General features: G+C 31.8%; 1 protein-coding gene across 7 annotated transcripts; it reads right to left on the bottom strand.

Moving 5' to 3' along the window:
• Positions 1–16,242: 16,242 nt before the first annotated feature.
• LOC125073681 (zinc finger protein castor homolog 1-like) lies at positions 16,243–97,676 on the bottom strand. 7 transcript variants are annotated; one of them, XM_047684633.1, is made up of 28 exons: positions 97,649–97,676; positions 96,931–97,075; positions 45,199–45,280; positions 43,058–43,958; positions 42,809–42,968; positions 42,562–42,694; positions 42,124–42,225; positions 41,887–41,953; positions 25,550–25,634; positions 25,303–25,429; positions 24,872–25,012; positions 24,469–24,670; positions 23,867–24,089; positions 23,537–23,669; positions 23,276–23,418; positions 23,021–23,171; positions 22,505–22,909; positions 22,322–22,423; positions 21,727–22,246; positions 21,253–21,608; positions 21,017–21,127; positions 20,717–20,865; positions 20,478–20,603; positions 20,148–20,267; positions 19,561–19,656; positions 19,092–19,189; positions 18,681–18,830; positions 16,243–18,575 (listed from the first exon to the last, which is right to left on the bottom strand). In XM_047684633.1, the coding sequence occupies exons 4-28, from the start codon at positions 43,914–43,916 to the stop codon at positions 18,418–18,420; spliced, it is 4,917 nt and encodes a 1,638-aa protein (XP_047540589.1). In that variant the 5' UTR covers positions 43,917–43,958; positions 45,199–45,280; positions 96,931–97,075; positions 97,649–97,676; the 3' UTR covers positions 16,243–18,417. The 7 variants fall into 7 exon arrangements, with proteins under 7 accessions (XP_047540589.1, XP_047540588.1, XP_047540592.1 ...); XM_047684632.1 differs by lacking the exon at positions 97,649–97,676 and adding an exon at positions 72,678–72,757 and having other exon boundaries at positions 96,931–97,199; XM_047684636.1 differs by lacking the exon at positions 97,649–97,676 and having other exon boundaries at positions 19,101–19,189; positions 96,931–97,199.
• Positions 97,677–106,464: the final 8,788 nt, after the last annotated feature.

Raw genomic sequence — 106,464 nt, 5'->3', positions numbered from 1 at the left:
TAGGTATATACCGAAAGCAACTTCCTGATCTACCCAGACGGGCTTGCAAACGTTTAGCTTTCATCAAAATAGGACCCGTGAAAAATACTCATAGGAGCGTTCTATGAGTATTCTTTTCAAGCATTATAGTTTCAGATTCGGCCATCAACGGCCAGTTGAAAACTAATCTCTGAGTGTCCCGTGTTTAATTTAAGTTATAGAACTACTTCGTTACAAACTGAACTAGAAATGAAGGTACTTTTACGTCATCGTTAAAAATAGTGCTTAGTTATTTGTTCAACGTTATAATGTAGCAATCGAATAGTCAGAGAGATGATTGTATTTATATTAAAGTATACTAATTTTATTGATATTTTTTTTCAAACTAAAATGCTTTAATATTTAAATAACTATGTGAATGTTCGTTTAATGGGCACTTCGTTTTTTTAAATTGTGAGAGGAAAAAATCGAGCAGGAGGCTCCCTGATGGAAAGTGATTACTACCGCCCATGGCCATCTGCAATACCGAAGGGCTTGCAGGTGCGTTGCCGGCCTTTGAGGAATGAGTACGCTCTTTTCTTGAAGGTTCCCAAGAAAGCTGCGAGAGCTGGTTAAACAGAGGGGTTATGCGAGGCAGAAAATGTCTTTAAAATCGTCCTATTGTGGATTTTCGGACACCTGCGGTGCGGGTGAAACTCGGAATTTTGAAGAGATATCCCGAAGGTGATATTCAGCAGCCGGGGATAATCGATTCAATTCTGTGGAACATTCCCCGTAAAAAAATCGTAAAAGATGCAGAGTGATCCAAGATCTCTTCGCAAAGTCAAAGGATCAAGCAGATCGGAAAGTGCTTGATCGTCGATAATTCGAGCCACTCTGCGTTGGATACGGTCAAATGGAAGGAGCTGGTACTGGGGAGCATACGCCCAGAGGTGCCATGTATGTATATAATCAAATGATAAAAATCTGTTCTCATCTTCAGTAGAACAGATGTATTTTTCAAATTTCTACACACGAGAATAATTATAAGAAGAGGGAAAAGTGCATAATACACCGAGTTCGTGGATGTGGAGTAGGATGAAATGAATACCCATCACAATATGTTCCAACTAACAACAACTGTCATGAATATATTAATTGAGTCAATGAATTTTCTCATCGGATCACAATATTTTCAGTATTAAATCTTATTGTATAAAGTCAATAACATCTAAAAAAATATTGAAGATTCATATCAATATTTTACAATAGGATCTTGGACTATATAAAGGAACATCCATAACCACGAGCCAATATCACTGGCAAGTAATAAATATCTACAATTGCACACTGTATGTGAACTCGTGTTTGTTTTAAATCTTGTCTTCGACCGCGGCTCTGTTTGTCTCGATGGAGAAATGAATAGCAACTTATTTACGGTATAGGGTTGCCAGTAATTTTAAAAACACTTTTATTTTAATTAAACTTTACATTGTAGGACTTGTACTATTGTACTATTTGGAATTGACTTTATGCAAGCCCTGTCTGGGTAGGTAGCACCCACTCATTATATATTCTACCTCTAAGCAGCAATATTTTGTATTTTGTGTGACTACAGGCACAAGGGACGTAACATCTTAGTTCCCAAGGTTGATAGCACATAAGTTATGTATGAAATGGTTAAAATTTCAAACGTCGCTAATGTCTATATCAGTGATGACCATTTACTAGAAAGAGGCCTATTTGTCCATCCACTTAACGATGCCATAAAGAATCATTAAATGTCAAAAATCATATTGCTCGTGGTGGCCATTTTGGTTTAACATTTAAAACTACACGATACAAAGTTGGAACCTATGACAGATGTATTCGTCGTTTTAATTCATAGGTCTTAATTAAGGTGCAGCGGCGGCCTTACCCATTGCGAGGCTCTGGGCATACCGCCCAGAGGCGAGCCTTTGAGAGGCGCCCTGTCCTCGGTGAAAAGTATGTATGTGATTCGAAAGTAGGTCTGGTTGTTTGGTGTAGGTATTTGTTATGTTTGACGAGTGATGGTAAAGTTATACAAATAAATAATATTTGTGTATTTTTTAAATATTTTACATCGAAAGAATAACAAAATTAACAAATAAAGAAAATTATATTTTTTTAAATTGATGGTTTTGGCGTCTTCCTTAGACTTTTATTAAAGCATGGACCGTGAACTATGCGATTAAAAGACCGATCTTCAAGTGTTTCGAGGCGCGATTTTTTAGTAGTACATAATGATTTTTTCAATTATGTTCTGAATTAATGAATTAGTTAACTAACTTTATTTTAATTTACTGTTATTTTATAACCTTAATAAATAATTAGGGTTCAAAAACAAAAGTTTTAAATAAAAAATCTATTTCAATTTTGCTTAGATTTTTGCGCGAGGCCCCTGCAAGAGCGAGGCCCCGGGCGATTGTCCTGTTCGCCTCCCCCTAAGGCCGCCGCTGTTAAGGTGTTACATATAAACTGTGTTTTACTTGGTGGTAGTGCTTTGTGCAAGCCCGTCTGGACAGGTACCACCCACTCATCAGATATTCTACCACCAAACAGCAGTACTCAGTATTGTTGTGTTCCGGTTTGAAGGGTGAGTGAGCCAGTGTAACTATAGGCACAAGGGACATAACATCATAGTTCCCAAGGTAGTTGGCGCGTTGGTAATGTAAGAAATGGTTAATATTTCTTACAGCGCCATTGTCTATGGGCGGTGGTGACCACTAACCATCAGGTCGCCCATTTGCTTGTCCGCCTAACGTTACCATAAAAAAAGTCAAACATTGAAATTTAACTAAAAAGTGTCCATATATTTTTTATTTCTTAAATGTTAAGCAAGTAATTTAAAATAGGTAGATTGATGAGCTACATGATGGCAAGTGATCATCAGTGAGCATAGACGCTGCAGAAATATTTACCGTTGATTACATCGCCAATGCCACCAACCTGGGAACTAAGATGCTATATCCCTTGAGCATGTAGTTACAAAAGCTCACTCACCTTTCAAACTGGAACCTAACAATGCTATTACTACTATAAGTATTTGAAACGGGATATTTACCGTCAAGACATTTTTATTTTTATGTTAGAGGGGGGCAAACGAGCTGGAGGCTCACCTGATGGAAAGTGATTATCACCGCCCATGGACATCTGCAACACCAGGAGTGTTGCAGGTGCGTTGCCGACCTTTTAGGAAGGAGTACGCTCTTTTTTTGAAGGTTCCGAAGTCATATCGGTTCGGAAAAACCGCCGACGAAAGCTGATTCCACGGAGTGGTTGTACATTCGTAGACAATGTCGAAATATCGAGCTGCACAAAATAAAAATAAAAAACATGGTAAATATCCCGTTTCAAATACTTATAGTAATAAAAATAAGCATGTTAATTTCAAAATCTAATACTATTACTGTTTGCCGGTAGAATATCTGATGAGTTTTTAGTAGATACCCAGACGGACTTGAACAAAGTCTTTCAACAGATGAACTATAATAATGAACAATTATACAATTACAAGAGAGATCTTTAAGTGATTTATTACTACAATTAATTTTCTTAAATACTACGTTGCAGCCCTACGACAGTATGATATTGATAAAACGCTGCATAGACATCGTTTCTTGTTATATTATGAACTAGCTGAACCTGCGGCTCTACACGTGCAAATTTAATAACATTACGTATAGCACACAAACTGTCACCTCACATTTTACTCCCATGAGGGGATTCAAATGTTGTCTGAATCAGTTTAAGGATAGAGAGGTAACAGAATTATTTTTGCATTTTTAATATTAGTATAGATTTATATAATACTAGTTGTCGACTGTGAATTCGCGCGCGTTTTAGACGTCGGTTGTCAAGTATTTGGCATAAAAACCCTATGTTTTCCTTGGGCTTTAATCTTGCTTCGTACCAAATTTCATCAAATCCAGTCCCGTGGTTTTGCCGTAAAGAGTTACTCTCGCATTTATAATCTTAGTATATGTATCCATCTTTAATATATTTACAAAATCGAGACAAATTAAAATGTACTTCATTTGAGTACGCTCTTGCAAGTAATTGTGAACCTTTGTTAAGATTAAATTAAACGTAAATCTGAGTAGTTACTCTCTGTTATAAATTAAATTATATCTAAGATCTAAACTACAGTGCTCGATTCAATTTAAACACCTCTCCTAGAAATGCTTGTATAGCTGCCTTATGTTGTTTAACTAAGTATTAATATTTCTTGCAATATTAATACTTAGTTATGTCTATCGGGCAGTGACCACGAACCATCAAGTAGCCCAATTAATTGTACGACTACCCATGACAAAAAAAGAGTAATGGTCATTTTTGTAGTTAGGATTTAATGGACAAAGGAAAATATTAATAAGATTATTGTAATGGTGTAAAAAGCTTCATCAAAAGTATAACACCTCGCCTTATTGCCTCCACTGGTGACAGAAGGCGTGATTCGTTTTTAGCCCAGAGGATCGGAATTGCGATTCAACGGAGAAATGCTGCTAGCATTCTTGCCACCATTCCACGCGGTCAAGATTTATACAGTAACTATTTTTAATTCATATTTGTATATATATTTAAGAACCTAATGTTATCAATTATTCTTATGTTAATAAATATATGATTTTTGATGTACAGTAAACAAATAAATAAGATTAATTGCATATTTTTTTTATAAAAATATATACAATGACTCCACAAGTATATTTATTTATTTCAAATAAATGGACAGGCAAACAATTTCCTAACAACCTGGAAACTCTTGTTAATTGAAAATACCCAAAATAAACCTCCATAAATAACCTCTTATATCACCAAGACATCGATCACGAAGGCCTTGTACCCTAAAATGAGTTCCTAATGCGATGCCGTCTCGGCGAGATTGAGCTGCTTTCATATGAGGCACGTGTATAAACTAGAATCGAGATAGCTGTGTACGTGATCTTAACTAACGGACGCGGGTTCATTCCAGGCACGTCTTTTATGTGTATTTGAAATTATTTCTTGCTTTGTTGAAAAGGAATCGCGAGGAAACTTTTAGGCTTTCAATGCATTACTTGTAACTGCGGATTTGGAAGCCCGCAGTGGTGGGAGTTCTCAGGGTACAGAGGTAGAGAGACCCCCTAGCTCCGGCGACACTTATGACGGGAGGAGAAGGTGTGCATAGCACAGACGACTTCTCTCCGGCCTTCTTCGGCGAAGCGGGTCAGCAGCACTGTTCTGACGCTCCCGCTCCGTGGCCTCCTTCAGCGACATGACGCTCTCACAGAACGAGACCATCTCCTTCCAGCACCTCTAGCTGCTTAGAGTCTCTGGCTCTCGTTTGGTTGGTGTCACGCGCACCAGTAATTATACCAGTAAATGTGACTCGTTTTTTTTAGTTTTTTTCTAATGCGACACTCTATCTAGGTATATAATGTAAGCAATATTCTTTATTACAAGTGCTATTGAATCGTAAATATAAAAATAAAAAAAAATAAGTTACTAGTAAAGACAAAATTCGTCTATTACGTTTTTACCAATTAAAATGATTAGTTAGATATTTTAATTATTTAGATATGGGAAATTGTTAAAAATTTTAGTACGTTAGCACGTCCATCACATCCGTCCACATTTATAAAAAAAGGTTAATTTGGTGGGTTCTATAAAATTAAAAGATTGATACAGTATCGGAATTTTTTTTTTATAAATAATATTAAAAATAAACTATTTCGAGATATGACCTTTAGTTTTGAAGATTTTTTTCTGGAATTCGATAATATTTAAAAAAAATCGCAGTCTATATTGCCTTTAATTGTAAAAAAAAAATACACCAATTAATTAAAAAACATCTATAATTATCTATAGGTTAAAAATATTTATGTTAGTAATTATTATATAACGAATTGGTGATTAGTAAGAGAGATAGTTTTTATTTTGAATGACGTTATACTCAAAATAATAACTTAAGACAATTATAGCGCGATTTAAAGAACTATTAACGCCATCTATTAACAACAAAACAAAGGTTTTTTTTACTAACAAATAAAAGTTTGTTCATGAGGATTTGGGCAGAAAAAGCATGTCGTTTTTTGGATTTCAAGCTTGCTTCAGCACAGACGACAGAGCAACAGTTAGGCAGACCGATATAGTTACTTTATATAAAGATGATTAAGATGTAAATAATTCTTTCATTACTATTTAAATACATTATAGTTATAACTTTCAATAGCTAGATTTAATCAACAATTTATTTTATAAAGTTAAAATAATCCTTGTTAAAAAATTAAGGAACCGCCAAACTGAAGGGACATTGAGCGGGGGCGGATACACTGCTTATGGAACCGACGGCCGCTGGGGCAGAATAGTTCGCGAATGGAGATTACGAGCTGGAAGAAGCGGCGTGGGCAGACCGCCTACAAGATGGACCGACGACCTTGTGAGGGTCGCGGGAAACCGCTTGATGTAGGTACTGTAAAAACGGCAGACGTAATCCTTGGAGGATCATTGACTGGAGCGGTTTGAACCGCAGTGGACATTTTCTGGCTGAGATGATGTTGATGAAAATACTTTTATTGAGTTAACAAGACTGTCAACGTTATAGATAATGCGTCATGCCTGTTTAAATTTAGCACCTCATTCGATAGGTTTCTGTTAGGTACGTTGAGGGCCATTAATTTTTTTTCACTTCTTCTATAACACTGGCGTATTAAAATCTGTATATACTGCGTTATACGTAAACTATGTTGCATGAAAATGTTTAGCTAAAAACATTTCTGAAACACGCTGGATTCCGCGCTGTCGTGTTTCAGATTAAATGAAGCTAAGCCGACTGGTGTTGCGTTAACGCTCAGTTCCAGTCAGCTTTCACAAACCAAAACCACGGTGTCGCTGTCCTTTAGTGCCATTTTGATGTTAAAATATTTAGATGACGAAATTTCATTGTTTAAAGTTGAATTGAAGGACATATATCGGCTTAAATAATGAACGAACAGCGTTGCCTGAATGGAAGAGCCATTAATAAATATTAGTAACAGCCGATAAATGTCCAACGACTGGGCAAAGGACCCCACTACTCTTGAGGAAGAACTTAAACTTATATCATGATACTGCTTCAATGCGGTACGATTAAATAGATCAACACATATGATCCAAAACTTAAAAAGGGGACAAATGCGAAAATGCGCCAAATAAAAACTATAAGGCCAAGCCTTATGTTTTTTTTTTGGATTGAATTTGGAAAATGTATTTGAAATTAGGAGGTGACCTTTGTTTTATTTGACAATTTTTCGATTTGTTTTTTTCATAGTATATAGTATATTTCATCTTGTTCAATGAATTCGTTCCAAATTATTCTACATCAAGACATAAAGTCTCTAATAGTTGCGTCCGTGGTTAACGCCGATATGAATTTCCAATTGAATCAATGAAAAATAAAAATTGATTTTATAGTTGTCTAATAAATGTATAATTTCAACCAATGGCAAATCTGGATTATAGATTGATTAATAAAAACCGAAATATCACAGTTAAATTAAATTATTTGGACCCCTAGGTAATGCACATCTCGAAACCACTTTACCCTCTTCAAATTTCCTAAAATACATTTTTTTTTCTACCACAACAAAGGTCATATATTCAAATTGTTCTCCAATTTGAATATATGACCTATATTGGCTTCAACAATTTTATTATCTATGAATTTAAAAACTTATTTTCTAATTTATGGCTTGTCAACTCTGATTAATTGATGACCCAGCATGAGCTTTAGGCCTTTGTTAAATGTTACTATGTTCGTATAATTATATTATTGTTAAATGGCTAATTGAATATCGTATACTAAATGCTTTATATGTACTAAATCAGAGCCGAGTTACGCCAGATTGTGAATATAAAATTTGGGGCGCTTACGCTACATACCTACAAGCTAAATGTATATACATAGCGTTCATTCTTAAGGCACCAGTTGCGCTATGAATGGGCCATTCAATACTGTGGTAGTGAGCGCGCAGGCGTGCCATCGATCCGGGGGGATGGTGGGTGGTGGTGGTTTCCACTGGAGATGCAATGTCGATGTCTGGTGTCGGAATTTTTTGTGATTGTTATTTTTGGGGTAATTTTTATTTACTTTATCGAATAGTCGGAATAACGATTTGGATAGGTGTGTTGCTTTTTGTTATGATGTTGTTTAAATCTTTGATAGAAAATATATTATGAATCCTTAACAGTAAAAAGTAACGTCTTATGAATGTTCTACTGATAGATAAAAAGGGGAGCCTCGTCCCCCTTATATATAACAACAATAAAGAATAATATATACTATAACTGCATTAATATTTGATACACTAAACAAGGAATGTTTACCCCATAAAATCGGTTTGTAAAAAATCTTCGGTTTTGTAAAAAATGTTTTTCTTATAGAACAGAGGACGTAAAAACCTTTTTATGTACGAAACTATTTTTAATCTTTCAACAATTGAATAGATACAAATTAAATGTAGCTGCATATAAATGTCCCATAGCTGGGCTTCCATCTCTTTGAGGTAAAGGTTTGGAGCTTATTCCACCACGCTTTTCCGGTTTGCTTGAGAAACGAGAAATTGGATACATATGTTGCAGAATTTCAGTAAGGATCAACTCAGTCACCTCGAGGTAAGCCAGTAGTTATCAAATTGGTTAAAATTGACAAATCATTCATATAAATATCCATAAACTGTGTCGAGATATCATACATAGCTTATTAACTAATATTAGAAAGATAGTCGACACATGTGGGCGTTCGACACATCAACCATTGGACAACCGCCATCAACCGGAGTGTTACGTTTTCGACAAGTACATATTATTATAGTTATGTAGACGTAACGTACATATTACGATTTATTGACCATTAATATTGGTTTTAATATTTTTATGCGTCTCTATTGGATTGGGCCTATTTTTTGTTCTTTGTTTATCGATACATTTTTTTAACGTCCCACGCCTGGACACTGGCTGTATGAGGTTTCGAAAATCATTTTTTGAAGCTACAGTTCCATTATATCTCACCGTCTACTCTTTAGTAAAAAAAAATAAGCTTTGTTTGTAGCTACACCCGAAATTATTCCGATTCTTTCTTTTAATTCAAATATTTGTTTCACTGGCAAAAATAGCTCAACTGATAAAAAATGGTTACTAGCTGATTCTAAGTTTTTCTGTTTGGTCGTGAATATATAATGAGTGGTTTACATATAAAATACAAATAATTAAATATTCTGGCATATGGCCAAACTATCCGAAATGTCTTGACCCCAAAATAGTTCCAAAACGCTTCTATAGCTTATGACTATCTTTAGAGGTGATATGCCCTGCCACACCCTTATTGGAAATGAATGAATGAAAAATTTGCCAATAATAACTTACGGCTGCTCTATTGAACCAACGTGTCTATTGTAATACGTATAATATTTGGTATATGTTGTGACGTGGGTGGGACTATTAGTGGTTTCAGGGATTATTGACTAACTAGAATAGATAGAAAGATAGATCATAGGCTTTTGTTATAATTTACTTTATTTGCTGGGCAATTCATTATAAGTAAGTTTTATACTGCCTTAAATTAATTACATCATTGTCGTCCATATTCCAACTTGATTCAAATCTGGATGGATTAAATCGAAGAACCACGTCTCCTGATCCTCCGCTAGGTTTAAAGGGTGTAAACTTTTGCTTTATCATTTGTCCATCTCACTCTTTGACAGCTAAAGTTTATGTATTCAATTGGATAATATTCAGTCAATGGCTTACTCTACCTGCCGTCATTTTTCATCGCCATTTGAGTTTCATTATACAATTGTTTGGCTTTGGATTTTAGTACACGTAGGACACATGGTCTCATAAGCTTAACACCGATAATACCACTTGCACTTGGTCCTTTGCACTCTGTGCAATTTAAATTAGTTTTTGATAAAAAGCAGTTTATGTTAAATTGATATACTTAAATTATTCGGTCTCAAAAAAGAGTAGGCAACTATGTTAGATATAACAGAGTACTCGAGTATAGAAACAAAGGTAGACAGTATATTCCCTCTTTCTCATTATGAGGAGAATTAGGAAATCTCATTGAAGAATGGCTTAAGTAGCCGAATTTAAAAAGGACGACATTATCCTTCCGAGTGCTTATATTTATGAGGTCCTTCTGGTAAAATACTTCTTCAAATAAAATATTATACGTATGCGTTGATATCAGAAATTATTAAAAGATGCGTAACGAAAAAATCAGAAAACAATTTTGGGGTCAGATATACCAATTTTGAACCGACTTAATTTCCTTTATAGCTCATCTCGTTTTCAATGAAGGAGGATCTCGAAATTTTTAATCAGCGATGTCACGAACTAAACTCTGATGTATTGCGCAATTAACAAACTACAACGTATAAATGATACAATGAATACTAACACAAAACAATGACACCTACTTTGGGCTATATTTGTAATTTCCATTGCAATGTTCATAGCATTGTGATATTAATAGACCGAGCGATATTTATAGAAACAAAAGACCTTAAAATAACTTTAGTATTCCGATAGCATTTTGCATTTCAATGGAAATCCTTTACAGAAAAACATCGGACAAATGTCCGAACTCCTCTTCACTATATTGAAATTCTTTACAATTCTATAGCACATGTTTTTAATAACGTTGTTTTTTGTAACTAATTATTTATAGTCTATTCCAACTACAAGAGCTCCAAAGCCAAATATAGAATATTTTACAGCGAATTGACGCGATATCATCTGTCTAGAGCTCGATTAATCTATGATATTCATAATGGATTTGTGAAAAAATGGCGTTTTAAACGTCGACGAAACTGGTATCGGAACTGTGGAAATAAAATTGAAGTGCATATAAGTAGTTAAGTGTGTATAATAGGTTTTGGGAATTCTCGACAATTCCAAAGTCCCGGGACACGAGACAGCCCACAATAAAAGTCACGGGAATTTCCGGAACTTCGCGTATTAAAAAGGCTATTTTTTTTATAAAAATCAACATTTTTAATAACTACAATCATTCTTCATAATGACATTATTAATTCTCCTAATTACAGATTTGTTTCATAATTAAATAATCTATATGTAAATAGTAAATAAGTCTTTTAAATAATCAACTAACACATGAAATATACTTGTTTGATGATTTAATAAAATAGGATTTAAAAAAAATCAGTGCGTCAACTTTGTCCGACAATATATTTCTGATGTTTGTATAATGCCACCGGACAAGGGAATAAATACTCTCTCGTTTTCAACAGATTTCGGTTTCGACAACAATTTCGATAATCTTGTTGCGTCTCGAGCCTCGACCTGAAAATCTTGGGACACGAGACAACTAAAATTTACGAAAAGTCCCGAGACATCAAGACACGAGACGTCCCAAGACCCAAATCCTAATTATAAAGATATATTACTTCTTCGATTGGAATTGACTATAAACTAAAACTCTCGCCTTTACGTATAGATTTTGCTAAAGGGGTATTTAGTTGTATAATAAATCTACTCACTTAAGCTACATTGCTGGAACAAGTGAGTTAATCTCTGATTCTAATCTTAATTCCCAAAGTTAGTGGCGTATCGGCGGTGTAAAGAATGGTTAATGTTTCACAGAGCCAATGTTTACGTGTGGTGGTGACTTCTAATCATCAAGTGGTCCATTACTGCGTCCTACCTATAACACAAAAAGGGCAGCGATGCTGAACAATTTATTCCAGGCTATACTGTGTTTCAATTAATTATTATATTCTCAAATTACAGGATCACATTTCGAAATTTTAAGACTTCTTAATCTTTCTCATTTGTCAAATTATGGCAAGTTACATTATGGTAGGGCTCTGTCTAAGCCCGTCTGGGTAGGTACCACCCATCCATCAGATATTGTACCACCAAGCAGCAGTACTCAGTATTGTGTTCCAGCTTGAATTCAGAACAAGAGTCAGCCAACAGGCACAAGGGACGTAACATCTTAGTTGTCAAGGTCGTGGCGCATTGGCGATACCAGGTATGGTTAATATTTCGTACAGCGCCAATGTCTATGGGCAGTGATGACTACTTACCATCAGGTGGCCCACATGCCCGTCCGCATACCTATATCATAACAAAAGTAGTTTAGAAGATATGCGAGCTGATACATACGACTACATAGTCTGCTAAAATTATAGACCTCTATTTTGGTTAATTTTATTGATAAATACATGACCCTTCGCAATAACTTTGTAGTTGGATATATAGTTGTCTGAAATAGCAAGTCTATACACAAAGACCTTTTCAACGATTTTATTATAAGTAGATATAAAAGCAATTTGCACTCAATAGAATCGATGGGTTCATGTCAATCGGACGGACGGACAGACTGACAGAGTGCTAATAGGCTTTTAGTAATTGACTGGACGCGTACGCTTACAGGGATTGAATAAAAATAAACTAGCAATATACTACAACTATATATAACATGATTACTAGCTGTTCGTCCCGACTTTGTACTGGTAAAATTTATACGAAGTTACAGCACTCATATATCCTTAAAGTTGAAATTTCCAAAAATATTTTCTTAGGGAACGCAAGTAAATAGTATGCAATAGCAATAGTAATTAATTATTTTAAGTACTTTAAAATACTTTATTGATTTTTTTATAAAAGTAGATAAGTCTATGTACCTTGGATTGCCCAATTTTGGTCTAATCCAAGTCAATCACCAGTAACTTTTTTATTTCCCTAATCTCGTAACAATGAGATAGGACGCCTATTAACGAGCACAGCCCGATTTCAAACTTCGGATTTTTATCTCGATATGAAGTATTTTGCAGTCACTTTTTTAAGAGAAAGCCTGTCGTTTTGGCCCACCGAGCTCAGCTTCCCGTTCCCGCTCGACAAACCCTTCTGGACCATGACGGTCTCTCAGAAAGAGGCTACGCCTTTCGCGCCTCTTATCTGCGGTAGATCGCCGTCACGATTTAGCAGAGAGGTCGAAACATCGCGGTAATGATCTGCCACCCTACACTCCAGGTGGGGCATGCCTCCAGCCTACGCTGGACGGTGTCCTGGACTGCATCACAATGACACATCGTCGTCGATTCGCATCTTATCTTACAAAGAATAAGCTAGCCCTCAGGCTGATGTAAGGCGAGTCCACATATCAACAGCTCCATTGTCTTCTGAAACGTTATTTCCTGATCCATTCCTATATTGTATTCGCTCTTCCTAAATTAATTTTGCAATGAATATTGTGTTATATTGAATGGGGTTGCTATTCGTAGAATCTAATAATAGGTGTTCTGAATATTGGTGAATGGTCGCAATTATCTGCATCGTTATTATGGAAAACCTCACTTCGTAGACCACTATTGAATACTGATATACGGTGATATTATGCAATTGAAATAAAACTAGTTTTTTTAACGGATTTAATCGCGTATATTAATTATTTTATTTTAACATCCCGACGTTTCGAGCACTTTGCAGTGTTCGTGGTCACGGGCAGACCACGAACACTGCAAAGTGCTCGAAACGTCGGGATGTTAAAATAAAATAATTAATATACGCGATTAAATCCGTTAAAAAAACTAGTTTTATTTCAATGTGTAATAATCGCGAAAATCTAAGACAACATTATGTGATATTATGCAATTTTGTTTTCCTTTACATGGGGCTTTGACTCGTGAAAAGACTATATAGGATAAATCATGGACTATATAGAATGAATATCTTGTGAGTGGGTGTTGTATCCGTACAAGACGGATTGGACCACCAAGTGCTCCGAGTGACCGGATAAAAAAATTTTATTTGAATGTATAGTAGAACTAGCGAGTTTTATGCCATTTCATTTTTTTTCTGAATTTCATATTTCGAACATCGTTTGCCGTCTTTTAGTATAATATTTTATACAAGTTATTTTAAAAAAGGACATAACACGTCACACTTTTTTAAAGTTTATTTATACTTTATAGGCATGTATTGCTATGTATATATTTTTTAAAATTATTCTTTAACTTCTGTGCACACCCTACTGACTACTCTCCTACACTATTCTGGGTTGGCTGGCAGAAAATGCTGTTATAGCGTTAAGTCCGCCCTCTGTACATGTTTTATTTGTACAATAAAGAATAATAATAAAAAAAAAAAAAAAACTTATTAAACGTATTTTGATTTTTAATTTGATTTTTATCTTCGTTTAATATTATTCTATTTGCACGGTCATACTCAAACGATTTCTTCGGTTCTTCTCAAGACAGGGTATCTTCCTTTCCTGACCAGTGGTAGAGCTGAATTTGACAATCAATAAGTAAGTGTAACGCTTTTATGATGAATAAAGGCATTTGATTTTAATTTGTGGTTTGGAGCATTTCTGCATAGATAATGTCCAAATGTACTGTATACAAAATATTTTGATTTGACAAGATCACTTTAAGCAGATATCTTAAAAAAAGTGGTCGGTGGTTCAGTTAGTCAGTCATGTTAAAGATATTTTTGGGATAAAAAGTTATTTTACGATTCCAGCTAACCTATCTCTGTGCTGTTTCATTCAAATCCATTCAGTCGTTTTGACGTGATTGAGTTACAAGCATCCACCCATACTAGTATTTATAATATTAGTGTCCATTTCAATTTGTGGTTTTCAATATTATATTATACATACATGGAAGAAAGACATACATTACATTAAATAAATATAAATAAATATTGGACAACATCACATACATTACTCTGATCCCAATGTAAGTAGCTAAAGCACTTGTGTTATGGAAACTCAGAAGTAACGACGGTACCACAAACATCCAGACACAAGACAACATACAAAACTTTTTCTACGTCGACTCGGCCGGGAATCGAACCCGGGACCTCGGAGTAGCGTACCCATGAAAACCGGTGTACACACTACTCGATCACGGAGGTCGTCAAACATTACATTGTGTGAAAGACGATATGGTTAGAAAGAATGTTACTTGTGAGATGACGTCTCACAGAGAAGTATGGAAGAAGAAGACATGCTGCACCGGCCCCAAGTAAAATTGGGATAAGGGCATGAGGATAATGATGATAATATACATTTTAACACATGATTATAAATATAAAACGTTATTTTTATATGTTTTCTTCTCTTGATTTCATTTATCTCATATAGTTTCGGTTTTAAATAAATAAATACTGTGTGATAATTATCGCAATAATTATTTGCTATTAATCAACCCGTTGTTAATGATAATGATATACAAAGTTGGTTCGCTCCCGCATTGTTTGATGTGGCGTCGCCTTTGTATTATCCCGCAAATATTCTCATATAATTCTATTTGGTGTGAGTAGAGCACAAACTTACGATTTAAGCTAATTCCAACCTTGGTGACGTTTGAAACACAGTTATCAAAAAATCTCTAAGGTAAAATGGATCTACCTATGTGGTAAAGTGTGTTAAGTATTATTAAACTTCTATACTACACTTTACTTATCTTTAAAAGATAAGGCACGCAAATTGTTGTATTTTTTTAAATTTATTTGTTAATAAGCAGGTAGACTTTAAACAGGCCACCTGATGGTAAGTGGGCACCATCTACCATTGGCACTGTAATAAATATTAAACATTCCAATGCGCTTCCTCAGATCAGAACACAGCCGTACTAAGTAGAGCTGTTCAACGGTAGAATAAGTGAAGATTGAGTGGTACCATACCAGACGGACTTGCATAAAATAGCGAATTTGTGGATACACACATAGCAGAATTTCATTAGACCTGCACGTAGGTTTTAACACGTTGTTTTTCAAAGAGATCAATTATAGCCACAAATTAAGCAATTTTGTATTCTCCGGTCTTGACAAGTTTTTTAAGTCAGAATATATTCGTTCGAATCTTCTAAAATAATTAATTTGTAATTGTAATTATTTTACATTAAAAATATTTTTTGCTAATATGATGTTTGTAAATTAATATCATCTAAAGACATGCACACCTTGGGAATGAGATGATCGCTGCCAGGCTGTTTCAAATAACGAAAACATGTTTATTGTTGTTTTACATAAAATCAAAACTTGGTAAAATGAAAATTAAAAAAAAACCCGCTGAGGTTTTTCACCGGTTCTTCTCAGTTCCGAGGTTTTAATTTCCGAACCGGTGATAGGATTTTGACTATTTATATATGGATTAATAACACTTCCATATTATTGTGAATAAAGATTTTTGACTTTGACTTTGACATGATGTGTTTACGAAGTTACCTTGTTGAGAAAGTTATTGGGAAGAAAAAGAAAAATACCAGATCATTATATATTCTCATTTAATTCCTAAAACTCATGAGGTAAACAACTCTAAGCTATTTTCATACCAATCGTTTTTAATCTCAAACAAACTGCTACAGTTATGATTCGTACGAATTCAGATTCAAATAATTACTTACATACACGTAAATTTTGTAAAAACCTTAGAAATTTACTTAAACCTGTGAACAATCCATTTTAAATACTTAAACGGACAAAATACTGTATTCGATAGGGAAAATTAATTTAATTAATAATAATTTACACTATGTAATACTAAAATACATAAATAATTGATTAATTAAAGTTTGTGAAAGACGAAAACGTAAAAGAATCGAAAAAAAAACATGGACGTAAAATTAGATAACATAACAAGATAACAACCAATAATGTGTGAAATATTTATAATTATTGCAAAAGAAATAGTTTGCGACGAAATGACATTAATCATTTTAAATAATCAACTTTAGGTGACGAAAGAATATATGAAATTACGATATTAGATGTATATTGTTATACAATCAGTGAACACACTAGCACGATAAAGTATACAAAATAACTTGAAACGATGACTAAATATTTATGGCACGGCCTTTTATCATATTAAATGACAGAAACTAATAACAAATAAAATGAAAAGTTTAATTAAAATCGACGAAAGTAATTATTATCTAAAGTATAAGACTGTATTGATTGTGTACAAGATAGTGCTTAGGAACGATAGGACAGGACTTAAACTAAAAAAATACTGATACAAGCTAGGAATGGGTGAACTATTAAATGAAAGTTCGTCGAAAATAGTATACATTACGTCGAACATATTACACAGTTCGACGATATTGTTCGTCTAACACTAACATGGGAATGGACTATGCATGTAGCCGGGAATAAAACAGGAATGCAAAGGTTTTGAAATTATTGTAACTAATACTGATCTGATGGTGCAGAGTTTATTTTAATTTTATCGTTAAAATGAAATATGGCATTTTATGGCTACCTCATGGATCACATTTGTTAGCACTCATTTTCTGTACAACGTCCAATTCGTATAATTTATACATTAGTTTTATACCAATATTCGTATAACAATAAGAATTTATTAACATATATTTTTTTTCATATATTTCTAATCTTATTTACATTTTATAAAAATTGACGGTTTTTATATTTTTATTAAATACGTTTTTTTTTTAATATAAATTTGCGTGTAAAAACTAATTGTTGTTTGAAATAGTTTTCAATGAATGTTTTCTGCACACGTATCGTAACATTTTTCAGAATTCAAGATCTTAGATGTTCAATGATAAATTTTATAAATTACTTTAATTTATTAAAAACATTTACCGTAGTACATTTTTAATTTCATTGTAAACGATTTCAAACTAATGTATTGTCATGATTTTACCTCCGAGGCACAAAATGGCGTTCTTAACCCAATTTCTTATTGCCTTCATTTATTTTACGAAACCTAAATTAATAATACTATTCGTAAAAATGTCTTTTCTCATGGGGAAGTAATAAATATAAATATTCTTTATATAAACTATCATCTACATTGGTCAGGATATTAGGATACACACTTTGAACATGCATTTAATAATTACTCATTTCTAAAATCTCATCGCCTTAAAATCGTATCAGTTGTAAAATGCGTATAACTTGCAAAACATTTCAGAAATGAACGACGTATATACAACTCCGCGCCGCCGAGCTCGCGTGTCTTCGCGTACACGAGCGTACGTCTCATCATCGTTATATAAATTTGGCACAATATGTTTTGCCTTTATCTTAAATTTAATCTCAGAAACTATTTTGCATCTAAGGCACAATAATTGAGGACTACACTTCAAGTTTTCACTACATTAACAATTTTATTGTTCAGAGTACCACAAGGGACAGTTTTAGTTCCTTTTTCATATAATATATATATCGTTCTTTTTGTAGGAATATAAGTTATGTGGACTGATGAAATATCAAGAAACACGTATAAATTTACATAAAATTCATTTATATCTAATTGAAACTTTAAGGAAAAGTCAATACATAACATTTCAGTATAAGCCGACACTGCAAAAAAAAATATTTCTTCGTTTTTTTTGTAGTACAAATGTCTGTCTTCCTACAATAAAGATAAAGTTCAATTTTCACATTATTTAGTCTGAACTTGTTTGTATAAGGTCAGTTGGTCGCACTAGTGGAGGGTCCAAGGTTCGCTTCTTGGTGTTTGTACTTGTGAGAGGTCATTTGAGAGAGACCGAGGACGGCGAAACCGCATTGCAGACAGTGGTAATGTGTCTGTTTCTTGCTGTGAATGCACTGAGGCTCGTAACCACATCCTGTCAAAATAAAATAAATTATTTTAATTATCATTTACATAACACAACGACTAAAATGTCGGATCAAAGATAACTTATTTTATAGGTTTTACAATCCCTTCTTACCTTTGCCGGGAGAAAATTTCTCGAAGCCAGCAGCTTGTATAGAATCTAATTTTTGATGCTGCCGGCGGTGAGCCACCACCTTATTCGTGTCAGTGCATACGAAGTCGCACTTGAGACAGTGAAAGTGAGATGCTTTGTTTTGACCAGTACCTGAAATTATAGACGAAATTATTATATTAAGATATAAGGTGAGCTTAACTTTTATAATGAGAGAGATTATATGATATGCGTTTATTGAAGGAAAGCTATATTGTACCATAACAAAGAAATTTACTTTATATCAAAGTTTTGAATTGATTTTGTATCTGGCTGGAAGAAAACTATATAAATCCTTGCAAAGGCTAAAAAAACATAATAGGAATTGAAATAAAGTCCGTTGTAATATAATAAAGTAACGAGCGATTCACTAACAATGCTTACCGAATGTAGACGCGTGCGGACACTCCGGCCTCTGACAGTACACGTTGGCTCGGTACTGCTGGAAGTCACCGCCCATCAGCGTGTCCAGTCTAAAATCATTATTAAGAGATTACAGTCAATATTATCACTGATATTTAATTGCACATACAAGTTATTAATTCATTGTTCCATGTAATTAAAATCCGACGGATTAATTGAAGACTGTGAGTTTAGGGACGTAGCACTGAATCTTCATGTGCTTAATTTGTGTTTATAAATCATCCCGTTTTCCAACAAAATCTCAGTAGGATGGGTATCCAATTGACATTGAAGCCGCGTGGAATCACCAATTCTTCTCTTCAAAATGAGAAGAGGTCTTAGTTTATTGGATTATTTGTAGGCCCAACTCACTACCGTTTTTCATTGTCAGTCCTGTATAAAAAGGTACCATATTGATACTAGAATAGAATCATTCTATTACCTTTCGTGTCTGGCTGTGTGCTGGACGAATCTGGTTTTGTCACAGAAAGAGTATCCACAGTCTTTTCTTGTGCAGTGGAAGTGGGTTTGATGCTCCCTGTAACACAAGTAAATGAAATGTTTAAATGACATAAATGTTTATTTAGTTTTACAACAAAGGCAGGTTTGACCTTAAATGTTTTGGAAGATTAAAATTTTGCTAAAAGAATCAATATATATTTTATTCAATCTCTTTTGAATATATATTTATGCTTAAGAATAATGCTCTTAAATTAAATCAATGTTGAACTGACGCCCGTTGCAAATGTAGTTTGAACAGAGAAAGACCGGCAAGAAAGTAGTTATTCTTTAGAATCAATTTATTCTAGTTGTCCCCGCGACTTCGTTTACGTTTCAGGGGTTGGTATTCAGGTGTTAGGCATAAATTAGCCATTTCCTTCATGGGGTTCAAGCTAACTTCATACCAAAATTCATCAAATTCAATTCAGTGGATTGGTCGCGAAAGAGTCACAGACAGACAGATAATTATAGAAGGATGTTAAGCAAAGATGTTTCAGTGACTGTTATATTATAGTCTATAATTCTCACCTATATCCACATTGTTGGTAAGCGCAGTCTTCGTTGAAACGGAACCGCAAATAGCCTTCTGGGATGGGTTCGTCTTTTAGAACCCTCATGTGCGGGCCTCGTGGTGTGTGTGTTCGTCTGCTAACATCAAATAAAGATCATGTTAGATGATTTGTGTATTACATTTAAATAATTCATTTAAATTATAGTTCAAGTGGATCGAAGACGACTAAAAATATGGAAATATTAGAAAAAGGTTTTTTTTAGATACATTACAAAGCTGATCGATTACAAAATTACTGCAGTAGATAATTGAAAATGACAAAATTGCAAAAAAATAGTTCAACTCACGTCTTAGCAATAAGTTCAGCTTCCTTGTCCAGACCTGGTGGTAGACCGTGTGTCTGGAGGAGACTCTGTTCGAGGAGTAGTTCTGGTGGGTAAAGCATCGTTGGGTACAACGGGAAGGCGGAGCCACTAGAAAAAACATTATTAGGGTTAATTTATATCGTGGCACGTTGATATATGTACTATTTATAAAATGATTATGTATATATAAGTAAATAATCTAAGTATTATAAGGTACTCACCCCTGAGAGAACAGTGCAACTTGAGCGAGTCCTGGCAGACCAGCGAGCGAGGCTGTGTACTGCTGCTGCATCTTTAACTGCTCCTGAAGGCTTCCCTTGCGACCGCCAGCCAGGTACTGCTGCAGGAGGAGGCTTTGAACAGCTTGGACCTAAGTAACATAATAATTAAGTAAATTGGACAAAGTGCTATTATAGATTTTTGGAAAGATCATATTTTCAAAACTGGTAATGATTGACTATTTGGCTTTAACATTGATCATGTTTTTAATTAATTAGATTCAACAAAAAAAATATAATAACCTGTTCTGCTGGGTTCGGAGGTCTTTGACTCGGTGAAGGCACTTGTGCATTCGATGAAGATGCAGTTGATGGTAATATGGATATCTCTGGATATTCTCTCTCTAAGGTTTCCTGCAAAAAACACATACCCTATAAGCATTAAGCAAAATTTCAACACACAAAATTATTAATATTAGAATTCTTAAAATTGTTGGATATATGTATAGTTATAAATGTATATAATTTTTGTAACTTACATAACTTACCTTAGTAGCGGCCAAGCCTACTGGTGCAGGCTCCATGTTGTTGCTGTGCTTCTTCACCATATGACTGAACAGTAGCTTCAGATCTACATAAGCTTGACTGCAATGCGGGCAGTGGTAGTGCAAATTCATACCACCAGCATTTTTGTTCAGAGGACAAGTTTGATCGTGACAAGATGGCGGTATTGTCGGTCCAGACATTTTGGGAGGTTCGTAAGATTTTTTCTGGTCGAAATCTCTATGTTTCATTTCTTTGGATGGCGATGCATCATAGATGCTCCTCGGTGATGGTGATGATGTATTGCTTCGGAGATGAGAGGATGGGTAAAATGTTCCCGTCGCTTTGACTACTGGAATTAAGAGTCGGATTAAAGATTAAACCAAAATAGAACTTGGATATTTATTGGAACTCTTCCAAATAATATATATAGTACAAAATTTGACATTTTTACAAGGAAAAACCCTTACCCGAAACGTTATCCTGTTCCCTTTCAAATTCACTCTTGATAGAGAAGTTAGTAGGAGTGAATAATTCAGCTTGCTCTTTCATAGAGGCAATACTATCAGCCGAAGCCCTTTCTTTGATAGAATAATCTTTGGCTTCCTCAAAAGATTTCTCGGGTTCCGTCTCACTTTTAATGACTGGAGTTCCTCTGCCGTGTTTGTGTGTAGCTAATGCTGAATATTGAGTCAGAATTGCGGGGCAATTGTTCCCTTGGATGCAATGGAAATGCGACCTCAATTGGTTTTTGAAACAACTTTTTCCACCGCATTGGTCAAATGAGGAGAAATAATCAAAACCATCTAAGAGTGGGGAAACAGCATGGGATTCCCTCATGTGTGTTTCCATGGTCATGTGGCTCTCTCCCGTAAAGCTACAGTTGAAGCAGTGAAGATGAAGTCTTGTACCTCTCAAGTGGCAATTAGGATAATATTGGGAACATGATTCTGGTGTTGTAAATACTTCGAAATGTTGGAATCTAATGCGCTGCAAAAATTAATGAAACATTAGAATGTGATAGTTTGATTATATTTTAGGTATGACATATTGTATGAGACTTACGGGAAATTCTTCAATCGTAGCTATTACAGGCGATTGAATGACTGGAGGTAGTTGATTGCTCTTCGGTAGTTTGAATGATGTAAATATGGCTTGTGGAGTCACCTACAAATGAACACACGTTAAAATTTAATTTTGAATATTGAATTTAAGCTTTTTAAGCTTTAATGTGTAAATTTTACTTACATTATCAGTCCAAACTTCTACAACGCGATTCTTTGGAGGTCTTCCTCTTTTCCTGCTAAACATTTCATCTAATGAGCTGGATGGGTTGACCTGTTGTGGTACTATTCCGGGATTTGGGCCGAGGTTCAATTGAGCTTGTAAGTTTGGTGCCAATTGGGACGAAAGGTTTGGTGCCATTTGGGCTAACTGAGCTAAATTTGGCGGAAGATTTGGCAAACTGGTTACTTGTCCGAGCTGTGCTGCCATGTTTGGATGTAGCTGGGCAGATAATTGTGGTGTAAAGTTTGGTGCAAATCTGGCCGCTAAGTTTGGTGACATTGGGCTTAAAATTGCGTGCTGGCGATGATGTTCCAGCCGTCTAAAAGGTTGATCTTCTGATGACAGTATAACAGCTCCACAATTTTCCTGCAAATTGATGATATTTAACTTATTTAGACTTATTACAGTTTAGCAATTTGAAAATATATTTTTAGAAAGTGTAGATATTAATGTCACCATTTTTTAAGAATAACTTACCCAAGTACAATGATAGTGTGTAATGTCCCTAATGTGTTGGCATGCTGAGTTAGAGCATGGGTTGTGACGAGTGTACGTAACAAAGTAAGCATCCGTCACTTGGTTCTGCTGCTCGTGTTCCATGACATGTTTCACCATAGTACTATGGCAACTGCAAAATATATGAACTCCAGATTAGACCAGAAGTTTGTAATTTCTAGATACAGATTTATATTGGACGGCATTTTTCCCTGATTTTATAATTGAAATACCTACCTGTGAGCTAATTTACAGCCATCGGCCAAACAATGGTAGTGCTTATTGAAGGCACTACATTTGCTGCATTTGTCTTCTGCGTCTTTCCCTCCGTTGAATGTTTCTATATATTTCCGCGACACTTCATCCACTAAGGCCTGGTTCTAAGAAATAAGAGGTCTTTTAAAAATGGAACTTAAGAAGAGAAGCATTAATTAAATCGAGCATTAAATTTTGTAACTTAAATTAATAAATAATAATTTATTGTATACTGTAACTTACGAATTGTTGCGGATAATCGTCCATCATAGAACTGGACATATCGTCATCGCCATGAAGATTTCCGCCAGGAGAGTACATGCTGAGGTCTGCCCCTTGCTGCATTAATGCGCTTTGGATCATCGATGTCGGTAAGCTGTGGATTTGAATTGTTTTAGTTATTAATAATTATTTATAATGGGTTCTTCTAATAAATGTTTGAAAATATTACTATTAAACCTTATTTCCTTATATACTTGTTGGACAAGATTCGAAAATATTTAGAGACCAGAATTTTAAATAAATTTTCTAATCTAGATACATAGACTTATTAAATATATTTAGTGTACATACCCAAAATTCATTTCTTGTTCTTTTCGCTCATGTTTCCTCTTATGAGTGAAAATCTGGCTGCTGGAGTGCAAAACATAGTTGCAGTGAGGTCTAATGCAGTGAATGTGGTTACAGGTCCTGCTGAACCTGCAGTCACGGTATGGACAGGCCTCATTCTTCATATACTTCTTGAAGCCATCTTTGGAGAGAGCCTCGTCTTTGATATGATAAGTTTTGTGTTTTTCTGTAAAGTGTTAAAGTTCAATGTAATTTTATAGATTGAAAGATAATAAGAAGATAAAAAAATATGTTAAAACTGTTTATTTATTTTCAAATTAGCATTTAGGTTTTTGATGACTGATAGCGTTTCCGGAATCCGGATGTTTGTGTGTAATGTTTACGCTCCCGTACTTCAGAACAGACGTAGTGCCGTTGATTCCTCGCCTAAGCTCAGCATCAGCTAGCAAGTGTGCAGAATTAGAGAAAGCACTTGTGCTTGAACATACATTTAGTAACTATAATACCTTCGCAAATAACGCCCTTAACAATAGCTGTCGTGAAATCGATTAATTATGAATATAGGTTACATAATATAATATATACGTTTTTAATGATACACTTACCCATATCAGCTTTGTTTTTGAAGGTATATGTACAGCCAGGTCGTCTGCAGTGAAAATGGGTGGTCCTTTGTCCAGCAAAGATACAGTGCGGAGCAGCACAACTCTCAGTGGCTCTGAACCTTTGGAAACCTTCTTGCAGGATAGCGGAATCCTTACGGTGGTAGTTGGCGTGCATTTGCACATCTGATGTGGATATATATACCTGAAATTTAATTGTTTATGTTAAGCGGACTTTAATAAATATTTACGGAGACCATAGTTTGGCGTAATACAGAGTTTTAATTCCTCCTCGTTTTATATATTTCGAAGAGATATTAGAAATTAAACCTTCTGGTATTTTTAATAAGTTTATTATTGTATCGATGATTTTTATAATGATTGTATAATAATCTATTATAAATACCTTATCACAGCCATCTTGTATGCAGTGGTAGTGAGTCTGACTCCGGTTGTGTGGACAATCGCTGAACCGCTCCGAGCAGTCATCAAGTGGTGAATATCGCATGAAACCATGTGCTAAAGATTCATCGCGTTTTTTGTGCCACTGTAAATTAAAATAACATAACAATTTAATTATTTATATAATTTATAAAACTTTAAAAACTTTGAAGTTACTTTGAAAAGGTAACAACTGAATAAACGCCACTTATTTGAATAAAAATAGGTTCATTGAATCGAGTACTTGCTATGTAGACTAATTAAGGAAAACTGTGGAAAGCTTTTTACACCTTAACTAGACTTCAAGCTATCTCTCATTATTATGCAGTCCTAGAATAATACATAAATAAAAACCACTTATCTTTAAAAATAAACAAATAATAAAAAGATTCCTACCTTAAAATGTCTAATCATTTCTTCCTTCTTACAGAACACTCTGGCAGTGCAGTCCATGCAGTGAAAATGCTCCCGATAGCCCAAGTCCTTGCAATAGGATGACCCGCATTCAAGCGTTGAACTATATCTGTAACGAACATTCAATTCTAAATACAAAAAATACAACGGTGTCTGATATGATAATATCAAACAAATTCTCCATTGTTATTAAACATTTCATAGAGGATTTCTGGTATAAAATCTTTACCTTTTAACATATCTGGAGTAATCCACGGTCGTTTGCATAGAATTCTTTCGAGCTTGATCCAAATGATTCAAGGCTGACAGCAGTCCTAAACAATAAAAAAAAAAAATGTATTCGTTACAAAAAATACTTATATTATGCTAATACCCAAAACAACAATAAGCGATACATTCAACCATTCCTTTTCCTCCAAACTTATTCTTTTGTTTGGAACAGCCAAATCACCTCCATGCATCATATTCAAACGAACAATGTTGTATTTTCATCGTGTAGGAAATATTTAATAACATCCAAGTCACTATCATTCAAAACGCCGCCGTTTGCGTTTGCGTCTTGAGCGGCGAACATTTTTAGTTCAAAAGGAACTTAAACTAGCTCGTGAAACCGGCCCCTCCCAACATCAAGTTTTGGAGTATCAAATAAATTATTATGGTAATTAATCAATGTTTTCTCCTAGTCACTCTGGGCTATGCCATTGTGAGTGATCGTTGACTCGTCTACATATATTACATCACAAAAGTGTTTTTGTAAATCAACTCTTTTAAAATGGCGGTAGATTTTATCCGTTAATAAAAAATGTTATCTGTTGGTATTAATACATCTGTTAAGTTATCTTGAATTGAAGTATATCTTCGACGTAAGTTTCCTATCTTTGATTGCATAACGAGTTAAAAGGTTTCTGTGAAATTGTATTGTTTATTTACACTTTCAGTGCTAACTTGCTAGATTGTTACTATATTTTCTTAGGTATTTAAAAGTAAATTTAAGAACTCATCAAGCTAAATACATTGCAGTAACAGTTATTGCATTGAAAATTTGAATTACTCGTTCTAGTACAATTGAACCTATGGCAGACGTGGCATGTCGTAATAAAATCTCTTCGTATTTTTTACAAAACAGTTTTGAAAGACGAATTAATACCTATACTTATGTAGATTAGTCTTCACAACACAATGGATGTTAACATACAGTTTGATAATTTGGTGTGTTACATAAGACGTGCATGAATACTCGTGATTGTAATAATAGACGAGGGACTAGTGAGAGCAGGTTATTATAAATGAGGGAGAGAGATCACTTGTTCTTAAGTTTCTTGTTTCGAGCGTTAATAGCTCACGATTTTGTAAGTGATTGTGCGAAAACTACATAGAAATGTTTATTGTTACGTCGATACGTGTGTGAAGCGGATTTATTGCTTTTAATTCGTGGATTTGATTCGAATGATAGGTGGAGAAATATGATTTTGGAACAATGGAGCTTTGTTTCAAACCACAAAATAAAAATTAAACCCTAATTATACTTTTTTTTGATCAAAAAATTAAGTTCGTTCCGTTTGATGCATTAAATACAGCACAATATCGACAAAAACTACATAGTACATTATTACACATAATAAAACAGCAATAAACATTAACAACACAATGAAATATAAACCAAAAAAAAAAATCACGTAATTCTGTTATTATCTAAAACACTCGAAAACTTAAAACAAAATCCCAGACAATCATAAACGAAATCCATCAAGCGTTAAAAAAATCCAACACATTTTAAACCAATTCCGACGTTATGGACATCTAATTTTCTCAAATGTAAATTCACATCATCTCATTTGACGGCTGCCACGATATAAAAATAAGCTCATGGGGAAAACAAAAAAGACAATGGACGCGAGACCGCATCAGATAATATTGGACATAATAAACATTTATACTAAGGTAGTTTTTTAGGAAATTTCGTAAGATATTGTGCCGGTTCATTCAACCGAAACAATGGGGTCCTCATAATGTTCATCGTAATGGGTTTTTGAATTCACTCAGTGGAACCATACGCTGTGATCGAAAGTCCTTAGCCTCATCGGATTCAGAGAATCGGGTGTGTCCTCAAACTTCCTATACTTTTCTAAATAGCTACCGGTTTCGAAATCTTTAATACAATGCGTCAATCAATATTCAATTGAAAGTAACAAATGACTTGGCCTGACCCTGATGAACTTAATATTTTTAGTGTTTTATATTCAACCAATAAAAAATACCATAATATAAAAACAATGTAATTAATAACACTGTTTTATACAAATGGTATGTACGAACATGTTTATCGCAGGTCGTAATTTAACAATGTAAGTAGTTCGCTTAAAATAATTTTAATTGTTTCAGACATATTCAACTTAGCAAAAAGAAAACTTAAATCACGATCCAAATCATAAATTTAGAATTCGCGATTGACTTTAAGATAAATACATGATGGATTCAGTGTTCTTATTTTAATCTGTTCAAGATAATTTATTCGTTTTTTTGTTAAGATAAACCTTTTGTCTATTTTGAATAAAAGTTATTATTGCTTGTTGCGTAATATATCTATATATATTTGATTACGTGATTCCGGATTTGATGTATAGATATATAATTAAAGTAACTTAATGATTTAAGATCGAGAAATAACGAGTAATGTTAAAACTATTCCCACGATTCATAAGCTGAATGAATCCGAACTTCGGTTTAATCCATTTCTGACATTTACCGAGCGAATTGATGAATGTCAAAATTGTTTAATCTTTGACTTAATCGTCTTTAACTGTTATTTTATCAATCTGAACTTAAAACGTTCGCATTGAGTCTGCGTTTATAGTTTATTTGTTTAATAAATATCTTATAATTGCAAGTTGGATATTTCTTATAGATAATCCAAAGTCATTATGCGCTCTTACAATGAAGTAATACAGTTCTAATAAGAGTACATTTATTTTCCCCTTGCCCATCTAGAATCTGATTATTATCAACGAGTTCAATAACTGCATCATCAATTCTTCGCATCCGCGCTCGGTCTTCCATCTCAATTGACATTTATTCCCTGCAAGTATCTCTAAAATGTAAATGCGGTTATACGCACCAACCCACAACTCCCTAACTTTGCTCCACCGAAATTTCTCGTTAGCTCTTATACCATTGTAATAAAGTCCATCTTTAAAATTACAAACTGTAAGACGTCCGTGTCTTTCGCCACGTACGTCTGTTGTAACTTGATACATTGTATTGATTGGTTTATTAAGAGCGTGTATAGATACAAGAGGTCTTGGTTAACTGGTGAGATGTTATAGTAAATTTCATAGCGCTATGAAAGAGGCAATGAGGCGGGGCGATAGGTGTATGTACGGACAAAGATCTGGCTATTGACACACACTACAACCACCTACTTTAGGCTTATTAATGAACGTGTACAAATTCATATGTAAATATTCGTTAATGTAAAGGTGTGTTGAAATATTTTAATGACAGCGCAAGTTAATAGAAACTTTTTAGATTTTTAAAACGAGTTGTACTTGTCAGAGTAACTTTTTAATAACAAAGTTTGTATTGACAAAGAAAATGATCCATAGTGCTTGCTTATAATAAATTAAAAACAATTACAACCCCGACTTAATTCAATTGACATTATTAAAACAAAAATGGAAACCACTCGAGACAGAGAGGCATATCAAGAATCTGAAGCCGTATAAAACAAAACAAAACGAAAAATGCTCTCAGATATTATTGATGATAAAGATTACAAAGGAAAATGGGTAAACCAAAAGGAATACAAAAACGAAACATATTTCTGAGTACGAATACATTTATGGAAGTTCCTGGATGTTTAATTGAATTAAAATAGAATCACATGTCCGTTTTGATCACAACGAGATGAATCATAATTTCCATTGTTGATTACGTCAATGTGTTGCCGTATTTTATTTTTCCTTAACAATATTTTGGCTAGATCATTTTACGCCTTATCACCTTTAATTAAAGCTGACATTGGGTTCGACGTGTCCATATTTAGTGAATTATGGTTAGTTTTATTAAAATATTCGTTAAGAGATCCAGCGACATGATAATGAATTTTTATATCTATTTCGAGTATTCGATCTGATATTGTATGTAATATTTCGTTTTCCTGTACGGATACATATATTGATATCTCATTGTTATTTCGCACCGTGAGATCTTTTTGTGAACAAAAAGCGAGATCGGTTATAATTTAAAATGTATGCCAGTCTTTTTACGCTGATTTGTTTTCTTTTGTTTTTTTTTTTTTTGTTTCATCGTTTATGATAAAGGATTCAATTGTATATTAATTTATTTAGTGACATTTGTTAAAACGATGGGTTTATATATAGGTTTATGTTGGATCGAAGGTTTGTCAATACACGTAATGAGAGGCAGTCTTTGTCAGCGAGATTTGGTGAGGTTATTTCCAAGGTCATTTGAGAAACTACCTTACAAGTATCGTTGTAGAACTATTTAATAAATATTTAAACAATATATGGGCCTCGAAATATAGCCTTTTCCCAGCCAATTAAAAAAAGGAATGATCTAATTTAAATTAAACGAGAATATTCGTTTTAATAACATCATATGAACATTTATATTTGTTTTTTCTACATTCGAGCTGATATATAAATGGTGTATGATAATAAAAACATTCGAAACTCCTACTTAATAAGGTCATAACTCATCAGCAATTCGCATTGTATCATCGGATACTTAATTATTCTTATTAAGTAAGTAAAGTCCATTAATTACTTAGTAATATGAAGGGAGACGTTTACACAGCGCAGGCGGTCATAAACTCTTGTCGGCGGATGAAAGAACGCAGATAATTATGAACGTACGCATGCGTAGATCAAATCAGGGACCATCGATCGATAAAGGATCGAGATGTGTTCAATCGATTCCCGATTGCTAGTTCTAATAGGGATAAACGAAACTACGAGTATACCACTTTGAACGAAACGATTTCGAATTTAGATTTTTTACAGAATTCTGTTTCAGTTCTATATTTAAATTTGAAATTTTCTGTAGCGATAAATAGTAATCACAATACACAATAGAGACTATAAATCTTCGGCTTTGTTCGGCCATCTCCGCCCCGCCCCGCGCGGTGATTGGAGTAAACGATTCCGCATGATCTTGTTTAGTTTTTGCTCTGTTTAATCTTTCTTGTACTGATGCTGCGTTCTGCGTTACTTTTCGTTTGTTTTTACAATCTCAATCGGAATGGTAGTCAATTAGAACGATCGAAACTGCCTTTTTTGTCTAATTCATCCCGATATGTATCAGAATTGTGGATGGACGTAAGTGTTTTAATTGGTGATGGACCGACGTCAGCTTTTAAGATAATTGTTGGAGCGTTTAAAGTCGTTTTTTTATCGTGTTTCGGATTCTGGACATGTCAAATACACGATTTAAAAAATTATCTTTTTTATTGATCGTCATTCTGGTATTTACTTTGTTGAGAACGAGTTTTATAGCTTAGTTTATACTAATTAGATTTTTAATTCACTAATTGATATTGTTATTTTATTTCATATTCGATGGTTGAAAAAAATATACATAATTTAATATGTTGAATCCATTCAGTTAAGTCTCACACTTAATGGATTAGAATGAATTTTCAAATAGATTACATCCTGCGTCAATAGATATCTTAGTGTATGCCAGCCTGTAAATGTCACATTACTGTGCATAAGTTTGCTCTACTCTTGAGGAGTACATCTGAAGTTTACTCCACTACGCAATCCAATCCGAATTCTGATAGGTAGATATATACGTGGAAATGATTAGTTATCCTTTACCATCGAACGATAATTATGAACTCAAACTGAGCTCATGAAAACTCGGTTTGCTAGTTTCTTGCGAATTAGTTTCAAGTCCAGCATAGAGAAAATACTGAGCTCATTGATCGATATACTTTATTCAAACGATTTTAATTTAATACATAGTTTTTTATAGAATAACTGCTCAATGATTGCTACTAATTAATACAGTAAAATCGATATTAACATCTAATAATTATTTCACAACGAATCTTTTAGTTTTTTTCATAATTGAAAAATGTATGACTTTACTCATTTTAGACAATCCAATTCGTTTGTGAATCGATTCTCAAGCAGATGATAATCGAAACATGTTCTCGATTCGAACGAGCTATTATATTTCTCGAGTTAAATCGATTAATCAGAAATCGATTCGACTGCCACTTTTTAATACCACACAATCTCAATTCGAATTTAAACGTCGTTTATTTGTCAAATGTCAAACTTTTATATAAAATTCTGCCACTGTTAATGAATTAGCGAAGTAAGTAAATACTTATCAATCTGTATAAATGATTGAAACAGCGTCGTCGATTCGAAAATTGCTGAGTCTAGGAATATGAAATTCATGATAAAGATTTATCACATTCTGTAGGCACCGGGATTTGAAGATATAAACCATTTTTGCATATGTTAGGGATATTTTGTGCTTAGCGAGAAAATGTGTTCGAAAGATTCTATTACGTACTGTGATTATTAATATTCGACATAAAAATGCTCCTTAGATGTTTTTGTTAATCAATTCTCAACAAATCTATATCGGCTGTACATATTATAAAATTGGAGTGTCTGTTTGTAATATTAAAATAACCGCTTTTTACTAAATGCATATGTGTATACATAGAGCATGTACCAAAATAACATTTTTTTGCAATTTTGTCGCCAGGCCGGACCGATTTTGGCGGGACTTTTAATGGCAGATAGCTCATGTAACAGGGAGTAACTTAGTCTACTCTTATTGTAGAATTATATATAATGTTACGCTGCAATGTCCTAATACTGTCCGGTACCGCGCGCAGCCCTCGCGCACGCCACCACTCCGCCGTCACGTCGAGTGCCTCCCACCAACGACTTAATATCACAAAAGCTGCCTAATACAGAATTAATAAGTTATAGTATAAAAACTGAGAACTGAACAACAAATTTTTAGTTAAATTCAAACGCGCACGAAGTCGCGGGCATCGCTAGTGTAAATTATAATTTGAAAGCATATTTTACGCAGAATGTCGCACACACAAGCCACAAGCTATAGGCATATAAAGTAATATATCGTTTCGCGTTATATTTCTCGGAAAAACTAAATATTATCTCCGATCTGTTGAATAAACAATGAATAGTAATTTCTTATAAATCTAAGAACGATTTCGCTAAACGCGTATCACGTAGGGAATATAAAATTTACATAATAAACCATTAAGATTCTGACACGTGTATCAAAGGAACTTTACGTGAGAATCTTTTGACATTGATGACTTTACTGAAAAATATTTCATTTATTTAATACTATATTCGTGAAATTGGTGTAGATGCTCTAGTTATAATAGCGTGGGGGGAGAGAGAGACCAGGCTATCTTCTTTAGGCTCAGAGATGGCCTTGCGTCGCTGAACGCACTTGCGCCTTTTTGTAAGAAAAATCACATGTTCGTGTTTATATATATAGAACGTAAAGGCATTGTCGTATCGGATTATGAGAATGACGGATAACCTGGTTCGTGTTTACGCACACACTAGTCTACTGTAATGTGTCCTCTGCAGGTTAGACTGCCTTGTAAATGGCCTTGTCCAAAACTTTCTAAGAGGTTATCCTACTAAATGATGATTAATAAAATTACTTATTGTATGTCAATAGTTCCTTATCAGACCTTCATGGATTACAGCATTTGGAAGCGCTGTATCTAAATGTTCCTAGAAGAATCACATCTACAAATTCTCCTAATAAATGAGAATCAAATCTTTGTCCACCAAAAGATTTACGGCCTCTACACTATACAATTGAAATTAAAAAAAAGAAAAAAAAACACATTAAATACCGCGAATTAATTTTACAAAGAGTTACGTGAAACGAAGTTGTTTTCTTATATTTCCGTCGGGTCGTAAATAAATAAAATTTAACTCCGCACAAACTTAAGTTATTCGGAGAAACCTAAGTTATTGCAGCCAGAACACGTAATCGAAAATCCTCGACGCCATTCCGATTTTACAGCTCTTTATCTCGACCATGTTTCGGGACCGCAACCGTAGAGTTTACTACATCATAGAAGTGGCATTCGCTTGTTATAATAGCTGTTTAATTGTTAACCGACTTCGAAAAGGAGGTTATTATTCCATGAACGATAACTTTAGTCTGCTATATTAGAAGCCAAACCTTTACTTGACATTTTTTGACTGTTGCAGATATTAAAGGGTTTTTTATTAAAATCTACATATGTATATCAGATAACGAGTATTAAGTATTTAATAGTGTCAGTTCCAAAACTTTTATGAGTTGTCTTAACTTATTCGAAACATCGATGTTGTCAATTCTAGTGTTAATCTTGGTCTATGTAAGTTGTGTCACGTGATAAGAACAATGCATTTTTTTTTAACAATCGTCTGACTGTGTCTTAAGTCTAAATCAATAATGGATGCTCTGTGATAAGATTTTAGACGTAGCTTACTTATTAATGCAGATTTAAACACTAAATTTTGTAATAAATTTAATTATTTAATGTATTTTTAAATCTTTTAACGTATTGTTGTAATTTCATAACCAGTGTATCTTGAGCCTCGGTTGGACTGCCTCGTTGATTTTGTGGTCCCGGGTTCAAATCGTCTGTTTCATAGACATACGTAATTTTTCAATTAATATTTAAAACACTGAATTAAATCTTCTTACTAAAAAATATTACCCAAAAGTGATTAAGTAAATAGACCGGATATCTAAAATTTGTTACCATTTTGAATTTGTATATTTCAAAGAATTCAATCAAGGGTTTTCTAGAAATTATCAAAACACCTCACCTACATGGTCAAGGACCATATACAGTATCGTTTTAATACTCGAATGCAATAATAACGCTCACCTCAAATAGCTTTTTGTAACAAAAAGGACGACGCATCGCCGTATCACATAATGCATTATAATTTTATACAAAGATACAAAATGCGAGCCAAATGAATATGCAAAGGCGATGCGTACGATTGAGTTATTGTCATCGTTTATATGTGTGCGTGGAGCTTTATTTGCATGAACTTTTCACATGAAAGAGGACGACTTTCGTATATGTGAGGTTACCTTAGACCGTATCAATTATACAGACACAAAAATATACTTTAAACACCAATTATCACAACGTTCCATTAAAACCTATCGAATTATTATCACAGAGTATCCAAACGAATATACGTTTTAAAAAAAATGACGTCTGATATCACTATGGCATAATTTTATTATATGCAAATTGACTCAGATTTAAAAATAACAAAGGATCGAAGAGAAAATCCGTAACACAATATGTATTCAATTCCTTATTATTTTTATAAATGCTTTATTTCGATTCAACTCATAAAGGTCATCGCATAATGAACTTGGCTTAATACATAAAAAAAAAACAACAAAAAATGTACTCCGGGCTATGTTGAGGGACCCTACGTTGCGTGTGTGCGTGCGTTGTATTTGTGAGCGCTGCGCACACGCAGGCATAGGAAGAAATGCATACTTTATGACGTCTGTTCACATTCTGCGCGGTGCCACAAAGAAATTATACGCGTATTAAATCCATGGAGGTGTGAGTCTTTTTAATTTTTTTTTATACATACATATACAATGGCTAGTGAATCCTGGATTTCAATATTGTTCGCTGATTATTCGCATGTTGGACATTTTGAATTTGAACTCATAAATAGGTTAACTATTTTGTTATAATTTTTTTTTTATATTTGTAATAATAATAGTAGTGATAATTAATTTTATAAGTGTGTTAACAGTCTAACATAACTTTTGATATTTATAAAACCGAATCAACTCTTGTCAGTTAAAGTATAAGAGTCAAATTGACAGACTTTTGTCCGGCGGTAGAATTTCAATGGGAAGCCAATTTATTTAATAAGGAAATATTAATAAGTTAGGAAATTAACGAACGAAGAATAATCTTAAATAAATTTTCGTTGTAAATGGAAACATGTTTGGAATTAAACTTCTTAAATGGCCTCCATACATCTCCTGTTCCATTATCCAGAGGATACGATGCTAATTAACAAAGAAACATACACACATGTTGCTTTTAAATGATCGTTCTGCATCCTCTCGCTTGTAGGAAGCTTGTAGTAATCTTGATTAGATATAGAACCAATAACAGACTGCTTGTTTCGGGAAACTTCGAGCGTAAAATGTAAACTATTGGTGAAAATTTTGCCACGACTGGCAGTTTCTAGCGATCAAAGGCGTAAGACATTTTCCGAAAATAAGGACAAGTTACTATAACTTTGGTTATACAAACAAGCTTGTAAATGTAATTCAAACGACAGATCTTTTCGTAAAGAGAATACTTTGGAACTTATTGCATTACATACATGTAACAAATTTCAACCAATATATATTGGAAAATTAACATGTTCGTGTTTTATTGGTACGATAGCTGATCCTCGAATTATTTCCGTGTCAAGCATACTCCATCCTTTGGATTGTAGCTTCATTTTATATAGCCTTTCTCGTTAAAGGGAACTGATTGATGCTGAGATCAGGAATTCCACTAACAAATGTTTAGTAAATCGTATCTAAATAAAATCGTTGCTGGAGACCCGTTTTCAAATTCTACCAACACGATTCTGATTCGATCGAAGTTGGATCGAAATATTATCATAACAGTTGTAAATATATAGAATTGTCCAAGTTTCAATTAAACTAAGTTTTATCTTTGTAAGGAATATTATGATAACCATATTATGATAACCGTAAAATTGCCCTCAGTGCGTATTAATAAAACAACTCTTCAAATTTATATCAAAATATACATAACTCGTCTAGGCCCATAGATTAAATATAGTACAACTACTAATAGGCCTTTTTTAGACGATAATTTATCTCAAATCACGATAACAGAGGAATTAATTGCTTAATTTATAAACACGTGCTCAGCTAAAGGAAATGAAGAGATAACGTTAAGCCGCATTGAAGCAACGCGATGGGTTAATCTCCGAATTTGTCTTAGGAAACAATTAAGAGATCATTATTGAAAGCTATGCAAAGATCTAGATTATATTTACGAGCTGTATAAGTATACATTTATAGTGTTTCGAAAATAGTTTTGATATTTGATTTCGATTAGTCGAGATCGTTGGATTTTATAATATATTTATTTACTCGCTGTTATCCGACTACTTCGTTAAATATTAAATAATTTCGGATGGGATCTTCTGTCTGTAAGGTTTAACTCAAAGAATTGATAGTTTATAACCTAGGGACAATGTCGCGTCGATTGTTCAAAGTGTACCGATACGTCTTTTTTTTAATTATATCACCAAGTGGTCAACACCCATACGGTAAGTACGATTTACATGTACATGGCATTTTTAAGTCAGCCTACGTATTTGAGATTAAATATGATATTAATTATATAAGCAAGGTCACAGGAAACGCTCAGTTAATTATACTAGTTAATTTTTTTATTTTTTTTTACTTTTTACTTATATAATTATTATTTAGGTTGTTTTTGCAAGATTTACAACACAATTAAGACCTCCGCTGATAATCGTTTTATTAGTCGAAACATCGATACAGAAGAGTGATTATTATAATCGATAACTAATTAAAAGCTCTATCGATTGATAAATCGATTACGAAGCAATCGAGAGCCTGAATTAGAAAGGATGTGATATCATTCGTTTTATTTAAAAAAAAAAATTAAGATTTTTGTACTCGGGTTCCGTATGACGGTGTTTTGTTTTAACTTATTTACGATTATAAGTTACAGTCAAGGTCTTAGTATATAATGTATAATAATATTATAAATGCGAAAGAAGCTTTGTCTTTCTGTTTGTTGCTCTTTAACGGCTACACCGCTGAACCGAATTAGATGATATTTGGTATAAAGCATAAACCACATCGTAGGACATAGGATTACTGTACAATGCCTAAAACCTAACGAATAACCCCTAAAACTGGAGCGAAGACGAGAGCGACCTTAAGGGGAAAGGAAGGTCTAGCAGAGAGACGTTAGCAGGTTAACATACCCATAGTTTTTTTTTGAGGATTTAGTTATACACTAACAGAACTCTAATATGAATCTCTATTTAGTACGGAAACTAATATTTTATAATAAATATTCAGAAAACTTAATAATCGGACAAGATAGAAGCAGTGTTTTAATAACCGTAATTAACAATTTTAAAGTATAAATTATTGCTTTATCGCCTCGGGTTCGTTTCGGGGCCAGTTAGAGCGAGACGGCTGTATGTTTAATATCAAATACGATCATAGAATGAGCGAGATAGAAAACGTGGGAAGTATAGATAAAATTGATTATTAATTTCTGATTTTTGAAAAATTATATAATAATATTATTATGGATCACTTAGGGTTACAGATTCGATTACAGAGAGAACTACAAGAGGTACTTGCTTTAATTTCATCTTTTATTGGCACTTTTTACGTGGCGAATTAATTTTTAAATTCGGAACATTAATTAAAAATGTATGTGCATTGTATACATAGAAGCCTCAGTCTCTGCTTATAGGCAGAAAATCGTAAATGCCTGTCCAAGACTGACAAAACTGCCTGTGTAAGACTTTTTTTTCTAACTGTATATGGCAAATATTTATTACACAATAGTTGCGTTAATATTACATTCTATTTTTAAATAAAAATGTAATATTATAATTGCAGATCTTACATCGGTTTCTATTTTCAAATTCAATCAAAAATAAAATAAATAATGTTGAACGATATTATGAAATCCATTTAAATTGAACGCGACAATACCGAGTATAGAATTATAAACTCGATTAATATTAAAACGATTGTGTTGTGAGTGACATTGTGCTTGACATTAATTTCTTAGAAAGCCCTGAATTCATTAAGTCTAGAATGAATGAGAATGCAAATGAGTCTGACTAAATAGTCACTTGGTGTCTAGGATCATGTTTTGAATTCAGAACTTGTAACTAGAAATAGGTGTGAAGTATGCATTAGTGTGCATCGAATATATCGATTTTATAAAATAATATGGAATCGAGAAATTAGTACCGTTGACAAAACATGAACCTCAACGAAGTATATTAAATCAATCATTTATTAATACAATACAGTATCAAAACTATGAATATTATTTAAAAAAAAAGTTTAACGAAATTTTTATACTTTTTTTTTCTTTAAGGCTGATAAAAACTTTATCTTAGTCAGCCTTAAAGCTTGTAAATAAGATTCAAAGACTAACAACTACAATCGATGTTAGTCTCCCAGGTGTTACAAAGCACCGCAGTCTCACGACAATAGAGCAAATCGCCGCGCACCGGACGCAATGGAACGAACTATTATACGGTAAATGGGAAACTATTTGCCTATTGCGTGCCCCACCGGCCTCGGAAACTTGGCTTAGGGGGAGCACAGACGAGCGGCTAAGACTAATTTGTCGTACGAACGAAATTGCATATCCGTTGTTTGAGTAAATAATATGTCAAATACCAGTCACAATAAATATGTATAAAATAAATGTTGTCTGTCTATCATAATAATAAATTAATTAATTTATTAGTTATCTGATTTCAATAACTTAATAAGAATTTAGGTTATGTTGAATAAAAGAACAAAATAAAAATAATAAGATTCTCGTTTTTGTCTTTTGGACAATTTAAAATTGACCTTCAAATAAATTGACTCTCAAATAGAACAAACGAACTTTCAAACAATTCAACTAACAAACAGTATTGTTTAAACTTTATATAGGTTTATATGATTGCAACATTATTTATAAGTAAATTGTTTTCTAATTAATATGTTTCAAAGAATAACACGCCGAATTCTGTAAGGCTCACTACATACTTAAGACAATGTACATAAAAATATATAATTAAATAATTCCAAATTTTATTTACCAATGATGAGATACAAATTTAACATCAAGACGCTTTTTTTTTAAATTAATTATAGAAAAATACTTGGAAAATACGAAACGTATACAAAAAAAAGGTCTTTTATAATACCTAGCCTATATCATATTAACGACGTCTAACACTATTACCAATTTAAAGCGTGACAAAAATACACATATAAATGACCTAATACTGGCTCATATAAAGCATTACGAAATGGGAGTATACTAACTCGCTCCCAACGGCGGGACTCAATTGACTGAATTCGTTCTATTGAGGAGATTAAAGCTGAGGTTTCCACAATTACAGCTGGGGGCCGTCGAGGAAGGGACCTAAAACTAGATGGATTGAATTTAACGTTTTTCCTTGTTAGTAATTTTGATTTACAACATTTTTATCCACTTACGCGTCACGGTTTGTTGATTGTTATTTTTATTAACATCAATATATTATCTTGTCGTGTTCTAAATTTAAACAAATGTAATTTTGTATGTTTTTTTATGAATAGAGAAATGATAAAATTTAATAAAGATTTATGATGACTTATCTACGTCTACTTAATTAAAAAAAAATGAATGAATTTAACAATGGAACACTTAATAATCGATTAGTTTTACTAATGAATATCACTCATCACATAACTTTCCAAGTTCAACGTCCAGAAGAACAAATATTTGTTTAGAATCGATAATTAAGACAAAACAGCCGAAATAGCCGATCACAGAATAAATTAGTGGCATGTCACATTTCACGGATACGTGTAAAGAATCCACCGTTTTGTGGTAAAATATTTTAGACTGTGGCGGTGCTTTCGAACTAATATTTTAATTATGTTTGTGGTGCATATAATTATTGGAACAGTTACGTTTTACTATTTGCTCATTTAAATTGAAGCGGGAGATTTTTTTAAAGGATTTTATTTATGCATTATGCAAATGTTATATATGTAGAGATTTTTTTAATGTTATTCCAACCTTCACAGTGAGTGTTGTAATGCATAGTTTAAAAAAAAATGCGATGGTGGGTCGATATAAGTTAAAATTCCATTTTTGAATTTAGTATAAATTAAATTGATGGTTGTCATTTGCAGTTCCACCTTGAATTAAAACTTATCTATTGTAAAAAAAAAAGAATTTTGATTATCGTATTTTGAAAATTACCGCCAAAACAAGTCAGCCGTCAAATTTTTTAAAAATCCGTATCTATGTATTTGAATTTCGAACGAATTATATTGTTCGATTACATTTATTTATATAACATCGTATATATGAAGTTTATTTTTAAAAATGGAATACGTAATATAAGTAGGGAATACTACAATTAAACAACATAGCAATTATGCTAATTTAATTATAAAAATATGTATGTTATTTTTTTTTAATTCTATCTTCAATCAAAAGATTTCAACTCGTGATTATTTAATGTAATTTTCGTTACAAATATACAAATCAGCTTTTTAAATAATGCGAATTAAGTACGCATAAATTAAGTTTTTACTTTAAGTCAATTTATCGAGCCAATAGACCAACGAGGAGGTTACTTCTTTACATAGTCGTATAATAGTAACCGATGGCTAACATCGCACTGCTGGGCAGGTATTCTTTAAATGAACGATCTGTGTCACTGCATTGGAGCAGCGTGGTGGAATAGCCGAGATGATTGCGGGTTCAAATCCAGGCAAGCACTACTGAATTTTCATGTGCTTCATTTGTGGTTATAATTCATCTCGTTCTCGGCTGTGAAGGAAAACCTGCACGTGTCTAATTTCATCGAAATTCTGCCACATGTGAATCCACTAACTCGCATTGGTGCAGCGTGGTTGAATATGCTTCTAACCTTCTCCTAAAAGGGAGAGGAAGCCTTAGCTCAGTAGTGGGAAATTTACAGGATGTCGTTGTTATGTTGTTGGTGGAATAACCAGTAAGACCTCAAGAGGAAAGGCAGCCATAAGTGCAACAGTTACAAGTTTTTTTTAAGTTTTATACATCGTAACGTCTGCTAATCTAAGCACGCTCATGACTAATTATGCTCTTCGTGTGAATTAGAACAATTATCGCAGAAAATGTGTCACACTGGAACGTTTTTCTCGTGTTTACACAATCCTAAGGTTTTCTTTTATTTAACACTAGCCTCATAATTGTCTGTATTTGTATTTATTTATGTATTCGAGTGGTTAACGCTCCGAACTATTAATATAACTAAGTATGTTTGTTCTTGGAGATAATCTCCGGAACTAATGATCTAATTGTAATTTTTTTTTTCTCATCTTGTTACATTATTCCCAAGTGGTTTAGGGTATAAATTATAAATTTTGTTATATAATTTTCTTTATTAATAAATTGTCGTGCGAAGTCAGGGCGGGTGGTAATTTAATATAACAAGAAAATATTAAAAGGAAAAAATCATTTCGATTATTTATAAAATTTAATATTCTTTCCTTTGAGTGCTGCCATTTATATGCCGATTTCTTTATAGGTCTTCTGCTATATGAAAAAAATATGTCGGTACGAATAGAGGCATAGAGGTATTTGCTATGCTATGCAAATATAATTTATTTGGTATATAACGTTATTGGAGTATGTTTCGTGTTGTGGGTAAGTTAAGGTCGAAAATCGCTCGAATATTAGCAGAGGACACTTACCGCTGGCCTGGAGTTTTCTTTCTTGTGAATCATCACCGTCCATCATCGATTGTTTTTGGAAGAAGTTCTAAAGATTAAAAAAAAATATAAATATAAAACTTTTTTTTAAACAGTGATACTAGTTATATGTTATTTCTTTTTTTGTTTTTGTAATTTGGAATTACATTTTGTTGCAAGTTTAGAATCGAACGACTTCTTAAAAGATATATTTAAATAGGTAGTTATTAATAAACCAACCATTTGTAAGTTAGCTAAGTCTTCGAGATTTTTTCTCATCAATATACTTTGTTGTTCGAACTCCGATACACTGTTGCCGGCGCTCGAAGTTGTCGACTGTTCCTGTGGGTAAAAATGTTATAAAATTAATGGTTCAATTATTTAATATGTATGTATCATGAAACGATTTAGATAAAAAGAAATGTTATTTAATATAATAAAAATGTTGTAAAACAAAAACTACAGAGGTCTTGCAGGTTCCTCTTAATAGAAATTACATTTTAAACGAATTCTAGTTTTAAATTTAATTCAACCTTTTAACGACGATTCAAAAGTGCTATTTAGCGCTCACTTGAATGAAAACTTGCTTTGATTTAACTTAGAATTTAATTATTACATATTTATTTCTCAATATTAAATTTATAATAATAAATAAAAAGTGTTTTACAACTTTAATACCTGTCCATCTGTATCTCTGGACACGCTGAGATCCAAGGTTTGGTCTCCATCATCAGAACTGCCCTCCTCCTCCTGGTTTTGAGATCGAAATAGCCTCATTGACTGTTGATTGATAATTTGAAGCGCCCTTTGCCTGACAAAATAAGAAACATTAATACTTTTTCATAATTAGTTGATACTTATTTACCATATAAAGTACTGGATCGATCTGTGAATTAACGGAAGTGTGTTGATTGATAATATTCACCTCTGAACTTCTATATCATTGTCTGGTGTCTTCGGAGGTGTGATATTAGTCGACCCCTCGTCTTCCGTAGCCGACGACGACCTCCGGAAACTTCTGTCAGTACCGTCACCAGAATCGTGACGTCGCTTCAGGCTCAGAGGTAGTTGGGTGAACGGTTTACCTGGTAAAGACATCATTTGTTATTGTTGAAACAAAAAAAATACGATCAATGAATCATTATTATGTTTGCTATATCGAATCCCATCTTACCTTGAAGTGCCTCCAACGCTCTTATCTGCCCACTTATAGCATCAGCTACTTCATTTGAAGACAGCCCGTAGATTCCGAGTAACTCTTTCATTGTATTCATGGCGTAGTCCCTCAAGATTCTATTGCTAGCGTTTGAAGCGTCACCATTCTGCTGACCTTCATTCTCGACTGCGTCCTGGTTCTCGAGTCTCTCGTTGACATTTATATTCTGACCCTTAATCTCGTCATCCGAATCGGATTCCCGTCTCCTTGGAGGAGAGTTTGTCTTAATTAACTGGGATATAGCGAAAGGATTTTTGGCACAGAAAGTTTTATTTTGTAAATTACTAAAGTTTAATATTGTACGATCCTTGTCAGCGTCTCTGTTCATTTGTAAGCTATGTATATACGAACGCTGAAATGAATCGACTTTCTTCTCGTCTGATAAACTATTTTGGTAATTCGTTTCTATGTTTTCATTTGAGTCGGTACTTAATCTCCTGCTTAGATCGACTGCACCGCCTTTTAATAGACTAAAGTTCTTGACTCCTATCTTAGCGTAACTCGCTCCGTCTCTTTCATCCTCGACTTGTTCCGGAGTAGTTCTGTCGTTTCCATTAACGGAGCCTGTCTCACAGTTGGCGCCATTCGAATCGTCGGAGAACGTCGTCGCGTTGGGAGCACATCTCGGCTTAAAATTCTTCCGTTTGTTCCTTTTTGGCATATTATAGTATGGAGACATGTCCGTGCTGTGTTCCTCTTGATGGTCGGAGTTCTCCGTGTTCCAGGTCGAGTCATGGTGCAGATACAAAGGTTCCTCCGGTCCAGCCTGCAGTCTTTCGTGTATAGATTCCTGGTGAGCTGCCATCGCAGTAGTCATCGCTCTCGGCCTCCGATTACCACGACTTAAAGCAAGTCCGACCTGTAACAATACGGGACGGTCAGTTTCATAAGATTACAAACAATAAAATTTGAATTCAACACATTTTAGTATCCAATAATAACAGTGATTCATTTTGGTTCGTTTTAAATTGAGACAATGTGTTGAGAAGAGACAATAGTCTTTTGTTGATGCTGAGATTAGCTGAATACTGAAGAATGTTTTGATTTCGTTTTAAAATTTTCTCTTCGTTGTTTGAAAATAATAAATTGATTTCAATGTATGTGTGTGATGACTGAGGTCATTCACCTTCGAACTTTTACTGGTATCGATTGAAAGTTGTATTGATTATTATTAATAGCTACTAGTTGTGGTCCGAGGATTCATCCGCGGTTCAGGATTATGCGTGCCTGTTTCGTACTGTTTGCTCTTGATTGACGTTTATGGCTACTGCTGTTCTTCTTTATTTTGTAACATTATACAGTCAGTAAGGTTCCTTAGACAAAGTAATTTTAACAATTCCTTACATTGTCAATGCGCTACCAACCATAGGAACTGAGATGTTATGTCCCTTATGCCTGTAGTTAAACTGTCTTATTAACCTTTGAAACCAGAACACAACAATTATTATTTCTGACCACCCAGATATCCTCGCACAAAGCCCTACCATCAAGAAATGGAAATACTGGTAAATACCAGTATACAAGGATACAGGATAGTTATACAAATATCAAATATAATTTTGACTACTTTGAACTGTTACCCTTTTTACATTATAGTTGAAATCGAATAGGATTTCTGAGAAATACTTTTAGTATCTGCGATAAGAAATAACCTAAGTCATCATACGAAATGAAAAATTTTAAATCGGTGTTTTTGGTACATTTGAATTAAACTTTTTCTTGCATTTCCTAAAGCGGTCCGGCGTCAAGGCGTCCGTGGGTATAGAACTTGCAATGAATTTTAAATTAATAGCGGTTTTTTTTTCATTAATTTTTTGTATCGATGAAAAGTTCCCACACGATTAATCTTTATAAAAACGTTGCATGTACAGATAACAGTTTCACTATTTATTAAGATAAGGTTTTATTTATTTATATAAATTTAATAAATGCTAACATCATATAAAAGAAACGAATGACTTGGGAATACATTGCATTCAAAAATAAGACACAAATATACGATTCACTCATAAGTTCAATACAAGAGTTTTACATTACCCCGTATCGAACCTAGTATCTTAGCGCCAACCTTACGAAATATTGAAAAAAAAAAAACTTACCAAGGAATTAATTTTCTGTTCAGTTACATCCTAATTGGCTTAGTATGTATTTATTTCAGTCTTCGATCAGCCAACAGATAACCTAAAACAAAAAAAAAAACAAAAACTTTAAACGTTTTATTACAAACAAATTAAATCAACCTAATAAGATACTTTAAAAAACTTAATAATTTAGCAATATCGTGTAATAGAAAACATGTAGGTAATTACTCCAGTTTGGTAATTGTATATTATTAAAAAAAATACGAGATTGCCTTAAGATTATTACAAACAAAGCGGTCAAGGAATTCGAAGCTATAATAAAATCACCGAACACGCTAAATTCGCGTAAAACGATACGTATATATATAAAAAAAGCCGTCCCGTTTTCTAGACGAATCGACGTAATTCGATGTAATTTAAAAAATATAGATAAAAAACACAAAGTATCACGCATCGATCAACTCGCTATGAAATTAATTATATTTAACATATAAGATCTGTTTTCGAGAAAACGAGCTGGCGAGCCGCGGCGATAGAAAAAAAAATATAAACTCGTATTCGAGTCGAAATAAGTTACGTTGGTTTACAATTACTCGTTAAACTTACGGCCTTCGGGCGCCGTTATAATCGGACTTGTTATCAAGACGTTTTTACTTTACATTTTTTTTTTTAAATTATCGTTGTTTGTGACATTTGAATTTGATATTTACAATTTCCGTAACCGGCTTCCGGGTACCGGCCGTATATAAGCTAGTTCCTTTAATATATAAATATGTAGTTAGATGTCAGAGTGTAAAAAAAAAAATTAATAAATTTCGCACATAGAATATTAGTTCGGATTTTAACACGGATTAATGGACGATTCCTATATTTAACGAATTGTTTTTGTATATCAATAATTTCGAGTTCATTATTTAAGATTTTACTATCCGTTCGTAAAACGAATCGTTTGTTGAACACACAATAACCGGACGTAAAACAATAAAGAAAAGTGCTCAGAACTAATTATTGATATAAGTACTACGAGAGTCCTTATGTTGAATAAGTCACTTCCTCCAGACAAAGCAATCAAGTAGAGATTTCAACATGGAATCAGGACGTGTTTATGAAATGATGCAGTCATTGTAACCGCCTTGATTGTCTAGTGGATAGTTTATAAGGTTCTAGATTCGACAACGGAGTTGGAATTAATAAAGATTTTGACAGTGACGTTAGTCCTGCGACTGATGCGGTCGCCTCGGTTTGTCATCATATGGATATTAGAGAGTGAGATATATTTTACGTAATTAATTGAAATCATCCTTGAAATTCGCAGCCGAGGCCGAAATTCTTTCGAGAGGACAAATTAGTCATAAATATATCTATTAAGTATAAAAACTAATAGCTACACATTAATACTTGTATGTAATAAAAATTTAAATTTAATTTACACTTATTAATGTACAATAATTATCTGCAGTTTCGAAAGGCTCGCTTAAACTTGATATATCAAAATAATATTCCTAATAGATTGTCCAAGTAAGCCCTCAGTCTTAACCTTAACCGAAACTAGTGGATTCAAAACTGAGAAACCGTAACATGACTAAACTAATCCTTTATGTGATTATAATAAAATAATAAGTCACGTCTTGAAGATAGTGGTATCACCTCCAAATCTCAAAAAGACAGGAGTCCTTTTTGGCTAGCTGTGGTGGATCGTTTATTTATTTTATATTTTTACCTAGAATAAATTTGTATGAATATTTTTTATACACATGTTTTTTTTTAATTGCCCGATTGAATACTTACAAAAATGTAATTATCTACATCATTTCAATTAAACTTTTTACATCGACTCATTTATCCTATTCGTCAGATAAATATATTCACAATTAGTTGTATGTTAAATTAATTATGACATATGTATGTACATATTTAGATAAATAAAAAAGAACCGTCACACTTTTGTTAATTAAAAAAAATATCGTAACTACCTCATAAACTATGAATGCGTATTGTCTCTGTCTCTGTATATTTGTCTGTTTGTCTGTTGCTGAACTAAATTGAATGAAATTTAATAAGCAAGCTTAATTTCCAGGTAAGGACAACTGATAACTAACCCCTAAAAAGCAAGCGAAGCCGCGAGCGTTACCTATATAGGTATTATAAATTCCAAAGTGAGTTTGCTTATTTACTTGTTTGTTACGTTTTTACTCCTCGACCGATCACCCTGAATTTTTTTGACATAGGTTACCTAGCACCTGCCCCCCACACGCTCGGAACCCGTGGGCTGCAACTAGTATTGAAATAAATTGTTTTAACATGATGTCCATTGATTTCATAAGCTTGAGTTTTTTTATACAAAATGTGTACCTGGAGTTTTTTCGAGTGTTCGTTAAACATTCGATATATCATTTTTCCAAGTAAAGAATAAGTTAGTTAAGTAAAAAAGCTGTTATGTTGTAGTTTTTGCGAATGATTTATAACAAAAAACGGTTTACTAAATAAAAATATGTTATTACGAATAATATCTATGATTGAAGTTCTACTAAGTTATATAAAGTCAAGATTCGATCGAATTAATTGATATTTACATTTATTTTGAGTAAATACATATACATCTATTCTATTTACATTGGAATAATGTGCTTAAATAAGCTTCAAACCTTCTTCTAAAGTGGAGTGGAGCCTTATGTCAAGCACTGGGACCTGCAGACATGCTTTATTCTAGTAGATTTTTGCTAGCACTTTTAAATCTTCGTTTTAAAAGATTAAACCAATAATGGTTTGGAATGTAGATTTTAACGAGAAAAATGAACAAATTCAATATTTACTCTCTTCCAAGAATTACGTACCTAAACCTAGATAATAATTTATTTACGTTTGCATCGTAATTATTAATAGTAAATAAAATGTAAGATATGTTTGTTTAGAAAAAAATTGCGTCATACCCTTAAGCTTAGAACATGTTTCAAATTTCGAACGATTGACACATATCGATAAAATCCCGTCTCTAGTTGTCACATCACAAGTTATTCGACATCGACAACTAAGAAATGTCAACATGTCACGTCACTCGCATTTCTAAGAAACAATGGATGGATTTAAGTTTTATTTTTGTATATGATTTGGTCGTTTGTATATATTTAGGTATTTATCGAGTGTGCTAAGTATGAATAAGTTTATCGATATATTCTTTATATGTACGTGATAGAATTTTTCGATTATTCGTTATCGATATTCGATAGATGTACCAATCATTCAAATTTTTTATAAATTCGTGTTAAAATGAAAATTATATTTATTAAAGTCAAAATTAAGTCGTATTAAAATAAGTCGGGTTGTAGCTTAAGTATGGTACCGGAAGTAAATAATTGAAAAGATTTTACAACCGTTAATCAATTGCGTATAGTTAAAATTAATTAGATTTTATATTTCATTATAAAATTGACCATTTAATTTACACGCAATATGGTCTATTAAAGCTTTCGATAAGTTTGATAACTTAGATGTGTCGATACCTTAAATAACTATTAATAAATTTAAACACATTAAATCGTTTCTTTATCGATATCGATAGATAATCTATTTGTTATCAGCCTTGAATATTCGTTACAGAATAGAGTCATTGTCTATGAAACAAAAAGTTTTATTAAGCTCATTGTCTATGGTTATGTAAAGTGTAAAGGTCATGTAATTGCAATTACGTTGACGTAATTATTTTGTAAGGTATATAATGTAACATTTAGGGTGTCAAATCTATTGTAACTATGACTATGATTGTACTTTTACTTTTTATATTGTCTTAAAACGTGTGTTATATATCTCTATATAACAATATAAACTTGTACGTTTGTATGTAATTGAACTCCTAAGAATACTTTGGACCGATCTCGATCTATTGTTGTTTGTATATGAATGATTATATTTATATACTAATTCATTTATTCATAATATTGTAAATATTTAAACAAAAGCACATAAATGAACCAAAACCAATACCACTTTGATTTGGATAACAGAACTATTCACAGTATTGGTGTTCAAAGGAAAAACGAATAAGTTAGTTATTTAGTGCCATAGTTTTATTATGTATGTGTATATTCTCGTATAATAAATTCAACATTCATTTTTTTTACAAACAAAACAGGACGTCGGTCCAATGCAATATACCATACAACCATGTCATATTGTGTACGAATTTAGTGGTATCATAAAAATTGAAGGCTTATTCTTCCATAACATCAACGAAAATTTAATGAGACACCATTTTATAAATGTATTAAGCTGTAAAAACTGATTTATTATAAATGAACCATTAATAAACTTCATGTAACCGAAATTCTTATGAAAATTCCGCCTATTAAACCACTTCCGTCGTCCTTCGGCCATCTTGTCCGCCATCTTGGTCCCGATCAATATTAATAATGCGCTCGCGCATGTAATTGTGACGGTTTTATTGTTATTATTGGATATTGTTTGGACCAAGGTTGGTGCAAAAAAGGCATGTTAAAACATTTATGGTCTCAGTTAACACGTTTATGGATTTACTCAGCTTGTGTACGTGTTAAGGATAACGCGGCCCTTCGGTGATCTAGCGTCATTATGAATTAATATATATTACTCGAAATATATACGTATATTTATATTCATGCATATGTTGTCAGACATAATAATGTTAAATCGATTTGATGAAGTAAAATTACTAAGAAGCTTGTAGTTTTAAGCTTTAAGCGCTTTAAGTACAGAGTACTATTGTAAAGGAAAACAATACATCGCTTAATCAACTATACCGCTGCATTTTATCTTAGCGGTTAATATTACCTATTTACTAACAATATGTATTCTGTCATGTTTCATAGTTTTTCTTAAATAATAAAAAAATACATTTAAAAAAGAAACATCGTTACCGTCAAACGGAACGAGATATTTGCGTGTAACAACGCAAATAATTAACGTCGTTACACGAACAATTTGCCATTGAAATGTAATCCTTAATACGTTAATAATAAAAACGTAATAAGATCAATTAATCGCAAACATTTTTCTTGTAAACGCATGCGTTCCAATTTCAAGCGTTTCCACTTAAATCCAAATCTTTATTGCGACAATTATTTATTTGCGTTAGAGGGAATTTATAATGAATCTTATGTCATGATGTTGAAGGGTCAATTTCGTTTGTTAATTAAATAATAAGTGTCAAGTCAATTCAGTTGTATGTTTTGATATGAGCTTCTTAGAACAAACTTAAGGTCCTCTTAATGTAACAATAACATTTCTGCGTTTACTTCTCGGGTGTTCGGTTACAATGATTAGTGTCGATTCGCGGATTTGTGCGTAGGACTTTTTATTTGATCGTGGTGGGTCTAGACGCTACACTTGGAATCGTCGACATTTTAATGACAAAGACGTATCGTTAAGTGCCCAAGCTAAAATACCATATTAAAAAATATTAGGTATTTTTTAAAACGTTTTATAATTTATTGTTAAAGTTGTAAAAAAAATAAAAATAATTTGTTTTATTTTATCGTAGCTTTATTATTATTATTTTTAATATGATTGTTTTAAAATAAATTATGATAAAAAATATTGTGGGCGAATCTAGACGCTAACTCTGCATTACTTTAGTCTAGAAATGCAACGTATTGTCTTACAATAACAAACTCGACAAATTCCACACGAGAGAAATTCCTGCTGCATTAACACAGAAATATTTCAAGTGTACAATTTCATAAACAAATTCACTTTACTGCTGAAATATTATATATCCGATAAATATTTATCTTAAAGAGGCGACTGAAGTGTTAAACATGCAATAAACAAATTTCATTCGACACCAAAAAGGTTTAATCACTTTAAAAAAAGTTCCAAACGTATTCACATCTAATAAATCTTAAAAAAAGAACGTCTTGACCGAAAAATGATTAAAAGGAAAAATAAAAGCGGTAGTCAGCCAGAAAAAAGGAATTAAAAATTCAAATAAAAGAATGGATTCCTTAAGATAATGCTTATTCATTCCACATTTAAAATCAAATTTTCAAATAAAGGCGAGGCGGCCGATCGAGCGCGACCGAGTGAGATAAACATATAACGGAACGTGTAACAGACAGAGACAGATAGCGTATTATGATTGACAGCTGAGAACGGTTAGCCTTGAAATATTTGAAACATTATATTATTATGAAGTACACTATCTTCGTTCAACACACGAGTAGAGTGGCCATTTGTGTAGTACAAGTAAAAGCTCGATAACGAGCTTTTTATTACTTACATCTGGCATCTGTAGTTGGGTAACTTCATATTGTTTTAGTTTTGTTATAAATAGTTTTTAATTTTAAAATGTTCAATATTACAATACAATAGTACAATTAAAACGCTTATAATGGTTTGCAAAGAAAAATAAATTTAAAATAGTTGATATATTTTTTTTATATTTTACCTATTTTTGTCTATGTAAGTGTCCAATTTACTCGTAAGTCAACCTCTCATTACCCGTATGTATAATGACGGCGGTCGTCGCCGCTAGATGTTCGTTTTTAGAAACGTCGAGTTTCTCCGGAACACGTTTTAAATCATAATTCGAACGCCATTTTTGAATTAGAACGTTGACTTTTTAAATTTTTGTTTTGTAGCCGGTAAATATGTTTGAGTAACTTTTGAATTTAGAAAAGAGATTTCACGGTAAGTTTATATGAATCGATTCTAAATAAATTATGACGGCACAGTAAGTCCGCTTTTGTAATTAGCGTAGCGTAACAAGCACGAGCCGAGGTATTTTTTTTATCAACTTGCTTTTAGGTTGTTATAGGTGTAATGTTATATCTTTAGGTTCTTTGCTTTGAGTTGACAGCGTTTAATAGATTAGCTTCGGCATTCGGTACGGACAGTTAGTCACTTAGAAGTGGCTGTGGTATGTAATCTCTATTATTACGGTCATTCGTTTAATTATAGGCATCTACATTTTTAATCGTTTCAGTTTTTAATTACGTAATGACTTCAATATATCAATAATTAACTCATGTGCATATTAGTTTTGGTGGAATATTTATTAAATAACTTTATAACAAACTTGGTTAAATATAGTACAATAATTTACATACGCGTCGTCGTCGTTTAACATGTTTAAAATTCCCGGAAATATTGTTTTAGCGACGTAACGTAGAAGCTTGCGAACATCCGCTTCCTTGTAGGACGTAGAGCTACGAATCTCGTAGACGCTACGCCTGACAATAAAAAAACATTTCTAAATAAGTACTTGTATGAACATCACATAAATAAAATCCAAATGTTTACTATCGTTGTATTAATAAACTATAAACAAATGAACTTAATATTTAAATATTGAATATGTTTAATAAAATTAATATAAATTTTACAGCCTTTAAATCTAATGTAAGCTATGAAATCAAAAGATGTCAGCCCTAAATCAATACATCAACGATTTTATTCACAACTAAGTGTTTGAATATTCAAACGGCACTAATCTGTTTTATCGACGACTTTACGGCCTATAATGATCACTTGTGGATCGGCTAACAGCACTCGTGCGAAGACGTTCTCTTTTTAAAATTATATTTAAAATGACATTTCATCGAACCGTGACATATAAACGGACCTTTTTAAATTTTTAAATGTTTTAATGGAGAAATGATTAGTGATTTTTACAAATGCCATTTAAAATGGCATCAATGTCATTTTTTGAATATTATTCTTACATGTATGTTTTAATTGAATATTTCTGTTGAATGAATGATTACTAGCAAGAACACGATAATTATTATACAAGTACGATAATTTCATGTTAGCACACGGTGTACGATTTGTGTAATAAAATCGTACATTGTATAATTATTTATAATATAAGCTTGTAGATAAATATTCGGATTTCCATTTATTTAGAAGCAGCTGTTTACATCAACAATATCAAGAATGCGTCACAATGGTTTCAAGAACGATATGATTGATCTAAATGCCTTAAATGTACGTACGTACGTTTTAGAATATTTGCAGTATTTGAGATGAACACCGTAAATATTTTTTTAATAAATCTCTCAATTCGTCACAATTTAGTCTAAAAATACTTTTAATATTTTATATATCGAATTATTAGGGTTGCGATTTTAGTCTTATTAGTTTAAGGGTTATTTCGAAAACAATCGGAACTTTTATAAATTTTATAATTTAACTAGTTTTTAATGTAAACACAGCTCTATCAATTTGTAATCGATACCGGAGTTATTTAATTAGATCGTAATGCGCGTAGGTTGATATGTGTTATCTGTTTTCCATACGTTATTAATTTCAAAACGACGGGTTTTGTATGGGTTATTTATTAGTCGCCATCGGCGGTCGTTTTCGATTATACTAGCTTCACCTGACTTTACTTGAGTTAGATTTATATATATATTTATATATTCGACCATAGTATTAACATCTTTTTATAGTTCGTAGTTTTTTTTTATAATAATATGATTTATCAAAAATAATTAATTAACTAAAAGCTTAACTCCATATCCGATTTTAATATTTTTTTGCTTAATAATGTCCGATTGTCAATTAAGGAATAGTAACTATCAATGTAAATCAGGCATGTGTGATTTGATTTGTGTAATTCAAATTTAAGCCACAGATAATTAAAAAAAACATAACATTATCATTAAGAAAAAACTTTTTAATGACGTCAGTAAAATTATTCTATACTTAATAATTATATACACAGAAATAGACAAACAGATATATCAATAATGTTACTATGTATAGAACAGATTATGTTAAAACGCGTAGGTAGTAGAAATTAGTTTTATGATTTTGATTACCGAAAAAAATTAATGAACGATATTATTAAATTAACAGCTCGTATATTTAACGCTGGTAACATTCTGATAAGATTCATCGTTTTTGGACATTATAATGACAATTTCCCGCTTTAATAATTCACAGAATATTTATTGATAGTTGATGGAGACAGATAACATTTAAGTATAGTTTTAAATGTTTTATTAAGATATATTTTTTTATTTATGTGCATTATTTGCTGTTTATTTCTAATAATATTTAAAATTCTATACTTTTCGTATAATTTCTAGCTTGTACCTTCCTTCTCATTACCTTTGACGCAGTCAGTTTGAAACGATAACAAAATCACCATAATCTACATTTAAAATAATTACGTTCCGAATTTAAAATATAAAATTGTGACGAAAGAATTACAAAAAAAAAAAAACACTAGAGTTCGTCCAATAAATATAAAACACATTCATCCAACGACGATAATTTTATTTACTGGCAACATTAATTATAATCAATATTAATATTCAATTCAATCCGTTGCATTCTCATAACGAAATGTCCCGATTTAAATATGAAAATGTTAATTTAACATCAAATGATCGTCATTTTCCTGTCAACGAAGGTCTTGTACGTTTAAAATGCGTTGGTCTATTCGCGATACGTGCTGAATTATAAACACAATGACTTATTGCAGTAAGGTGTTTATATGTTTATTAAAACTATTGCGCACATTCTATAATTTTTTAATTAATAATTTATTCAACTGTCCCTTATGTGACTAATGTCTTTGAATTCGATAGCATTGATAGGGTTGAATAATTTCGAATTTGGAACACTAAAATTTAAATATGGAACCAAGCGTTTGGAATGGTATTTTAACTAATTTATTAGACGTTTTTTTTTGTTAAGTTTGAAGAAACGATTAAACCAATATATATTAAACTTATACGAGAAAACATAGCGTATTTTGAGGAAGGTTTTCGCATATAGTAACATCATATGAGTAGTTATGCTTCGTAGTTGCTTTAAATTTAGACTTTTGAGACGAATATGAATTTCCTTTTAATGTAAAAGTTTGTTTGTTATAAAAACTAAGCCTCACAATCGTTATATAAGAACAATAGGGATACGAATAATGAGATTTACAGGATGAACTTTGATATTAAAGGCGGATAGAGTCGGGTTGCTTCTTATAGTAGGATATCAATATTCAGTATGATGTTTATAATTATGATATCAATGTAAATAGTGATTTGTATCTATATGTATCTAGAATGATAAGTAATGAACTAATGCCATGGTGGTGCTTCTAGATATATCGGATTGATGATTTTTAAAATAAGTTTCGACAATGCATACTACTTGAATATATGAGGAGATAGATTTCTATGAGGAAGAAAGCGGTCAGAGTTTCTTTCGAAATATTCAGATTTCTTTAAGATTTTTGATGGTAAGTCACCACAGCCCATAGACAAGGCGCAATAAGATATATTAACCATTTTTACATCGCCACCGACATTGGGAACTTAAATCGTATCCCTTGTGCCTGTAGTTACACTAGCTCACTCACCCTTCAAACCGGAACACAACTATACTGAGTACTGCTGGCGGTAGAATATCGGATGGGTGATGGTACCTACCCAGACGGGCTTGCACGTTTCCTTACAAATAGTACATAGTAAATTTTGTAACATAATTTTTACTGTGAATAAAATAATTATAATAATTGATTCGTTTTACGTTTCAATGTGTTTTGATAGCGTTAAGAAATAATTTAATGACATCATTGTATCATCCTTCAATAAAATGAGTTGAGTCATACGAACCTTATCAGATTATTGTTTTTTTTTAAACATGTATGCAAGTTTATTTCAAAAGTTAGAAAAATTAAAAGATAATAAACTGCAGGGCATAAGATATATAATATCACGTATTTGATAACTATGTCGCGCTGAAAATGCCCTTTTTAGTCTATGGTTTATAGAATAACGAATAATCCACGTATAATACTTTATTTTGTAAACTAATATGGTAGGTATCAGAATTTTTATTCGTTTTTGAATGATTAATTTTTTTTATTATATCTAAATAAATAGTGTATTGCTATTTTTAATAGTGTTTATTGATATAGACGAATAAGTTCGGCTTAGGTTTTGTTCATATTTTCGTCAAGTATTCGAAAGAGAAACTACACGCAAAGTGAGTACTTGTTGAGCCCTATTATGTTTATCTATTCAGTATCATTATTTATCAATGTGTAATTATTTAATTGAACCCGGTTATTTTATTGAATATGTACTCAATGATTTAATTTGTTTTTTTATGAAGTTTGAATTTATCAATCAAATTTATTTAAAAATCGAACAAAGTCGATCATAAAAAATTAAGAATATAAAAGTTAAACTGTGATTATATTTTAAGATAGCAGATAATACACGTGTCTTGGACTGTATAACATTAAAAAAAAAATGAGTTATACAATCGGTAAAAATCGTACATCCGTAATAACTTAATACGATTATCACGAACTGTCAAATAACTTGTTTAGGCAAAGCATTTACGTCCGGTTCAAATTTTGCAATTAAATATTATTAGCTGTTAATCTTATTGCGAAAAGTTAAATAATTGAGGATTTATTTGTACATTAAATAAAAAAATGTAAATAACTTTTATTTTAGTACAAAGTACGTATTAGACGTTAGCGTTTTGTAGGTGGCCGTGTTCCTTAAAGGCGATTGTATTTTTTTATTTGATCAACAGGACGACAACCAGGGGAACCATGGTAATTGTATTCATAATGTTTTTAATTTTATACAAAATAAATATAAAACAAAAACTACGACTGAATAATTTAAATACGATTATCGAAAATCTTTTTCTTTTCAAAATTTAAATATCGAATAAAGTATTCGTAATTAAAAACGCGTGCTCAACAAGTCATTCGTCAAGCGACCGTCAACGCGACAACTTCAGTACAATTCCCGTACAACGGATGAAGAAATTCCAAGCAAGTTTTAAGATTACAATTTCGAGAGGCTAGATAATTCTCTATTAGCATACAAAGGAGAATTACCGTGCTGTGCGTCCGTGTGTCACAGCGTTTGTTATAAGGCCACGCCTTGTAGCTGTCATATGAAGCCTAATTAGGTATGAGCGTTGGCCAACTATTAGATGTTATGAATTGTTCAAAAAATTTTCACTATAAATTCTCATTTATCGTTAAACATTTCAAACATCGAATCATTATATAATACCGAAACATTATTATTATTTTATGACTTTTTATTACCGCTTGTTGTGACGAAAAGGAAACAGTGCCAGTTAAAAATCTAAGAAAATTGTCTATGCGCAGTCGATCGACCATAAACAATGAAACTATTCAATATTTATGTAATAGAGCACCAGGAAGACATGGCGTGGTTTACTTCGAAGTCTGTCATTAAATTCCTAACACTTTTCACATTTAAATTCATAAATTTCCGGTGTTAGTGTTTAGTTATTGTCACACGCATCACGTTCGACCGATTGCACACACACATTCCTACAGACATACATTTTATTTGCCTAGCGACGGTTCAATTAACTTGGAGGCGAATACATCGAAACTTATTAATTGCCTATTTTGTTTTGTTACTACTTCTAGGTCAGAGTTGAGTAACGCTTATTTACGTAAATTCCTTTACGTAATTTTTATCTATTGATCTCTATTTAAAAATAATAATTTACAAAACAAATTTTATAGTTTAACTTTTATCCAACACAAAATGATCGCTATTTTGAAAATAGAACACGAATATTTAGGGCTCAATATGAAATTGTTATAATGTTTAAGTAACAGAGTACGCAATGAGAATTTCATTTGCTACACAATAGAGCACACACGATTCCAAATTCAAACTTTAAAAAAGAACAGAGCGTAGGTACGCGGCCACGCGAATTTCAAATATGGAACGCATTCTATTCTGATTTCGTATTCTTAATTCGAATTCAATTATTATTTTCAATTACCGTGGGCTGGTCGTGAGTCGAGTCGTGTACCATTGTCCTAGTTTTTTTTATTTAGTGCGAAATAGTTATCTTGTATTTGTGGAAAATATTACATTATAAAGTAATTCAATTTTATAATAGAGGTTGGTAACTTATAAACGGATTGCCAATTAATGTAAAGAATATTTTAACGTCATTATAAAATAATAGACTTTATAGTTAATAGTATTTACAGAATGTTACAGCATTGGAATAAAAATTGTGAAAATGAGACGGAATTCATAAGAGATCAATTCAATTTAAGATTGTTTTTAAAGTCAGTTATTTTATAAATAATTACTCCATAATTTACGAGAAAGTGTTGAGTTCGTCCATTGATTTCTATGCGTTATTAGTAAAAAAGAATAACGTTAGAGTTTTTTGTCGTTTTTTTTGGTAAAATCTCTACATAATGACGCGTTGATTTATTTACACTTAATGTTGTCTTGTAAGATGTTCAAACTGATGACGTCACAGAGTTATTCGTTCACAATTTTTCATATAATAGACAGTTTTGGTCCATACGAGATTAACGACCTCACTAACCGTTCAAGTCAAATATCGCAACACTGATATTACCGGTTCTTTAAGTGTAATAAACTATTTTTTTAGTAATCGTTATTATTAGAAAAATACAGTAATATAGATTAACTTTTGAGATTAATTTTAAATTATTATTAAGATTTATTCTGTCTGTGTACGCTTTTTAAATCTTAACCACAGGATGTAGAAATATTGGATATGTTTTTTTTTTAATTATTGGCTAAGAAGCAAATGCTGTATTCCACAATAAAGAAGATCGATACAATTATTATTGTTGTTGTTAAAACGATTATTTTGTGATAAAATAATTAATAGGAACAGAGATATAACAAATTATGTTGTCTATACGAAATGAACGTATTATTTATTAAAAAATATGAATCAGTCATGAATCAAATAAGTCCATGTTAGTAAACAGTAGAAAAAATTAATCGGGTTCATTGACACGAGAGTGTTCCCAGACACTCGACTTTTATGAAGAAAACACTTCAAAACGCATATAACTATTTCCATACTTTAATTACATACACACCCACATTGGTACGCACGCACACACAAGTACTGTTAATATAGGGCTGGCGATTGCTACTTGGATGAAAAAAATATCACCGCTGCCTATAAATTAAAGTATTAAAAAATACTCAAAGATATAAATTAAAAATAACTTCATATTTTGTATTTCGAATTCCGATTATAATGAAATGTCAGTGACGCATCCAGGATAATAATTTTATAGCAACACTATTTTCAATCACCACATTAAATTTAATATATATATAAAAGGGAAATCATACCGATTGGTTAAGGTTTTCTTATCAATTTAAGAATCTACTATATCAATGACGTATTCATACTTAGCTATAGCCCATAAGCCTATTTGTGTTAATGCAAGTAGCAGCCCTAACACGTGGCTTTTTAAACGAACCCAGTTGTTTAGGCCTGTCGAATGCATTATAATAGGTTACTTTCCTCCCCACAACGTATCTCTTTATTTCAAAGACTTAATTATTATAAATTACTCTTAAGATAATATTAGATGAAAGTACTGTTTATTTATAATGTATTTGGCTGTATACGTTTAGCTATAGCCTGTAATGATCTATAGATTTTTTTTTAGTCTTTCAATGATTCCTTCTGAGTCTTTTTAGTACCATACAAACTGCAGTAATGTATCTCGATTCATTAGTGATTTAATTATAATTAATTTCGCTAGATATGTTGAAAATAATCTCTACCTAATATATGTGATAGGTGTGTATGAAAATGTTAGAATTGTTCAATAATACAAGATAAATACTAAATGAACCGAGCAAAGTCTCGTTATCTACTAGTATCAAATTAAAAAAAGTAATTAGGCTCTTTGTTCGATTATACTTTTTATATATTTTTTAAATATTGTTCATTATACATCTTAATCAACTCAACAAAAACTTCGTCTCATTATTACAAACAATAGTCTACTTGCGAGAAAAAAAAAATAAAGTAATTGCTTATTGTATCTATGGAAACATTACGGGCAACACGCGCCACCAACAGGAAAAAGAACTCGTTCGACATTCAAATTGGTAAGGAATTTGAATACGCGATTGTCATTGGTTGACAATCAATCATTATAGGTTTTTGAAACACGAATTCCTTCGCGTTTTGATTCGATCTGTTCAATCTTACGTTGCTTATTGGATATACATATAATTATATACGCTTATTAGATGATAGATAATATCGCGTAGGATTTATTAATGGTTTAACTATTTAATTAACTGACAAATATAAAAACTCTTTGGTATTTTCGATGCATCGTTAAATTATTATTATATACGGTACCTCAAGTTGTTTTAGTTTCTTATGTTTTATTGACTACTCGTACTCGAACATTTCCTTAATTAAAAGAACCCTTATCATCATAATGCAAGATATACATCCCAACAGACAAACTTCGGCAAGTATAATATGAAAATGAATTAAGTTTTTTTTTGTTTCTGATTCGCGCTTATGTTTGGTTTTTCTGTAATGTATATAAGGTCCTAAAATACATAACAGTCTTCATTTTGTATACAAGATTACAAATTGAATGATTATATATTATTATAAAAGCCCGAAATATATGTCAATTAGAGAATAAATCTCATAATCGTTAGAATCGTCAATATTATTACAACTAACTCAGTGAAAACAAATGATCATTGGCACTACTGAGGGCCCTTAGTGATGTTATTGTAAAAAACTCCGAATACATCGAGTGTTAAATCAAACACTCGATGGAAATATAAAATTACTTTTTCTCAATTTAGTATTGACAATAAGATTTGGGAGCAATGCAAACACGCGTCGGTTTGTTTACGTTATTACTCTATTACGATAAAGATAAAAAGGATACAGCGTGTGTCTTCTATGAATTCAAACTTTACAAACGATCCTAATATTTAATCTGTTCTTACAGTACATTCTTTAATTTATTAAAATACGACTTAGTCGTATTTATTGTTTTTAATAAATAGTTATTACTGTTATTAGCCGTGACTTTGTGTACAATATTTTCTCGGCTTATACTCATACTAAAATATTCTCATCGACTTATAAACAATATGAAAACACTTCAATTGTTCGAAAGAAACGCAAAACAAACACACGCACCTATATTTAATATTAGGAATATATTCGTTTTTAAATCAGACAATGACGTATATTGAGGCAATAGAAATTTATTTGGACAAATATAATTTAATTTAATTCACATCGAATTCGTAACTACACCGATATTGATATTCAAAACAAAACATTACATATTCAAACTACGTTATGGAAACAGTAAATGTTATTAAAATAATAAAAATAGTAATCAAATCATAACATCAAATCACGTAAATCTCCGAAGATTGCTCAACATTTGACGGCAAAGTAACAACAAAATTACCGACGAGAACGCAAGCACGATAAAATCCGTGAATGTCGGTAATTATGTGTTGTTTCACACAAAACGAGTGCTATCTAGATGGGAATAGATCTGTGGACAAGTTTACGTTACAACGAAACGATTTGTTCGAAATTCGATTTATAAATATCATTTATTAAAATTGAAATACTATTTTTGAATTATTTTTTCGTTAAATATTTATTCATAACATGAGTCAACGTATTTTCGATAAAAATATATTTAATATAATAAATATAATGTATTGTGAATATTTCTGTACAAATTTAACTTCCTGAAATTTCTATATTTATTATACGATATTTAAACTGAAAAAATATTATCAGATATTTGCCCGTAGTATTTTTCGACACGTTGATATTCAATATTTTATCGGAACTAATGTTGCCATATTATTCTATACCTCGTTATATTAATACCGTTAAACCACAAAAGATCTCATTGCAAACAACTTCTGGCAATTTTTTCAACGTCTCGTCATAATACGAACTGGTACACAGTTTTCCATCAAACCAAAATTTCTAATCGCGTTCTGACATAAGAATTTAGAGCGTTGTTATTACCGTAAGCGCCTCGGGCGTTATCGACTTGTAATTTTATAACGCGTATAAACCTACCTACTTACCTAACTTTTTATGAAGTATCGATGATTGTTATTTGAATAATAGTACAGAAAATACGATATTACGTCGTATTGTAATTGTAACTATTTCTGAATTCGTTTTAGTTCCATCGCAACGTATACAACATTCTATTTAGTTCTGAGAAATCATGTAACATAATTAGTTTGGGGCCTGTCAAGTTATTTATTACTAAATAACGATTGCTTAGATATCTGCGGTCAAGGGCGAACATATGTTAGACTTACTGGCCTCTCTGTTACGCTTTAAATCGATTTATTTTGATTTTAATAGAAAGGTTGTTGAGCAAACACCATTTTTTGATATACTAATGTAAGGATTATTTACATCATAGGACAATAAACTAAGCGTTTGTAGTTAACATGGGTTCACTTGGACCCCGACAATCCTGCACTAATCACTAGTAGTAATCATACAAAAATAAAAATCAATATCAAATAAGTCAAAGACGCCAATCATATTATTCAATAAAAATAATTAAGTTCCAAATTTAAATTAACATGCTTTTAGAAATAAAGATAAAAGAATAACCGTCACATTTTAAGATGGCGTTAATCGGTTAATTTGCATTTATTAGTATACATTGGATTCGTATCGGCTATTTATACTATAAAAGTCATTTGTGATGACCACATTATTTATTACTTATATTATGTTTACAATAAATTTTAAATTAAATAATTTAGACACTTTTAATGCTAATTTTTAGTACAATCGTAAAACAAAACAATTTTTCGTAATAGTAGCACATCTTACAGATTTATTTAAATAGTATGTAAGAATATCACAAATCAATCATTTTAAAAGTGGAATCTAAAGGAAACAACGTTAAATATATTAATGTTATCTAGAAAATACGATATAGGTTAAGCAAGAATAAATAGTAATAATAGGAACTTAATAATTTATTTAATAGAACTTGTAACAAATTCAGAACTAGACATCAAAATGTGTTTTTTCAAGTATCTTTGATTGACTTATACAAAGTATAATGGCATAAAATAATAAAATGTGTATCATAAAAAACGATAATTTGCTGTTTGAATCACTTACTTGAAAGCATTTAATTGGTAAGCCAGTAGCCTAATCCCATTCGACTGTCAAAAATCATTCGATAATAAATTCAAATAATAATAAACATAGGTATTTATCGTATCAGTTTTTGCAAAATTACAAAACTTATTCTATTTATGAATTTAACAATTAATTCGGCCGAACTGAATAATTCGTAATTCGATTTTCAAAATTAAAATTATATTAGATTTTGTATTCAACGAATTATTAAATTTGAATAATTTATCGTGTTCTCATTTTGAAAAAATAATTAACAATTTGATAATTCAAAAATATAGTTTCACTTTTATTGTGTATCTTATTCTATATTTATTGGTTAATTGATTTATTACTTTGATCGAAATCGTGTAAACAAACATAAAATTTACCTAGTTCAAGATATTTGCCGCTTGTTATCGTGTTGTTTCTATGTAAATTGTTTGGTAATATTGAATTATTTGTGTAATAAATTGAATTCGACAATATCTTACGGAGATATTTGGATAACAAAAATGTATATATTCAAGGTATTCAAGGCAAGGTTCAGCACGTGCCAAGTATGGATAGAAAATTAGATTTGGAATATGTTTATTATAATTTTATTATTATTTATAAATCACGGCCACGATGTGTGTATGTTGTTGTAATATATTAACAAGGTTTTAATTTTTATGATTACCAAAAACATTTGCAGTACAGTTCGTATCAAAAACGGGCTAATCATTATTACTTTGTGTATATTTTGTGTTATCAAAATTCAATTTAAACTTGGTAATAATATAGAGAAAATGTTCTCAAACTTCATTAATTGTCAAACATCAATATATCAAGTTGAAAACTAATGAAGGAACTCTAATGACACAACTCTTACAATGAAGCTTTCGAAATAATTTGCATTATACAGCGTGACACAAATCGTCCGAGATCATGATTAAGAATAACGTTACATGTCAACAAACAAACAAACTATGTTAAATACATGTGATCGATCCTGACACCGCATGAAATTAATTAACCGATGCAACGTCTTGCGCAAGATTATAGATTAAGAAAAAAACCCGTTCGACAATCCGTCGACTTCTTAGTGACAGATAAGTGATCTATTTACGAAATGCAAAACAATGGGACAGATAAGAAAAGGAATCGGTCACTAACTACCGTTACATTAATTCCTATTTCAAAATTAATATTCAATAACGGCTTTACCTATGCCTTTTAGGGGTGATTAGTTAAACAGTGCTGTCTTCTTCTTTCGAATTTCGAATCAACGTTGACAGAAAGAGATAAATCGTTTTTTCACTACAAACCGCAAATTAATATTCATAATTACTGAATTGTCAATGAGAAAATACATATTCGAAATTGAATTTTCGTAGCGATTATATTGTTTGAATTTCATCAAATCATTTCGTTCGTTTTCAATTATAAATACTTCACAAAGTATTTTAAATTCATTTACAATTATCGACAAATACGACCAAGGTACAGATTATAAATGTATTTTAAATAAAACGTTTAAAATCTTACTCCTTGAATGTCAATAGTAAAAATGTATGTAATTACTTAATTTAAATTTATATTTTTAAATATATTGTCATAAAAATAATATTATTACGTTGGTTGCAATCTAAGTTCGTAATTTGACAAGACCTTCGCAGCTTATCAATTTTCGACGAAATATAAAATAAATATAAGGACATTAAACACAAAATTCACTTTTTTAAATGTCGAATAAAACAACAGTGACAAAGCATTAGGCTTAATCGTTATTCTATGGCGACCGTATCGTGGTAGCTACTCGCTATGCCGACCGTACCAGTCCGTTATCAGAGTCGTGCATCGGAGTTAGCATTATTTTGAGAAGTAATTATTAATGTTAAGTCGGTTACCGAATTTCAGGTCGTTGCAGCACAGACTCTACCTCCCCTGCTCCCACCGCCCCCCTCCCCCGGTCGCCACGCCACAATGAGCTAATGAATAATAGAAAAGTGGCCTGTCCAAGTAGCCGATATTGGCCGCTGATAAATGATGAATGCGTTTTCGGTAGAGATTTTTCTTTCTGAGTAATTATCGATTGTGTGGCCAGTACTTTATTTAAGGCGAAGCGTCGAGGTATTAAAGTGACGTGTGTGGCTCTGACCGGACGTCTAATCTTTGGTTAAATTTTGAGAATTTCAAAGCTGTATACCTCTAATGGGAGACGTAAATGTTTTCATGCGTACATACGAAAGATAATAACCGGCAGAAAAACCCGAGTAGACGATGATTTCGGTAAAGAATTCAGCGCTCAACGTGCGCGGCCACTTTATTGGGAACTCCGACGTAAATTTGACAAAGGAATTTTATGAACGTATAAATTCGAGATGTCGGTCCGTCATCCGATCGGTACACTTTAATACTTGGTTCAGTTTCGGAGAAACATCGGCTTTTTGCGCTGCCGGAGATCGCAACTCGTTCAATTACAGACAAAATTAATGATTGAACACATTTTATACTTGTTATGTGTATTTCTGTTCGCACACACGTACGTATTATAGAGGCAGGATCTCACAATAGGATTACATCGCCATAAATGGATCGGAATAACCAGTTATGACCGCTTATGATTCTCCTATGGGTTGCTTAACATTTTTGTATCTTTTGTTTCGAATAGAACTGTGTTCTTGCATTTTAATTTAGGCTTAGGGCGTATGTGTTCAGTTTATGCGTCGAGGCCTTACGTTCATTTATGTCAATGCGCCCTCGGACTTACGTAGAGCGTTTAATGAAGCTATTATTTCAAAACTCGGTCGATAACTTAACAAAAACGCAAAGTTATTACTAATGATATTTAGAACTATTTGATCTGTCGTCCAAGCGAAGCATAAACTAATTCGAATCGAAGCAAAAAATGTATTAATCACGAATCGGATAAGAAGCATAGATTTAAAAACCGTCGGCTATTCATATGGATGTACCGATTTATCATAATCCTTTATATAACAAATATATTCAAAGTTATGTCAGTAATATAAAACCAGTCAGGTAAAAAACACCGAATTCTTAAAACGCGATTGAGCGGCGCGATCTTAGTTGGAAGCGGGCTATTATCAATCTTTGTGAAGATATAAAATTACTTAACGATATTTTACAACCATTTATTCCTCTTTTATGGATTACCAGACCATTAAGAACATCAAACGGAAGCCTAACAAGTGAATATCTAGACGAAATAAATTTTAATAAACCATGTGATTCGATATAAAACAAGGCGTAAAGACCGGAGCCCGGAGCGAACGGGTCAATATTAAAAAATTAGGAACAATTCAAAAATCGAATCAAATTCGAATTCTAGTTAGAGAAGGACGCTCGTAGGGTTGATGACCCGTTGAAATGTCAGCATATATCAGTCTCGCTCTCACATCCAGCCCCTGCATATCTTTATCTCATTCTATGAGATGTTGATCTTGATACGTCACATTTTTAATAAACGAACTCCATATGACATGGCGCACGGAAATTCGTTCCAATGATTAATATGGCCGCCGCTTACGTATACAAAACTAATACATTGTTTTTAAACGTTATTAGAAATATTGATAGTTTCATGTCATTGCTCGTGTTTGTGATCGTCCGATAAACGATTGGGAGATAGAAAGTCTGTCGGGTATAGAATTGAATGCACGAGAGAGTAGACAATATGTAGGCAGCGAACGCAAAAAAATACAATCCGAATATCTTCATATCTTGTATGTATAAATGACTATGAGATTATTTGTTTCGATTTTTTATTGTGTATTTGATAAGCAGTTTGCACGCACCGGCGACTATTAATTAGGACGTCTTTGCGGTTGAAAGACTTTAATAACGTAATAATCTTGTCGCCTTTGGCATTTCGGTATATTGCTCGGATTCTTATTTTAATTTTGACGTTAATAAGTACAGCAGATGGACGGACAAAACAAATGAAAAACGAGCGCGGTGATCCAACAAAAACCCCGTAGATGTGTACTAGACATCACACTGAGCCGCGTTTCATTACAACGGAAATAAAAAGTTCATATTTGACGTTTAACAAATTGTTCCTTTTTCAAATCGACCAATGAGACTATTGTATTCTTTCCTAATGGCATGTTCTATTTTCAAATCTCATTCTCTTTTCAAATCTTGCCCGCCTTTCAGATTCATTCGAATTTGGAATGTGTTGTTGCATACGTTTTCCCACACGTCTTTTTGAGTTGTTTGTCTTCTAAATGAGTTGATTAATTAGATGTTGCGTTAGTGCTGATTGTTGTATGCAGTATGACCGAGTCACACTAAAGTTCAAAGGGATATGGAGAGTCACCATCGTATGGAAGGCACAGTTGAGTTCACGTGTACAATCGCGAAGAACAATCGCGAAGCAGCGAAGCGTACAGTCGTACGGCAAAAGTGAAAATGATTTATAGTTATCAAATAAATTGTCGACTCCGCATTTAAGCACGGGTGGGCAGCGAGTGGCATTAAAAATTTAATCTAAAATATGCATCAGTAAAATCCTCGAAATGGCCAAATGTCGCGTATCTAGTCGAGCGGGAGATATTGCCGAAATGCATAAACATCAAAGGGGTTTTTGTTGAAAAAAGATTTAAAATTTTGAAGGGCGCGTCCCCCGTAGTAGGCAAAATGGCGTCCGAGATTATAATAACGATTTTAAAGTCCCCTTCGCTTTTTTATTTTTATATTTTTTTGGAAGGGTTGTGTAAGTGGACGCGGGGTCCGGTTGAAAATTTGACGCTAACACAATTTCTGAAATGGGGTGAAGACTCAGATGTAAAAATTTTGCACAATAAACCGTAAGATTGATTGTTATTTAGAAAACATGCAAAATACAATACATTTCACGATTTTTATTAACACAGATAAAAAAAGTATTAAGAAATTTAACAAATATCATTTTATCTACATATGCATCATGCCTTAATACAAAATAAAATGATAATTTAAAAATAACTAAAATACATACTTAAATTAAAAACTTCATCACATATCTAAGTATATTAAATATAATAGTAATAATAAAATAGATACACGAAAAGCAGACAGACCCGTAAATTAAAGCCAGTTTACATAGATTAGTGTTTCACAATGGCCCCATCGAGTCAATTCCAGACGAAATCTGTAGCAATTGCCGAGACGGCTTATCAATGAAAATAAAATCAAAAGGAAGCTACCAATTTGCTTGTTTACTGTAGTACGTTGTTAAATTACAATTCTATTTCTCATCGCTTTGAGTTTTATTTACAAATATGCCCGGCTGAACGGGCAATACTATAGGCTAAATCCAAAAAAAATGGAATAATTTCATATTTCCTCGTCTCGAAACGCAACACTATTTATTTAAAAACGTAATTCGATTTACAAACTTGAATAAAGAGTGACTAATCAGCGACAAATTATTGCTGGTAAGCCCGATCATCTTATTAGGAATCACTGTTTCGTTTTGAAGTACGAGTACAGTAGAGTTTGAGGTAAAGCAATGTAATTAGAGGTGTAAGGGGCGTAGAATAACTTAGATAGGCATGGTGGCGCATTGCAAAATCTTAAGTGCAGTAGCGGTCACCATCATTACAATCGTGTGGTATTTACTATTATAAAAATGTAACCAAAATATTGCATAGTTATTATTTCGAATATTTTTTATTAGTTTTTAATTTATTAAATTTGAAACACATCCATCAATCTCGAGAATCCGATTTCCATTAGATCACGCCATTTTTAGAATTACGCTCTTAGAAAATTTAAATAAAATTATAAATCATTTTGGCTAGCGAACACTTGGTATTTATTATATTATCTTAAGTTATTTATGTAATCATATATGACAGGTGACATTTCGACATCACGATTCTGATTTTTTAAATCTTATTTGAGATTATGGTATTCAAAAACGATCAATAGGAAGCCTCAAGTCATACATAGCTGTTGTTTATAAGGCACTAGACCCATCTACCATTTTAGGCTTCTACCGTTATATTCTATAATTAACTAATTACAGTTTGTTTAGAAATAGCTTTCATCAGATACGAGCATATGTACTGTTTATTGTATATAGAATTTGTATGCAGTTTGATTGACTTTATGTCTTTTAGTCAATCAATAAATAATCTCATCGTTATTGTTCTAAAACAATGTTAATTTAACATATAAAATATATTAAAAATGTTTATTTTATTGTTAGGTATAATAAAAACTCACAAACTTGGTGCAATTGAAATATATTGTTACGGAATTAGATTATTAATAAAACCTAGATTTTAACTTTGGACATCGAATGTCATAGGAGTTATTAAACGGATATCGTCATAGCGTTCCAATTTCAAATTAAAAAAAGAACAATCGGGAAACGCCAGCACGTCGCGGCGATAACGCAACGGATTCGAAATTTTAAATAGTTCCATATTCAAACGCCGATTTCAAATATGGCTGGCCGATTGTTTCCCGTTTTCGCTGGCAGTTTAGTCCGAGCGATGGTTTTTAATATGCGGGCTACGCAGTTATTGAAGTTTCACAATGGAGCAATATGGCTACTAGTATTACTGGCCGTATAATTGTCACTGCCTTCCTTCGTATTCAAAAATGTATCTTAATGGGAATTGATTTAGAATTTTACTATTTTGATAAATTTTTTTGTGCATTTTGTTTTGCTTAGTTAATATTTTATCGTTTAATAAATTAAGTTTTTTGGCCAAGTATTACTGCAACAAGCAACTGATAAATCTAAATTTACGATCTATTGAGTTTTACAATTAATGTGCACTGACATTTTACGTACATTAAAACTTAACAGAAATGTCAGTGGAATTCTCGTATACACTTGTCATGCGCTCGCGCAATTTAATTAGTATTAACGTTATGCACGGCGAAGGTTATTATCAAAACATAATCCTAGAAATGTTGCCGCGGAAACGTCCAAGTGATTCGGAAAATTGTAATCAGTATTCAGGTGCTAGATACGATTCCCGCTCACGTATCGGTGAAATTATTCCATACGACATCAAATATGTTATTACGACTTTCTATACCGTTTTCGGCGTATCAAGTGACCATTATCGACCGAAAAATGTATTTTGTTGCTTTTGCATAATCCTATGTTATGGACGGCACTGTTTCATCGCTTACGTTCGTAGAATTATAATTAATTTAATCTAGGTTAAAGGATAATTCGTATTAAGGCAGCGTGTCTTAAAACTGACGTGTTAGAGGCCTGGTAATTATCTACAAGTACCTATAGGCTATAATCGCGAAGATAAAAAGTCAATTATATGTTTAAAGTACAAAGAGAATGCGGTCCTTGCGCCGACTTGGTAATATTAATTCATTGTTAAAGTTATTTTTAAAGTCATCTTGTTTTATCAACAATTATTAAATACCTGCTATTTTAATTGATGTTTGTTCGGAAACAGTTAAAAAGGCAATAATCGCATTGTTACAAAGTATCTCACGAACCAATCATCGAATTCGGCCCGACTTGTTCTGACTTTTTACTCTCTAAATATGGTATTCATAAAATCCCTCGCCTTTTCGTAGAAAAATACCATCGTATAAAGGAATTCTTAAATAAAATTACGAACAAAATTCAATATTTCGATGCCCGAAAAAAAAAATGGTTTTCGAGACAATCGAGTTTCCAAAATCATATTTTACTCCGTTCGAGAGTTCCATAAATAATGTTAATGCGGAATAAAAGGCGTTTTTCGATGAATTTATACCCGAAAACGCTAGCGAACGGCCCGGGAAGTGAGTTGTTCATAAATAATTCAGAACATGCGAAACTCTGCCCGAAAAATAAACTTAAAACTTGAAATTTTAACAAACGCAAGATCTCTTCACTTATATGGGAACCATACATCTTAACCTCACCTAAATGCGGGAATCATTATTTCATCGTTACGTAACAAAAAAAAAAACAAATCGACCGCTTCAATCCATTTCATATACAATTATTAATGACAATTAATCTTTAATTTAAAAAATAGATACGTTTTTATGAATAGACGGACAATGAGAAAGACATGCAAGTCATTTCATACGAATTATGATCGCTTTGTTTCAACTTTGAATGGACAAAAACACGATTTTTAATATCAATACGTTCGCTATCGATTCTCGATTGTAATAATGAAGCGACGTTTTATTTGTTTTAATTACGTTCAAGGGATTTTGATTCTTAATAATATCGCTTGAAAGCGACAATCGCTTGTACGTATTAGTAATCGTGTGGATGCATCGTCGGTTGTAAATGTCGATTGTAATTGTGAACGCATAGATTTGAGTTCTAATTAAGGTGTTAATGGTATACATATCGCTACGTTTATAATAATTACCGAGGCGATATTAGGCGCGTTTTGAATGTCAAATAATTACTCGGATGATTACGCAAATCTAAAATAGATTACTAAAACATAAGCATACTTTTGGTAGGTAACCAATCGATACGTTAGTCGCTTTAAGATTTTTTATTTAATTTAAATTTATAGCTTAAAATAAAATTTATAACTTCAATTATAATTCAACATCGTTTTGAATAAAGAATAAATAAAAGATTAATTTTAATCGTATTATTATTTTTAATGGAATTGCAATTGGTATTCAAAAAAAGAACAACAATTTGAATATATTTGTTTTATTATGTCAATTAATTAAAAATAAAGTTAAAATTTTAAAATCTAGTAAATATTAAATCGAATGAAGGATTTCATCAATTAAGCGGAATACTGTTCTGGTCTCTTTTAATCCAAAAAATATATTCATTCACGTCAACTATAACCCTTTGTGACCGAACCGTAAATACTAAAGTTTATACGCATACGAGTACATAAGTGCTGCATGTGTGTGTGTTATCCCTCAGCAACGAGATTACGAAGGGGTGAGTCCAGTTCCATCATCAATTATTTCTGAATGCGCTCAGCTTTCCAATTTTTTTAAATAAACTCAAGGGTAGGGGGACACTAATAAAATCACATATGTGTATCCGCTGTAGACGCGTTTTAAAAAATTTCAGAATATCTTTAAAAAATGTTGTCTATAAATAGTTAGGTATTAAAATAAACACAAGTGTTTCAAGTTGAATTATGTTTTAACTTTATATTTAAATACAAACGTACATTAATTTAAAGTTATTAAATGCTTCATTTACAAAATCTAAATTAGACCCAAAGTTTAGCCATCTAAATCAGTACATTGCATATCTTTGTAGAAGTTATATACTTGTTACCTCTTAGTTATTTTTTTCGAGACAATATGACGTTTTATACAGAATTGGATGTTTTAATATGTTCAAATTGTTAAATTAATGATTTTCAAATGACCTTGGGAATAACAATCGTTTTGAATCGATTTTGAATAGAAGTATATTAATTGTAAACAATATTTAGTTTTAGATTTTTTTTAATTATTAATCTTTTATAATAGTATAATGCGTTTTAATCAATTACATCAAAACCTATAACAAGAATTTATTAATTAAAAATTATACATTAAAACATTTTTCCAATTAGGATGTAATCACTCACTTCTCGGAAAAGTTCGTGACAATTCAGTCGTTTCCGTTGCTCCTTTTGTGTAAATTTCTAAACACGATTAGGACTGTTACCTGGAAATAAGAAACAAAAAATTAATTTCATACTATTATATTTGGTGAATTATTTAAGTCATAAGAGAATTTAATTATAAAATAAATTCACTAAAAATAATATTGCTGAATTTCTTTAGTCGTGAATATCTTATTTATAACCAATAGTAATCGATTCCAAATTTAAAATCTGATATATAACAGCAGCTACAATTCCAATACAAAGGAATGGAACGAGCATGACGGTTCAAATATTTTTGAAAATGGAATATTAAGTGAAGCTATTATACGATCGAATGATTACAATTGCTTTTTGAAAGATGGCAGACACGTTACCCTGTTATTAAATTCTGTGTTTTTTTTTTTTAATATTCGAAACATGAATTATTTGTGATTAGAAGATCTTAAGATTCATACAGCAATAAAAATAGATTTTGTTTCGTACAACATTTATTAGAAGAAGCAAAAAATTTTTAACATATTTTTAATATGATATTTCATCATATACAGATGATGTCATATAGAGTGAGATATTATTATAATACAGTCATATAAAATTCGAATCTATATCATGAATTAGAAGTCATACATATTTTAGATATATGAACATATTACATACCAACTTAATCATAAGACAAATTATTTATTATACAAGCGCAATAATGTTTTATCGAATATTAATTTACGTTTTATTAGATTAATATTATTGTTTTACTATTTTTTGTGAAATTTGTAACAGGAAGGCTGACAAACAAATGGTGATAAAAGTTACTGGTTTTCACGGTGTACATCGTCATTAAAACACGAGCCATAGGAATTAAGATTTTATGTTCCTAGTGTCGGGTATCCAGGCTCACTTACTCTGAGTAATTTTAGGTTAAAGAATAAAGTGCCAAACAAAGTTTTAATAATAATATTTCCTGGTAGAATATCCGGAACCTTAACCACCAATAGGAAACCTTTGAACCAACGGGACTCTTAATAGACATATTCATTATGTTATAAAATATTCTTTTAATATTAAAATATTATATGTCAGTAATAGGTGTCATAAGAAGTCCCCATTTGTAATGGGGGCAACGACTTGCGTATGCGCTGCGTGTGCTGTGCGTCAAGTGACCCCTTAATGCGACTTATTGGTTACTCATAAGTGCACGACTTGTTAGAATAAAGGCTGAATCTCTATTGGATATAGCGCTATACAGCGCTATTACGGACTGAGATTCCGTTTTTTACATCATCGCTCACTCATTTATAGCATTATAATATATTTGATTTATTCTATGATGCAATGTTTAAAAAATGTTGCTGCACTAAATAAACTAATTAAATTTGGATTCGACAATCATATGATTTACTATTTTCGAAAAAAATTAACGCTATTTTTTGGTGAATTAATATTATGTAATTTCACAGTGACACACAAATGAGATGCACCTAATATGGTACACCATATTAGGTGCACCTAATATGGTGTAGCGCTACTCGGAGCTATAATTCGGTGGATGGTTTGCATTACATAACGTACTACGTGTATTTGGATACTGCGCTTTATTATTCCCAACTGGAACGATCTCCTAAGCTCAGCTCACTCTCATTGGTTCCTCATAAGGGCTCATTGTGATACGACGGACGCAATAAACACCAAATTGCCAGTTAATCGAGCGAGTATAAAGTTTTATCATACAGTCTCTTATTAATGTCAATAAATTTTAAATTATAACGCATAATAACCGAGCTCTCGATGAACGAGCAATACGTCTTTATCATAGATGTGAAAACGGTGTTATTGAGATTGTCCATAGAGATCCACCCACGCTCAAAATAAAAACAGATCGCGGAGAGTTCCACAAAACATCATTAAATTCAATATTTCGTTTAAAAAGCACTCCACATATCTCGGTCATTAATCACTAAAACTACCGACCTTCAAGGAGAACATCGGAATAAAATCGGCAATCGAAATAAAGCACTTAAAGCGAAACGTCATTATCGCACAACATAAATAAAAAATAAAAACGCGGGAATCGAACGCAAAAATTGAATATCGAAGTCGATTTAAAACAGAATACGAATTTTAAAAATACGAGCACAGTCGAGCGGCATTAATTAAAAATTCTCGGTAGAATATTCAAAAATAGAATTCGCATTCGAACGCTCCTTGTACGGACTTGAAGTTTGAATTTGGAAGCAACAAAAGAAGGAGAGCGCGGGAGCAACCCTTTTAGCGCTGATAATCTGTTCCCCGGCCGTGTTGTGTTGTGCTTTATTTTTTATCTGTTGTCACTTTTTTGTCTGAACCGAGATTGTACACAACATTCTTTACTTCGAAACGAAGCTTTTTAAACTCGCCTCGAGACTTATTCCTTTTTTGTTCTCTTTAATAACGAGTCCTCGACCGATTTAATTGATGAATGATCGCGAGTTGTATGTGAATAGCTTTGGAGGTCAAAATGTTGTTTGACATTTGTGAATATATCGCAATTGAATCTACTTTCTTGAATAGTAATTAGTTTGCTAAATAATAAAAAATATAAGTATTAATTATTTGGGAAAATTCCATATCAGCGTAAAGTAAATAAAAAATTAATGATTAATCAAGCGAAGTTTTTTACGTGTAATCGTCGACTCGCAAAACACGTAAGATAAAATTCGATCGAACACAGTACTCGACAAATTGTAAGTAATTTTTGAAACGTGAAAAAAATAAATCGTTCCGGCACAAAGAGTCTGGTCGCCGTGAATTGTTGAAATATAAAAATTTAAAAATAGAACTCAATCCTTCCGCCCTCGGTCGGGCGGTTAGTGCTTTACATGAAATATTATTTTATGGAATCAACATCTGCGGCCGCGACGATGTGTGCGTGCGATGTATGAGGGGTTTATGTACACAAGTGAAATTACTTAAAAGTAAAACACTTTCAAGTGGATGGGAACATTTCAAACTCTGTTTTCACTCATGTTAATTTTAGATTTGAGTGCTCTTTCATTATAAAATATATTTGGTTCACTCGTAATGTTCCATTATGTTAATATATTTTTTTACTTCAAAAGCATAATAGATTTTCCCTGTTAAACATATTTATAAGTTAAAATTGTAATTAATAATTTTATTTTACAAAAGAGGAATTAATTCATTTTAGTCAGGCTTACTTTTATTATTAACATAAAGTCACACTATGACGTTACATGAATTACTAAATAAAAAGACATGAATAACCGCTAAAATTAAATAATAAAAAAAAAATTATGATTTAATTAAAAGCTAGTTCCTTACCGCATAACACATTCCGTTTTACAATCCGTTCAAGTCGTCAAATCACTCGTCGCGGGTTCATTTTTGTGGAATTGGAACGTAAAACGAAACCCTACCATTTTTCAAATTGCGTTCGTCATGCTGCTCCCTTGCTTTTCTATACAAAGAGTTATCAATGTAACTGGACACAAAGAAATTTGAATTTGGAATTTTAAAAAACCTTCATTGTATGTGTGAATAGTTTTTTCTTAAATTTACCTATCGGGTTTTGTTAAGCACATTTATGTTTTCCGATATAAATATTCATTTTTATGAATTATTAATAAAATATAGTATTATTTTCTTTTAATTATTATACTTTAAGCGATGAAAAGTATTTTTGAGGGAAAGAGCTGTTTACAATAATACTAATTCAAACACAAATCTCTGTCAATCATTTGACGCCTTAAAGCGCTTTATTGCTTGAATCTCAAAACTATTGTGGGATACGCTCAGCTGTGTTAGTTTTCGGATTATATGTTTTTTGTCTACCCCCGTTTTTAATTTTAACTCTTTTGACTATTTTAATATTTCTGGAACAATTTTTAGTTTAGGGTGAGGGAGTGGGTGTTTTTTGGTATAAAGGGTTCTTTGACTCTACATGCGGGCGACGTTAATTTTATTTTTTAAATTGTATGAAACGTGCGCCTGCATTGAAAGAGTTGGATTTAGTTATGGTATTTTATCTCCTCTTTTATAGTTTTGAATTGGTTTTTATATCGAAATAAATAAGCTGAGATGGGACGCGATTGTTGTCATCTTATTTAATACGACAACAACAATGATGGGCAAAAAATACATCAATGAAATAATTAATGTCTCATAACAATGTTATGTAGAATATATATGTTTTAAATAAATAACTCATTTATAAATGTCACAAATTGTATTTTTGACATAATTTTATTTTTTAATTAAAAAAAACATTAACGTTGTATTGAAAATACTAATAAAGCATTATTTTGCTGTCAACTTAGTTACCAATTAATTTTAAATAACTAATTACTTTTAAATAATATTTATATTTTAAATGAAACATTCTAAATGTTAACCCGAACTTTGATTTAAAACAGATTTATGAAATAAACATTCCTCATTAAATTATAAAACATTTATAAATACAATAAAATTTCAATATATATAATCCAGCAGCATTCATAAACAAAACCACACAACCACCAAACGTTAAACGCTAAACTTTATCCTAATTTATAACGATTACGAACCAAAACCGAATCATTAACGATTAATCAAAATGGCTGTCAACATGACGTTTACAAAAAATGCTCACAATTAAAAACGTATAAAAACTGTATGGATAAAAAGGAAGGTATCTTTCGTGGAAAAAAAGGCCAGGGTGAATGTCCTAAGGGATCAAGGGAAGAGCGTCGCTTTGATTCTATCGTTTTAAGTGTTATACAATGCTGGTTAAACATTTATCCTTCTTGTAAGATTCTCTTTTAATTCCTCAATGTATAACGAAATGTAGAGACAGTTGGAATGTCATATTACAGGATGTGAACTCAGAGTCTCTCTTTATGATCATAATAGTGTAAGAGATGGCTACGGAAAATCAATTGTTTATTGATAATTCGTATTTGTTCCGATTTACTGTATTGTATATTTGGACAAATATTCTACATCTGTTCGTTATGGAAAGTTATATTAAGAACTATGAAATTTACTCTTAATTGTTTGTCTAAAGAAATAAAAAATATATATATTTTATAAATAATAAAATCGACTACTACTAAGAATAATTTTAAGACAAATACGAAATTTAATCGGGCTTAAACATAAATATTTTTCATGAAAAAGATCGATAAAACGATACATAAAATGATTTTCACGAATATAAAAATTATTCAGTCTATATTTATTTAATTATGTCTAATTTAAAATATAGCGTTCTATATTTTAAATTCGACAGTAATTTTAAATAAAGAATAATTACCAATAAAAGTATTTCAAAAAGATTACGTAAATATTAAATATACGATCGTCTCTTGAACTAAAACAATATTACGTATTAGATCGTTAGTAAAAAAGTTAAGAAAACCGTTCAGCTGCGGCCGCGCATTCGAATAGATGCATTAACACGTCGATATTAAGGTCATTGTTGCATTTACAAATTGAATGATTGTTTTTCAAGTGAGTTTTTCATAAAATACCAAGTAACTTGATTGAAATGGTATAATATTTATGCGTCGCCTTCTTTTTATCTCGTTTTATAAAAACTTCTTTGACGAAATGTTTACTTGAACCAGATGTTTATTGAAATTAAATAATCGTTTCTTTTTATCATGATGATACTTTGGGAGTTATTTTTAATGAATTTACTACCGAATGTAGAATTACTGGTATTGTGTTTTTTCTATGTTTTTCTTTAATTTCGTTACTATCCGCTAACCCGGAAGTAATGTTATTATTAAGCCTTCTTTATTATGGGTAGTAGTATAGTAGTAGTAGTTATACGAAAGCTATGTTTGATTTTAATTTGCATTTCATATAATAAACACAAACATATTAATTATTTTAATTTTAACGGCTTAATTATTATATAACCGATTTTACTGAAATCAATAAAATGTTTTGTAGAAGCATCGTCAATATATTTTAGATAGCATTAATATAATATGTGTGTCTGTTCATTTCAGAGTAGAGTCATTTTGTACAAGCAGTAGTCAATTTATGACTGTCATAAACTTTATGATGGCGTTGTCAATAAACACTGGAGTTAAATTTAATATTGATGATAAAAATCGTTTCAAAATCTCTAACGTCTATACAATTGTAAATAAATTATTATTATTTGTTATTATTATTTTGTATGAAATGTTTTCTATGTGTTAGTAAATAGATTTAAAATTACATCTTTACGTGCACGGTTTATCCAAAGAGTCTGGGTTAAATTCCTACTAAATACTCTTGCTAATTTAATAAATCATAACACATTACAATCACACTAATTTAAAATACACGTATTTAAATAATTTATAAAACGACGAGGATTACATTCGAATACTAGAATTCTATTTTCAAAAAGAATTCGTTATTTCAATATCATTCGTGAAATAACAAATATTAATATTATAATTTAAACTTGGCGAATTAATCTGTTCCATTTTTAAATTAATTACAAATAAATTGTGATTTTAATAACAACTAATGTGTAACGTAACGTAACAAAGTACAAAATCGTATGTACGCGAACGTCTCGTGGAAAAACAACAAAACACAAACCGTAAATAGCGGGACGTTTGAGCGTGTGACGTCGATTGCGACGATTGTCACGTTGAAGTGCAATATGACTTTATTTCAATCTATTCTCAATTTAATAAATTTAATTGATTACGTTTGAAATATTAAAAATGCGTATATTTAATCGCTTAATCGAGTTGTTATTATTTGTTATTTTATATCGAACAAATTTTCTAACTTAAAGATAATCCAATTGTTCGATTTTTTTTTATAAATTGTCTTCGCAAGTTTTCCCAACATACTAAATGGATACAGGGAATTAACACAATAGTTCACAATATAAATACCACCATACAAACAAGTATTTATACAGACATTCTCTAAAGCAATTTACTCTTACAATATTAATATGAAAACACATTTATGATCTAGTGTCTGGAGTCTGGACTAACATTCCTCGTTTTGTTCTAGATCTGCGCAGACGCATAAATAACAACAATATTTCGTCGAGACTTAGAATAGTATAATATTAATTAACCTGAGCGTGTCGCGTATTTCATACGAACCGAGGTTTCTGTTCGTTTACGTGCGCGTGCGCACCTGTTCCGCACTCTATTATGTGTTAAGTTTATTGTTTTACATCGTTATTGTTTATATGTTTGTGATTTATTTTAAAACATAAAAGGAATTTTGTTTAAATATGTAGATGTTTTGCTTTGACGCGAATAAGTTTGATATTTAATACATCTGCAACAATGCATTAATGTTATTAAAAATAATAGGAAGTTATAAATAAATAAAGTCCCTTTATTCATTGTTGATATATAAGAATCGTCATTAACTTAATGATTTATTTAACAAAGGGATAATTTTTAACATACAAGGAAATCATAAGCAACTTAACAAAGAGAGGGACTCATTAATTTTCAAAAACACAGTCGTGCCGTGCGTTATTACGAACGGATCAATAAATTACAATCATTTGCATATCATCGCTACATGTAACTTTTGCATGCATGTACCTACATGTGCGTGTACGATAAACCATGCGTACGCGATAATAGACTACGCGGAAAGCGAAACGATAAATCTGCGCGCATTTTTCGCAAACGCATAAAATCCGAACGCACTGTAATTGAAATTAAAAACATCAACTAAATATATCTGTCTCTTTTTACCGCGATATGTTTCTCTCTTTCGTGCGGTGCACGCGCCGGTGACACGATTTAATATAAACACCGTATTTAATTTTTGTTAATATTAGAATATCAGCTCTATTGATATATGTTACAGTTCATTTTCAATAGAGCATCGATGTGGAATTAAGTCTTTTGTTTAACCAATGACACTATTGTATCCACGACGGCGCTTGGAATGCTGCCTGTCTCGCTCGCTCGCGATAGCTCCGTCCCGCTCGGGCACATGTCAATGCAGTTTATTGTCGACGTTAATGGTACTGATTACAAATGTAAATTTTCAGTTCGCGTCGGCGTTGGTCGGCTTTTTTCTCTTGTCTCTTTATGGTATTAAATTGTAGCACAATTATTAATAACTTGTGATGTTATTTTTTATTTTTTACCAATCGTTCATTACTAGTTCTGAAATGTTATTTTTTTGCTCCGACTTATTGTTTATATGAATTTAATATAAAACTTTTTATCAAAGATATTTCTGTACTCCTTATTAAACATCCCTTGTTAGTTATAACTTCAGTGCGGAATTGTTATTAAATTTTTCTTTACATAATTTTTTTTATGCTACGTTTACAAACTTAGTTAAAGATTAATTATTAGTATTTGATATTACACAAAACATCATCAGATCGAACCTACATAATTTTGGCTGCACTCGCGATCACATCAACCACAATTAAACATTATAAATCACTGTAAAAAGAACCAAAAATACAACGTACTTATCTATTCGAAACAGTGTACTTTATTTATAATGTCCAATCAAAGTTGGTATATCCATTCGTCGATTCAATCACAAGTTGTTAAGTGTTGGGGTCGTATCGGGGTTCTTTATTAACTGGACAGTACTACGACTGTTTCCCAACCGAATACCGCGTGCGAAGCGTTCTCTTGCCAATTTTCAGAAAGACAGAACTAAAATAATTGCATAGGCGCCCTATTTCGAGACGAGACTAGTGTTTAGTTGGGCTATTCTAGCTATTATTCGGTCGATGTAATGTTAGTTTAGACGTATGGGTGAAAATGTTAGGTGAAAATCCGTTACAATGTATTATAATTTGTTCTATAAAAATTAACTGTCAAAATTTGTTAACAAATTTAAAAAACGCAATAACGTGTATATATGATGTATTTATAATATAGATAAAATATTTAATCCCAACCATTTTAAACAAATATTTATTTATTTATTTATATGTGAGAACTATTAAAATACTTATTACCTAAATGACAGTACCTCATCACATAACACAGATACAAAAATATTTTTTAAATATCGAATGCCAGAAGTATGTGTCCTAATTTCAAACAAATCCCTCTGAAATCTATCCTTAGAATAATTACGAGTGATGAATAGTTTGATATGTGGTCGGATATATTTGTAATACATTCGTCTATTTCGCGTCTCGACGTGTCACGTGACATGCCCAGCGATCGCCATTATGTCACGTGGAATTAAAAAAGTTATTTGTGAAAATTTATCATGTATGAACTATGAATTACTTTGTATTAAAATATCCATGATTTGTATCAATCTATAAAACTTTCTCGTACCCCCTGTGAGAGGTCGTTTATCTTAATACATTGTATCCAAATGTTATACTAAGACAAGAATTACATTTCATACAATGAAATATAATTTTTATTCATTTAATTTAGTAATCATAATATTACGTAAGTGTATTTTTATTTTTATTGTAATAATAAATTCAATTAATCGTCGTGGTAAACAATCGAATATTATTCCCATTAAATCCCAGTTTGTATAAAATTAATAATTTAAATTTGGAACAAAGCGTTCTTATTCTATTTTTTATATCTGATTAATCATATAAAACACGATTTATTTTTTGTAATTATTTGGGATAGGCAATACGCGGAGGTGGCATCGAATTTGGCATTGGCGGCATATTGCTTGGCACAGATACAATATATTACAGTTGAATGTTTACGTGCATTAATTCTCATACGATTCAGTTGACAATGCATTTTTAGAAAAACGTTTTATTTGTGCCAAATTGGGTTAATATATTTATATTTGTGTATATTTACGTTATATTTTATTTCTGTCTAAACCTGCGTATGTTTTTTATTTTTCGATACTGACACTTAATTTATATCAAATTTATTATGTTGTAGAGCATTCTAGCGTTCTAGATGCTAGTCCGTTTGTTTTTTATGATAGTTCAACAAACGCCTGTTTTTGCTAGGCTATTGACTTCCATTGGGGAATTTAAAGTTCAATTCGTTTTAATATTGATAGATCGGTTTCCTGCACCACGAAGACTTATTATATATGTATATAGTATATACGTTTCCAATATTTAAGCTTTATATTGTTGTTACTTTGATTACGTATGAATTTAAGCTCCGAGTTACTTCTAAAAAGATTATTGTAACGGAAATAAAAATCGAACTCTCAAAGCTTTGAAGATAAGTCTCCGAAAATATCAAACGTGTACGAGCATTTTTTAAAAAAGAATTAAGTTCTGAAATAAGTATTTTTTTATAAACTTATAATAAAAAAATCATACCTACACATTTTTTGCGTTAACATTGTTAACACCCATCAATACGTCATCGTAGCATCGAACATAATCTTTATGGAGGCGGCCTTACGTCGGACGATCTCTCATATTTATGACGGCTTCACTTGATTCCAAGTAAACACGCGAGTTACTCGAATCGTTGAATTAACAGATTTAAAATGTAAACCTGCATTTCCTATCGCAAATTAGATTTCTGTTAGAAAATAAAACGCAACGGAAAAAATTAACTGTAAGAAAATAATATTTAGAATGATTATAAATCGAAATCTAAATATTTAATATAATATCGTTCTTTTTTTAGTTAAGTAGTTTGATGTTTAAGATGTTCCTACAACAATCCATCTAGTACTAGCAAGCATGTAAACGCGGCTCAACAGCAACAACCAGACGCGGCAACAATTACATTTGCACACAATGACGTGCAACGACAGAAAGAAAGCAATATAAGCTTCATGCTTTTCTAAATTCGTATACAAAGCGACGTTCGAAATACGAAAACGTATCAGCCGATAGCGCTAGAGCGTATGCCAAAATGCCAGCGAGCGACACAAACAATTAGGAATGCGTTCTAATACAAATTCAAAATACCTATACGTAATACAATTTAAATTTGGAATACATTAAACGTAACATCATATTCGGTTTTTTATTCATAATACATTTTAAATTTTGATTATAATATTATAAATAGATAGGTGAGAATTTATTAGAGTTCGTTATTTATAAATTGGTTTAAATGTCACGGGAACAATGGAGTGCGGTGTCTATTTGAGATTGATGAGTAACGAATAATCCTCGTTGTTGTCGGAAGGCGGGAAATGTCTTGCGCAAGAGATCTCGTATGAGAACGTCAGATTACCGAGCCCGTATTATTTTCGGTAAACGATACGTATCTACGTCTGTTCCGAGTCGATGTACCGTTTAATAGTATAAGCACACGATGTGTTACGGTATGAGTTATGATTAATCTTGACTGGCAAAGGCGATTTCAATCGGAGATCGGACATATTTTTTTACCCGCAGAATTCTAACTAAAAATCGTGATTGAAGTTCCAAAAGCCGAATTATAATCGCTCCCTCTTAATCGCCACTAAAATACGTCTTAAAATTCTAAAGTCGCATTCATCAAAAATAAGAAAATAATTAATACTCGTTTCGGAACGTGAACCGCAGCGCTTAGAACCGAACATAACAATAAAACAATACGGCGCTCGCAAAACCGAAACAAAACACAGAAAAATATGAATTCCGATCGGAACGGGCCCCGGGAAACAAAAGATGGCGGATTTTAATGAAATGAAATAAAATATAAATTCCTTTGAAGCGAGAATTCTTACATTTTTAATTTGCTGCCGCGGAACAGGAATGGAGCTAAAAACGGACAAATACCACATTCATAAACGAGCCGGGCGCTGATTGTGGACGGATCGATCTTAACTAAATCAATTAAACATTCATTTTTTTTATTAAACTAATAAAATTAAAAACGCAAAATACTTTTATGATGTGTATTTATCAAAACTCATTTGAATAAACTTATTGTATTCCAACAAAATAGAAGTTAAAATATTTAAAAAAGAACACATTCCAAAATAGTGTAATCTACTTCAAGTTAACTATAAAATGAAACATTAAAAACGAAATATTAATACATTTAAATATAGAACGATTTATATTTACCGATAAAATGTAATTTCCCACAATCTATCTATTTATAAATATACAATTTATGATGTAGAAATAATCCAGATGCGTTATTGAGTAGCAGGCGTTACCAGACGGGCTTACTCATGTGTTTTTTTATTTATTTTCTTAAACACTTATGAGTAAATTATGTCAGTCTGAACACGATATCTAATAAAAACTTTATCGACAATCTGGATATTTTACGTTTAAGATGAGTTATTTTAATGAATACGATCGGTGGATTTTGTTTATTAATATAATATACGTTATCCTTTTAAAGTTTTAACTTCGTAATTTTGTATAAGCTTCTAAACTAATTATAAACGATGTTCTATTGTGTGAAATGATACACGTTGGTCCGGAAGATGATTTATTCATAAAAGTGGGACTGATTTTTTTTTTTAAATGATTCCATTATGTTATTAGCCAGTTGTGATTAATCAAATCAACATTCTAAATCGAAGTTTGAATTTATATTGGATTTGAAAATAGAATTCAATAATTTAACAATAGCAATAAAATTTCATATAACAGGTAAAATAAAAATATATTTTCTAAAAAAACAACAAATGTCGAAACTCAACAATTCCCGGAATAACTCACAAAAAGCCGACACAGTTTCAAAACATCAATTCGGGAAGCAATAACATCAATCACGCATCGGAATTGATATGAGATTTTTATATTCGTACGAGCCGTTCCTATTACGCCCGTGAGGACTTTCGATGAAGCTATTGAGTTTTTGACTAACCTTATACGAAACAGGATATACACACTTCAATTAAGAAATTATATTTTGGTACGTTCCGTCCTTTAGGTCCGTAAGATCTTATACGTTATTTTATTGATTTAAGTTTGTTCATCATTTGTATTAAATCGAATATAGAAGCATCTCACTTGTTGATTGTCAAATTAAGCACTACCACCGGTTCGGAAAAGAAAATATCATGACCTGAGAAGAATCAGCAATAAGAAACTCAGCAATATCTATCTTCAGTTGTATTCTAAAATTCTAGAATTTGCTTCCTACTAAATATTTGTAATGTAACACGGTTTTACTTTTCCAGATTCGGAAATCTATAGAGCTATTCTGTTAGAACAATCTCGAATGGTTACTGTTGGGCGACGTCGACTCTAATAAATTTAGTTATTAAGTCATCATCACGAGTGAGATGCGAAGTGCGTTCTTGCAGAAAAGCTCCGCTGGTTCAATAAATCCTTCCATCCGTCATGTGCAGCGTATTGTTTGAAAGAGTGTCATTGATTATAATCGATTTAGTGACTTAAAAGGAAATTTTCTTTTTATATTATTTATTATTATAAAACCTCTTTCAATATATACAGTTTACGTAAGTTTGCTAAACTGTAATCACAAAATTAATTAATTATCTTATCTACGTATTTAAAGAGCTCCGATTGATCGAGGGATGTTGTTTGAACTTTTTATATTTGTAGACGAATGATGAACTCTATCATTGCTTTTTTTATTACCCCGACTCTTTTAATTAGAAGCAAAACAAATGATTAGCGAAAGTTTTAATAATTAGTGAAAATAGGCAATTCATTTCATACTTAAAATACATAATGATTAGTAAAAAAAAAATATGAAATAAATAAAAAAATTACAACTGAGTCAATTTAAATGAAATAAGAAATCACGTAACGAGATTTTAATAGATGAGAATTATAATTTCGTACAAAAACTCCGGTAATTTAATCTTATAAAACTTTAATCTTTATATGCAAAAACATTAATATGTAATGAGGTAAAATAATGATCACAATTTACAATAATAATACAAAAACAATTAATAAAAAAATCAAAATATCCTATATCGTCACCTCAGCACACATTCGCGACACAATGGCGGGCGTGGCGGACTAGTGGGGGATAATTACCTCTCCCCCCAGATCCCTCCCCCGAGGCTTTCATTGAGCATTGTCTTCGAGATGTGACCTCTGACGCGGTGTTATGTCTCGTCAGAATGAGAGCGGTCCACGCGCGGGCACAGCCGAGTATTAAATTATACTCGAGGTTAATTCAAATTAAGAATTCAAAACGTGAGAATTAATTAGTCGCATTAATTATAAAAATCTTATTAAAACATACAAACATGTTTACTCTGGTGCTTTTATAAATTATAGAATTTGCGACAACACTCTTAATTTAAATCCTTATATTCCATTTTCAAATTCTATTTTACCATTATTGTACGTTCCATTTTCAATTTTAAGAACTTTGATACTAACAAAATTATACAAATGTGATGAAGCCCTTACGAAAGAATTGCAATAAAATTTATAAACGATAATTATTGTATAAATTTATTTCATAATTATCCATAAAATAATGCTTCATTATCATAAAAATAATATATGAATACCAAACTTTTCTAAGAACAAATCAATCAATTTGCATCAACCGAAACGGGCACGTCTAGACAATTTTTAACTATCGAATAAATTCTATTGTACTGTCATTTGTATGAAAGGTGAGAGAAATCGCGACGGGTGAATTCTGTACGCGTGTGGTTACGTAACCACGTAACCTGGCTATTGTGTATGCTGGCGCGTGCCAGTGCAACCTGGGGTGGCGGGTCGCATACCTTGGCGTGCCATGTTGATAGTGGTCAGTCTCTAGAAGATATATGTCTTAAGTTATCTATGTATTGTTCGCATTGTTTACTCTACCTCTGCTTATGACTTACTTAGAGCCAAAAATATAAACATTACTTTAATTTATTGATGATAAAAAAGCGTGGAGTTAATACTTGCTGACTTCCAGGCAAGATATATTACATACATACATAATTGTATTTAACTAAAATGAATTTGTACATTTAAATGTTGAAAGACAGTAGCTACTGAGTTTTTTTACCGGTTGTACTCGGTAGAATCTGCATTACGAACCGGTGGTAGCTTCACTTAATATAGTTTGTTAAATGACGATTCAAAAGTACTTGTAAAAGCCTACTTGAATAAAGAATATATTGATTTTGATTTTGATTTGATATAGAAATAAATCTTTATCATAAGGAATACATCCTTAAATAGTTAAACGTAATAGACATATAAAAGTATAAATATGAACAACATCATAACAAAAAACAAAATGGTAAACCCAAAATATATGAAGCATTAAATTGTACCTCGATATAAAATATTGCCAGTTTGGAAGAACACGTGTAACATTCAAACATTTCAAATTTCGAACGTCAGCGAAAGCTAAAAAAGCAAAACGTTCATATCTTAAACTCGTCGTTCTAAATTCAAAATATAAGTGAAGCAATTGAAAAACGAAACGAACTAACTTCGTATTACAAGCGCGTTCCAAATTTAAGAGTATTCAAATATCGAACGTCGGGACGGATTATGACGTGCAGGCCCGGCTGGAGAACGAATTATGTTTTCCTGCAGACTTAATTTTTTTTAATGTCTAAGATAAACATTTAAACAAATGCGTTTGATGTGTAACAAAACTCGATAAAGAATATTTATAATATTCCATCCGAGCTCATAAAACCATACATCTTAACTAAAACATTCAATCAACTTTTAGATTTGAATAAAATATTACCCGAACGTATAAAATCATAATATCGGACGCAGCTAGTTTCGTTTCGGCGGAGATATGATCCCATTGATTGATGGGTGACCACGCTGCGGGATCAAACTACCAGTTACCGCTGACCCACGGTAAGTGTTAACATAGTGGTCTCGGGGGTCAGAGTAGAATGGTAAGCGCTTGATCTAAGAGTGTTGACCCCGAATGTGTGGTTAGAATGTAGCATGTTTTGGACTTAATTAAAAATATATAAAGTATGTATTGCATGTCACGACCGCCCCCGTGTTTGTCGAACTTTTAATTTTCAATCAGTGAATTGATTGAAGATAAATATTGATAGAAATTTAATTTTGTGAACATCACACCGAGATGTACTAAATTCAATTTTCGTTGTTGCGATACGTTCATTGTGTATTTTCCATTCGTTACAAATAGACTTAAATTAAAACCAAATACCCAGATACTGACGAAGCTATTTATTTGTATCGGTTATAATGTATTTTAAATTTACCTAGTAATCTGTCTATAGAGAATTTAACCCAAAAGTTCACGAATAAATAACGGCAATCGCTCTTTGAACTTAAGTTATCTTTAAATAACAATCGTCGAACACGAATCTCATACTTCCGAAAATATTAAAAATAATCTTATTTGAGTGCGAGTAAAAATATAGAAAACTTCGAACGGTATCCGCCTAATTTCCTGAACGCATCAAATGTATCGTTGACTCAGGGCTCAAGAGCAGGCCACAGTTTTCTAAACTCAGATCTAATTTCGAATGTTCCCGTTCTATTTTCAAAACAGAAATTTGAATATGAACCGTCTATTCGATGATGGAACGCTCCCCGTTTGTAATTCGAAAATGGAACGTCTTGTTCTTATTATGAATGCGTTAAGGATGCGCAAGAGCATGCCTCTGACGGTTTAGTAACTGATGCATTAATGCCTCGAATGATCTCTCGTCTTTTTTTTCTCGACGCCCGGAGATTGGTCATTACACATCTGAATATGTGGACTCAACAAAAAGAGTGATCACGTTTTGATAAAAAGTTCCAAGTCTTGTGATGTAAGAGTGGCAAACGTGCTCTTTATGTTGTTAGAATTTGAAGTTTCCGGACCGAATTGAAAGTCTAAACCCGAGGCGTCCGATTGTACTATGTTTAATTGATTTTATTCAAGATAAAAGTTGTGTTATTTGAATTTGAAGTATAGCTCAATATTTGAAATCGAAAATTTTTATATTCGATTCAATTTAAAAGTAGAACGCCAATTAAGGATTAATCTTTAAAAGTTGAATTCCCAAACACGAATAATCGATTTGCATCAAATGAAACATTTTGTACAATCTAAATTATTTTATAGCTTGTTACTAACTAGCAGATATCATTAAGATTTTTGACGTTATAGTATTAATTACTTAAGTTAATATAAACAATCGAAATTCAAATATTTTTCAATCGTATAATTTTTAATTACATATATATATACGATTAAAAATATATTTTTTGATATATTATTCCTATACTACCGTCAATGGAAACTAATAGCAAAACTCTTTCATTTTATAGGTATACTCTAACTAAGAAACATATATAAAATACACATTCATATAATATAAGCTATTACTAAGACGTAATTGAGAAGATACCTTTAAATTGAACACACACTCGGACCACAGTTTGATAAAGTCATAAGAAACCATTAATAAAAATTTGTGTAACTATGTCATTATTATTTTTGTGTTATTTTCTTTATTTCTCAAGCATACGTCAGTTTGTAATTAAACTCCATATTCCTTAAACAGTGGAATTAACCCCAATTGAGGGATCGCTCTATTTAAATTACTCGTAACGTACAGCTTTGTGGAAGTTTCGACACGTCACTCGTAATCTATTCTTTTGCCTATGCATGATCAACTTTTTAAGAACATAATTTAAATATTTTGAAAAAAGAATTGAATACATTTATTATTTAACATTGGATTAAATAAAACGTAAATAATTATCTATCGCCTATTTATATTATTTATACACGATCGAGGTCGAAGCGTAAGTAGTGTAAAATGGAACTCGTTCCACGTTTGAACTTAAATTGAAAATAGCGTTTGCATTTTATGTGTAACGGCCTTGGTTCGCAATTAAAATGTTTGGATACATTTTTAAAGGTTATAAAAATAAAAGTAATCAAATATGTTATCTAAAGACTCAGAAATTGTTTTACAAGTTTCGCCGATTCAGGAAATCGAGAAAAAATCTATCAATGAATTTATAATTATCGTATACTTGTGAATCGAATTTAAAGAAAGATTTAATATAACGTTTCCGGTCGTCGCAAATTATCTTTATAGTATTTTTTTAATGTAACATAAATATGTATTTCCGTTTAATTTGCCCTCGTATTATGTTATCTTAAACCGTTATAATCTCATATTTAAACCAACAATGCAGCCATCTTTAAAACAATGAGCGTTATTGTCTGTTCTTAATTCCATTTTTGAAAAAATAATCCATTTCGCATTTCATACCAAGAGCTTCATTGATTGTATAATTGTATTCAAAATTGTATCTTATTCGTTAAAAACTATGGTACATTTTTAAGAAACGTAATTTCAAGCAGCTGGGTTTTTAATACATTAATTGTTTAAGCTGAAATGTATCTTATCTGTAGGTGGGAAGGGTTAGAATTGCGTACTAATTGGTTAATGACAATTGCATGTGTGGGGCGAAGGAGACGGATATACGATAAGAGTGAGAGGATCAAAAAATGCACGATTCCGCAATGTGTCCGTTTATTATGATAATTATGAGACGACAAAATCGTATTAATATAAAATGTTACCGCTTTCGATGTGAACATTATTTATCCTGTAAAATACAGAATGTTACGCATATAACATGATTAACATAATGTAAGTGACAATGTAATTCGGTCGGATTTTAATTTAGCCTTTGATTAATTAATTACCTAGTTAATTAAGTTAATTGTACATAAATATTTTGGTCATAAATTAAGTTGAAAAACGTACAAAGTTGTTCGTTCAATTTGTTAAGACATTCATGATAAATAATAAAAGATAAATAATGACTTAATTAACGCTTAAAGTGTATTAACTGTAAAACGACATCTAATTAAATTTTTCTGCAGTAAAAACTCAAAGGACATTTTATTATACTACATAAGGCGTGTCGGCGAAGCACATCGTTGTTTCTAGCTTAAAATAGGATCTATAACGAGACAAAATTACCATCAAATGTCAAAAATAATAGTTTCCATACCGGTAATGGAGACATCAGTTGAATAAATTGCCAATCTGCAATTGTAAGTAACAATTAATAACCTGTATATGGTTCGGATCGGGATGTGACGGACGGACAGATGTCCGATTGTGGGATAGTGGTGCTTTTAAGATGGCTGCGCTTGTAATGGTTAGAGATGTGTAATAAATGTCGTTGATATGTCCCTATTAATATTACGAATGTGAACACATTTTATCAATATCGTGGTCATGTTAGAAATTTAATTAGAAAAATAAAATCTAATTAGAAAATGGGAAATAATCTGTATCAGTCAATACTCTGTGGTCGAAAGAACGGAAACATTCGAAATTGGAATTCCACGGGCGATAAATTTAAGCGACTTCGAAAAACGATTGGCAGTTTTGAAAAATCGAAAAGTCTTTTATCGATAACCGTTTAAGTGTATTCGAATGAGTCACGTGACGTGATTCAATACCATTGTTCTGTTACAATACCGAGTACACGGGTCCGAGTAAATTAGGAAATGTGTTTTTTATTGGAAATCCATTCGGAATTACAATTGAAAGATATATATTATGATACACGTACGTTTCCAGTTAGCACCGTGAGAATATTTGAATATTATCGATGTCCCTTGAGCGGCAAGTACGAAATGTTTATGGACATCAACGCGGCTCTATAACAAAGAGCCAAGGAACACAATAAAATTAAACACAATTGTTTATGGTCATAACTTTTTAAAATATATGAACATTATATTCGGAATATTTACAAGTTACTGCTTCGTACGTTTCCCGGTTCGCATTGTTTTATGATTGTATATTATATTTTATATTTATATAGCGATCACGTTCGACTCACATTGATTGTTTGGTGAGGGTTGTGACGTCACCTCCGTTCGCCTGATAAGGCGGGCTTCCGGTCGAAATCCTGACGGGTGAATGGATGACCGAATGAACGGCTCGCGACCTTATCCGATGAAAGGACGATTTTTTTTTCACTGATAAGGCTGGGCGTGTCGAATTCGTGCAACATGCATCCATAATTTATGTTTCTGTTGCATTTTTAGGTGTTCAAATTTGGTTAACATGCAGTACTAGTGTTTGCAGAATAACAAAACAGATAATTCTTATTTTACAATAGTCATTTCGTAAAGTTTTTTTGCACTATCACGTGTTAAAATCAAACTATGTATTATTAAAGTTCACAAAAACCGACGATAGTTAAGTAAATATTCATAATAAAAACTACGTATATGATTACAAATAAAATACGAATGATAAGATACGGGATTTTCCTTAATCTTGTGAAACGTAAAAAAACAGCTTGTTGTATAAAAAATCGTTTACATAATTTACGAAGAGCAACGATGCAAGGACCTACAATGTTATGTCACTTTGCGTCACATAAAACACAGAAGTCCTAAGGCCTAAACTAATTATTAAAATAATGAAATTATGTGTAATTTTGTTTTAGTTCCTTCATAAAACGAATATATTTATTTTATAATTATGTAAGAATAAATTATTATTATTTATTGTAAAACATTTCAATTTACTTAAAAATTGAATACTGAAATATTAAATGTAAATAAAAAGTGAGCATTATTTGTAATTCCATCGTAGAATTTAAATTTAGAATACGAAAAGGTGTACTTATAATAGTTAATATACAAAAATTATAAATTCAGACAAATGTATGTGTAGATGTATTAATTATTTGCCATAAAGTTGATACGCTAACATTTATTCATCATATCCATTTATCATATTAAAATTAATAATGAAGATATATCGCTGAATACAAATACAAATTTTAAATACAATTAAAGTTATTAAAACAAATACTATTCCTATTATTTTAAGTATTTGTAGTTTACGCAAATATAAATAAATTATCAATAACATTCTTTAGTAATTATATTGTGGTATGCAGAAGTTGCGATAATTACTTAGAAGCTAAAATTTATAGACAAATATTCTTATTTTGAAATAAAAATTAATAGAATTCACTTATGACAACTGCCTGTCTGTTGATATTTATAAACCGTTCGATAAATAAGGATGTACACTATTGACGGATACACATGTCTTAAGATTTTCTGAAACACAAAGCTCTTGAAACGTAATTATAGTAAGCTCTGTGAACTTGGTAAATTTATCATATACAGATAAAAAATATTAAAGATAAACCTTATTAGGTTCAACCTCCTTTGCACTTATTAGAATATCAAATCGTTACTGTTCTGACATGACATTTTGTACAGAATATCATGTCAGCTTAAGAGAGTATTAGGACGTTTGTGTATTAATAGCATTATATTGAAGTGACGTTAAATTTATCTGTAACCATTCGATCTGTACCTAAACAACTTTGAACACAGTTGACAATTACTTCCAATCTATTACCTCTACTATATACATACAAACACATAACAAACATTAGCAGTCTGTAAATTTCCCACTGCTGGTCTAAGGCCTCCTCTCCCTTTTTCCAATGGGGTTTGGGGTTGCTAGACATAGTAGACTCTCATCGACTACGTGCAGGTTTCCTCACGACGTTTTCCTTCACCACCGAGCACGAGATGAATTATAAACACAAATTAAGTACATGAAAATTCAGTGGTGCTTGCCTGGGTCTGAACCCGAAATCATCGATTAACATGCACGCGTTCTAACATAAGATTATAATCATTATAAACACGTACAACAAGTTTATAAATAATTTCATTTCAATAGTTTTAATATAAATAATATACTATTTTAGTTTGTAGGCTTACTTTAAACAAATATTATAGTTCATTAAAGTAATATTAAATTCGTTCATTCGAATCGTTCGAATTTCGAATTTTGGAATTACTCTGACTTCGAAACGTCTCTATTATATTTATCTATTATTAAAATTAATCCTACAATATTTTAGAGATTACCGTGTTAATAAAAATGTAATATTAAATGTAATTTATATTATTTACACTCTTATTAAAATGATTAACAGATTAAACTCAAAAACAAAATTATTATTAATCATATTTGAGAAAACTATTAACTCTTTCTAAAGTAGCGTTAAAATATTAATCAAATTAGTTTAATTTGTTATTCTTTATATTAGAAGTATATGAATAAACATGAAATATATAAACTACAACATAATTACAAGTCAATAGCATAAAATCAAATGGCATCTCATTGAAGTCTGATATTCCGATATAAAATTATGTTATATGTTTTTCCAGCTAGAGTTAGCGAGTTTAATCTTAATTACAATCTAGTTTCCAAAACTCATGATTAATATGTTTAAGTGAGAAAACGTACAATTAGTCGAACCGTCTTATAAGCGAAAATGTGTCGTACATAAAGACAATATAATAGAAGCATGTTGTATATCTACAGAATCAATAGTAATATTCGCCAAGATAGTTTAAAAAAAAAGTTTAATTTTAATATTTGTATGATTAGATTCTAATGAATAATCCTTCTTCGAAGTTCTCGAAATATAAAGGCGCTGCATAAGAAGATGTAATCGTAAGAAATGGTTCTGTTATAAAATTATATATTAAACATACTCCCTAAATTAATTGATGTAAATTCATGCATTTATGTATATTCATGAAACGATTTCAACAAATACGCTTACGTCGTTTTTAATTAATTGTTATCTGTGTTAAGTGTAAAATGGAGACGAATTACATTTAAAAATTTAATTATATTCCAAACTAAAAGCTTCAATGTGTTAAACAAATTTACTGATTTATTAAATATAATAAATGCTACTTATTATTGTATAATTAAATTTTTGAAATAAGAACTATTATTTTATTATGAAATAACAATTTGATTTGTCCGTTTATTTAGTTAGGATAGTTTTGATGTTAATGTATTTTCAACACTATTTATGCCGAAAGCTGATATAATGATGATTATTTTACAACAAATATAAAATATATAACTTATGTGAGTCAATGTGTGTGTTTCTAGCATTCTTTCAGTAGTAGGTTTGCTTATACTTAGGTCAATGAGAAAACTTAAGCACGATGTGCTTCCAGAATTACTGGAGATTTTTAAGCTGCCCTTATTATAGTCCTAGCTGCAGCCGCCGTTTCTTTTTTAATTATTTATACAGATACGAAATGAATAATAAAATAATGTATTCCTAATCTGCAGCAAACAGATTAGGAATCCATTATTATTATTATCACACAAAAGTAACTTACAGCGTTCTTTTAGACGTTAGGTTTATATTGAATTTGTTATGTAAATGTATAACTACTTAGACAATAAAAACTAGTATTACTAAGAATATAAGTAATATTTTAACTAAACGTTAAATACTTTCTGCCCCGCGGTGTTAATTACAGATTTTTTTTCTAATTACTCAGCTCCTAAATGGAAGCGTGATGATTGACCGTCCATTAGAAAGGTACTTTTAAGATATCCAATGTAAATCGCGCTATCAATATTTATACGCTTATTAATAAAAAAAACATATTTTATTTATTGCCTTATACAAATTTAATTCGGTTATTATAAAACAAATATTTTATAAAACTATGTTTATATAATTATTTGATGATTACTTATTTAATAATTATACAATTGGTAATTTTATTTATTTATCATATTTTGTACGATACATATAAAATGTTTTACATTTAATAATTGGATTTAGCTGTATAAGTATGTACCTATTGACACTTAGATTTAATAACATCTATTAATTATTAATATTATTTTTTGTTGTTGATTATTATTAATAAATTATTATAAAATACTTGTCGATAAAGATTTAAGATGTTTTACATTACTGTATAATATGTTATATAAGTTTAGTTAATCAAATTAATTGTAGAGACGGTATTACTTGCGTTGGGTTAACTCTAAGTTAAAATATTACAGTCTTAGCTTAATAAGTAAGTTTTATTAAATATCACATATTATTATCCAAATTATATTATTTATTTATGGTTTTAGAAGTTTAAACATACGCCGTTCTCAACGGTTTACGGAATATTAACAAAAGATAGGTATCTAGTATTCAATACAGTACCGCGTGATTTCTGCACGACCTATGACCCAAACATTTCTAGACACAGATCAGTTTGTAAGATAAATATACTTTTGTAGCAACAAAAAAATATCTAACGGCAATATTGAGAGTCAAAATGTATTCGAAAGTATAAAATCTGTTTTAAGACTGTAGCTTAACTAGAGATATACTTGATATTATTAACAAAGTTAGTTTTAAGTTAATTAAATTAACTTAACAATTAGTAACTATAAACTTAACAAAATTATTTAAAAAAAATAGTTTTTCTTATTGATTCGAGTGAATTAATAAAATCTATTCTAATATAAATAACATATTAAATCATAATCAAAATATACATACTAATGAAATATACAATAGTTTAAGTAAAACTAATGTAAATAAAAATAATAATACGCTTACCTTAATCTAAGACATCCAAACTTGAAAGCAATTCAAAACTAAATAAAAGTCACACACAATGTCACAATGAATCCAAGTTGATCACACACAGCAATAAACACACAGTTTGTAACGAAAAAGTTTGTACTAAGCGTTGATAACTTGGCTGTAAGAAATAAAAGTTATAATCCCGCGCTCGAGGAGCGCGCGAAAAATTCGAAAAAAGAACACGAAGTAAAATTCGGAGCTCGTAAAGGATACAGTCGCGCGCGCCTTACACACGCGACTGAAAAAATTGCCACAACCGCGTAAGACTTGGAAACTAAATCAAAATACTCGATAGGAGAGGGACGAGTCAGCGGAGGCCCCACCCTTCCCCCACCACAGCACGATACGCAAAAACATTCATAAAAACCACGCACGATTCCTCCGCGAAATTATCAATAATGTTTATAACTATACAAAAATGTAAACGATTACGTTTATATGGATTAAATTAAACAATTGCCATATTATAACTTTGACAATGTCGAAATATTTAAAACAATACTCGTTTTAAATTGTACGAATCATAATATAAACACGGATTGTGCTAATCAAAATATACGATTCGTCGGAACGCATTCCGTAACGCCTACATCTATAAATTTCATTGGATTACTATCTATGATGAATACTTTGACAGATGTCAAACTTTTCCCGCGCTCCTGGAAATTCGAAATATAAATTTTGTATGTACGTTTTACGTCGGAGCGACCGCGCTGTGCAGCCGCTCGGCCACGAATACTTCAATACTCAGCGGGTGCAAGAACGCGCGAGTTCATTTTTTTTCTGCCAAAAAACGTAAAGGGTCTTCGGTTGTTCGGCGTAGGGTTAACTGTGAGGTCGGACGAGATGTTTTTATGAGTGAAATTGGAGCGTAATGCAACGACGCGACCTTCGACCGATTGGTTTACGATCTGATTGATCGCATATGCAGCTCTACTTTTAATAATTAGCGATGATTTCTTTCAATGGCGAATAACGTTACGATAAGTTTTTGTACACAAAGCAAATATCTTTCAGTCATTTTATATTATTTTTAATGATTTGTACTTATGTAGGTATATAGCGTGTTTTTTTTGTTCTATGAATATAATTAATCAGTACGTAACCGAGTGCTTATTCCTTCCCTTTATACGAGTCTGCTAGTAGAGTTTGCGATATAATATATCTGGGAAGACTTCGCACCTTAGGGCCGTAGCATGAAGTTATAGAGGAAACTGTCTTAATAAAAGGGCTATCTACTTAATTGGCGCTACCAAATATGCAAACTTCCTTTATAAATTATTATCAATAAACTGCAAAACCTAAAGATTCTGTCAAGTTGCCCGTAATCATGGACAATCTGAAGTTAGTTTTCCGAGACGATAGCGTATGTAAAACGTATGCAAAACACTAGAAGAGTTAGTTAAATTTTTATATGCATTTATTCACATTCCTACCCTAAGTTACCGCCCACAATCCCACCTTTTATTGCTAAAAACTATTTTTGTTCACTAACTTGTGACTAATATCTGACCGGTAAATTTAAACCCCGCGAAGAAGACTACAGTATAATGAATAGACGCAAACCTATGACAATTAAAAAAAAGGATATTCATAGTACTTATTTGACGTAGCATTTGATGTTCGAAATTTAAACTTATTGCTCGATCATTACGTTTTTTTTTTACAATTCAAACCAAGAGTTGAGGTTTAAATATGTTTTTTTGCGTATTCTTTTTTCGAATTTAATTTAAATATTTCTATCATGATTTGATGTCAACATTGATGTCAGTTGAAGATAATAATGTTTTAATTCTTCATAGATATTCTTAGCGTAACAATGAAAACTTCGATAACAATAAACAATATAGGTATCCATTTAATTCAATGTTCGTTTTGCTAGATGTAATTCGCTGCTGACTATCAGAATTACTTTGTATTTCTCAGTAAAAATTAAAGTAAAAATAAACTTTTAAGTTGATTCTAACATATTTGATTCGATTTCACAAGTTAAGTCTTAGTTTTTTATCAATAATATAAATAAATGTAATAATAATATTATAAAATTAATAAATCTTTAATGAAAATCAAGTAATACTAACACCGAGGTTTTTTATCATCTATATATTCTTTTCGACAATAATTTTCTTCCTTTTTTATTATTATTTTATGGCACGAACTTTAATTATTTATTTATTGATAAATGTAAATTATTAAATGTTAAACGGCGTAAATGATCTGTGGCTTTTGTTATAGAATTGAATACTTTGAACCGGGTTAACTTTGAGAAGTCGAAAACTAAGTGATACAAGTTTATTTTTGCGTTTACTCAATGCTTGCACTATATCTAACAAATAAATCTATTTTGTTGTTGTTTAAAAATAAATGATTATAATTATATTTGTTTCGAAATAAGCAGGTTTTTTTTTTAAAATAGCGTTCCATTTGGTTTTTGATAACATTTTAAAGGTAATGCATTAAACATTATATTTAATTCCGAAATATTATATAAAGTATTTTTTTTTTTATTTCAGAATAAAATTATTATTTCATAAGTTTATGTCATTCTTTCTTTTTTTATTATTTGAATTAATACTCTATTAATTTAAATCTTTAAAAGATAATTATAATTGTTGATTTAAAATAAGAACATTTATTTTTAACAAAACAACAAAACTCTTCATTTCATAATAATTAACGTAAACTTGGTCCAATTACAAAGCCACTCCGATTACTAATTAATAATTTCCAAACCGGTGGTGTGGTGGCACTTACCTAATTATTTAATGGTTGAGGACCGGTTTTATAAAAAATAAATGGGTCTCTCGCTCATACGCTTAGTATTGTATTGTATTGACTTCGACTGTGTTCGGATGGTATGAACAATACTTTAGAAGACAGGATAGTGTCTTGTTTACATATTGGTGGCTTGGCAAATGGGCGTTGGGATTTGGTCACCAAGTCCAACGACTCGGGGACATTGGGGGCTCTGTAAGATATTAACCAATTGTTACATGGCCAATTCGTCACCAATTATAGAACTTAAGATATTATGTACTTTGTGCGTGTTACCGTCTCATTTAACCTTCAAAGGGTTAGTTGTCAGGTTTTATTCACACAATATATTTATAAATTAGCCTATGTGGTATTCTGATGTATGAGCTATTATTGTTAAGTTTCATTAAAATTGATTCAGTAGTTTTCGCGTGAAAGAGTAACAAACATACATACTTTCGCCTTCATAATAATAGTAAGGATTTATATACAAATGATCTACATAAAATTGTTTACTTTTCTACGTTTTTCTAACTTATAAGGATAAAAGATATTTAGCTGGGGAGCCCCTATTAAGTTACAAAGTTAACTTTTACTTGGAGTTCAAACTCTTCCACATATAAAATAAAAAGGTATGATTACAAACTATTCTCAAAAACTAGGAAACATTAATAATCACGTAGAATTATATAACTCACCAGCTACAACATAGCTTAGTTGTAAAATACTATAAAAAAATGTTTTGCCACCGGATCGACTCGTCTACTAAGTATAATATGTTACATTATTTGGGAGTAAATAAAAATAAAAACCGCATACTCAACCAAAAAAAGACTCAAATTTAAATATTATAATATTTACAAATATTTGTACTCGATTGTACTATTCTGTAAAAACAAATGCGTAACTCATCACAGAACACGGTTGTCATAATAATTCACAACTGATACGTTACATCTAATCAAATAAATATAACACTTTAACACTGTTTACATCAAACAATAAACGGAATAAAAAAATATATATATTAAAAAATATTTTTTAATTCCGTGTAAATAATTAATTACATTAAAATAATAATAAATATAAGCGTAATTTCTTCTTTTTTTCACCACTACTAACACCCACACACACACAAATGTTACGTTCACAAAGGTGCGAAGTTTTCTGTTTCGAGCGACTTGACATTTATTTGGCGGTTTAGTGAGCGACCTCATCATGTAGATATAACGTCACAAAGTGCGCGCCTCTTAAAAAATACCCTCTTTTTTCATAACGCCTCCTGTAAAATGATAATAACTCAAAAAACATTAATTACTTAAAAATAAATCATATAAATATAAAATATTAGTCATATAAATGGCGTACATACGTCGGCTTTGAGGATTGGAAGCGAGATGTTTTATGAATTATCTGTGGACATACATTCAACATTATAAATGCACAAGTAAGTAATACATCTTCCCGCTTAGAACGCTGAACCGATTTAGATTATATTTGTATAGAGATAGTTTGAGTATCGAGGAAGGATATAGGCTACTTTTTTTATTTCACCCCTCGAAGAGATAAAATGGAGGTGACGGTTCAAACTCTATACGTACAGTTGTATAAATTTAGCGCGGTTAAAGCCCCGTTGTGTATTATTATTGTACAATCTTGTATAATAATTTATATTAATTATGACTCCTTACTATGATATAACATCAATTTTTTTCTTATGAGAAATTTATACTAATACATATTATAAAAGCAAAAGTAAATCTGTCTTCCCGTCTGTTTGTAGCTCTATCGCCGATCCGAATTTAATGAAATTTGACTGATTTGGGTACCTCGAATACGCGCGAAAAGACGCGAGCGACAGCTTGTAATCAATAAATAAATAATAAAATTAAAACATATACGCATCAAAATAGCGTATCACGGTGACTCAGTTATAACATTCCGCTAATGATACGCAGATACGCAGTGATGTACAGAGTCTGCATTACCATTAAATCAAAATCCTTTATATTATCGAATGATTATACTTATCGATTGTCAAATTAAAAACTACTCCCCTAGTAACATAAGCCAGTAATGTATATCATTGACTACAGATTACAGAGCTGTAACTTTGTCTAATTAAATTCAAATATATTTTCAACCTTGGTTTTTTACTTGGTGGTAGGGCTTTGTGCAAGCCCGTCTGGGTAGGTACCACCCACTTATCAGATATTCTACTGCCAAATAACAGTACTCTGTATTGTTGTGTTCCGGCTAGAAGGGTGAGTGAGCCAGTGTAATCACAGGCACAAGGGACATAACATCTTAGTTCCCGAGGTTGGTGGCGCATAGGTGATGTAAGGAATGGTTAATATTTCTTACAGCGCCTTTGTCTATGGGCGGTGGTGACCACTTACCATCAGGTGGCCCATATGCTCGTCCGCCAACAAATGCCATAAAAAAAAAACCTCTTATATATTTTAAATTAAAATTATAATTTGAATATGCATGTTTGAATGCTTAATGTCAATAACTATGACTCTTTGTTAAATACTAATCTACCACCGATTCGAAATGCTTTATCTACCGTGAAAATTTCAAACTCAGTAGTTATTTTTCAAAGAGTATCAATTGTTTGACAAAAATGGTCACGAGGGAAGTCGCAGGACACAGCTCAAAAAGCAAAAAAAAAAAACGAAATAACTTAGAAGTAATCGAAACAATTCAAAATATAATTTATCGATGTAGGTTCTTAACGTAAAAAAACGTATGAATCGACACGTTACACTACTAAATTAAATATAAAGCTGCAACCGACTTGGAATATAGAATCTATGTATGTAATCCATCGCAACTCACTAACTTCTAATTTTAGTATATTAAACATTCAAAATCAATCAAATATACCTTACTTAAGAAGCCTTTAACAAGCCCTTTCGATCGTCAAATTACAAAACTATAAGTAAAGCTACCACCGGTTCAGAATGTAGATTCAACCGAGACGAAACGGCAAAAAACTCAGTAGTTACTCTTTTCCATCATTCGAGATACATTATGTTAGTTAAATACAATTTTACATATAAATATATCCTGCCTGCAAGTCAACAACTTTTAGCTGCACGCTTTTTTATCACCTGAATAATCTTTTTTTATGTTGTAGGTAGGCAGACGTCATCGACATCAAGTGTCTCATTTGCTATGAGACACTTGATGGTAAGTGGTCACCACCGCACATAGACATGGCGCTGTAAGGAATATTAACCATTCCTTACATCGCCAATGCGCCACCAACCTTAGAAACTAAGACGTTATATCCCTTGTGCCTGAACATACACTGACTCACTCACCCTTCAAACCGGCACACAACAATATACAGTACTGCTTTTTGATGGTAGAATATCTGATGAGTGGGTGGTACCTACGCAGACATACTTCCACCGAGGTCTACCACCAAGTATGTGTCAATGTCTTGTCATGAAACTATTTAATAAACGAATTTAATATTTCAGTTACATAATTGTCGTCATAAAAATGATGTAAGCAGGCCGTTAAAACAATTAATTTAAGCTCTATTGTCACTCGAAACATTCCAGTTTCGCACAATATATTATTAGGTTCGATTCTGTAAGGCGAGAAAATGTCAGCGGTTATTTTTGCGCACAACATAATGTCTCGGATTGTCAGCGCGCGTGCGTCAACGCATCCATGCGCGCGCGCAGCTCAGCGGTGCAAGTATTTACTAAGATGTATTTTTTATTATTATTTTTTTATTTATTAAAACTTTATGAGATTATAATTATCGGATCAGTGTCAATATCTTTTAAGGATATCATTATTTTGTATTTTATTATATATTATTATTTATACTCTAAAGCTATATATTATATGAGTAAGAAAGCTCATTTTTTATATAATGCCTGAAAACATATATATCTTTGTTTAAATAAGTACCTTTCATTATAAGTGAGAGCGCCTTATTATTTTCTGGAATCTCACTCCCCTCCATTAGACACTCAAGGCCACCAGAGGCTCCACGCATTAAAAAAAACAACGCACATTTTCATTAACTTCTCAATATTAATAAGCCAAGTAAATTGATTTTAAATTATAACGATAACTTAAAAGAACAATTTACGAATTTTATATAAATACTTGCGAGCCGCCACTACTTTGTACGGGCTTAATTTTAACAAAGAAAATTATATGACAGAAAAATATTCTTTCCTTAGAGCTATCAGGAATAATGTAACTCTCTTCTATCAGTAAAAAAAAATATTATTATTGGATCATTAGTTCCGGATATCAACCCCTATATACAAACAAACTACTTATACCTGTTTATAAAATTAGTAGGTACATATGTATATGTAAAATTCGTTATCAGATACTATATTTACTAATTATTAGTAAACAGACAAATGATAATTAATGTCTGTATGATGTTAAAAAAATCGACAATACTCTCAAAAATAAATTCTTCTAGCTAATAATAAAAATGTTAAGCCATAAGATCGATGTATAATAATGATGTATATAACAAAATTCTATCTAGAAAAACTGTAAGTTTACTTAGAGGTAGGCTTTGTACAAGCTGATGTGGGTAGGTACTAATTACTCGTAACATATTGTTCCGCCAAACAGCAATTTTTTGTATTGTTGTATTCCGACTTGAAGGGTAAAACTAAAGGCACAAGGCAACCTTGGGAGCTAAGGTATTAATCTTACCTCCCAAAGTTGGTGACGCATTGGTGATGTAGGGAAAGACTAATATTCCCTTCAGTAGTAGTTTAACTACCTATTTTAAATACTAATCGGTGAACTATTTATAAAAAACTTAAAATGTTCTGTTTGAATAGTGAAATAGGATATTATCAATTTCGAAGTCGCTCGAATCAGACGAATATCACGACGAAATAAATAAAGACATATCATTCGCGTGCCAAGTTATAGTCTGGACGTGACAAAGTGCCATATTGACAATAATGTTATCATATTTTACGTAATTACTTCGGAGCCAAGAATAGTGATTACCTTGTCTATAAAACGATAACTCATACACATTAACAGCCTGTAAATTTCCCACTACTGGGCTATGGCCTCCTCTCCCTTTGAGGAGATGCTCTAATGCGGGTTGGTGGATACACTTGTTGTAGAATTTTGTTGAAATGAGACATATGCAGGTTTCCTCGCGATGTTTTCCTTCACCGCCGATTACGAGAAGAATTATAAAAACAAATTAAGCACATGAAAATTCAGTGGTGCTTGCCTGGGTTTCAACCCGTAATCATCGGTTAAGAAGCACGTTTTATCAACTGGGCCATCTCGGCTGCAGACGATTTTGATTAATTCCACTGTTTAAAATAAACCCGTGATAGGGTTATGTACTGGATAATGCCACCAAGTGTTCTTTGTCACCAAGATTTGACATAAGCTTGATCATCATCGAAGCAAAACCTCCAATCGGTTGGGTCATTCGTCTGGCCGTAACGGTAGCATGCGCAAGCGATCCCTTTGGTAGGTGTTCTGGTGGCACCGGCGTGTCTCACATACCCACCCAATTAATGTGGGAGAAACGCGTGAGAGCGTTTTTCAGCGATAAAAAAGGCCCTCAGATCGTCGGAAGTCGTGGATATGAAGGAAATCAATTTGAAGATTTGGAATGCGAGCCAAAGACGATCCAGCTGGTCAACCTTGACAAGGCTAAGACCGCGGCTGAAACGCCTTAGATGAATGTTGCTGTTTCGATTGTAAAGGTGAATGAGCCAATGGCATTACATGCACAAGGGTTATTTAATCTTTGATCTCAAGGCTGAGCTGTCTCTGAGATTGATGAAGATGTTGTGAGGTTTTTGGTAGTTCCACAGAAACGAGTTTGGTTTTTGGCTATTTTCAAAAAAAAAAACTTTACATAAATGGCGTAAGTAACACAATTCTTTAAAGGTTCAAAATGTCGTCATTAGTTAATACGTCAACCGTCTCTCGCTCTTAGGATCGTAGACAATAAATAGCGTGTCGGTTTATAGATATATTACATACTTACATAAATAATTATTTAATAATAATTACTTTTTATTTATTTTTTTGAAAATCGAATTTAAAATAGTTTTATTTTATTATTAAAAATAAAATAGATGTTAAAATACATGAATTTTATATATGATTTTATAAAAATTTTGTTCTATCGAACTGAAATCGAACCCTGTCTTTACAATATAGAAAAGACGATATAGAATTTAAATTAAGAACAGTTTAAATAACAGTTCAGAATTATTTTCACCTTCATCTAAATAATAATTACAACTATCAACTATTTCTACCACCGTAGACTAATATTTAACCATAAAATGTGCTTGGAGACATGTTAAACTATGAAAAATTATTGATCAAATATATCAAAGAAATTTCAACCTTATTTCTTATACAATAAGATCCAGCTATAAAGAAGTATAAATATGAATATAACACCACTAGTTTTAAATATGCGATAACATCAAAATATGATATAGAATACTTTCCAAAGTAACACGTCCACCGCACTCGACCGCATAATAGCGTGCATGTGTGCTATATCACACACGAGTTGTGGTTCGTGTTGACGATAAATCATATGAATGTATTTGTGATCGGACTTTGATAGGGATGTTACTATTGATAATTAATCGATTGATTATAATGTTAAAATAAAAAATTAATTAATATTGATTTAATACAAAATATATTAAGTATATTTTTCTAGTTTAAACTTTTTTAGACCAATGACATAAATACTCT

Source organism: Vanessa atalanta, chromosome 25 (assembly GCF_905147765.1).
Source record: "Vanessa atalanta chromosome 25, ilVanAtal1.2, whole genome shotgun sequence".
NCBI classification, from domain to species: Eukaryota; Metazoa; Arthropoda; class Insecta; order Lepidoptera; family Nymphalidae; genus Vanessa; species Vanessa atalanta.
The sequence above is the reverse complement of the archived record's forward strand: the minus strand, read 5'-3'. Positions and strand labels throughout refer to the sequence as shown.

Coding starts and splice junctions, on each gene's coding strand:
- LOC125073681 (XM_047684633.1), bottom strand. CDS start 43,916: ATGACTACTGCGATGGCAGCTCACCAGGAATCTATACACGAAAGACTG. Junction 23,419..23,536: donor ACGATTATCCGCAACAATTC/GTAAGTTACAGT, acceptor CTTATTTCTTAG/AACCAGGCCTTAGTGGATGA. Junction 20,268..20,477: donor GCTGAACTTATTGCTAAGAC/GTGAGTTGAACT, acceptor ATTTGATGTTAG/CAGACGAACACACACACCAC.